The 133748-nt window shown below is 50.9% G+C and overlaps 12 protein-coding genes across 30 annotated transcripts; 4 read left to right on the forward strand and 8 right to left on the reverse strand.

Moving 5' to 3' along the window:
- Positions 1–3854: 3854 nt before the first annotated feature.
- ATF6B (activating transcription factor 6 beta) lies at positions 3855–13505 on the reverse strand. Of its 3 annotated transcripts, none has more exons than XM_055330649.1 (18): positions 13385–13505; positions 12938–13017; positions 12725–12803; positions 12388–12479; positions 11565–11700; positions 8927–9012; positions 8654–8789; positions 8431–8562; positions 8142–8275; positions 7273–7458; positions 7050–7141; positions 6440–6619; positions 6156–6263; positions 5939–6020; positions 5668–5738; positions 5294–5405; positions 5070–5154; positions 3855–4561 (listed from the first exon to the last, which is right to left on the reverse strand). In XM_055330649.1, exons 1-18 carry the CDS (start codon positions 13488–13490, stop codon positions 4332–4334), a joined length of 2127 nt encoding a protein of 708 aa, XP_055186624.1. In that variant the 5' UTR covers positions 13491–13505; the 3' UTR covers positions 3855–4331. The 3 variants fall into 3 exon arrangements, with proteins under 3 accessions (XP_055186624.1, XP_055186623.1, XP_055186625.1); XM_055330648.1 differs by having other exon boundaries at positions 13376–13504; XM_055330650.1 differs by having other exon boundaries at positions 4424–4561; positions 5070–5183; positions 13376–13504.
- A 705-nt stretch (positions 13506–14210) lies between these two features.
- Positions 14211–15798, reverse strand: FKBPL (FKBP prolyl isomerase like). The gene is made up of 2 exons (XM_055330307.1): positions 15620–15798; positions 14211–15356 (listed from the first exon to the last, which is right to left on the reverse strand). Exon 2 carries the CDS (start codon positions 15279–15281, stop codon positions 14235–14237), a length of 1047 nt encoding a protein of 348 aa, XP_055186282.1. The 5' UTR covers positions 15282–15356; positions 15620–15798; the 3' UTR covers positions 14211–14234.
- A 17368-nt stretch (positions 15799–33166) lies between these two features.
- On the reverse strand, positions 33167–36754 carry PRRT1 (proline rich transmembrane protein 1). The gene is made up of 4 exons (XM_055329837.1): positions 36619–36754; positions 35203–35738; positions 34353–34538; positions 33167–34213 (listed from the first exon to the last, which is right to left on the reverse strand). The coding sequence occupies exons 1-4, from the start codon at positions 36635–36637 to the stop codon at positions 34037–34039; spliced, it is 918 nt and encodes a 305-aa protein (XP_055185812.1). The 5' UTR covers positions 36638–36754; the 3' UTR covers positions 33167–34036.
- PPT2 (palmitoyl-protein thioesterase 2) lies at positions 35285–44932 on the forward strand. 7 transcript variants are annotated; one of them, XM_055329828.1, is made up of 10 exons: positions 35285–35421; positions 37176–37266; positions 39430–39623; positions 39878–40031; positions 40480–40575; positions 40666–40773; positions 41548–41631; positions 41759–41843; positions 43900–43954; positions 44121–44932. In XM_055329828.1, the coding sequence occupies exons 3-10, from the start codon at positions 39438–39440 to the stop codon at positions 44262–44264; spliced, it is 912 nt and encodes a 303-aa protein (XP_055185803.1). In that variant the 5' UTR covers positions 35285–35421; positions 37176–37266; positions 39430–39437; the 3' UTR covers positions 44265–44932. The 7 variants fall into 7 exon arrangements, with proteins under 7 accessions (XP_055185803.1, XP_055185805.1, XP_055185806.1 ...); XM_055329830.1 differs by lacking the exon at positions 35285–35421 and having other exon boundaries at positions 36834–37266; XM_055329831.1 differs by lacking the exons at positions 35285–35421; positions 37176–37266 and adding an exon at positions 37363–38351.
- A 116-nt stretch (positions 44933–45048) lies between these two features.
- EGFL8 (EGF like domain multiple 8) lies at positions 45049–48381 on the forward strand. Of its 3 annotated transcripts, none has more exons than XM_055329835.1 (8): positions 45049–45927; positions 46397–46526; positions 46735–46857; positions 46959–47071; positions 47171–47266; positions 47368–47538; positions 47617–47696; positions 47777–48381. In XM_055329835.1, exons 2-8 carry the CDS (start codon positions 46426–46428, stop codon positions 48125–48127), a joined length of 1035 nt encoding a protein of 344 aa, XP_055185810.1. In that variant the 5' UTR covers positions 45049–45927; positions 46397–46425; the 3' UTR covers positions 48128–48381. The 3 variants fall into 3 exon arrangements, with proteins under 3 accessions (XP_055185810.1, XP_055185809.1, XP_055185811.1); XM_055329834.1 differs by having other exon boundaries at positions 46400–46526; XM_055329836.1 differs by lacking the exon at positions 45049–45927 and having other exon boundaries at positions 45938–46526; positions 47777–47930; positions 48202–48381.
- Positions 48382–48505: 124 nt separating this feature from the next.
- On the reverse strand, positions 48506–57188 carry AGPAT1 (1-acylglycerol-3-phosphate O-acyltransferase 1). Of its 4 annotated transcripts, none has more exons than XM_055329842.1 (7): positions 57167–57188; positions 51576–51784; positions 51234–51367; positions 50745–50920; positions 50468–50563; positions 50265–50337; positions 48506–49745 (listed from the first exon to the last, which is right to left on the reverse strand). In XM_055329842.1, exons 2-7 carry the CDS (start codon positions 51773–51775, stop codon positions 49561–49563), a joined length of 864 nt encoding a protein of 287 aa, XP_055185817.1. In that variant the 5' UTR covers positions 51776–51784; positions 57167–57188; the 3' UTR covers positions 48506–49560. The 4 variants fall into 4 exon arrangements, with proteins under 4 accessions (XP_055185817.1, XP_055185814.1, XP_055185815.1 ...); XM_055329839.1 differs by lacking the exon at positions 57167–57188 and adding an exon at positions 55740–56014; XM_055329840.1 differs by lacking the exon at positions 57167–57188 and adding an exon at positions 53239–54319.
- A 1056-nt stretch (positions 57189–58244) lies between these two features.
- Positions 58245–60730, forward strand: RNF5 (ring finger protein 5). Of its 2 annotated transcripts, XM_055330487.1 has the most exons (6): positions 58245–58575; positions 59461–59479; positions 59575–59687; positions 59804–59858; positions 59936–60053; positions 60163–60730. In XM_055330487.1, exons 1-6 carry the CDS (start codon positions 58436–58438, stop codon positions 60258–60260), a joined length of 543 nt encoding a protein of 180 aa, XP_055186462.1. In that variant the 5' UTR covers positions 58245–58435; the 3' UTR covers positions 60261–60730. The 2 variants fall into 2 exon arrangements, with proteins under 2 accessions (XP_055186462.1, XP_055186463.1); XM_055330488.1 differs by lacking the exon at positions 59461–59479 and having other exon boundaries at positions 58462–58575.
- Positions 60731–60844: 114 nt separating this feature from the next.
- AGER (advanced glycosylation end-product specific receptor) lies at positions 60845–64396 on the reverse strand. Its single transcript, XM_055330490.1, has 11 exons — positions 63892–64396; positions 63615–63721; positions 63294–63486; positions 63069–63133; positions 62863–62950; positions 62582–62764; positions 62363–62487; positions 62025–62163; positions 61730–61756; positions 61495–61621; positions 60845–61372 (listed from the first exon to the last, which is right to left on the reverse strand). Exons 1-11 carry the CDS (start codon positions 63947–63949, stop codon positions 61273–61275), a joined length of 1212 nt encoding a protein of 403 aa, XP_055186465.1. The 5' UTR covers positions 63950–64396; the 3' UTR covers positions 60845–61272.
- Positions 64397–65528: 1132 nt separating this feature from the next.
- On the reverse strand, positions 65529–69518 carry PBX2 (PBX homeobox 2). The gene is made up of 9 exons (XM_055330486.1): positions 69284–69518; positions 68278–68351; positions 67795–68042; positions 67515–67705; positions 67209–67344; positions 66936–67089; positions 66472–66560; positions 66279–66365; positions 65529–66151 (listed from the first exon to the last, which is right to left on the reverse strand). The coding sequence occupies exons 1-9, from the start codon at positions 69502–69504 to the stop codon at positions 66059–66061; spliced, it is 1293 nt and encodes a 430-aa protein (XP_055186461.1). The 5' UTR covers positions 69505–69518; the 3' UTR covers positions 65529–66058.
- Positions 69519–69620: 102 nt separating this feature from the next.
- Positions 69621–73003, reverse strand: GPSM3 (G protein signaling modulator 3). The gene is made up of 4 exons (XM_055330315.1): positions 72059–73003; positions 71753–71861; positions 71337–71536; positions 69621–71111 (listed from the first exon to the last, which is right to left on the reverse strand). Exons 1-4 carry the CDS (start codon positions 72098–72100, stop codon positions 70974–70976), a joined length of 489 nt encoding a protein of 162 aa, XP_055186290.1. The 5' UTR covers positions 72101–73003; the 3' UTR covers positions 69621–70973.
- Positions 73004–73625: 622 nt separating this feature from the next.
- On the reverse strand, positions 73626–95377 carry NOTCH4 (notch receptor 4). Of its 2 annotated transcripts, none has more exons than XM_055330585.1 (30): positions 95232–95377; positions 94162–94181; positions 93889–93931; positions 92006–92353; positions 91808–91930; positions 91454–91690; positions 91184–91339; positions 90679–90873; positions 88723–88836; positions 87568–87681; positions 87358–87480; positions 86395–86545; positions 85656–85801; positions 85231–85383; positions 84896–85013; positions 84597–84684; positions 84073–84226; positions 83051–83235; positions 80870–81122; positions 80533–80645; positions 79236–79759; positions 78254–78637; positions 77972–78147; positions 77251–77470; positions 77023–77095; positions 76782–76920; positions 75963–76258; positions 75611–75758; positions 75079–75176; positions 73626–74930 (listed from the first exon to the last, which is right to left on the reverse strand). In XM_055330585.1, the coding sequence occupies exons 1-30, from the start codon at positions 95287–95289 to the stop codon at positions 74226–74228; spliced, it is 5655 nt and encodes a 1884-aa protein (XP_055186560.1). In that variant the 5' UTR covers positions 95290–95377; the 3' UTR covers positions 73626–74225. The 2 variants fall into 2 exon arrangements, with proteins under 2 accessions (XP_055186560.1, XP_055186559.1); XM_055330584.1 differs by adding an exon at positions 94348–94429 and having other exon boundaries at positions 93889–94181.
- Positions 95378–119339: 23962 nt separating this feature from the next.
- Positions 119340–131185, forward strand: LOC129512970 (butyrophilin-like protein 1). 4 transcript variants are annotated; one of them, XM_055330589.1, is made up of 7 exons: positions 119340–119645; positions 120358–120452; positions 121813–122160; positions 125897–126178; positions 126297–126497; positions 126797–126871; positions 131051–131185. In XM_055330589.1, exons 2-7 carry the CDS (start codon positions 120368–120370, stop codon positions 131101–131103), a joined length of 1044 nt encoding a protein of 347 aa, XP_055186564.1. In that variant the 5' UTR covers positions 119340–119645; positions 120358–120367; the 3' UTR covers positions 131104–131185. The 4 variants fall into 4 exon arrangements, with proteins under 4 accessions (XP_055186564.1, XP_055186565.1, XP_055186561.1 ...); XM_055330590.1 differs by lacking the exon at positions 131051–131185 and having other exon boundaries at positions 126748–127446; XM_055330586.1 differs by lacking the exon at positions 131051–131185 and having other exon boundaries at positions 126297–126880.
- The last annotated feature ends 2563 nt before the right edge of the window (positions 131186–133748 follow it).

Raw genomic sequence — 133748 nt, forward strand, 5'->3', positions numbered from 1 at the left:
GCCCAAAGCCTCCAGAGCCTGGAGTAGGTAACAATTTCCCTCTGATCTGGGGGGCTGGGGGCCAGGGGAGCACATGAAAGGGTGAGGGAGGGTCTGAAACAGGATTACTTGGGGAGAGCAGACTGCACAGAGGATGGATTTTCCCTTATATCCCCAGGTTTCAGTAATTCTGTCCCATGGTCATAGCCACTGTTTGCCCTATGCATTAATCTTGGTCTTATTATTTACTAAGTATGGTCACCATGAGTATACTTGGCCCAAGGAGAGGCCAGGAGACCCTGGAAATGTGAGAGCTCAAAGAACGGCCACAGGGTGTTTTGGAAGTCCATGGCAAGGGGCAAATGGGACACCAGAGTCTCAGAGAACAGAGGGGGATTGCACAGGGTTACAAGGCATCTGAGGAAGCCACTGGAAGCTCAACAGACAGAATTCCAGGTTTTGAAGTCATCATTGTCTACAATTTGACTTAGCCCCTGGATTTAGGCTCTTGGAGGAGCTCTCATCTCACATATGTTTGCATCTTGTTGGGGAAGTACCAGACCTTGCACAGCACAGGTGCCTAATAAATGCTTGTCACTAAGGAATTGTGAGGGCAGCCCTGGTGGCGCAGCAGTTAGGTGCCACCTGCAGCCTGGGGTATGATCCTGGAGACCCTGGATCGAGTCCCACATTGGGCTCCCTGCATGGAGCCTGCCTCTCTCTGTGTCTATGAATAAATAAATAAAATCTTTAAAAAAAAATAAAATAAAACCTTAAAAAAAAAAAAACTAAGGAATTGTGAGAGGACTGGGTGCGAAAGATGGGGAAAGGGAGTCTGGTAGGAACCCCAGGCGTGGAGGCAGGGAGGCCTAATTGTCAGAGCCAGGCGCCTTCACGAAGGAGGGGTTTCAGGCAGTGAGGAGAAAGGTCGGAGCTGTTGACAGCTGTCCATGTGCTCTGGCTGATCTCAGAATCCTCAGTCCAGGGTCTCGTCTCTGGGCTTCCCTCTTTGCACGAACCTTCTTGTTCCTGTCCTGACCTTAGGAGGATGAGGGATAAAAGGTACAGAGGGAAGGCAAGAAGGGCAATCAAGGGCAAGACCCTGCAGGTGCAGACAGCGAGTGAGGAGAGGCCAGGGGCTGCGGGCCAAGGGAGCAGTCCTAGGGAGGGGGACAAGGCAGTTGTACTGGGCTTCCATTGACAAAACACTCTGCAGCACAGCGCAGGCCTTGGATTCATCTGGCCTTGTGGCTGAGGAAATGGAGGACGGCAGAGGTCAGGTGACCTGTCCACGGAACTTTGCCAGGGGTGAAAGTGGGCCTCCACCCGGGTTTTCCAATTCCCAAGCTTGTATTCTCTCCCCTCCCCCAGGAAGAGCCGTGGAAAGATAGAAGACTCAGGGCAGAAAATCTGGATTTTTGAAACTCTTTTCTGCATCCAGTTATTACACAGATTCAGTAAGAAAAAATCACCAAGTCTAAGCCAGGAGACTCAACGATCCACTATTGAGAAGATGGTGGGGCAGGGGGCTCAGAGAGAAGAGACGGCCTGACACAGGACATGGGAAAGAACCAAGAGCCTGGGGCTGGGAAGGGGCAACAGAGCCACAGAAGGCAGGCTTTGGACCCTTAGGACCTCCTCTGCCGGGAGACACGGGTGTGGGGAGAAGGGAGGAGGGAGGACATTTCTATCTCGTGACAAAAGAAAGTCACACAATTGTTTTGTTCTCTGCTCTGGGGCGGGTGGGCGCCTATATTTACCAGAGGGACTGAGGTTGCTGTGGCAACCACACATCTGGGCCCTGGAATCCAGATGTGCTGTATCCAGAAGCCATAGCAGAACGATGAGGCAAACATTAGGCTCTCCAGGCTCTCCTGGCCCCTACAGCTGGGAATAGGACGGGGGATTGAACAGGGGAAGGGTGGGGGAGGGCCAAAGCAGCAGTTGGGGAGAAGAGAAGAAGTGGACAAAGGGGTGTGAAGAGAACTAGGGAGGGGGTGGCATGAGGAGGGGAGAAGCCAGAGCACAGAGTCAGCAGTAGGAGGATGGAAGAACTGAAGGAACAGAAAAGAGTGAAGCAGCAGGGAGGAAGGGCAAAATACAAAAAGGAGTGAGGAAACAAGGAAGGAGGAATGGAGACTAGAGACCAAAAGAAGAGGTGAGGTTGAATAGAGGAAGTGAGGACTCCTGGCTGGGTGAGGGCAAGGAGAGGCGGAGAGGAATCCAGAGCAAAGAGGCAGAGGCAATGGGTCAGGGATGATAAGAGGAACAAAAGGCTGGATCCAGAGAAAGACTGGGTGAGCCTGGGGGTACAGGAGTGGACAGCAGCCCTGTGCTGAGGTGGCCTAGTGACCTGGGCTGCACGTGGGCCTGGTGGGTGGCAGCCACAGCCAGAGACTCACCTCCCCTTCCCAGCCCTCCCCCCTCCCTCCACGCCCCTCCTGAGCCTTCTGCCACCCCATAACTCAGCCAGCAGTCAGCCGACTGTGCCAGTTCACAGCACAGTGCCAGATGTCCCCTGCCACTTAGCCAGAGGTGCAGCAGGCCCCACCCCAGGGCCCCCAGTCCAAGATGCCAGCACTTGGGAACATCCCTGTGCTGCGGTCAGGAGCGATGTCACCATGGGATGATGGGACGATAGGACGGTGATGCACCCAGTTGGGGTAGGAGTAGAACAGAGGAGAAAGGGGCAATGTAAATGCAGAGACAGGTGTGAGGGACAAGGGACAGGTGTGCCTTTAGTGACATCGTTCATCCTCACACCATCCCTGAGGAGTAGGCAGGAGTATTCCATGCTACTGATGAGGAAACTAAGGCCCAGACTGTGTAAGTTACATATCAAGGACATCCATGGATGAAAGGTAAAGCAGGGAATCAAATTCAGGCGATCTGCTTCCCAAATCCCTGTCCTTGCACTCACTGCCTGAATGAGGCTCAAGGGACGCAAGGACAGGAAGGCCCAGAAGCCAGGGCTGGGCTCCTCCAGAGGGAGGAGGCGCCTAGTTCCTGGGAGCCCTAGTTCCAGGTTGCCATAGTTACTCAGTGTTTTCGCCCCCAAACACAGTAATGGGAAGTGGGGGAGCCTGGCTGGACACGTGAGTTTCTCCCCTCCTCCTTTAGGCCTGGGCTCAAGGCCTGGGCGGCCCCTGTCATCTGGGCATTGAGCCCAGGCTCAGCCCACACCCTCTAGCTGACCCAGGACACTCCTGCAGGGCCAGGCCAGAGGTGCTGCTGGACAGAAGCCACTGACAGGATCCCCCCAGGTGGAGTGAGATTTGGCCCCTCACCCTCTGTCCTATCCCCCTTCCTCCTAATTAGAACCACAGCCTTTCCTGCCAGATCCGTTCCATCCTTTTCTTTCAACTAGGCTCTCAAGTCTCAGTGTCCTCCAGTTTGGGGCTGAGAAGATGTTCCTCAACATCCCCCTTCCCTCCAAACACCACCCCCATCTCCAGTGTGGCCCCTCCTTTCTGGCTTGCAGCCCTCTGGCCCCAGCTCCGCTGTTTGTTCAAGCTGCTCATCCTGGAAATCAAGGGGAGGGAGGGAGAACCTGCTAGAATGCAGGGGGCCCAGGGGGGCTCCTCACCCCACAGGGTGTGGGGCCCCCTGTCTTTCCTGTTTACTCAGACACATTCCAGGGATCTGTATCCTCAAGGCTGTCATGCCATGAGACATCCCACCCTCATCCCCTTGCTAGACAGACATACCCCAGTGTTGTAGGGGTGGGGACAAGGGGATGACATGAGGTCTGGGATCCCATACCCACTCCACCCCTGAGTCGGCTACATCTTCAGTGCTTGATTCTCTGATGTACTGGCCCTACAGAAGCCAATCTCCCCCAAATTCTCCATCATGAGCCAGGAAGGCAGCCACCATTCCTTCAACTCCCTCCAAGTTGTTTATTTAATAATAAAAAAGAAGATCGTACATATACATAAACCTGATCTCCCACCACCACCCATCCTTCACTCCCAGTAACTAGCTCCAAAATGTAAAAATGTCCCTTGTCCCTCCTGGGGACTAAATTCCCACCTCCACCCCCACCCCTCAAATAGAGAAACAAAAGAATAAAGAGTGTGTAGGAGTCCACCCACCCCAAAACTTCATCTCACTCAATACCCTCAAAGAAAGAAGCAGGAACTAGGGGTTCAGAGAAATTAGAGGAGTCTATATTCCAAAAGGGGGTAAGAAGAGAGTTGAACTGCTTCATCTCCAAATAAGTGCTTAACCCCACACCCTGTCTTCCCTTTACCAATTGCCCCAAGCCCGGGGATCTGAGAACTTAGGAAAGCCACACTGGGTTGCGCCACCCACCCCCCCAACCAGCTCTAAGTCAGTGTAAGTTGCAGAGGTCAGGGGTGATTGAGGTAGAAGGGCTGGTGGGAGGCCTGGTGGGCCTGGCCAGCTGCAGAAGCTGGCAAGGGGCCACCTGTAGCATTGCCTGGGGTCGAGGACGGCTGTTTTCGGAGCGAGGGGGGCACTGTGGAGGTCTTGATGTGAATCACCCTGGTGTCCATGACCTCACATTCGATCTGCATCATCTCCTCATAGTCCCCTGGGGCCCCCTGGCCTGACAGGGTCTCTGTGAGAAGGAGAGAGTTAAGGAAGAGCAGAAGGGCAGGCAAACAGAGGAGAAAGGTAGAGGCAGACAGGGATGGAGGGGCAATGGTGAGGAGGCAGATCCACATCCGGAGGTCAATGAGATGGCAGGGATGGAGTTGGTACAGGGAGAGGAGAGGGATGAGAAAAGAAGATGATGTGGATAAATCACAGAGAACACATATGAGGGAGATCGTAGGAGAGAGGACATCAAGAGAAAACAGGAGGTGAGAATCTGGCAGTTCCCAGCCCACCTCCTCTGCCCACACCTACTCAAGGCCCTCACCAACAGATGGCCTACACTCTTGCCTCCTGCACTCTGTCTTCCTCTCCACCCATTTCCCCACTTCTCATCCAGGAGTCTAGCCTCTCTTTGAAATGGCCCACTCCTCTCTCCATTTCCCCCTTAGCTCCTCATGCTGGACCTTCCTAGCAGAACCTTTCACCTCCTCAATTTCAGCCCTCCCCAGCCCCGGCAAGGAGAGAATTACCATTGGGAGCCATGGCAGGCATCACCAGGGACATCTTGGGCCGAGACGTCTTATTGTGGCTGATGGCAGGAAGCAGCAAGTGGTCCTGGGAGACAGAAGGGCCAGGCCAGGAGGCTGGAGGCAAAGATGTGGACAGGTTCCTCCATCCTACTCTAGAGCCTCAGCCTCAAGATAGACTGCTGGAGAACCCAGGGTGACAGGGATGGGGCAGGGGAGGAACTCACCCTTCGGAAAGACACAACATAAAAGGTGTCCTCTCGTCGGTCAATCGCATCCAGGAACTCTGGCTGTGAACGGTCTGGGTGGCGATACAGCTGCAGTTGGCCCACAAAGTCCCTAGCCAAGTGGAGAAACAGGATTTGGGAGGAACTAAGCCCAATGCTCAGGTCCCACTGGGGAAGGTGGGAGAGGATGAGGGAAAAAAGGGAAAAGAGACCCCAACGGATGAGGAAGGCACAATGCCACTGATGGCAATGACAATGGGCACAGGACAGATTCTGGGGGTTTAGCTTTTTTTTTTTTTTTTTTTTTTTTTTTTGGTTTAGCTCTTGAGAGTGAAACCTCCCTTAATAACAGACAAACACCCCCACAGACTCACCTCTCTGGGGGCACCAGGGGTTGGGTGGGGACTGCCTTAACTGGAAGGGACTTCTTCCGTAGCTGAGACTTCTGGAAGGAGAAGTATCTAAGGATGTGAAGAGGGTGAAGGCAAAGGGAAAGAGAGACGGGCCCTGGAAGCTGATGTCACCTCACCCCTCCACTCACCCCAAATGATCCCTCAAACCTCCACAATGAGATGCTAACTCAAAATCCCTAAGACATTTAGTCTTCCAGTGGGCCTTCCTGGAACCAGCCCTAGCCCCTCCTACCTGTCTCTCCTGGGCCCTCTGGGGGATCTTCCGCCGTCCTCTCTGGTGGCGCTGGACCCAGCCGCTCAGCTCATCAGCAAGCCTAGGGAAGCAGAGGCCAAGGCTCCCATCTTCCCTGCTCGCAAGCAGCAGGAAGAAGAGAGGGCAGGGAGAGCTGGTGCTTTAGCACAGCAGGACAGCCAGGCCAGAGAGGATGTGCCCCAGCTGGCAACCGCACCTCAGAGACTCGGTCCGGTTGAAGTGCCGACAGTCAGAGGAGAGGAAGAGCTGGTCCAGGTCTCTCAGGAGCAGCTCCTTGGCACCCCCGGGGAAGGCTGTCAGGTTCCTGGAGTGAGGCAGGAAGGGGGAAATGACCAGAGGCTGACCAGCACCCCTTGACCAGCAGAACAGGCAATGATGGCAGGAGAACTCTGGCTCCCCTCAAAAAGAAAAGGTAACTTTTGGGGAGAAGATACACTTGGCAAAGTGTACTTCCCAAAAGGGAGAGGGCCCTCTCCTCACCTGAAACCTGGTCGGCCCGGTGGGCTGGGATGGAGCTCCTCAGGGCCCAGGGAAGAACCCCTAAGGGGTTCCACTCCCTCAACTGGCTCTTGTGTTGAGAACTCTAGCAAGTGTCTCCGGGGCTGAGGTTCCTCTCTGCTCATCCGAGGAGACAGAGGAGCTGGAGGAGGCTCACTGATGCTGGGGATAAGAAGGACGGAGAGTGAGGGGTTCTGGCTTTATCAAGGGGCCCGCTTAAGATCCTGGGCTCTGCAGACAGCCCATGTGGGTTCCAGTCTACTCCACAAGAGTGAATCTCTTCACATGTAAGATGGGAATGAGAACTATCCCTACCCCCTAAAGCCAGGAAGCATGAGAACTTGGTAAGCGCTTTAAAAGTGACTATTTTCGCCAATATTATTAGCACTATCTGCTCCAGGTGAGGACCTACCACTTGAGAAAAATGATGGAATGAGAAGGGACTGGCTGGATGCATCACTGGTGCTGAGGACACCAGCACTGTCTGTGTGTAAGCAGGATGAAAGGCACTATGCCAATGCATGCCGGCAGGCAGTGGTGAGGGTGGCCTTCACCCTGAAGCTTCGGGGGGGGGGGGGGCGGGGTGTCTTACCTGACAGGTCCAAAGTTGAAGGCAATGAAGAGAAGGAAGACCATGATGCAGACCACCTTCCTGTTTCCAGATCCTAACTTGAGCTCGCTGTTCTAAGGTGCAGAGAAAGGGCAGAGAGAGAGAGAGAGAGAGAGAGAGAGAGAGAGAGAGAGAGAGAGAGAGGCATAAGTCAGCCCAAAGGAGCAGGTATTCCCATTGGCCCCCCAAGGTTGACCGGTCTTACCTCTGCCAGCAGGGCCTCCAGTCGCCGCCGGAGGGCAGCATTCTCCCGGCGGAGCTGCTGGTTGTCCGCCAACACCGCCTGCAGCCGGGCCTCCAGCCCCTGCAAATACTCTTTCTTCTTCCTCCTGGACTGGCAGGCTGACTCCCGGTTTTTGATCATTCGCTGCTGCCGCTTCAGCAGCTTTGCCTAGGGTACCCAGACGGTCGGACAGTCGAACAGTCGAAGAAAGGAACGACAGATGGGTGGGAGAGGGGAACTATATCTCCGATCAGCCACTGCTCACACTGGCCACTCTCCTGCCTTCCTGTCCTCTACCTACTTGGCTGGAGAAGGGCCATCCCTCTCTGCAAAAACATTTCAAGAAAGAGCCTTTCTCTCACCACTCCATCTTTCCTGTTCCTCAGAGCTGGGAGAAGTCAGACTGTAGGAAGAACTTCCTCCATCCTAGCTCCTGGTGGAAACTCCGTTCCTTTCCCTGGTTGGGGGGAGGGGTGTCTTCCTTCCTCTCAATTCTTTTTAAGGGCCCACAGCTTAACTTTGCTATAATTAAAGAACACTTTACCTGGTTTTCTGTTAGGAGCCTCCCTCTACTAACTACCGCCACAGTCACAACTACTGCCTTAGATTTACTGACACCATTCCATTTCTCTGCCTGCAGTGATAGCAAAACTAAGTAAGGATCCTAAAATTATACAGTTTTGATGTTGACATGCAAATATAAGCTGTTATCCACTTGACCTTCAGGATCTTTGTATGTGTTCACTTCCTCACTTTTTGTTCCTTCCTCAATCCACAATTCTCTTTCCCATGACAGACTTCCCTCCTCCCTTCCTATTACTAGCCTTAGCCCCCTCCTCCCCAATACTTACATCCACTTCAGGTGGGCAGGAGTTCCCAGGCATAGGAGCTGGAACAATGCTCTTCCTCTCAGGCCTTGGAGCTGGGGGGGCTGGCCCCTCAGGCTGGACCCGAATAGCACCTTGGATGAGGACAACTGGGGACACTGGGGCAAATGAATAGGAGGAAGTGAGACCTGTAGGTCAGGTGGAATTACAGTATCCACACCCCCACCTGAGCACCCAAAGGTTGGAGCCTCAATGGCTATGAGCTCGCCAAGAAAGTCAATCCAGCCCGGCTCCTTCTCTCCTTCTTCAGTACCTGGGGGTGGCTGGACAAGGGGCTGCAACAGGATGGTGGTGCTGGGAGGCACAGCTCTGGGTGGCATTGGGACGGTGGTTATCACCACAGGTTTGGGCTGCAAGGGTGGCTTCCGGGTGGGCAGGGCTTTGCCTGATGGAAGGGGAAAGGAAGGAAGGAAGGAAGGAATGTCAGACTCAAGGCATCTTGCCAGGGATCCCAAGGTGTCAGGAGGCCCTATTACCTAAGGAGCCATCGGAGGATGGGCCCATGCTGATCTGGACACCTCCAAGTGGGGGGCCTAGGACATCCCGCAGGAGACACCCTTGAGGTGACAGTGACTCTGTCTTCACTTCCAGTACCTCCTCTCCTATAAAAGCCTGTGTTGGGCATTCCAGAAGATATGTGAGTCAGGAGGAATGTCAAGGAGAAGGAGCTGAAAAAGAATGCTTTCATACTTCTGAGAGTCAGAAGGAACTCACCAGAATGTGAGACAGAAAAAACAGTTGATGCTCACCTGATTGGGGGACTCTGCTGAAAGCAGGGAAGCCTCAGAGTTGATGGAGGAGGATGGAGAGACAGGTTCTATCTTGGTCTGGATATCTATGGGATGACAGGAGACAAAATGCTGGATATCAGATAAACACTACAGAAGAGAATTAAGAGAGGGGATAGAAGACATGGTCCTTTCTCTTTTGTACCAGAAAAATAAAGCTGGCCGTAGGCATGCAATCCAGAAGGAGCTAGAGCCATGGGCTGCTGAGTTGCTGGCTCTCTTCTCACCTTCTGACCCAGGACTTTCCCATCTTTTTCCCTGGCTCCTAAAGCCATCATGAGTCTTTATGCTGACAACAGCTAAGTCTGCATTTCTACCTTTGACTGCTCCCCTATGTTCTGATTCCCACTCCCGAGATGCCTGCTGATCATTTCCTTTCTCATGCCCCACCTCGGGGCTCACTGCCTGTCCCTTCACACAAATTCCCTTTCTACTGTCAGCCTCCCAGGCCCCAAATCGCAAATACTCAGTCCTCTGAGCCTTCCTGGCCTCTGTTAAATCCACCTGTGAGGCACAGTGATCACCCCACATGGGCAAAATAAAACTTATCCAAGGGCCAGATTCAGCTCCAAGGTCAACAGTCTGACACTACCTTTGGTCCATACCACTCATTTAGATTCTTAATTATATAATTCCTAAGACTGCTATATTAAAATTTCAACTTCCATTTGTGAATAGTTAGCACAAGCATATGATATAAAACCCCAAAGGATCAAGGGTAATTCAGTGAAGCAGATCTTCTTCCCTTCCTTGTCCACCAGCCACCCAGATCCCTCCTCAGAGGTGACCACTATTTGATTATTAAGCATGTGTTATGACCCTCATGAGACTCTCCAAAAGCAAGGATTATGTCTGATGCTTCCTGTCTATCAAACTGATGGGTGAAGCACAGGCCCTCAAGAGACCTAATTTGTTTAGCGGAGAATCTGACTCTTTAAAGTCACCAACAATCAATTTGCTGTGAAAAGGTTTTCAATCCTCATCTTGTTTATTCTCTTTGTAACTTTTAATAATGCGTGGATATGGTATGTTTGTCTCTCCGGGCCCACTCTGTATCCTTCCCAGCATTGCTCTGAGGCCAGGGAGGAAAACATGAATGGACTGAATCACTGGGCTCCCTTGCCTTACAGCTTCTGGTTGGAGTTCAACCAAAGAGAGGCAGTGACAGGAAACCCTGAAGCCACTTTGCAATCCACACTCAACATGTCCAGCACTGAATTTATCATCGTCCCTGACTGGGGAGCTCTTGCTCTTACCATACCTATCTGCCCTAGCAAGAAACCCAGGCATCTTCTTCAAATCCTATGCAAGAAGTCACTGCAATTCATCCATTCTACTTTACTCTTTCTGTTTCTTTTCGGCATCCACATATCCTACTTGATTAAATGCATTCAGTCCTGCCTTTCCATGTTCCATTCCCCCTACTTGCCACCAGAGTCACCTTTCTAATCATACTGCTCTCCTGCTTGATTCTTCAGAGGCTCCCAACTGTCCACAGGATAAAAGCTAAGAGTCCCTTAGCAGGGTTCCCACCTGGCCCTGCAGCCTCTGCAACTTCTTGCCATTTCCCACTCCCTCCCCACGTCCACTCTCACAAGATCCAAGTTCCCTAGACACACACACACACACACACACACACACACACACACACACACACCAATCCCCATATTCATCTATTCATCTTCTGGCTAATTTCTATATGTCTTTCAAAACTCGGCTCAGGAAACTGTGCCTCCAGAAACACATCCCTGATCCAGCCCCCATCAGGTGAGCTGCCCCTTATGAGCTTTCATGGCACCCTGTGATGTCTATCCTGGAATTCCCACACCTTCAGCAACTGGCATGTGTCTTTTCCCTCCCACCACACTATAGGATTCTTGGGTCAGTGTGGTGCTCATATCTTCGTCTTTGCAACCCCAGCACCCTGTCCAGTATGTGGCATGGAGTAGGTGCTCAGTAAATGTTTACTGTAGGGACACCTGGGTGGCTCAGCAGTTAAGCATCTGCCTTTGGCTCAGGGCGTGATCCCAGGTCCTTGGATGGAGTCCCACATTGGGCTCCCTGCAGGGAGCCTACTTCTCCCTCTGCCTCTCTCTGTGTCTCTCATGAATAAATAAGTTAAAAATCTTTTTAAAAAATGTTTACTTGTAAATTGGTAAGAGGAAATGAACTTGGTAACACTTAAAAGTAGCACAAATAATGTTCATTGTAGAACCTAGGAATTGGGTATATGGTATTTCAGCTCTTTTGTAAGTTTGAAAAACGTTATAATAAAACACCAGGGGGAAAAAGAACATAAAATTCCCTAATCTATCCATACTTTTTTTTTTTTTAAATGCAAAGCAACAGGAAGTTAAATCACACAATAGGATACTAGGGATGAGAAAAAGAAAGGAAAACTATTCCCATCTCTTCAGTGCAGTTTTTGCTGTGGTTTCCTAAAACTCTCCCTCCCCTTCTTGGCCTTTGGTCATCTACCATTTCCTCTCCCCACCTTTTCCTCTGTGTCCTGCATCCTTCCCCCCCCCACACACACACATTCTCTCTCTCTCTCTCTCTGCCTTGGGAAAGCCTGGGGGTGGTGGTAGGCTGTTATTACCTGAGGGGTCATCAGAGGTGGGACCCACATTGATCTGCACAGTTTCAAATGGGGATGTTGGATCATCTCCTAGGAGGCAGAGTGGGGGTGCCAAGGATTCTGTCTTCACAACTAGCACCTCCCCTACACCAAGGGCCTAGGTGAGAGTGAGAGGGAAGGAGACAAAGAAGAAAACAAGAGTTGAGAGCAAGACCAAGAACAAAAGCTTCACAGCTTACTAATTATTTGACATTCTGCTTTGAATGGTGCTGAGCATCTCCCTGAGCTGTCTCTGGTCCCTTGTTTTCTCTATTTTATTCTGGGATGGTCGATGAAGTCTCATTATTTCAAATATCGTCTTAAAGTGAACAACTTGGGCAAGAGCAATTCTAGACTTCTCAGCAGTTAACAACTCTCTTCTTCCCAGCCCCACCACGGCTGGCACATAACTCTGTATATTAAAAAGACTCCCGGCAGCCCAGGTGGCTCAGCAGTTTAGCGCCGCCCTTCGGCTCAGGGCGTGATCCTGGAGACCCGGAATTGAGTCCCACATTGGGCTCCCTGCATGGAGCCTGCTTCTCCCTCTGCCTGTGTCTTTGTCTCTCTCTCTGAGTCTCTCATGAATAAATAAATACAATTTTTAAAAAATAAATAAAAAGACTCCATCTTCACTTCTATACAACCACTGCAGAGACATGTAAAAGAAAGACATTAAAGAAATCTGAAGGCACCACCACTACTCCATGACCTGTAGCACGCAAAATAGTCTCTCAGCACCTATGGGGCAAAGGGAATGGAACACAGTCTCTGCCACAAACAGGAGAAGGTGTCAGATGGCTCTCACCTGGCTGGAGGGCTCAGTGGAAAGATGGGATGATTCGGAGCTGAGGGAGGAAGAGGAGCAGGGGGAGGATGGCTCAGACTTCACCTGAAGATCTGGAAGAAAAGTTGGGGAATAAACAGGAAGCAGAGTATGAGGAGTCCAAAAAGTGTCCAAAGACAAGGCGGTGAGGATCCCCTCCATCAGGGCAAAGGGGAACACATATAAGGGCCCTAAGGAGAGAGGAGTGCACAGGACTTATGAAGAGGAGGTGTGAGGATACAGGGAGTCCCGCAGTTCTTGGGAACCAGTGGAAAGCGAGGGTTTTGGAAGGATGAGCGAGTCACAGAGGATATCTTACCTGGGAAGATAGGCAGGGGGTCCCAAGGTGGTTCAGGGGGACTGACATCCATCCCCAAGTCCAGGGAGCTGCTGCCAAACTGAATAAAGGGGAGCATTAAACGGCAGGAATGTGAAGGCAATGGCTCCAAGAGCTCCGGCCTGGGGCTGAGTCCTGGTTCGGGGGCAATCCCACCCGCCAAAGGTTAGAAAGACAAGGATGGGGGCGCGATACCGGGACATCCTGCTCTGGGCAACGGAAGAGCTGCGTCTGCTCCTCCGCCACATCATCCAGGCCGGTGTACAAGGTGCTGTCTGCGAGAGACAGAGCGTCAAGGGTCGCCCCGTGGCCCAGGCTGCAGCGCCGCACAGCCCCGGGCTAGTCCCTCATTGGCTCGGCTCAGCCAGACCTACCGCCCGCCCACTTGAAACCTGATGCCGCCAAGGAACTCGTCCCTCCGTCCCCCACCCCGAACACCTCGACTTTTCTGCAGGGAACAGAGGTCGTCCCCAACTCCCGCACCCCCCCGGAGCACGACGGGCCCCCCGCTCCGCCCTCCTGCGGGTGATGGAGTCTGTGTTCGCCCGGCCCTCTTCCGTAGACCTCCGCTTCCTCCCTGCGTGCCTCAGGAACACAGCATGACACAACCCCCCTCCCTCCCCGAGGCCTCACTCCGCAGACCCCAGTCCTCTGGGCTCAGCAAGTTGTCCGTGAAAAAACGTGTTGGGTCCGCGATCTCGCTGAGGAGCATCAGTTCCGCCATCTTTCCCTCCCGCCCCCCAACCATGAGACGGTTCCCAAGGCCCGCCTCTCCCCATCATCCACTAATCAGTTGACTCTTAAAAAAAAAAAAAAAAAAAAAAAAAGGCGATGTCCCGGAAGCTCTACCGACCAGTAAGAGAGGAGGGTGCTGAGTACAGGAGGTGGCTGGCCAGGCCGGGCCAATGGGAGCGCGGCGGGAGGACGTCGCTCCCTCGCCCAGGGGACCACACGGCCTGCGCATGCGCCAAGCGGGAGCCACCGCGAGAGTGCCCGGAAGATGTAGTTCCCAGGGCTTAAAGGCCTGCCACCTCCCCCGGTCCTGGAGAAGATATGGATAAACACCCCAAAATGTGGTACACGTACTCATATGACTCCCCCCACTTTTTAAATATGGCTCTTAGGGCAGCCCCGGTGGCGCAGCGGTTTAGCGCCGCCTGCAGCCCGGGGTGTGATCCTGGGGACCCTGGATCGAGTCCCACATCGGGCTTCCTGCATGGAGCCTGCTTCTCCCTCTGCCTGTGTCTCTGCCTCTCTTCGCTCTCTCTGAATGAATAAATAAATAAATCTTTAAAAAAATAAATAAATAAATAAATAAGGCTCTTAATGGTAAAAGAGGGAAAGAGGCGCCCTGAGACCACTGCTACCTCTCCAGGAAGGCAAACGTTGGGAATGGGCCACGAGCTGAAACCCTCCCTCTGGGTCTCCTCAAAATCTCACAGCATAAACCACAATTCACAGGTGCCTGTCACTTTTAAGCTTTAACTTTTAATCAGCCAAACATCTTGCGCAGACCCTGCGCCAGCCCTGCATCTTGTTTCTTCCCCTGAATGATCACTTTCCCCAGCTCCTCCTGGGCTGCGCGGTTTTTTGGGTCTACCGCCAACACCTTCCTGAGGTCAGCAGTTGCTTTGTCAAGGTTCCCAAGGGCAGCCTGGGCAACCCCTCTTCGGTACAAGGCCTTTAAGTGGTCAGGCTCCCGCTCCAGCACTCGGTCACAGCTCTGGGCAGCCAGCTGGGGCTGCCCTAGTAGCAACTGACAGGCAGCCAGGTTGGCGTGTAGAACAGTTCGTTCTGGAGGGCCAGGTGGGGGTAAAGTCAGCAGCAGCCGAAGAGCCCGTCCATAGCATCTGGCAGCCCCTTCAGGGTTCCCAGCTCTAAATAATTCTGTGCCCCTCGTGCGTTCTTTCTTGGCCAGGGCTTCCTTTTCACTGGCCTCCAGCTCCCAGGAGTCCCTGCCCTGAGTGAAGGAGGCCAGGGTGAGCCTGAATGGAGATTCAGGGTGCTCGGAGATCTGAAGCTGTGCCTCCTCACCTTGACACATGGACTCCAAGCATTTCTCTATGAGCTCCCCCCAAGTCCCTTCCCTCCACGGTCCTAACCCCATAGTTATCTCTGTCCAGCCCTCTGGCAGGCCTGACCCAAAAGGAAACCCAAAAGCCAGTACCCGGCAGCAGGAGCCTAGCTTGGGTTTGTCCAAGCCATGGCCGCGGATTATGATCTTCTTAACAAAGCTTCCGTCGGGACAGTACCAGAGATCAGAAGCTGGAAGGGGCTCTGGCATCTCACTGGTTGATCCAGGAGACTTCACTGAGTCTCCTTGAAGTCCAGCAGCCAGTTTTTCAGTCTCTTGAGGTTTCTCTAGAACTCGGCTGGCCAGAGCTGAGCTCACTCTCAGCTCGAGGATTTCAGTAGAACAGTCTTGGGGCTGCTGCCTAATCTCGGTGGTTGACTTAAGGTTTTCCTGGGGGTTCTCTTCCCGTCGTTGTTGCGGTTGAGAGGTGTCCTTGTCTATTAGACTGGCCGGTGGCGTCTCCATTTGGTTGACCGGTTCCTTCCACCAGTGAGTGAACGGTGTTGGTCGGGGTGGGATGGATCAATTTCAGGTCAGCACCTGAAAAGAAAACCCAAAAATGCTAATGGCAGGATTATTTCAATTCCCTTTTCGTCGTCTCCCGTCCTTCGGGGACCCAGGACCCCGAGTCCTCAAGGTCGTTTTTGTTTTTGTTTTTGTTTTCCTCCAAAGATCTCTGTCCGGCTGGAGCGTCCAGTCCTCCGAAGAGCTACTGTAGACCTCCTCCAGAACTATACATTCCACAGACCCCTGCGGTTCGGGTCACCGCCCAGCTACGGACACCCGGCAGAGCCAAAAACTACCTGGGCGGCCGGAACGCCTGGCCTGGTAGCAAGAGCCAGACCATCTGAATCACGTCTTCTTTCGGAGCCAAGTGCTTTGAGTACTATCATGGGAGTCTTGCTCCAGGCGGAGAGGACGGTCGAGGGCCAGGAGCACCTGGGGACAAGGACAGCTAGCGCTGGAGCCCGCCAGGCTGCGAGTCGAATCCTATTCCCGGCAGCCAATCCGGAGGACTGAGAGGCCTGGTGGGCCCGCCTTTTGGACGTGACGTCATTTCCCCCGCAACCGGAAGCTCCAGGCCTTAGCAACCGATCTTGGCCGAATCAAACCGAGCTTGGCTAGGTCCGACTGGCCCGATTATTGAGACTGGAAGCCTGAAGACTGGGCAACTGGGGTCCCTAGGGGGAGTGAGGGAACGCGCAGCTGGAGGCGAAGGAGAGCGGTAGCGGCCCTTTTGTCTGAGGCCTCAGGCCCACCTGTGCTGTTCTCCTTCCTCCCGGTGTTCGAGCTCCGAGCCAGAGCCGCGCAGCCCGCTCCTTCACCCGTTCAGCGCAAGGTGCTGCCAGAGAAATCCTCAAGCTTCTTTCCTCCAACTGCCTATCTTCCTTTGTGGGGTCACCTGAAGCTTCTCTTCCCTCGTACTCATTCATTGCCTTTCAAGTCTTTTTCCTCGGAAATATTAGTGCCTTTCAGATCTTCTTGTGCATGCATATCACCGGGGGAACCTGTTAAATCTCAGGACTTGATTTAGGAAAGGTGGGGTGATGCAGGATTCTGCATTTCATTTCTCCTTTTCTTTTCTTTCTTTTCTTTTTCAAGATTTTATTTATTCATGACACACACACACACACACACACACACACACAGAGGCAGACATACAGGCAGAAGGAGAAGCAGGCTCCTCGCAGGGAACCCGGGACCCAGATCACGCCCTGAGCAGAAACCAGACCCCAACCACTGAGCCACCCAGGCGCCCCTCTTTTTTTCTTTTTTAAAAAGATTGTATTTATTTGAGAGAGAAAGAGCACAAGCAGGAGGAGGGGCGGAAGGAGGGAGAGAAGCAGGCTCCCCTTTGAGCAGGGAGCCGGTCTTAGGGCTCCATCCCAGGACCCTGAGATGGCCCGAGCCAAAGGCAGATGCTTGCTTAATGGTCTGAGCCACCCAGGCGCCCCTTTCTTTTTTCTTTTCTTCTTTCTTTCGTAAACTAAAGTCTGCTTTATTCAGATTTCTTACTTTTTGCCCAGTGACTTTTTTCTGTCCCAGGATCTTACCGAGGATACCACATGCCCTTTAACCATATTTCCTTAGCTCCTCTTCGCTTTGAGTTTTCTCTGCCCCATTTTTCACCCTGTTTTGAACTACTTTTCAAGAGATGCTCTTTAACTCAAAACAATTTTTGAGGGGGTGGGTGGGTGGGGGACTCCTGGGTGGCTCAGTGGTTGAGCATCTGCCTTTGGCTCAGGGCCTGATCCCAGGTCCTGGGATCAAGTTCTGCATCTGGCTCCCCAAAGGGAGCCTGCTTCCCTCTCTGCCTAAGTCTCTGCCTCTCTCTGTGTGTCTCTCATAAATAAGTAAATAAAATCTAAAGAAAAAACCCAACAATTAAAAAAAATATTTAAATTCAATTTAGTTAACAGTTACATTAGTATTATTGTTCAAGGGTAGAATTGATTGATTCATCAGTTGCATATAACACCCAGTGCTCATGACATCATGTGCCCTCCTTAAGCCCATCACCAAGTTACCCCATCCCCCACCTACCTCCCCTCCAGCAATACTCAGTTAAGAATCTCTTATGGTTTGCCTCCTTTGTTTTCTTTCTTTCTTTTTTTTTTTTTTAAGATTTTATTTATTTATTCATGAGAGACAGAGAGAGAGGCAGAGACACAGGCAGAGGGAGAAGCAGGCTCCATGCTGGGAGCTTGATGTAGGCCTGATCCCGGGTCTCCAGGATCACACCCCCCGCTGAAGGCGGTGCTAAACCTCTGAGCCACCGGGGCTGCCCACCTCCTTTGTTTTCATATTATTTTTCCTTCCTTTCCTCTATGTTCTTCTGTTTTGTTTCTTAAGTTCTACATGAGTGAAATCATGTATGTCTTTCTCTGGCTGAACTATTTCATTTAGCATAATACCCTGTAGTTCCATCCACATAGTTGCAAATGGCAAGATTTCACTCTTTCTGATGCTGAATAATATTCCATCGTGTGTGTGTGTGTGTGTGTGTGTGTGTGTGTATACCACCTCTTCTTTATCTATTCATCTGTCAGTGGACACCTAGGTTTTTTCTATATTTTCTATTGTGGACATTGATGCTCTAAACATTGGGATGCATGTGTCCCTTTGATTCACTATGTTTGTGCCCTTTGAATAAATATCCGTAGTGCAATTGCTGGGTCATAGGGTAGCTGTATTTTTAACTTTTTGAGGAACTTCCACACTGTCTTCCAGAGTGGCTGCATCAGCTTGCATTCCCACCAACAGTGTGAGAAGGTTCCCCTTTCTCTGCATCTTTGCCAACATCTGTCATTTCCTGGCTTATTAATTGTAGCCATTCTGACTGGTGTGAGGTGGTATCTCACTTTGGTTTTGAGTTGTATTTCCCTGATGCTGAGTGATGCTGAGCATTTTTCCATGGGTCTGTTGGGCATCTGTATGTCTTCTTTGAAGAAATGTCTGTTCGTGTCTTCTGCCCATTTCTTTTTTTTTTTTAAGACTTTACTTATTTATTTATTCATGAGAGACACAGAGAGAGAGGCAGAGACACAGGCAGAGGGAGAAGCAGGCTCCATGCAGGGAGCCCAATGTGGACTCGATTCCGGGACCCCAGGATCAGGCCCTGGGCCAAAGGCAGATGCTCAACCACTGAGACACCCAGGCATCCCTCTTCTGCCCATTTCTTGACTGGATTATTTGTTCTATGTGTGTTGAGTTTGATATGTTTTTTATAGATCTTGGACACTAGCCCTTTATGTGATAAGACATTTGCAAATATCTTCTCCCATTCTGTTGTCTTAGTTTTGTCAACTGTTTCCTTTGCTGTGCAAGAGCTTTTTATTTTGATGAAGCCCCAATCATTCATTTTTGCTGATTCTGTATTTCTAACAAGCTCTTGGGTGGTGATGCTGCCGATCCATGAACCACGCTTTGAATAGTATGATTCTAGAATACCTGTGCCCCTTCAGTTTGTACTATATTTTGCCTCTATAACTGGTTAAACCTGTTCCATTGGGTGTGTCAGTGGAAAACTGGTCCTGCTCCTCCTAATAAAAGATGTAGGTCCCTTTTATTATTCAACCTTGCTTGACCAGCTCTGAGCATGGGCAGGGCCACCACAGCTCTTCAGGGAAGGAGAATTCAGTTCTCAGTACCTCATTTTGGCTCCTTCCTCAGTCTGCTCTCTAATAACCTGCCATTGTGCCTCTGACTATAAGGACCATCCCAGGACAGCCAGAAGGAGAGATAGTTTCATCAGTAGGCACAGAATTGTGTCAAAACACTTCTCTCTCTGTTTTGTATTGAGACTCAAGTCACTAACCTAGACTTCTCAAGTTTTATTTCTGGGTTCTGTGTCAGAATAACCTTAGTCCACTGCCACCTCTTCCCCTATGGCTAAATATTCTGATTTTTGTATTCCCTGGGCTCCTGTTGAAAATTAATCCACCTTTTCTCCCTCCCTTTTTCTCTTTCTAATTTAAAGGATTTTTGGAAAAGGCAGGACATCTAGAATGAGTCACGAAAAGTTTGATTACACCGTAATCCCTGGACAAAGTTGGCTGATTTGTATTGTGTGCCTTAACTGAGAGGGCCACTCTGGTGACCCTTCAAAGATCAACTTCTCTCATTTAAAAGAAACTGTAGTGTCCTACAAATGTATTGTTTTGTAATGTTCTCTTATTTTGTGTGTCGATTTCAGTTCTGACGGACTCTACAAGGCAGAGGCCTTGTCTCTATTTCTTTTGTGTCATCTCCTTCATTCATTCATTCAACAAGTACTTATGAGCACCTGCTATGTTCCAGGCAGCATGCTAGGAAATGGGGATACATAAATGAATGAGACTGACACAGTCTCTGCTTTCATGGAACTTCTAGTCTGGCCAAGGGAATACTAATTACAGTGGCATGAAGAAGGGTGAGATGCTATGAGAGTGGATGAAGGATTAGGAGACATTTTTGCTGCCAAAGAATGAATCAGAACTGAATCTCAATTCTATATAGACCCCATAGAAAACTATTCAATTAAGTGGTTGACTTTGTTTCTTCAGGTGATCCCTTGTCACCACTGTGACTATAAAAATACACATCAGGCTCCCGGCATGGAACCTGCTTCTCCCTCCTCCTGTGTCTCTGCCTCTCTCTCTCTCTCTCTCTATGTCTATCATGAATGAATGAATGAATGAATAAATAAATAAATAAATAAATAAATAAATAAATAAATAAATAAATAAAGGGATCCCTGGGTGGCTCAGCGGTTTAGCGCCTGCCTTTGGCCCAGGGCACGATCCTGGAGTCCCAAGATCAAGTCTCACGTCGGGCTCCCAGCATGGAGCCTGCTTCTCCCTCCTCCTGTGTCTCTGCCTCTCTCTCTCCGTCTATCATGAGTAAATAAATAATTTTTTAAAAAATTAGAAAAAAATACAAACAGAAGCACATAAACTCCTAAAAAATCCAAATTATCCAAAATGAAAATATCTCTATTTTTTAAATAAAATTTGAACTTCATCAAAATGAAAATACAGATTTTAAGTTTTATGAAGGAGGGCTCAGAATCCTCAGAGGAGAAATCCATGAATCTTTTGCTTCCCCCAGATCTTAGCATGAAGAGTAGGAAAGGACCAAGATATGAAGACAAATAAATGGGGAAGAGCACAGGTTCTTCCACAAAAATGTTGCTGCATGAATATTAACTGATTCACCTCTTGCTCTCTTCTGGTTCCTTGCCCTGGAAGCCTCGTTATGCTGGGGCTCAGCTCTCTAGGGATAGTCACCAAGGAGTCAGGAAGAAGCAGAGAAATAAACTGGGAGATTATATCCCCAGGCCTAACTAGGGAACCTGGGATCTGAGAAGGACACAAAAAGAGGATGACAAGTGAAAATTTGCTTACCTATTGGGGTAGAAGCTTGGACTGCAGAGTGAGGAAGGAGCAATGTTTCTCTCCTTTCTCTTTCCCCTAAAGATTTGACAATGAACTGGAAGAAGAGCAGCCTTGAGGGGAAGAGCTGAAAAGGAACATTCTTCTCCAAGTGACTAGATTCAATCCAAACCTACCACGAGTGTCCTCTATTCTCTCTCTTCTTTTGGTGTTTCAAGGACTAACCTTACCGACACCTAATTGTATGGATGCTGTGGGATTTCCCCTGCCTCAGGTTAGAGGGATGGGGGGTGGGTAGCAGCACACAGCAACCTCTGGAAAGAAAGTGAGATTAAGAAAGAGTCTGTGTTAAGAAAGTCAAAGTCAAAGGGACATCTGGGAGAATGGAAGGACTTCGGGGATGGACTGTCACTTCTGCAATCTGTGATTATGGACAATAAACCCTATTCTGGAACAATTCTCCATCTAAGTCATAGGGTGCATTTAATGCCTTGTTGAAGATTGTTCTCAGGGAAATACCCATATATGACAAATTTCTGAGGATTAACCTATAAATAATTGTTTTTAAATCCTATCTGGAGTCACTTCCATCTGCCCATCTTCTTTCACCTCCTTCCAAGGTGGCTCAGAGGATCTGGCCATATTCTGCTACTCTCCTTGCCTTATCCTTTAAGGGCATTGTTTATGTTGGTTTCTAATTGAAGTATTGAAGTTGACACACAATGTTACATTAGTTTCAGGCGCGTGATGTAATGATTGGACAAGTCCATACGTTATGCCATGCTCACCACAAGTGAAAAAGACATCTGTCACCCATACAATACTATTACAATACCATTGACCATATCCACTATGCTGTACCTTTTATCCCTGTGACTTATTCATTCCATAACTGGAAGCCAGTATTCCTCCCTCTCTTTCACACACTTTGCCAAACCCCCTGCCTCCCACTTCTCTGGCAACTATCAGTTTGCTCTCTATATTTATGGGTCTGTTTCTGCTCCATGGGGGCATTGTTTTGCCTTCATCAAAGATCTAAACTTATAGTAGAAGCCTAGAAGAGGTTCAGGAGCTGGTGCAAGATAATTTGTGAGCTGGTGGTTGTTCCCTGTTGTCTCCACACACACAAAGCATGTGACATCTGCCCTCCAAATGGAAAACCCAAAAGACTCCCCAAAATTTCTGGAGCTCATACAGGAATTCAGCAAAGTGGCAAGATATAAAATCAATGCACAGAAATCAGTTGCATTTCCATATGCCAACAATGAGACAGAAGACTGAGAAATTAAGGAGTAGATCCCATTTACAATTGCACCAAAACCCATAAGATACCCAGGAATAAACCTAACCAAAGAGGAAAAGTATCTGTACTCAGAAAAATAAAGAACACTCATGAAAAAATTGAGGAAGATGAGACGCCTGGGTGGCTCAGCTGTTGAGCCTCTGCCTTTGGCTCAGGGCATAATCCCAGGATCTGGGATCCAGTCCCATATTGGGCTCCCTGTGGGGAGTGTGCTTCTCCCTCTGCCTGTGTCTCTACCTCTCTTTCTCTCTGCCTCTCATGAATAAATAAATCTTTTTTAAAAATTGAGGAAGACACAAAGAAATCGAAAGATGTTCCATGCTCATGGATTGAAAGTACAAATATTGTTAACATGTCTATGCTACCTGCAGCAATCTATACATTCAATGCAATCCCCATCAAAATACCATCAGCTTTTTTTCACAGAGCTGGAATAAGTAATCCTACAATTTGTATGGAACCAGAAACCAGAACAATTTGTATTCCCTGAATAGCCAGAGGAATGTTGAAAAAGAAAACCAAAGCTTGTAGTATCACAATTCCAGACTTCAAGCTCTATTACAAAGCTGTAATCATCAAGATGGTATGATACTGGCACAAAAACACATAGGTCAATAGAACACAATAGAGAAATGGACCCTCAACTCTATGGTTAACTAATCTTTGACAAAGCAGGAAAAAATATCTAATGGGAAAGACAGTCTCGGGGCAGCTGGGATGGCTTTAGCACCGTCTTCAGCCCAGGGCTTGATCCTGGGGACCTGGGATCGAGTTCCACTTTGGGCTCCCTGCATGGAGCCTGCTTCTCCCTCTGCCATCTCTCTCTCTCTCTCTGTGTGTGTGTGTCTCTGTCTCTGTGTGTCTCTCATGAATAAATAAAATCTTTAAAAAAAGGAAAAGACAGTCTCTTCAATAAATGGTGTTGGGAAAAATTGGACAGCCACATGCAGAAGAATGAAACTGAACCATTTTCTTAGAATACACACAAACACACAAAAACAGACTCAAAATGGATGAAAGACCTAATGTGACAGGAATCCATCAAAATCCTAGAGGAGAACACAGGCAGCAACCTCTGTGACCTCAGCCATAGCAACTTCTTGCTAGACATCTCCAAAGGTAAGTGAAACAAAGGCAAAAATGAACTACTGAGACTTCATATAAAAAGCTTTTTGCACAGTAAAGGAAATAGTCAACAAAATCAAAAAACAACCTACAGAATGGAAGAAGATATTTGCAAATGTCTTATCACATAAAGGGCTAGTATTCAAGATTTATAAAAACTTATCAAACTCAACACTCAAAGAGATAAAGAATCCAGTCAAGAAATGGACAGAAGACACGAAAAGACATTTCTTCAAAGAAGACATACAGATGCCCAACAGACCCATGGAAAAATGCTCAGCATCACTCAGCATCAGGGAAATACAACTCAAAACCAAAGTGAGATACCACCTCACACCAGTCAGAATGGCTACAATTAATAAGCCAGGAAATGACAGATGTTGGCAAAGATGCAGAGAAAGGGGAACCTTCTCACACTGTCGGTGGGAATGCAAGCTGGAAGACGGTATGGAGGTTCCTCAAAAAGTTAAAAATAGACCTACGCTGTGACCCAACAATTACACTACTGGGTATTTACCCCAAAGATAAAATGTAGTAATCTGAAGGGCCACTTGTACCCCAATGTTTATAGCAGCAATAGACAAACTATGGACAGAGCTCAAATGTCCATCAACAGACAATGGATAAAGAAGAAGAGGTGGTGTGTGTGTGTGTGTGTGTGTGTATAAAATGGACTACTACTCAGCCATCAGAAAAATGAAATCTTCACATTTGCAAAGATGTGGATGGAACTAGAGGATATTATGCTAAGTGAAATAAGTCAATTAGAGAAAGACAATTATCCTATGATGTCACTCATATGTGGAATTTAAGAAATAAAACAGGATCATAGGAGAAGAGAGGAAAAAGTAAAACAAGATGAAATCAAAGATGGAGACAAACCATAGGAGATTCTTAATCATAAGAAACAAACTGAGGGTTGCTGGAGGGGAGGTGGGTGGGGGATGGGGTAACTGGATGATGAACATTAAGGAGGACACTTGATGTAATGAGCACTGGGTGTTATATAAGATTGATGAATCACTGACCCCTACCTCTGAAACCAATAATGTTATATGTTAATTAATTAAATTTAAATAGAATTAAATAGAGACCCTGGGTGGCTCAGCTGTTGGGCCTGGGCATGATCCTTTGGCTTAGGGCATGATCCTGGAGTCCCAGGATTGAGTCCCACATTGGAAACCCCGCAAGGAGCCTGCTTCTCCCTCTGCCTCTGTCTCTGCCTCTCTCTCTCTCTCTCTCTCTGTCTCTCATGAATAAATAAATAAAATCTTAAAAAAAAAGTAAAATTAAATAACACATAAATAAAAATAAAACTTAAAAAATTAGAGAAAATGTTAAAAAAAGACTGGCAAATCACTGATCTCTACCTCTGAAACTAATAATACAATATATATTAATTGAATTTAAATAAAAAATAAAAATAAATAAAAATTTATTAAGAGGGTAGATATCATATTAAATGTTCTTAGCACAATAAAGTCAATTAAAAAAAATAGGGGTGCCTATGTGGCTTAGTGGGTTAAGTGTCTGCCCTCTGCTCAGGTCATGATCCCAGGGTCCTGGAATCGAGCCCCATGTCAGGCTTCATGCTCAGCCGGGAGTCTGCTTCTCCCCTCTGCTCCTGCCCTGACTCGTGTGCTCTCTCTCTCTCTCTCAAATAAATAAATCAAATCTTAAAAAAAAAAAAAAAAAAAAAAAAAAAGGAGGGCAGCCCCGGTGGCGCAGCGGTTTAGTGCTGCCTGCAGCCCAGGGCGTGATCCTGGAGACCCTGGATCGAGTCCCACGTCGGGCCCTCTGCATGGAGCCTGCTTCTCCCTCTGCCTGTGTCTCTGCCTCTCTCTCTCTCTCTGTGTCTCTATGAATGAATAAATAAAATCTTAAAAAAAAAAAGGAAAGAAAGAAATGAGTGAAGTAAGATTCTTATTCATTCAATAATCTTTACAGGTTACTTACTTTACCGGTTACTCAGAATTTGTCAATGAAACATGGAGATAAAAAAAAAAAAGAAACATGGAGATAAATATAGGATCCCCACCAGTAGTCTGATAAGGTAAGGTGTCATAGTTAACAAAAGCTCCAGATGCAAGGGCAAAAGTGATAAGTGGCAAGGAAGTTACTTCCCACTGGTGCTAATCTGAAAAGTCCAGAGTCCAGAGGGTTGAGCCTTGGATCATGGCCATAATTTTGACCTAAAGAGATTGAAAGGATTTCTTGCAGGTGAAGGAAGCAAGGCAGAAGAGGTAAGGAAATGAAAGCCACTTTACATTCAGTATCATTCATTTCTGGCTTGTCAATCTCAGCTTTCTCAGAGTATTTCAATACCGCTTACAGGCTGCCCTGTCACCAGGATCAAGCTGGTTAGAATTTTTTTTATACCCTCATATCCCTGTGCATTCCATACTTACCACATGGAACCATATGCTGCACTTACTCTCTGCCATTTATCATCAGCATGAAAGACAAAAATTCCAGCTTTCCAAGGCTAAATAAATTTTCCCTTCTGTTTAGTTTTGGTGGTTTCTGTGGTTTTAGTTCTGCTGGGATGTATGTCAAAATTATTCCTCCCTCCTCTTTGCTCCCAAAGCATTTTTGCTTATATATCCCTTATAGGCAGGGTTTTCAGGCAGAATGAAGGTGTGAAAGGCAGACTTTTCCACAGTGAAATATTTAATACAAGAGCTGCTCTTTTCTGAATCTTGACCATGCATTATGACCATAATACCAGGCATTGTGCTGGTTTTTTTTTTTTTTAAGATTTTATTTATTTATTCATGATAGACATAGAGAGTGGCAGAGACACAAGCAGAGAGAGAAGCAGGCTCCATGCGGGGAGCCTGATGCTGGACTCCATCCTGGGACTCCAGGATCACACCCTGGGCCTAAGGCAGGCGCTGAACCGCTGAGCCACCCAGGACCACTGAGCCACCCAGGGATCCCCCATTGTGCTGTTTTTAATCAAGTGATGAGGGAAAGCCTCCTTGTGGAGTGATATTTACGCAAAGACCTAAATGATGTAAAGGAACAGGCGTGCAGATGACTGGAGGCAGAGAGTTCAGGAAGAGAAAAACAAGAGGGCAAGGGCCTTGAGGCTGGAGAAAATTGGATTTTTATGTTAAATTCATAGCAGTTAAGAGAACAGCTGGAGGCCAGAGTGGATGGAGCAGAGTAAGCAAGGCAAAAGGTGGGAGGAGATGAAGTTGAAGAGATAGGGAAGAACAAGATCAGGTAGGCTTCACAGGCCAATGTGAGTATTTTGGATTTTGGTTTAAGTAGATATATGGTAGCCATCAGAAGGGTTGAGCAAAGTGAGCAATATCATCTAGTAATTTAACAGATCACTCTAGTTTCTACTCAGAGGAGGGACTGAATCAGTCAAAAATGGAAGCAGAAAATCCAATTAAGGAGCTAGTCAAGGGGCAATGATAGAATGGGAGCTTGGATTACAGAGAAGATAAAGGGAAGAGGTCCCGAGGCTGTCTTTTTTGAAAAAAAGACATTCTCCTCTCTGTTTTGTTTTTTTACTTATTTATTTATTTATTTATTTATTTATTTATTTATTTATTTATTTATTTATGAGAGACACACAGAGAAAGAGGCAGAGACACAGGCAGAGGGAGAAGCAGGCTCCCTGCAGGGAGCCGGACAGGTACTTGATCTGGGGACTCCAGGATCACACCCTGGGTCGAAGGCAGGCACTCAACTGTTGAGCCACCTAGGCGTCCCCTCACCCCAGGCCATCTTAATATGGAGGAGTCTGGAAGAGAAGTAGGAGCTGTCAGTGAAGACAGAAGGAACAGCAAATAAGGAACTAGGGCATACAATACCTCCTTTAGAAAGAGCATTAAAGGGGCACCTGGGTGGCTCAGTGGTTTAGCATCTGCCTTCGGCTCAGGTCATGGTCCCTGGATCCTGGGATCCAGCACCATGGATCCAGCCCCATGTCTGAGCTCCCTGCCCAGCGTGGAGCCGACTTCTCCTCTTGCCCTTCTCGTGCTCTCTCTTTCTTTTCTCTCTCTCACTCTCAAATAAAATCTTTTTTTAAAAGAATTTATTTATTTATTCATGAGACACACACACACAGAGACAGAGAAAGAGAGAGAGAGAGAGAGAGGCAGAGACACAGGCAGAGGGAGAAGCAGGCTCCATGCAGGAAACCTGACATGGGACTCGATCCTGGGACTCCAAGATCACGCCCTGGGCCAAAGGCAGGTGCCAAACCGCTGAGCCACCCAGGGATCCCCCTCAAATAAAATGTTAAAAAAGAAAAGAAAGAGTATTAAAGTGAAGAAAGCATTTCAAGGAGGAAGGAATATTCAACTGTGTCAAATGTTGCTGATGGTCTAGTACAGGGTTTCTTAATCTTGGTGCATATATATTACAAAGTAATTTAATTAACATCATGCAGCTTAAGAAAATCTTCCTGGGGTGCCTAGGGTGGCTCAGTTGGTTAAATATCTGACTCTTAATTTCCATTCAGGTCGTGATTTCAGGTCTTGGGATCAAGACCCTGCATTGTGCTCCTCAGTCAGCAGGGAGTCTGCTGGAGAGTCTCTCTCTCTGCCCCTATCTCTCACATAAATCTTAAAAAAAAAAAAAGAAAGAAAGAAAATCTTCCTCCTATTGTTAGAATTCCCTGTGTATATTCTTCTCCAATTGTAATTCCCCTCCTGCCAAGGGATATCCACTATTCTGAATATTGTGCTTTCACTGTATACATGGGTGAGTAGAAAATGAGGTGGGGTTTTTTCTTCTGAAAGGTATATTAGTACAGCATCTTTGTATGATGATGGGGATGTTTCAGTGAAGAGGGGGAAACTGTGCAGGAGAAATAGCAGTTAATTTCAAGAGTCCCATTTCTGAGAGGTGAGAAGGGACAGGATCCCAATACACAAATAGGGTGGGGGCTGGAAGCATGTCAGCTTCTCTGCAGTAACAGGAAGGCAATAAATACAGCCAAGATGCAGGTGGCCTCGTAGATTTGGGGATGAAGCCAGGAGAGAGTTCTCTTCTGAAAATTTCTGTTTTTGCACTGAATAGAAAGGAAGGTCATCATCTTGTGAAACTGTGGTCTCAGACTGGGGAATGTGAACTGCCTGGGGAAGTGTGAGCTTGTAGGCCATAGTGAGGGCTGAAAGGAAGTAAGACCTGTCAATATGACTGTGTGTTTTTTTCCTCAGACACATTCAGCTGTTGAGTGCGGGTGTGGAACAGGCATAGTTGGGTTTAACTGGGGCTAACCTGTGTCTGAAGGAGAGAGGCAAGGGCTGAGAGGTGATGATGATAGTGTGGAACCTTGGGATCTACAATGGGTAATGAGGGGAGTGAAAAATTGAGGTGATCAAATATCAAAGAAGAGTGAGAGAATTGATGGATGAAAAGTGTGTGTGGGATTGAAGAATTTTTGGAATGGGGTGCTGAGTGGAGGAGGAGGTGACAATAAAAGACTGAATAGATTTGGGAAGGGTGGCAGGTATTGATGGTAACCAAGTTGAAGGTATGACACAGGAAGAAGAATGGCTAAGGAGTAGGGAAAAACCTCAGTGGAAGTGAGGAAGGCCAGGAACTGTTCAGGATGCTACAAGATATTGAAGCCACCAAAAATAATGAAATGACAAAGGTGGTGGTAGAGAGGAAGGCCTAGATACCTCGGAAGAACCTAGGTACTAAATTTTCAACTAATGATGGCCCAGAACCAAATCATGGGGGGATAAGATCTCCCAAGAAGATATTAGAAGGGGCTAGAGGCTCTCCCAGAGAATGGATTCTCTCCGTCCACAGTGGTGCAAGAGCCAAGGGCACCATGCAGGGAGGGAATTGAGGTAAAGTGGGAGGAGAATCAAATTGGAATATGCCGGGGTAGCCCCAGTGGCGCAGCGGTTTAGCACCGCCTGCAGCCCAGGGTGTGATCCTGAAGACCCGGGATCAAGTCCCACGTCAGGCTCTGTATGGGGCCTGCTTCTGCCACTGCCTGTGTCTCTGTCTCTCTCCCTCTGTGTCTCTGAATAAATAAATTTTTAAAAAATGGAATATGCCTTCACTCCAGGAGTCTGAGTGATCTGGAGGAAGTCACTGTCATTTGCTTCTTCCTCTGCCAAATTCTCTTCCATTCAATTGAGTTCAAAGATTGGTACAAGAGATTTTATCTGATGAGGATCTAAAAACCAGACATAAGACAAAGTTGTCTCCTGCCTTCAAGTAACTCATAATTATAGTAATGTACGTCAAGATCTCAGTAGGAAAATATGGGAAAATGCAGATAAAGTGAACGGTGTATCGGTTTTAGACCTGCATATCTTTTTTTTTTAAAGATTTTATTTATTTATTCATAGAGACAGAGAGAGAGAGAGGCAGAGACACAGGCAGAGAGAGAAGCAGGCATCATGCAGAGAGCCTGACGTGGGACTCAATCCAGGGTCTCCAGGATCACGCCCTGGGTTGCAGGGGGTGCTAAACCGCTGCGCCACAGGGGCTGCCCTAGACCTGCATATCTTTTTGTCAAAGAAAGTTGTTCTAGTTGAAGCCATATCCTTTGGGCTCACCTCTTCTATCTTTGTGGTCCCTAAGCCTGTAATTCTTAACCTTAGCTGCCCTTTGGAATTACCTGGGGATGTCTAAAAAAAATATTGATGCCTGAGTTGCATCCCTAGAGATTGTGATTTAATTGGTTCAGGATGTGATCTAGGCTTTGGGATTTTTAAATGCTCCCAGGTGACTCCAATGTATAGCCAGGGATAAGAATCAGTGCTCCAGGGGGGATCCCTGGGTGGCCCAGTGGTTTAGCTCCTGCCTTAGGCCCAGGGCGTGATCCTGGAGACCCAGGGTCAAGTCCCACGTCCTGTGTCGGGCTCCCTGCATGAGCCTGCTTCTCCTTCCTCCTGTGTCTCTGCTTCTGTCTCTCTCTCTCTCTCTCTCTCTCTCTCTCTCTCTCTCTATCATAAATAAATATTTAAAAAAAAAAGAAAAGAATCAGTGCTCCAAGGAATACCTGGAGCTCTGCCTAGAAACCACTGCAGGGTAGGTAAATTTTGGCCAAGTAGAGATGCAGATGTGAAGGGAAGAGAACATTGTGAGTACAAGCTGAGATGTGGTCTAAAACACATGACAAGCATCAAACAATTTGGTTTGTAAGAGTCTAGAGAAAGAGGTCTAAGATTTGAGAATAGCTGGGCAAGGACCTGGGGAAGGGGGTGGGAATGATGAGTAGTAATTCAGTTTGCTTGGAGATTAGGTTGAAGAGATAAATATGGATGGTTTTATTTTATTTTTAAGATTTTATTTATTCATGAGAGAAGAGAGAGAGAGAGAGAGATGCAGAGACACAGGCAGAGGGAGAAGCAGGCTCCATGCAGGGAGCCCGACGTGGGACTCCATCCCAGGTCTCCAGGATCACGCCCTGGACCGAAGGCGATGCTAAACAGCTGAGCCACCAGGGTTGCCCATCTGGATGGTTTTAAATGGTGGAAAGGGTTGAAGGCCAGATTACAATTTTATAAATAATTGAGTAAGCAATAGGGAATCTTGAAGGGTTTTTGAGCAGTGGAGTTATAAAAGAAATGTATTTAGGGAGGATAACCTGACAGCAGTGTTGAGGGAGACCTGGAGCTGTGAGAGATAGGAAGTGGGGAGATTATTTATTTATTTATTTATTTATTTATTTATTTATTTATTTATGAGGGTTTGGAACATGCTGAGTTTAGAGGACCAGCAGCTTGGTCCATGTGGCCATATTCCACAGGCACTGGAAGAATGCCTACATATAAATATATAGGTTGGAGAATGTCTCAGTCAACTCAGACTGCTGTAACAAAATACCATACACTGCGTGGCTTAAAAATAACAGAAATTTCTCACAGTTTTAGAGACTGGGAAGTCCAAGATCTAAGTGCTGGCAGATTTGGTACAAGGTGAGAGCCCCCTCTGGTGCATAGAAAGCTGTCTTCTCATTGTGTCCTTGCGTGGTGGAAAGGGCAAGGCAACTTTCTGGGGTCTCTTTTATAAGGGGACTAATCCCATTCATGAGGGTCTGTCCTCATGACCTGATTGCCTACCATGACACCGAGGATTAGACGTCAACATATGAATTTGGGGAGGAAACTAACATTTGGTCTATGGCAGAGAATCATTTAGTTAGAAGTGTTGTCTGAGTTTGGAGTAGATGAGATTCTCAAGGGAAAGTCTCAGAAAAGGAAAAGATCTAGAGATAGACACTTAGGGAAGGGAGGAGAGAGAAAAAGGGGAGGAAGAGGGGGGAATGATTAGAAAAGTGTGCGGAAGTAGAGAGGGGAAAGATAACATGTCCTTGAACAAACACAGTGGAGAATCTAGGGTCAAGAGACAAACACAGGAGGGTTCAGAAAGGCAGTGTGCACCTAGCTATGCAAATACCATTGATTTTGGCTCCTGGTAACTTCTGGTCATTGGGTATTATTTGAGAGAGCAGTTTCAGTAGAGTAGGGAGTGGAAGCATATTTTAAAGGGTTAAGAAATAGAAAAAAAAAAGGTTAAGCAATAGTGGGTATGAAAGAGAGACAAAGACACATCCCTGACAAGGGGGGTGGGAAGTGAGTAGCTGGTGAGGAAGTGGAAGCTGCAAATGTGAATTCTTTTTTCAAGTTGTTTGGTGAGCAAAGCACATTAAATCTGAAATGTCCAAAGGAGAACCCACAATGTCCATACTCCATCCCATCCTCCTCCCATGTCCCCTGTCTTGGTGCATGGCTTTTCTCCTAGATCATAAACCCCATGAGGTCAGTATTCACATCCATTGTTTTGGCAGATGTCTCGCCAGCATCCTGCATGGTGTCTACAAGTTGTACGGATGCATAGAACTTTGTCCTGCAGATGTACAGCTGAAGTCTACTGCTTACACACCCCGCCCCCACCAGAGGCCTCCTGGTTGACGTCAGGGTAGGAGAGGGCAACTGGCCCCAGCTAGACTTCAAAAGCCTAGTGATCTCCCTGGGGGTCTGCTGTAAATCTGAATGTTTGTGCTCCCTCCAAAATTCATATGTTGAAATTGTAATACACAATTTGATGGTATTAGGAGGTGGGTTTGGGAGGTGCTTAGGTCAAGAGGGTGGAGTTCTCATGAATGGGATTAGTGCTCTTATAAGAGACCCTATAGATCTCTCTTAACCCTTTCCAACAAGTCAGGATACAATGAGAAGTTTGTAACTCAGAAGAGGGCCCAGGCTCAACTGTGCTGGCAGCCTGCTTTTGGACTTCCATCCTCCAGAACTGTGAGAAATAAATTTCTGTTGCTTATAAGCAACCCAGTAAATAGTATTTTTGTTATACGAACCTGAATGGACTGAGATGGCCTCCCGCTCCCCTTGCCTTTGTTATACAGGTACAACATACCGCGCAGGGCAGTAATCCAAGTTGTTTTCAGCCCTCTGGCCAGAAGGCAGGAATAGCTGTAGGCAGTTGGCATCTTTTCCCTGTCATACTGTCTCTGACCAACTTTTTCAGAATAATCTGTCCCTTTCTTCTGATTTCCTGGAGTTCTGGGGTCTACTTGTAAATCCTCTCTTCTCAAAGCCCTAAACCCAGTCTGGTAGAAGGGGAAAATGTGTGCTGGGGAAATAAATCCCCACCAAGAATGGACCTCAGACCAGATTCCTGCTGGGATTCCTATGGAGCCCTCCCAACCCCCAGAGTTGTATCTGTCTTTCCAATGTCTTGGGGGATCTGTCTCCTCCCACTTTTGTCTCTGTCAGTTTTCTTTTTCTTTTTCTTTTTTTTCTGTTTTCTTTTATCTTTCTTTCCCTAGGAAGGGAAGCTAAGGGGAAAGAAAAGGGGTTAACAAAAGAGGGTCTTTGCAGGATCCCTGGGTGGCGCAGCGGTTTGGCGCCTGCCTTTGGCCCGGGGAGCGATCCTGGAGACCCGGGATCAAATCCCACGTCAGGCTCCCGGTGGATGGAGCCTGCTTCTCCCTCTGCCTGTGTCTCTGCCTCTCTCTCTCTCTATGACTATCGTAAAAAAAAAAAAAAAAAAAAAAAAAGATTTAATAAAAAAAAAAAAAGAGGGTCTTTGCAAGGCTGCAGTCCTCGGAATTGAGGATGATAAATCCACTTGGTTTCTTTAATGTTCTTTCAGAAATTCATACACACACTCACACAGAAATCAGAACAAGGTGGGGACTGCCGAGGGGAGCGGGGAGCGGGCCGGCTCCTCCCGACGTTGGGAGGTCGGTGCCCGGGGTCACTTTCTGCCAGGCTGGCTGCCCACCGGTTGGGATAGGTGGAAAGGAAATATTTACAGAGAACGAGGACTTTCATCATCCTAGGGTGAAAGGTCCTAAACTGGGAACCTCCCAAATCTCATTCTAAAAATACCAAAAGTAGAGGTTCTGGGATTAGCAAGAAAATAGGAAGGGGGTGGAGGAGACAAAACTGTACTAGGAAGAAATGAGCGCGTGGGGGGGGCGTGGCTACCCCGGGGCTCGGGCCCAGCGCCGGGCAGAAGGGCAGGGGTGTCAGCCTGGCGCCCGCGGGGACCAGAAAAGGGCGGAGCCTGCCGACCTGGAGGCGGGGTCGTGTAGGGGCCGGGGCGGAGCCTACGGAGGAGGCGGAGCTTTGGGGACCTTGCTCTCGCCGCGGAGCGGAGGCGGACGGAGCTCGGCGGGGGGCGCTGCGTGAAGTGGCTGCGGGGGACTGGAGTGGCTGGGGGCCCGGCATCTGGCGGGGATGTCGGGAAGTGGTATTTCTGGGGGTGGGTTTTTTTGGGGTTCCTGAGGACCTGGATTCGGAGCGTGCCTGCCAGGCGAGAAGTTCCGTGGAGGCAGAGTTTAGGATGTGTCGACATCGGGCGGCCCCCGGGACAGGTGTGCGGGGCGCCTGCTGGATCCGCGGCGCGGCTGCAGAGCGCGCTGGAGAGGTTGAGGGGCAAGGGGTGGGGCCGGGCCGGGGGGGTCCTCACGGATCCCAGTAGTTCTCGTGGTGCTGCGCGGCAATGATGATGACTACGGTGAGGATGGTACAGAGCACCATGGCTGCGATGCCCACCGCCAGGGAGATAAAGGAGAAGTTCCGGGCCTCGCGTGATGCGATCTCGGCAGACACCATGTCTCCGCGGGCCAAGGCCGTGCGCACCTGCGGGGGAGGGGCGGAAAAAGAGGATTGGAGTGGCTGCTCCGTCGGTGATGCTCCCCAGGAGAGCCAGCACCCCTTAGAATAAGAAAAACCGCGCGAGGCCACCCTTCCCAGACGCCGCCCTCTACTCCCCTTCCACCTGCACGGCCTTGAAGATGGCGATGATGCCCGTGGGCCAGAAGCAGCAGATGGTGGTCAGCACCGCGATGGGCATGTAGTCGTGCGGCGGGCGCCTTGGCTCCAGCAGGGCCAGCCCTGGGCCCTGGGGCGGCGGGGGGAGTGTGGAGGTCACTCCTGTGCCCCCCGGGGTCCCGCCTGCGTAGGGCTGTGGAAGGAAGGTTGCCGGGAGAGGACAGAACGTCATTCGGGTCCTCCCTGAGCCCACCAACATTCTGCGTCTGGCAGAGTAGCTTTTAAAGCAGATTTTTGCATGTTGCTTCTCAAAGAAACTTGTCATCCACTACCCTTCCAGGACACCCATAAATTCCACGTAGGTCCCTCTCCTTTCTTCATTGCTGTCCTTACCCTATATTCTTAGGGGCCGCCACACTCCCTCCCCATAAGGTATGACCGCACCAGTGCTGCCCTGGCCTCACTTCTCTCCAAATATCTGCTTGGCCTTCCCTATTGAGTCAGTTCTAGGTTTCTCCCCCCCTATCCTCCTTGGTCCCCAGGCTTCATTTCTCCTTCCCCCTCTCTCCAGGCTGTTCTTTCCGTCTATCAAGCCTCCTCTGGACTTCCCTGCTCCATTCCCCTTCCCAGACCCTGATCTCTGACCCCAACTGCTAGACACACACACACACACACACACACACTCTCTCTCTCTCTCTCTCTCTCTCTCTCTCTCTCTCAAGCCTTTCCTTAGTCCCTCCTCTCTGTAGGCCTAGTCCTAGGGACCTGCCTGGTTCCCTAGCCCAGTTTCTCTATCCCACCAGCCCCCAGTGCGTCCCCACTCCTTCCTCCCAGGCCCTCATCAGCCCAGTACTCACCGTGCCCACCGGGTAGACAGGCACGTAGGCAGTGCAAGGCTGCAGCTGTAGGGGGTAGCCGGGGGCTACGTAGCCCCCCAGTGGCAGCGTGCCTACCGCACCCGTGTGCGTGGGCACCACGAAGCCGGGAGCCTGGGCAGTATGAGAGGGCGCCGGCGGGGGCGGAGCGGCGGCTGGCGGCGGCGGGGGCAGCGGGCCCTCGAAGCGAGTCTCCTGCAGGTAAGGGTCGGGTGGCATGCGGGGCAAGGTGGCGCAGCCGGGTGGGGGCGCCCCGGCGGCCGGGCCGGGCGGGGCGTGGTGTGGTGGTCGCGGCAGAGTGGCTGAAGATGAGGGGCCGCGCTGAGCAGTGGCCGCGGCGGAAGCCAGGCCGCCTGCCCCTAGGCGCGGGAGGGTGGCCGTCCCGGACTGGTGGTAGTGGTGGTGGTGGTGATGGTGAGAGGAAGGGGCTGCCTGTGGGGGTGGGGCGGGGGGTTCGGCGGGGGGCTGGGGGGCATTATAGGGTGGCGGAGAGGTGTGAGGGACTGAGTCCGAAAGGCCTGGGGGTGGTAAGCAGAGGAGGGGGCATGGGGAGAGAGAAGAGATGAGGAAGGGGGTAGGGGGAGACACAGAGGGCCAGGGATGGAAGAAAATAATGTGAGAGACAGAGGAGATGGGTGAGAAGCCATCTCTTGGTCTCAGGGCGGGAAAGGGGTTGAATCTAGGCCATCTGTCCCCCCTCCCTTCTTTCAATCTAGTTTTGAGGTCGCAACTCTCCTCCATTCTTCTACCTCTTCAGCAACATGGCCATAGCTTTCACCTGCACACCCAAGCCATGGCTGCCTTGGGCTTGCCCATCTGAGCTGGTCCTGTATGTGCACGTGTGTAGACATGCAACACTGTGTTAACATGTGTTCAAATCAACAGTTGTATAAACACATGTAGGATGACATATTCCCTTCTGCCTCCTTGCCCTGGGAAGGGGCACCCTAGCCTCTCGGAATCCCAGTACCTCTTCTAGGGCAGAGAAAGAAGGGTGTTCTGAATTTTACTCCCTGCCAACCTCCATCTGATCATATCATTGTATTTCTCCACTGAATGTCTCCATGAGAGCCGGTGTCATCTGTCCATCTGTCACTCCCAATGATGCTATCCTTGCAGTACCTGGCTGATGCTAGGCCACTCTACTTCCCTCACCCTTTCAACCTGTCCCCTTTCCATGTTGTTGGTAAGGGGACGAGGCTGCGATTGGAAGGAGGAAAAGAAGAGAACGGAGGGATAGATTAAAAAGAGAAGGAGGATGGGGGGTGTTGAGAGCTGGACAGAAGGGGAATGAAACAATCAACCCGCCTCCAGGGAGGGGGTTGGGGCCAAGGATGAGGGGAGAGTCTGGAGATGGTGGAAAGGGCAGGTTTTTATTTTATTATTTTATTTTTTTACCTGACTTTTCCGATGACATGCCTGCAGTCTCGCTGGGACAGGGTCCCTGTAGTGGGAGTCGGGGTCCCTAGCTGGCGTCGGAGTCTCGGTGTGCAGATTGCGCAGCCGGCAGCACAGAGATGGAGAGATGAAGACAGCGGCGGGGGGCGGAGGGAGAGCTGGGAGGGGGGGTAGCTTAAAGGGACCGAGGAGGGGGGGGGAGTTTCCGAGGTACCGTCACTCCGTCTCCTCCTCTCACCCTGGCATCCAAGCCCCCAGTTTGGGCTCCCTTGGAGTTGTCATGGAAACAGGGAGGCAAGCAAGACCTGGCGAGGCGGTTGGGACTAAGGGAAGGAAGGCGGGAGGGAGAACTCTCTAGAGTCTTCCCCTATAAGACTGGCTGTAGTGATGACATTGTGGGAGGAAGGGAGCAGGTGCCCAGTGGATTCTGTACCCCAGTCCCCACAGGATCTGGTTCACCCTAGTCAGGACCCCCTCCCTGCCCAGTTTCCCTCACAGTCCCTGCAAGTTCTCAGGATCTTCTCCCCAGTCTTTAGCTTCTGTTTCTCCCGCTTTAGGAAGGATAACTGTATATGACAGAGAACTGCAGAGTTGAGAGCTGCGATGGCTTGAAGAGTCCCCAGGGTTATGGCCTGCGGTGAGCTGCAGGTAAACTGGGGGGCTTGGACCTATAGTAGTTTAGCGGGAGTCTGGCTTGTGACTGGGGGGGAGAGGGCGTGGGAGAAGATTGGAGAGAAGGCTTGGGGGATACGGAGATACGTTCTTCCTGGGAGATACAGGAGATACGTTCTTCCTCCGGGGTGCAGGAGCTGAGCACTTTGGAAGGAGGGGATGGATCAGCTCATTTCTGGCAACTTCGTTTTGGGAATACGTGATTTCCCTTTCCCCCTTTGGTAATTAGGCTTCTTAGAGTTCCCCAGTGCATCCATGTTCAGATCTATTTCTTAAAATCCCAGCACCCACCCACCACCCCTGCCAAGGCCAGTCGCCACCTCCTGAGTTGGCAGGATGTGTGTGTGTGGGGGGGGGGCGGGTGTCGGAACACAGCTGTAATTGCGGTCTTTTCGTTTGTTCATTGTATCTTGGGAGCACGTATGTGGGGAGGGAAGGTGAAGTGGGCAGTCTAACGAGACTTAGAGGATAGAGGAGTTGGACTTCATGCAAAAACACAGTCAGGGATTCTTTAACCCTCTGCTACCTCCGCCTTCAGATTAGTCCTCCCCAACCCCCGCCCGAGGCAGTGGCCATCCCGGGCAGCGTCCCAGCGGAGCCTACAGAGCTGTGCAGAGGCCCCGCCTGGACGGGTCCCAGGGCCCAGACATTTAGGTCAGGCCCCAAACTGGCCATTCTGGTTTCCGAGAGGCGTCGGCGTGGTTCCAGACCCCCTACCGCCACCCCATCCTCACATGACACACCTCAGAGCACAAATCGGGTTTATTGAGAGACTTTAGACCGGCCAAGACCTTGGGAAGAGAGGGAGGGATTCAGACAAGCTTCGAAATCCTTTCCTCTAGGGAGCCGCCTTCAAATGCTAAGTAAAAGCCCGCCGGTGTCTCGGCCAGGGGCCGCTGGCGGAGGTGCAGGGCGCCTGGAGCTCGGGGGTCTGGAGGAGGGGGGCGCCCACACGAGTTCCCGGCTCGGGGCAGGTTGCGGGGGTCCCTCAAGTTGAAAGACTGGCGGGAACCACGCGGGCGTGAGTCAGCGCTGCCCCAGGGGCCCTCCGCCCCTTGGAGGTGGGTCGTGTCCCGGGGCGGAGGAGAGTAGGCCAGGAGAAACTGGGTCAGGCTGCGCCTCTAGCTCGAGGGGCCTCGAGGACTCTTCGCGTCCCTGGAGACAAGGGCAGTACACGCACTTGATAACGAGGAGTTGTAAGACGCTGACCCGGGGCCGGCGGGCAGGCGCGGGGCGGGGCGGGGTCCTCCCGGTCTCCCGCGCGCCGGCGTGGGACCGAATGTGGGACCGAATGTGGGACCGAATGTGGGACCGAATGCGGAGACGGTCTTTCTCCGGTCTCGTCCCCAGCGCCCTGCCCCCGCACCCCGCCCCCGGTGGAGGGCGGGGGGAGAGAACTTCGTGTTCCGCGGCGGAGCCGGACGCCAGAATTGGGAAGTGGGACGAAACAGGCCAGAATTCAGCCCCTCCGAGTGCTGGTGCAGCAGGGCCCGCGCTCGCCTCCTCTCGGCTCCCGGGCCAGGCCCGCCACTTCTTCCTCTCCCCACGACTCTAAATGGATTGCTCTGCCTGTCTCCTCCCCCGCCCTCGGGATGCAGTGGAATGTTCCACGGCCCCTCCGGTCCCGGCCGGCGTTACGGGGGACGCGGGCGCGGTTGTCAGGGAAAGCCCCGGACGTGACGGCGAAGCGCGACCCCTAGCAGCCTCCCCTCTCCCCTCCGTCGCTCCCCTGCGCGCGCGCTCCGGACACCCTCCCCTCCCCCCGCGGGCTCCAGTCTAGGGGGAAGTAAACAGCAGGCGCAGCGGAGTCCGCGGACCCAGGCCAGGTGGGAGCTTGCGTCCTCCAGGAGCCTGCGCTGCCGCTCCGGGGTCTTCCTTACAAAACCCGGGGTCGTGCGCCGCGGGGATGGGCCTGGGGACAGTCCCGGCCGAGCTGGGGGCGGGGCTCCGGGTGCGCGTCGTGAGTCTGCGTGTAGGGGGTGTGTTTCCCACAACCCCCAAGTGCGATCCTAGTAGGCTGCCCGGTGAGCTGGACCTAGAGTGAGCGCGGGCGGGGAGGGGCATCTTGGGGGCCGGGCGTCTGCTCGGAGGGGAGCGTGTTGTCCTCTCTCTCACAGGCCCCCATCGCCCCCTTCTCAGGCGGGAGCATGCCGGGGCGCAGGGGCCTGCGGCTCCCCGCGGTGGGGATCCTGCTCCTGCTGCCGTTCCTGCCGCCGCCGCTGCCGCCCGCAGCCCCCGCGCCCCATCGCGCTGCCTACAAACCGGTCATCGTGGTGCACGGGCTGTTTGACAGCTCGTACAGCTTCCGCCACCTGCTGGAATACATCAACGAGGTCTGGCCGGGGACGCCCGGTGGTGGGGCACTGGAGGCGTCTGTGGTGACTGGGGAAGGAGAATGGGGAACGGAAAGCTGCCCTGCTGGGCTTGCTCCCTTCCTGGAGTAGCTGGTGCTGGCGTTGGGAGAGGCCAAGGATGAGATCCCCGGTTCTAGCAGGGCGCAGTAGGAGTGCGGACGCTGGCCAGGGGGCGGTGAGGTGGGCGGGCTTTGTAGTCCACCCCCTGTTGCAGCATTGCCCCTTTCCCACAGACACATCCCGGGACTGTGGTGACAGTGCTTGATCTCTTCGATGGGAGAGAGAGCTTGCGACCCTTGTGGGAACAGGTGCAAGGGTTTGGAGAGGCTGTGGCCCCCATCATGGCAAAGGCCCCTCAAGGGGTGCATCTCATCTGCTACTCGCAGGGTAGGTGCTCTCCCCCTCCCAAGTTCTAAGCCCTATCTGAGGCTTGATCCTTATCTGAGGGACACCTGCTAGTGTCCCCTTTTCTGAACAATATTGTCCCAGCCAGAGTCCTACTATCTGAGCCCTACTTTTCTGACTTCCCTCAGTACCTGGATCTTAGCTCTGTATCCTGAGTGGGAGGGAGACTCCCTGCACTGTTGCCCCCTTTTGCCATTACTCATGGCTCTTGCCCATATGGGATAATGGGGCTGTAAAAGGCACCCTACAAGGAGAGTCAGAAAATCCAGAATCTAATTCTGGCTCTGGCACTTTGGCGACATATAACCTTTTGGCCACAGGTTTTTGCTTTCTCTGGGCCTCAGTGTCCTCACAAGCATTGTGGTGGTGGTGGTGGTGACAAGGAGTGCCTGTCCCTAAGTCCCTGCCTAATGTGCTGGTCTGCCTCCAGGGGGCCTGGTGTGCCGGGCGCTGCTCTCCGTCATGGATGAGCACAATGTGGATTCTTTCATCTCTCTCTCTTCTCCACAAATGGGACAGTATGGAGGTGAGTGGGGATGGTGAGCCCCATAGGGGGCTCTGAGTTTTGGGGACACAGAGGTTTGGGGGCCACTTGACACTGCTGTTCTCTTGTCAGATACGGACTATCTGAAGTGGCTCTTCCCTACCTCCATGAGGTCTAACCTCTACCGGATCTGCTATAGTCCCTGGGGCCAGGAATTCTCCATCTGCAACTACTGGCATGGTGAGTAGGGGATGCCACACTGGGATGTGCATGGAGCGGACACCTGGGCGTAGGGCCTGCGGCCTCCCTCTGTACCATAACCAGCAGCAGCAGTGATAAGGATGACTTACCATCTGAATAGGCACTGTTCAAAATATTTTCTGTGTATTACCTTATTGCTTCAGAGTATAGTGTGGGGCAGGGGTCAGCAAAGTTTTTCTTTAAAGCACCAGATAGTAAATATTTGGTTTTGCAGGCCATGTAGTCTCTGTCACAAATTCAATTCTGCCACAGTAGTGTGAAAGCAGCCATACACCATAGGTAAATGCGTGTGTCTGTGTTCTAATAAAACTTTATTTATACAGACAAGCAGTGGGCTGGATTTGCCCCATGGTTCATAGTTTGCAAACACCTAGTATAGTTTTTAAGACAACGGATGCTGGGTCCAGACTACTTGTGTTTGAAGCCTGACCCTGTTGGGTTTCTCCGGACAAGTTACTTAACCTTTCTGTGACTGTTTTCTTTATCTGTAAAATAATGATATAGTACTACCCTCTAGGGGGTTATGAAGATTAAATAAATTAACAAATGTAATGTACTTTGAACAGTACCTGGCATAGAAGGTGGCTGGATAAAAGTGTTTGCTCTCGTGTTTACAATTTTTATTATTGTTACTATTATATTAGTATTCACTTTGTCTATTACCGTAGGTCCCTGATTGGTCCTCTGGCCTCTGGTCTTGCTTCTTTTCCTTGCTTCTCTGACTGTATAGTTCTAACTGCTGTTTATATCTAGACCCCCACCATGATGACTTGTACCTCAATGCCAGCAGTTTCCTGGCCCTGATCAATGGGGAGAGAGATCATCCCAATGCTACTGGTGAGACCCAGGCTCCTATCCGGTCCTGTTTTTGCTTCTCTGACCCGCTATGTTTCTCTCTCTCTCCAACCTGGCCTGACCTCTGTGACTGACTCTTCTTTTCTTTTCTCTTCTTCCCAATTTTCAGCATGGAGGAAGAACTTTCTTCGTGTGGGCCGCCTGGTGCTGATTGGGGGCCCTGATGATGGTGTCATTACCCCCTGGCAGTCCAGGTAATAAGGGACTGTGTGGCCGGAAGATTGACTAAGGACACCCCCCACCCCCAGCAGTTTTTATCTCATTCCTCAAATTGGCCTGTATCTCCCACTGTTCAGTTCATGCCCTACCCTCTATGTATCCTGTGACCAGAACGTGGGAGTCATCCCCCAACTCCTTGTATCCAGCAAGTCATTAAGTCCTACAGACTCTACTTCCTCTCCATCCGTAAACCGCTGCTTTGTAAAAACTCTTAACTTACAGATAATTACAGATTCACAGGAAGTGGCAAAGATAGTTTAGAGAGGTCCTGGGTATGTCTCCTTCTCCTGGTTCCCCCCATGATTGCATCCTATGTAACTACAGCACGACATCAAAACCAGGAAGTTGTCCTACTAAGTAGGACATGTGTGTATAGTTCCATGCCATTTTATGTTTCCTACCACCTCTTTTACGTACCTGGACTTCTATAATAGCCTCCAGCCCCGTCCCCTCCATCCTGTTCCTCAGGAAAATCCATGGCTCCATCGTGCTATGTGTTGGCCTATGTTGCAGATCTCATGAGTGGTCTGAAATGTCACCTAAGCTACTTTAGTTGCTCAGCAGATATTTATTGAGATCTGTATGTATACCCAGGCACTGTGCTAGGCCATTGGGATGCAGTGGTAAATGAAAGAGAAGTTCCTGCTATTATGTAGCTTATGATCTGGTGTGGGAGACAGATAATAAATGTAAATATATATCTCGGGTGGAGATAAGGTAGGGGAAGGGGGGTTGGAAGATGACTGAGGCCTGTGTCAGATCATGGCCAGATAAGTCCTAGACGAGATGCCATTTGAGTAGAAACTTAAGGAAGTGAAGGAAGGTGCTGTGCAACAATCTGAGGGGAAAACGACTCAGGGAAAGAGTAGCACGAACAAAGGTCCTAGGGCAGGCATGAGAAATGAAGACGCCAGTGTGTTTAGAGCTCAGGGAGCAGGGGAGAAGGTGGGAGAGGAGATGAAGGAGGTAGCAGGGAGCCCAGTGATGTGGAGCCTTTGTGGGGTAAAGTCAGGCCCTTGATTCCTTTTTTTCCTAAAATATACATGATAAAACATTTACCAATTTTTAAAAAAGATTTTATTTATTCATGAAAGACACAGAGGGAGAGGCAGAGACATAGGCAGAGAAGCAGGCTGCCTGCAAGGAGCCCCATGTGGGACTCGATCCTGGGACTCCAGGATCACGACCTAGGCCGAAGGCAGATGCTTAACGACTGAGCCACCCAAGCATCCCTCAAATAAACCTTATTTAATTCTCACTTGACATATAAGAAAATTTAGGTGCAAAGAGCTGAAATATATGAAGTTCATATTTAAAAAGTTACCAAGGTATTATAAAACAACCTTGTGTACTCTTCCCCTAGGTTTTCTAAATGTTAACATTTCACCATGTTAATGTCCTCATGCATTCTCTGTAAATATATATGTGGGGCATAGGTGTGTTTGTGAACCAGTTGAGAGGAGGTTGTAGACATGTCTCTTTATCCCTAAAACTTCAGTATGTCAGTGTCTGTTTCCTGTATATTCTTTACATATCCAGTACAATTACCAAAATCAAGAAATTGACATTATCCTACATGGATAGGGTACTGTATAGACCTTACTCAAATATTTTCCAGTTGTCCTCCTGGGGAAAAAAATCCAATGCAAAATCCATCCTGGGATCATGTGTCGCATTTACTTGTTATGTCTCTTTTTTTCCTGGAATACTTCCTCAGTGTTCCTCTCTGACATTTATGTTTTTGGAGCGTATGGTCTAGCCATTTTGTAGAATGTCCCTCAGTTTGGGTTTGTCAGTGGTTTCCTCACGAGTAGGTTCGGGTGACACATTTTCGAGGGGACTCTGCAGAAGCCATGCTGTGGCCTCAGTGTATCACTTCCATAAGCTACATGATATCCAGTTAAATATTTGAATGTCTTCCTTGCTGCCTGTTTCAACAGGCCGTGAATTCCCCAAGTCCTCTGACCTACCTTGATTTTCTCCAGCTCTCTTGATAACTTCCTCCCCTGCCCACCCTCAATCTCTTTGTAGCTTCTTTGGTTTCTATGATGCAAATGAGACGGTCTTGGAGATGGAGGAGCAACTGGTGAGCCCCCTGGGATTTCTTCCCACTTCTTCATGCCCTGTCCCACCTCCCTGCCACTGACACTGAAAGGTTCATCCTGTGGGGAGGGGACTGGGGACTGGGACAGCAGCAGGAGCTCACTTTGTTTCTCCCTCTGTCTTTCTTTGACCCTTTGCCCACTTTGAAGGTTTATCTGCGGGATTCTTTTGGGTTGAAGACGCTGTTGGCTCGGGGAGCCATAGTGAGGTGTCCGATGGCTGGGATCTCCCACACGGCCTGGCACTCCAACCGGACCCTTTATGAGACCTGCATTGAACCTTGGCTCTCCTGAGGATGTCCTCAGGGACCCCCCAGGAACTCCCCAGCCCAGAGACCAAGCAGTGGCCTTGGAAAGCAGATGTCAGGCTCTGGTGTGCCTCTGATCACCCATTGCTCCCACACTGCCTGCACCAACCAGGGCTCCCAGGACCCCTTCCTCTTCTCCTAAATGACAAATCCTGGTTTCCCCCACATCACGTCTGGGGTTTGCTCTGTGCTCTCACCCTCCCAAAGCAGAGGTTGGGAAGAGAGAAACCAGGTTTTTAACTTGTGGCTGCTCCTGCTGCTGCTGCTGCTGCTGCTCCGTCTCCGGCCGAACAAGAGGAGAACCCAGCCCCTGCTCACTTACGGAGGTCTCCTTCTAAGCCACTCAGGACATTTTTAGCTTCTGTTCTCCCCATATTCCCTTTTCCTCAGCCCTCCCAACTCCCAGGAAGGACTACCCATGAGAGTGGGGTTCTGAGGCTCCCCTATGGGGACGGTTCCGTTCTTGAAATGTCAGTGTTGGGGAATATCTATGGCCCGTGAGGCCCATCTCAGGTTTGGGGATCCCCCAGTCCCTATGTTCAGTGTTGGGGTACCCCCTGGGAGCCTAGTTTCTTTGAGGCCCCAGCCCCTCTTTTAGCTACCATTGAATGGGTGTTAACCCTGTATTAATGGAAATAAAGTTCCATTTCTTCAGTGTGGCTTGACTCATTTCCAGGTGAGGGGGACCCGGCTCCCCAAGGAGGGTGGAGATGGAGAGCCTGAGGTCTGGGTGCCCGGATGCCTGGTCTGGGGTGGGACCCCCTTGGTGTTTCCGCTCTCTAAATGCCCATTCTGTGTGGGTTCCTGATTCTCTGTGGGTTCTTTCCTGCAGAGGACAATTCTCTTCCTGTCCCAGCCTAAGCTTGGGGGACTGAGCCCAGGGCTTCAGTGGCTTGTGCCTCAGCCTCATGGGTGGAATGTGCCTGCTACCCCCAGGCTAGACAAGGGGGCTAAGGGTCAGGGTGGGCATTTGTTGCACCCCTTTTCGACCTTTGTAGGCCAGAGTTGGGTGAGGGGCTGGACAATGAGCCTCCTCTTCCTTGAAAGGAGGAATTTTGGTGGAGACAATAGGGCCCTGTCTGCTCTGGCTTGGGGGGTGGTGGCAGACTCAACTCGCCCCCACCCCAGGCCCTAACAAATGTCATCAAGGAATGGGGGGCAATTTCCCCATAAGGCATTGGGCGTCTCGCCCCCCCCCCCCGCCCGCTTCCTTTCTTTCTTCAGCTGATCTTGCCTCTTCTCCCATGACCTGACCCTGCTTTCCTCTGCCAGCTCTGTCTCTCTCTCTGCCCCCACTTCTCCCCAAGCCTGTGTTGGGTTGAGGGGTGTGGCAAGGGCCAGGGGGACCAGTGGTGTCATAGAGCCAGTGGCCTCTGCCGATTTGGGGAGTGTAGGAAGAAGGAGCCTCAGAGTTGGAAATTTACTTCTGGGGGCCCTTTGCTGGGGCGGTTGTGAGGGTTGTGGGACTTGGATCCCACTGAGCAGTTAGAGCAGGAGCTATGGAGGACGCTTGTGGGAGGGGGCGGGGAATGGGAGGATTGTCTGGCCCAGCCCCTTCTCTCCTTCCCAGCCTGCCCCACCCACCCACCAGTCTGAGCTGCTGCTGCTGAGGCTGGTCTGCTGGAGTCTCTGGAGAGAGGAAAAGACAGGTGGGGAGAACATGTCACTGGGGGGTGAGCCTTAGAATGTGCGTTGGGAAGTGTTGTGTGAGTGAGGGGTGCTGGTGAGAGAGGCAGCAGGGATCGGTGCAGTTTCCAGGTCCATGGTTTGGGGTGCAGGATGTGAGTATTCGAGGCTTTGAAGGTAGAAGAGTTAAGATAGAAGAGGCTGTGTTACAGATAGGAGGGTTGTGGAGGAAGAGTTAGCTGTGGTGTAGAGGGGAGGGGAGGGAGTGTATGGGGGCGTGCACTTGCAGGATGCTACAGGGACCGTGTGTGCTGGATGAAGGGGTCACCTTCCATATACACACAGGTGTAGACAATCCTGGTGGCTAGTGTAAATGTGTACAAATGAACATGCTGACTTCCTCAGAGCGCACTATCAGACTGCTCTTGGAGGGGCTGGGGCTGTAGCAGTCACAGGAGAGGGGAAGGACCTCCGTTAACCTCTTCTTGCCAGCAGCCTGCAGTTTGGAGTCAAGGAGAATCATGGCGTCCAGGGATGAGCTGTACAATCTCTTAGGCGGACTCTCATCCCTCCTGCTACTGATGTCAGTCCAGGGGGCCAAGGGTGGATCCCTCAAAGAGAGGTGATAACACAGGGGGCAGGGCCAGCGGTGAGGGCTTTGGAAACCCTGCTGGGGGTGGGGGGGATGGCAAAACCATGAAGTATAGAATGGGGGTGAGGCTGTCCCCTCCAGGGAGGGGGGGGCCTCAGCTGAGCTTGAGGGTAGTAGGATTCCTCACCCCCAGGGCCTGGCCCACTTAGTGTCTCTTCCCTTCTTTGCATGGGTGCAGTCAGGGGGTCTGCTCCAAGCAGATGCTGGTGGTCCCCCTCCATTACAATGAGTCCTACAGCCAACCAGTGTATAAGCCCTACCTGACCATGTGCAATGGAAGGCGCATCTGCAGCACCTACAGGTGAGAGATCGGAGCCTGGACTCTGGAGTCTTTCAAGAAGTTGTTCAAGAACCCAGACCAAAGCCCATAAACCACTGTTCAGAACCAGGCCTATGTTCTAGGACCACATATCGAGTGGCATGGAGGGAGGTGAAGAGGGAGGTGCAGCAGACCCATGTTGTGTGCTGCCAAGGCTGGAAGAAGCGGCATCCAGGGGCGCTCACCTGTGATGAAGGTGAGACTGGGTCTTCCCAGGCCTGGGGACAGGGGTGCGCTGCGGGGCTGGGGAGGCTGGTTGTTGGTCCTGTTTTGAACTGCCCTTCTGCACCCACAGCCATCTGTGCCAAGCCCTGTCTGAACCGAGGTGTCTGTGTCAGGCCAGAGCAGTGCCAGTGCGCCCCAGGCTGGGGTGGGAAGCACTGTCACGTGGGTGAGTTCCCTTCCTCCTCCAGTGGTGCCAGGACCTCACTCCCCTTGGGGCACCAGCTCCCCCCGCCCCCCCTTCAGCCCTCTCCTCTTTCTGTTAACTAGATGTGGATGAATGTAGGACTGGCGTCACCCTCTGCTCACACCATTGCCTCAACACGGCAGGCAGCTTCACCTGTGGTTGTCCCCAAGGTCTGGTGCTGGGCCCAGATGGGCGCACCTGTGCAGAGGGCAACCTGGAGTCCCCAACTGGCGCCAGCGTCCTCAGCGTGGCGGGTGAGTGGGTGGCAGTAAGGGTGGCAGTGAGGGCCCGGGCTCAGTGGCAGCGGGTGACGCCACTCCCTTTTGTCCCAGTTCGGGAAGCAGAACATGATGAGCACGCCTTGAGGCGGGAGATTCGGGAGCTGCGGGGGCGCCTGGAGCGGCTGGAGCAGGTAAGGGTAGATGCCTGGGCCAAACCCCCTGGGTGGGGTGTGCCCCACCTCCAATACTCTTGAGGTGTCTTCCTTTGTAGTGGGCCGGTCAGGCTGGGGCCTGGGTCCGAGCTGTGCTGCCCATGCCACCTGAAGAGTTACAGCCAGAACAGGTGGCGGAGCTATGGGGCTGGAGCGACAGGATTGAGTCTCTCAGCGACCAGGTGCTGCTGCTGGAGGAGAGGCTAGGTGCCTGTGAGTCCTCAGTCCCTCTCTGCTTGAACCCCCATCCCCCCATGGCTGCCCCCAGCTCTCCCAGACACCTTTCCCTTGTTCACTTTTCTTTCCCCCAAACCCTTTCTCAACACTTAGCTTCCCCATACTGTCCCCAGATAGCTACACTTCATCCCTTTCTCTGGTACCCTGTCCCTAATCTATTTATTGTTGGGTAAGAGTCTCTGCAGTACCCTGGCAGCCCCAAAAGTCCACAGCCAATGTGTCTGCCTGCCTCCTTGTCATTCACCAGGCTCCTGTGAGGACAATAGCCTGGGCCCAGGTCTCAATCGGCAGCCGATAAGGAACCTCTCCAGAACCCTGGCCCTCTAATTTATACAGAAACTGGCCCTGCTAATCCTCTGGGATCAGCCAGCTGGGGAAGTGCAGATAAGGTTATCTGGCATCAAGGAGCAATGAGCGATGGAAACTTCCAAGAGCTGAAGGCAGGGGGGAGAATGGGTGCCTTGGGCCCACCCGAGTCTTCTGGCTGGGGCAGGTTGCCTGGGCGAGAACCACTTCAACGCCTTAACAAATGCAGCCAGAAAGTGCCCAGATCTCTCTCTCTCTCAATCTTTATTCTGTTTCTTGCTGTTATCCAGATAATTAATAAAAACCAACCACACAAAACTGGGTCTCGCCCTCTCCTTTTGCTCCCAGCCCACCTCCCCAGTTGTGGGCACAGGTCTGGGGTGGGAGGCCAGAGTGGTTAATGCCACAGGGAGGGAATGAAAACTGGCTCAGAGAGGGGGAAGCCTCAAAAGAAAGAGAAATAAATTAAAAGCCCTCCCACCCCCTCCAGCCAGGGTTCAGTTCCTTTCCCCAACTCCCTAGGGAGCAGAAGTGAGTACAGCACCTGATGTCTGCCTCTTCCCTTGTGTCTAGTTAGAATGGTACAGCAGGGCTGCAGGGGACTGGATTGATGCCAGGACCACTGAAGAACTGTACCACAGGGACAGGGGGAAGCAGAAATGTGGAGACCAAATTGGCATCTAGGAGTATGCTCACCCCTGGGCACCTGGGTACGGGCAGGACGAGACCTCTGAGTAAGAAGAGTCCAGCCTCCACTGATGGGAGGCTCCATGGGAGGGAGGGTGAGGGTGCTGAAGAGTGTTCCCAGGATAAGCCAGGAATGTTCCAGGCATCGCTTCCAGCCACAGTGTGAGGAGTCCTCACAAATGGATAAGTCCACTGAATCTATGGACTTGCGGGAGGGTATTGTTCCATAGCATGGACGAGTCCACTGGCCCATGTGGGGTGGAGAGGGAGAGAAGATCACAAAGGAAGAGGGTCCACTGGGGAAAGGATGGTGTGTTCACACCCTTGGGTAGGTGAGCCACTGGAGATGAGGGGGAGGCAACCGTCCTACAGACAAGATGGCACAGGAGGTGGGTGGGGGTCAGAGTGTAGACTGCACTGAGGCAAGAGAGTCCATGGAGGGAGCTGGGAAGGGGCAAGGAGTGGTGCTGTATCCACATTCACTTCAGAAGTTGAAGATTCCAAAGAGAAGTACAGTGGGGAGAGGAGAAACAAGGAAGAGGGCTTGGCCCTGCTTTAGGGCCCACTGGGCTGGGAGGTATGGGTGGAAGAAGGGGGTCATTGGGAGGGGAGCTCAGAGCCGGGCCTCGCCCACCCCTCCAGACTTCTTCAGATAGTCACCACTGCCCCGGCCATCAGTGGAGATTTCCCGGAAAACGGTGAGCATGGAGTGTCGGACTCTGTCAGCCAGAGCTGGGACGTCATCTGGTGTCAGCCCTTCTGTGGGCACTGGGGGCAGCACCCGTACCTGACATCGTCCTGAGGGGGGTGGTGAGCACCATCATGGCCTGTCTGCCTAGGCCTCTGCCCACAGGTGGGGCACAATTTCCGAGCTCTCCTGCCACTCCCTCCCCAACCTTTCTGTCCGCTTCTCCCTACCCTGGACAACTGCCCCCGTTTGCCAGCTGCTACCTGATCTGAGGCCCTCCTGCACTAAGCCCCTCCCCCCCCATCCAGACACCTCAGCACCCTTTCTGCCCCCATTGTCTCAATTTCACTTTTACTGCCAAGTGTTATCATAGCCTTGCACACACAGGCCTTCCTCCTCCCACTGGACAGTAATGGCCCCTCTTGCAGGGACTGAGCTTTACCCATATAGCAGGGTATGTGGGTGCTTAATAAGTATTTATTAGTTGGTGTGGGGTCACACTGGTGATCCTTTGGACATCTCAGTCCTGGCACTGACCAATCCTCCCCCTCATGGGGATGTCCCCCCAGCCTTTCTCCCTCATGGCCCTTCTGGCCACCCCCAGCCCCAGGTCTACTCAGAGCCCTCACCCGAAGTGAAGCGGCGCTCCTTCTTGCAATAGAAGTCTTGATAGGAGGACATGACTATGGGGACAATGGGAACCTGGGGAAGGGGAGAAGCAAACAGCCCACAGTTCCCTTCCAAGGCCCCATGACAAGCCTCTGACAGAAAGAGATGGTGGGAGCCGGCAGCACAGGGGATGCTCAGGCGCAGAAGGGGAAGTAGTAATTACCTGGGCCTGAACTGCAAGGTGGAAGGCGCCACGTTTGAAGGGCAGCATGGAGCCATTGTGGTTTCTTGTGCCCTCAGGAAAAACCCAGACCCGCACCTGGGGAAGACAGAGAATCAAGACATACGGGTGCGTGTGTGTGTGTGTGTGTGTGTGTGTGTGTGTAATAGTTGTGCCGCTGTAATGGGACCTCTGAGGCCTGCTGGCCCTGCATCTCAGTCTATTTGCAAGTGCTCTACTCCACAATGCCCCGACCCTCCTGTTCCACAGGGTGACTCACGTCCTGGGTGAGCAGGGTCTGGGCGACTTCAGACATGACACTGATGGCATCCCCAGTGCGCTTCCGGTCGATGAAGATAACTCCTGCCAGCCAGCAGGCCAGTCCAGCGGAGCCAGCCCACAGCAGCTCACGCTTGGCGATGGGTACACAGCGGCCTGGCAGTACCTCCATCATCCCTAGGGCAAAGGTAGGATGGGTGAAGGCCATAGTGGAGGCAAAGTATTATGGGAAGCAGGTCATCACCCACACTATGAAGGACTGGAGATAAAGGAAGAGGCAGACTGAAGGAAGGGGGTGGGAAGACCTGAGTGGTGGAAGAGGTGATTAAACATATATTAGCCTGTATATGAGGGTAAGAAGTCCTGGGGGAAGGGATAGGGGAGCCAGGGGGCAACGTTTAGATGCGGGGTAGGTGAGGCCCCCCAGAGGAGATTCTGGGGAAGGAGGAAGGGCATGGCTGGGGGAGGTGTGCCCTATGAGGGATCTCACCAAGCAGGTCGAGTGAGCTCTGGTGGTTGGAGACCACGACGTAGGGCTGTGAGGGAGGGAAGTGGTGAGCCCCACGCACCTCCACTCGGATCCCGTACAGGTATTTGATGTGGAGCAGCATCAGGCGCAAGATCCTGTGGGATCATGGCAAGGGGTTCCAGCAGGACCCACTGATGTCCATCTAAATGCCTTGGTTCCCCCTACTCCACTGTCTTTGCAGTCCTCTCCCCTTCCTTGTCCTTGGGTTCTCTCCACCTTCCCTACAAACCCCACATCCTCCCCATCCACTGCTCACTTTGGACTCTTAGGTTTTCTCATCACCCAAAACCCTTTGGCCCTCACTTCATGTTCTCAACGTTGCGTCCTCGCACAGCACACACAGGGATGGCGAGCACAGCCAGGAAGAGGATCCAGCCATTGTAGAAGGCCATCTTGAAGAAGTATTTGGCACTGGGGCTACAGAACCACAGGGCAGGCAGCAGGAGCAGCAGCAGCAGGAGGAGCAGCAGCAGCACAGTCCATACCCCTGGCCACAACTCCATTCTGGCCACCTGCAGGGGACAGGGCAAGGGACAGTGGGCCAGGTTCCTGGAGGGGTAGTGGAGTGGGCAAGGCACAGCAGGCAGGGTTTGGGGAGCTATGAGGACAAGGGCCAGAGACACAGGAAGGGGTCAGGGCTCCCATCTAGACCTGCCCAGGAAGCCTCTCTGGGATAGGGGTGGGAGGAAGAGGAGTTCAGGACTGCTTGCCTACCCCTCTCCCAGAAATATTCACAAAGACAAGAGACACAAGACATGGACATCTACAACTCACAAATACATGATAAGGGAACAATAATAATAGCAACAGCTAACACTCATAGCTGGTAAGGTCTTAGGATGGTCTACACCTGACTGTCTAATACGGTAGCCACCAGCCATATATGGCTCCTGAGTACCTGAAACGTGGCCTAGTTTGAGTGGAGACGTGCTGGAAGTGTAAAAATACACATTAGATTTCAAAGACTCTGAATGAAAATGTAAAATATTCCCTTAATAATCTTCTGTATTGATTACATTTTGAAATCTTAACCTTTCAGAATACTGGGTTCAATAGAACATATCATTAAAATTAATTTCACCTTGTTACTTTTGACCTTTTTTGACATATCTACCAGAAAATTAAAATTTACATGTGGTTTGCATTATATTTCTGTTGGCTTAGGGCTGGCCTATAGACTATGTTAAACCCTTAAAGGGGCACCTAGGTGGCTCAGTGGTTGAGTGTCTGCCTTTGGCTAAGGGCGTGATCCCGGGGTCCTGGGATCGAGTCCCACACCGGGCTCCCCGCAGGGAGCCTGCTCTTTCCTCTGCATGTGTCTCTGCCTCTATCTCTCATGAATAAATAAATACAATCTTAAACAAAACAAAACAAACAAACCCTTAAATATGAACTACCCAATTTACATTTTATAGGAGAGAGGCCCAAAGAAGTTAAATAACTTACCTGAGGTGATATGGCTCCCCTAAGAGACACCTCCTAGTTTAAACCTAAGCGGCTTGTACTCCTAACCACGGTCACGCTGTTGCCTGTATGTATACTCATAGGTATACGCAACAGCAGGTACAGTGAAGGGCCAAAATACCCATTCTCAAGAAGACTGGCAAGAATAAAGGGTCTGTCACCAATGCAAAAACAAACACATACAGTCATGCAAGACTGACCTGCTCACACCAGAAGGCAAACTTAAAATCACACCTGGTAACAATTAAAGGAATGTAGTAAATGCATAACCAGAAAACCCCCTCTCCACCAAGGTAGCTACCTCCACCCCTTTCCTGTTCCCAGATAAACCCATGGACATACCAAAGCAGCTACATCTATCAATCCTGCCTCCACAGGCAGGCAAACAAATCCTTTTGCTCCCTTTCCCCCTTCTGCATTGGAGGCAACTGGGTCAGGCAGATACAATATGTAAGGCCTGACCGAGGGGGAAAAAAAAGGCAGAGTAAAAGAGACATCATACCACCTGCTCTGGGAGAGGAAAGAATTCAGGAGGAAGAGGTATGGGCACACAGAACTGCCTCTAGGTTCTTCCTCCTTCCTCCACTCTGCCCCACTATTGGGGGCAGGGTCAGAAGTCACAAATGGTGTTTAGGCAAATACCTGTCACTCCCAGCAAGGCTACTGGCACTCCCTTCCAATGACAAGAAAGTCTGTGTTCAAAGTCCCGTGCCAATCAGTGAAGGGTAATAGGCAAGAGAAACAGGAAACTCTGCCAACTCTGAAGCTGTAGGCTTTGAGCTGTTCTAGCCCACTGCCCCTGTTAAGTCTGGACCAGCATCTCTCCCCTGGACTATTTGCAATGGGCTCCTAATTCTGCTCTTCTAATTCATCATCCACGTAGCCACCACAGAGATCTTTCTGTAACACAGATCCGAGCATTTCCCTGTCTTGTCTGCAGGGCCCTTAGACAAGTTGACTTCTGCTTCCATCTTTGGCCCCGCCCCCACAAAAGCCTTTTGTGCTCCAACTCCAGTTCCTCAGGCATACCAAGATCTTTCAAGCTACTGTGCTGCAAACAGGCTGCTCCCTTGGCTGGAATGCCCTTCTGCCTTTTCACTTGCCTCACACAGCTGAGCGTCACGCTTTGGAAGCCTTCTTGAACCCCTCCTGGCCTGAGTTTTCATTACACTTTTATCTTGATCACTGGTTCTCAAAGTATAGAGATGCGTATTCTTGGACCTCGCCCCCGATCTCTTGAATCAGAAATTCTGGGCCTTGGGCCCAACAATCTGTATTTTAACAAGCCCTCCAAGTGAGTCTGGTGTGCACACAAGTTTGAGAACCACTGATCTTGACACCACAGTGTACATAACTGCTCACTGGCATTTTTGTTTCCTTCCCTAGTCTGTAAGCAGCTTGAGGGTAGTAACGCCCAATACCTGGGACAGAAGGAGGCAGAGAGGCTGCTCAATAAACATTTACTGAACAGATTATAAGGCTGGATACACACCCACACAGCCATAATTAATGACAGAGATGATCAGGAATCCGATAGCTACACTCTGTGAAAAGATAAGTCACTGAGAAAGCAATGAACATAACAAGCCTAACAGTAACCTTCTCTGAATATACACATACAATACGCAGTCACGTTGAAGGGGAAGCACCAACAATCAAGATGGCGCATCCCATCTCACACAAAAGAGAAACATACGGAATGGGGATTAACATGCCACAGGGGAGAGATGCTACTGTCATCAATAAATGCCAACACAGCAAAAGAGTGGGGGAACAGAGGAAGTGCACAGCAGAGCTGACCCTGTGGCATGCACTGCCCTCCATGAACACAGGCTGTCCACAGCCACTGGAAAGATCAGGCCAGGAAGGTCAGCAAGGTAAGGCACATGGGGATGGTTCTCTGGGGGAACAGAGGCCCCGTCACCTTTTCTTCTAATGTATGACATTAAGTGACCTCCTCTGGAGCAGAAATGTCCAAGGACTTATAAGCGCACAGAGTGCCAAATGGGTTAATGTGCAGATGACTCACAAAATATACTGCCAATAAAATTATGAAATAAATAGTATGTGTACCCAGAAGCACAGATGCTGTGGAAGGGCCACATCAGTGTAAACATGATAAATATGTAAAGGAGCATGCAGAGGTATGGTGTGAATCCTGACTGGGAAAACACATGCAGCCAACAGGCCAACCCAATCACAACAGAAGTGTGCACTAGTCCACTAAACCACAGGATCCCCCACACGAAGACTACCACACATGACAGGATCATGGACATAATAATATATGATACATGAAACAAAACAAGGTATAACCTTTACATGCAAAAGTAAACATGCAAAAGCATAAAATGTGCAAAAAACACAAAACCACACAATGGATGCAATATATAAAAACTCACATTTGAACAATGTCAAGACTGGACAAGAGACATGGACACAAAGATAGGAGAATGGGCAATTCTGACGGACAAGAACACATCGTTTGTCCACAGTCCATGGAGCGCACAGGGAGAGGCTGGCCGCACATAAGCCACTAAACATGTCAAAGGCACACGGACTCAATGTAGAAAACATGGCCCCCCACAAAGCATCTGTGTCAGTAGGATCTAGTCCAGTGTGGATGGCCACTGAAGAAGGTCCTGTGCCCAGATGAAACAGAGGTGTCTGAGGGCATTTCTAGGAAGCGAATTCTGCTGGGGAAGGAGGGCAATAAACCACCTTCTCCCGGCCACAACCCCTCAAGAGTCATGTGGGGCCAAAGGGCAGGAAAAGGAACTGGGGAAGGTGTCAGGAATTCCCTCTTCAGGACTCTGTCCACACCCCCATCCCAAATGCACAGGGTTTTCGGATCTCCTCCGTCTCTCTTCCATCCTTCCTCCCTCAGGGCCCCTCTCCTTTCCCCAGCAAACCTCTCCCCAGTCCGCCTCCCAGACCCAATCTCTCCCCCATCCCCTCTCGGCACCCTCCTCCCGCCTCCTCCCATCCCTTTCCCGCCCCCACCTCAGTGGGGTGGGGGGCCCGGGGAGCTGGCCCCCTCCCCAGCCAGGCTGCGGCAGCGGTGGTGGCGGGTGGCTGTGTCTCTGCCTCGGTCGGGGTGTCGGTGCCAAGGGGGCGACAGGATTTGGGGGTGTCCTAGCCCCGGCCGATGGAGGGGAGGTGAGAGTGGGAGGCTGGGCCCATTGCGGTAGGAGTGGTGGGGGGGTTATCCCCCTAGCTCCCTCCCTCCCTCCCTGCTGTCTCTCTGAGGGCCGGGGCTGCTGTTGCCGCTATCCCCCTACCCCTCCCCAACGCCTGCGGGTTTCCGGGGCTGGCCAGGAAGTAGGGGGCGGTGATGGGCGGCCCGTCTTGCCAATCGCCTCCCCGAGTCGACCAGTTTCCTCTTGGCGGCTCCGCCCCGCGAGAGCTCGGCTGGGCTTTGCCGGTCTCCGGCCTTCTCTGGCTCCAGCTGCATCTTTTTTTCCCTCCAACTCCCTCCAGCACACATGGCTCGTGTGTCCCTTGGTGCTGTATTCCTTCCTTGGCCCACTCCTTCTTCATCAGCTCTCCTCTTCCTGGAAATTTCACTCGGTTTCTTCCTTTCTCCTTAACTGCCTTATCTGCTGTATATTCCCTCCAACTCCCAACTCCTCCAAAAACCTCTTTCCTGTTCCCAACTCCGGATATCTGCAGGTATCTACTATATGCCAAGTACTCGTCTCCTCCCCGTGGCTCCATCCATCTCCCTGGCCCCTCCAGCTCTCGCTGGCTCTCTGACTTTTGCCCTCCCCGCAGTCCAGCTCCGTGCTTCAACCCTCTCTCTGGTCTTTAAAGAGAAGAGGTACTCTCCGGCCCTGTCCCTGCCCCTGTCCTTCCACGATCTTTATTTAACCTCAGTACTTTCGCTTTTCTGTTTCCTTCCTGTCAGTCTCAATCACTGAAGCTGAGACAGTGCCTCTCCCCAACATAGAATCTGGGCGGGCGCATCTTTTCCAGTAGAAACTGGGTATTAGGGCTGCTTTAAAATAAATGAGAAAGAAACAAAAAAAAAGAGAGAGAGAGAGAGAGAGAGAGAGAACGCTAGATTACTCTGGGACGAGCATGCCTCCTGAATTTTGTAGGCATGTATCTGTTCCCTGTCCAGCCTCTGACCTCTCGCTCGTCTTTCCACCTTTCCTGGTCCCTTACACCAGGATCATCGCATTGCTCCTCTCCTTGGTCTACACCCCTTCCCCTAGAACCTTTCTCCTAAGCCTTTCCCGGCATCCTGTACCTTCACTTCCCCCGCCCTCCTCTCACCTGGCCTCCCTGGTCACGTGAGACCTTTATCAGGGTGCTGACCTGCCCTCGGCCCGAGTCTGTCCCCGCTGCCAGACACACATTCGCCCTGCTAGAATTTACACGCCCTGAGGTCGAGGATGTAAGGAACACTGGTATGGGAGGACTGTTACCTAGTTCTGCTCCTTGGGCCACAGTGAGGTCACTGACTGTAGAGAAGGCCCAAGCTCTGGCCTGCCCAAGTCCCGGGGGTCCTACCCAGGAGGAAGACCCCACTTCTGCGGGACACACTACAGGACGGAAGGGGCGGGTCTAACCCCATTCCGCCGCGGGTCGCTCAGGAGGGGCGGGCCTTGCCCCCTCGGCACCTACTCACAAAGGGGTGGGGATAGTTCGCTTTTCAGGTTTAAGACGGGGTCGGGGTCAACTCTGTCATACTATGTCAACGTTAAAAAGGTGTGGGCCTTGCGTTCTGTTCTGCAAATCACCTAAGGAGGAGCGGGCTGCGTCCTGCAGCCGAGAGAGGTGGGTTAACAGCAGCGCCGCAGGTCGATGCTCGCACCATCCAAACGTCGAGCTGATGCCAGTTCTGCTCCCTTCTTCACTGAAAGGGAGGGGCGAGCCCCAGTTCTGCTCTCTACGTCACCGAAGGAGGCCGGAGCCATTTTGAACCCTGCGGCCATAGCATTTGCTACCTCGCCAAGCTCTCGGCCGTCTCTGCCGATCTCGGCCAATCAGGGCTGGAAGAAACTAACCAATCAGCCCAGAGAGACCGCAGTCGGAGGGCCCGGATGAGGCCGCGAGGATGCCTTTGAACCCCAAAGCCCGCCAATCGTAGAGCAGTCGCCATGGCGACAAGACAGAGGTGAAGGGGCGGGACCAGAGAAAGCCTAGCACTCACGGGATTGGCCCGCCCCTTCCCGCCGCCTGCTGCGCACGCGCACTTTGCCTAACCACCATTTCCATCGAGTTCCAGCCAATCCAGAGCTTTGGAGCTCTACGCTCCAAAGTCCAATAGGAATCCGGACGTTCTCGGAAAGGGGAAGTGAAGCAAAGAAAGGGGGCTCGGAGGAGGCGAGGCCTGTGTGGTCCCGGACCAATTGCTTCTGGCCCTTGGTCCTGACTGGCAGCTCCTCGGACGAATAAAGATCCGCCGACCAGGTCCGACGGACACCCATTCTGTCGCATTGCATCCTGGCGGAGGCGTACCCGCCAGTCGTCACTGTGCAAGGGCAGGCCTGCGCAAACCTCTCCCTACCCTTTGGGCCAATCCTGGCGTTTAAGCTGTGTGATGGTCAGCCACTCAGACCAGTAGTGTTTAGACAACCTTGAAGCCCGCCCAACGGTCGTGGGCTGGAGGCGGTTTCTCGTTGTTGGGGCGTGTGTGCGTCTGTGTGTGTGTTTGGGGAGACTGAGGGGTACGTGAAGGCGAAACACCGGCCATGGCAGCCGCGGAGGAGGAGGACGGGGGCCCCGAAGGGCCAAACCGCGAGCGGGGCGGGGCGGGCGCGACCTTCGAATGTAACATATGTTTGGAGACTGCCCGGGAGGCCGTGGTCAGCGTGTGTGGCCACCTGTACTGGTGAGGGTCCGGCAGGGGGTGAAGAGGAATGGGGCTCGCCCCTTACTGGGGAGGCTGGGGGCGGCATGGCACGCGTACGGATAGTCGGCGGGCACATCCCCATGGGCGAGGCCCGAGGTCTCTGGGAATGTGTGGGTGCGAGGGTCACATCTCCACGGAGGAGACCCGTGTGGCGGGGAGCCCTAGGAACTGGGCACTGAGGGATGTGCTGTGGTTAAGAGGAAGCAGGGCGGGGTGGTGGTGGGGGAGCTACATCTGCCCAGGTGAGACCCCAGCCACCTTACCCCAGAAAGTGACAGTCTTGGTTGTACAGGTGGAGATAGATTAGACTCGAAGGTTGGAGGAGGCACGCCTTAGGCGGGTACGGGAGACCTAGGGAATGTAGGATCGCCTGCAGATGAGATACTGGTAGGGAGTGGTATGACAGACCTGAGGACCAGGGCACTGAGAAATTAAAGGATGGTGGAAATATTGGTGGACTTGATTGAGCCTAGAAGAGAGGAAAAGGAGTAGTGGGGGCAGGTGCTAGTAAAGGGGGTTTGGTTGGGGAGTGATGCGGGCAGGGATGGGGTTGGGGCTGAAACAGGAGATCTAGAAAGCTCTGGTTGAAGAGACCTGGACACTAAGTTCAGAGGCAGAAAAGGGAGGGGACATGTGTGTTCAAGGAGAGAAGAGCGTTGAACCTTGGAGGATGAATATTACTTTAGACGTTGTAAGATCAGAGAGGTGGGAAGGCCAAATTGGCTGGCATGGAATAGGTTGTCAAAAACATGAAAAGAAACAGCAGGTAATACCTGGGAAGAGGGGTGCGATCGGACTCTGAGGTCAGGTTCGTGTCTGTCTTTACTGTAGCTAGTTTGACCTTCTTTTTTTCCCCCCATCTAGTTGGCCCTGTCTTCATCAGGTGCGTACTCAGAGGAGATGAAGAGGGAAATGGGGAGGTCTGAGGAGTTGAAAAACCCTACTGTGAACTGGAAACCACTTCATTTTCTCCCTCAGTGGTTGGAGACCCGGCCAGAGCGGCAAGAGTGCCCAGTGTGTAAAGCTGGGATCAGCAGAGAAAAGGTTGTCCCTCTTTATGGGCGAGGGAGCCAGAAGCCCCAGGATCCCAGGTGAGAGAGAGGGGGTGGTGCTGAGGGAAGATGGACTGCTTCTGGCCTGGGAGTGGGGCGTGGAGGGGGAGAGGACATTCCTTGCTGCTAGCCCTAGCCAGTCTCTCATTCCTCAGATTGAAAACTCCACCCCGCCCCCAGGGCCAGCGACCAGCTTCAGAGAGCAGAGGGGTGAGTCTTGTCTGATTGTGTTCCCATCCTTGCCAAAGACCTGCCCAGTTCTCCTCTGACTTTCTCCACCTTCCTAGGGATTCCAGTCATTTGGTGATACCGGGGGCTTTCACTTCTCATTTGGTGTTGGTGCTTTTCCCTTTGGCTTTTTCACCACCGTCTTCAACACCCATGAGCCATTCCGTCGGGGTACAGGTAAGAAGAGCCTTCCCTCAGCTCCAAGCAGGGAGCCCTCTGAGTCCCCTCAGGCCTTTTCCCAACCTAGGAGTGGATGCTTCTCCCACAGCTTTCCTTTCTCCTACAGGTGTGGATCTGGGACAGGGTCACCCGGCCTCCAGCTGGCAGGACTCCCTCTTCCTGTTTCTCGCCATCTTCTTCTTTTTCTGGCTGCTCAGTATTTGAGCTTTGTCTCCTTCCTGCCCACCTCCAGCCAGAGGAGAATCAGTATTGGGGGTCCTTGCTGACCCTTCCTTACTCCTGGCCCCTCCCTCCCAATCCCTCCGTTTCTACTGGCTAAGGCCAACCCTGGCCACTTTGTAGGAGGGTGTGGGGAGGAGGTGTGACATCTGTGCAGAGGATGGGAGAAACTTCTGCCCTGAACTCACTGCGTAGCATCCTAACTCCCAGCTCTGGGACAGGAGGACAGACGGAAGAGGATGTCTATTTTTTCCCTCTCCTGATCTTTTGCTTTACACCCACATTTGTTGATTTGATGTTGAAAGATGGGCAAGGCTCCCACTGACTCTCCCCTACTTTACCCCTGTTGACTTAATTTTTCTCTCCCCAGTGTCTAATATGGGTTCTGACTCTTAAGTCCTTCCTTCCCTTCACTACCTCCTTTATTATAAATTCAATAAACAAGGTGAGATGTACTGATGGGAGCTCTGCCCACCTTTGTCCTTACCCCCTTCCTTCCAGGACAGGAGCATCTCCCCAACTTGAGTAAACATTTGCACGGTGTGGGGAAGTGTGAAGGCTTTCTTCAAGGCTCTGAGGGATTCAGAGGGTGAGGGCGTCTCTCTCCCTCTCTCTCTCACAAACACACACACACAAACACACACAGAGGCATCTTTCTCACACACACAGGTGTCTCTCACACACAGGTCTCACACACAGTCATCTCTTACACACAGGTGTCTCTCACAGTCATCTCTCACAGGTGTGTCACACAGGCATCTCACACATGCAGGTGTCTCACACACGTGTCTCTGTCACACACACACACACACACACCCATATGTGTGCACGAGAGCAAATGGGTGAGGTGTTTACTTATCACTGTAGGAGGCTCTGGTTGTGGAGGCAAGTTTGGTGAGGTGGGGTACAGGTGATACAGGAGAGAATTGCTCTGGGGACAGAAGAGAGCAAGGGGGAAGAAAAGGGAGCTGACAGATGGGGTCTGGCTGGGCGCTCCTCATGGCCCTGCTGCACCGCTCTCAGCTGCCTCGGGCTCCTCTGACTGATTCAGCTCTGTGCGCTCCTCCTCCTCCTCCTCCTGGTTTTCTGGGGCCTTCCTGGGGAGGGGGATTGGGGAGAATTGTGCACATGGTTTCTAGCACTTCATCATTCCTCCCCCCACACCCCTCCTTGCTGCCTGGAGGTCCCAAGGCTGAGATGTTTGGCTTCCTCCACTCACCTCTCCTGTCTTTGGCGTTGCCGTCTTTGCCACATGATGGCCCCAATGAGCAGGACAGCTATCCCCAGGCCTCCTAGGATCCCCAGGGCCAGGGCGACAGTTCCCAGCCCCTGCCCTTCTACATAGCCTGTCGAGAGATGGGGAGAAGTGAGGGCCCAGCCCCTACCGCTCACCATTCCTTTGTTGTCTACCATCCCCCGGTCATGTTGGGGCCATTCTGTTTCCAAGCCCTCACCTGTGGTTGGCCCCTCTTTGTCTGTTTCTGAAAGACAAAGTCAGAGTAGGTTAGAAGGGAGGGTCTCGATTTGAGAGAAGGCTATTTAGTGGGAGCCCTGATGGAGTCTTTTCTTTCAGTTTCAGAAGAGAGAGGAAACAGACTTGCTCTCTTGGGAGGTTTTGCTTGGGGCAGAGGAGGTATGTGCACTGAGGAAGGGTGGTAAGGTTCTCCAGGGTGGGCCAGGGAACTGGAGTCTGCGCTGTCCTTTAGCCCAGCCTCAGGGGCCCTGGGACTTGGAGAGAGGTCTCCTCACCAATGACGACACTGACACCACGGCTTTCCTGGGACCCGTGGCTGGGATGCATGGCCACACAGCTGTAGGTTCCCTGGTCCTCAGGCTTCACCTCAGAGAGGACCAGCATGGGGCCAGGGGGAAGGGACAGGGGCATGCCCTGGGAGGAGAAAGGGGACAGGAGACTATTTATTACATCATCTCTCCCCACATCTGTACTTTTGTCTTAGTCTTCACATGCTCACATACTCTGCCATCTTTCCCAGCTCCTGCCTCCCCATGAGCCTCCAGTCCTCCTAATTGCCAGTAATGTGTCTGTCTACTTCCCAGCCTCCCAGCCCCCTCTCCAAGTCACTCACGTCCTTGATCCAGTGGATTTGAACAGAGGATTGGGCAGGAGTTTCACAGGTCAGGGTCACAGTACCACCAGGAGCTAGCATTCCACCTGGTTCTACCATCACTTGGACTTCCAGAGGCACAGACTCTGGAGTTGAGGGCATGAAGTTGAGAGTTATGCCTGTGTTGGTCCCGGTGGTCATGGGCTTACTCTTCCCTCCTCCCTGAGGGCCTCCACTCACCCCAGACGTTGAGCTGGATGGGGGCCGCATGTAGGGCTCGATGCCGGGGAAGGCCAGGGCTGAAGCTACAGGAGAAGGTGGGGTGGGGAGCTCCTCCCTGGGCTGGGGTCACCATCAGCTCCGACTGGAGTGTGAAAAGCCCTGTCTCAGGGTGTCTCCTGGTCTCCTCCTGCACAGAGACTCCTATTGCGGGGAGGGGAGGACAAGGCAAGATATTCCAGGGTGGGTGTGGGAGAGGGGTCAGAGAGAAAGCAGCCAGGAGGGGGAACTTTGGGACTTACCTTTGCCATCAGGTATGAGGGGTTTCCCGTTCCAGTGCCAGCTAAGAGTCCCTGCAGGATAGCCCCCCTCAGACACACATGTCCCCACCTAGGGAAAGAGTGACCTTCATCGTCTTTGAAAATAAGAGACTCCGCACACATACATGCACACCCCCTCCAGCCTTATACCCCCTTCCACTTCTAAGGATGGCTTCCCTTTTCTTTACCTTACTGGGGACACCAGCCATGAGTTCAGAGGCAGGATTGATGATTTCTGGCTTTCCAGGAATCTCTGAAGTAGAGAAAATTTCAGTCAGAGGCTGTAGCTTTACAGACTCTTCCACCCCCGGGTGTACAGGTTCTCACACACCAGGGCCAAGAGTCCAGGGCTAGGGTTGAAGGCTTTTCCTGAGAAGAGAGGTAGGCCATGGAGATGGCCCTGGAACTCTTACGGTAGACTCGGACTTGGTAGGTGGACCTCGTCTCCTTTCCGTTCCTGCTCGTTGCCCGGCACCGGAAAGTCCCCTCATCCTGGATCCCTACTGCTGGCAGGAGGAGGGAGCCATTGGGGAGCACACGAGCTACACTATCCCAGGGACCTCCCTGGGGAGATAGGACCTTCCAAGCTTCTGTCCGACCTGTGTTCTGGGGACAGAGGAGAAGAGCCTGAACAGTGCAAGTCCTCTGGGAAAGGACTTGTGAGACAGAGAGGTGGGGCCGCCAACCATCACTGGGCCCTGGCTGTGGGGAGCTGTGGCAGGAGCCCTGCTTACCAGCTTCCATTCCAGCTGCTGCGGTGGCTTCTTGGGGGCCCCCCTACAGTTGAGCACCAGCGGCTTCCCGATCCGGGCTGTGATGTTTCGGTCACCTACTACTGCTCCTGGGAGATGGGACAATGGTGGAGGAGTAGGAGGGGATTGGGGGGCCAACAAAAGATGGGTGAGGGAGCTTGGAAAGTAGCGCTTGGGTTCCAGGAGAGTTCTGGGCAGACTGGGGGAGGAGGATGAAGTGCTTTCTGCAGGGAGGATTGGTGTGAGGGGAGTGGCTCACCCCACAGACTGAGGACCAGCACCCAGGCTCCTGCTGCCGCTGCCGCCCCTGCTGCCATCGTTCCTTCCCAGGCTTCTGGCTCTGTCTGCCCCTTGCTGCTGTGGCCACCGTCCTAGGTGGGGCTTGCACCCTCTCCCCTACCCCCATCTTTCCATCCTGTCCTATCCCGCCACGGGGAATGCTAGGAATTCATGCTTCTTAGACAAGAGTCCTTCAGGTACTAGGAGAAACAATGATCACCCCACCCTTAGGCAGTGCCAGTCTGGGCACAGCCATGTCCGTGGGGGTTGGGAGTGGACCTCCTAAGGTTTCTTAGTATTCAGGACCCCTAACCCATTCCATCAGTCCACTGAGGGCTTGCCTGGTGGGCGATGGGAGCCCCATGTTGTTTAGGTAAGGTTGCTGGGCAACAGGGTTCAGGCCTGGCTGTTTCCCTTGGGGGAGGGTTGAGGGTGAACCATGGGTGCCCCTGGGTGGTGAGGGCAAGGTTGGGAGTGGGTAGCTGGAAGGGAAAACACCCTTTGGGGTTTTACGAAAGAATTTTATTCTGGGGTTTATCATGTTTTTGAAAATAATGCTCAACTAAACCCAGGGAAAAAAGAAATTTCTTTATTTAAAACTGCATTTTTTTTTTCTTTTCTGTGAAACTACAAGTTTACAAGTGAGGAGAGAACTGCCCCCGGCCCGTGCCTCCCACCCACCACCCATCACCCATCTAACCTGCTCCCCTCCAGTCCTGCCTGGGTCTTTGACAGGAGAGGTTCCCCACTATGACAGTCTTATAAAATCCTGAGGATGTTTGAGGGACTCAGATGGTAGGGTTCTGGCCAAGGATGGGACACTGGTTATTTTTACTTTCCCCCACACCTGGCTTTTTGTGACATGCCTCCTCTCTCCCCCCACCCTCTTGATTTTAGACTGAGAAAAAAAGAATGCCTCGTTTCTGGGGAAATTGAGGGAGATACATACACAAGCACCCCAACCCACATTTAACATATTTGGCAATAACCCCCTCCCTGTTCTTCCCTCTCCAATCTGCAAATAGGTTAAAAAGAAGACTTAAAGATGTGTCACTCACAGGGGAAGGTGGCGCTTCCTCAAAATTACTGAATCCAGCCCTGCCCAAGGGTTGTGTGTTTGTGTGTGTGTGTGTGTGTGGGGGGGGGACAGGTCAACAAATCACTGGCTACCTCCATACCAAGAGCAGCAAAGAGCTGCCTGCATAAGCAAAGAACACCTAAGTGATTTTGGGGGCGGGGGGGGGGCAGGCTTGGTGCCCTGCTAAACATACTTTCTGATGGACAGGATTGGAACCAGGTGGGCCTTTTCACAAGTTCTGTTTGTTCCCCTTTCTCTTACGACCCCTTTGGCTATCACCCCTAACATGGAAAAGCAAAAAATTTAAAAAAAAATCAGTATATTTATAAAAACATCTACTTCCCCAAACTAAAAATTAAGAGCCAATTACAGCAATAAAAAAAAAAAATTAAAAAAGCACAGATGGATTCCAGGGTTTCGTTTCTTTCCTTAACAAAAAAAAAAAAAAAAAAAAAAAAATCAAGCCCTAAGCCCAGTCAACAACTCCCTAAAGTAGCAGAAACTCCCTCCGAGGTAGATATCTGAGTCAGACACTCTCGTCCACGGAACGATTCTATTGGTTTAAGATGAGCTGCGTATGAGGTAATAAAGCCATCTGGAGGGGCAGGGGGTAGGGAGGAACAGGGCTCATGGCCTGTGTCCTCTGTCCAGAAGTCATGTCCCCAGTTTTGGCATCTGGTCAGGCAGGGCTGGCTTCTCCACAGATCCCAGAGCAGGTAAGTGGGGTGGCGGAGGAGGGGAGCCCAGAGAAAGAAATGGAATACAATATGGTGGGTAGAGCAAGGGGAAGGTGATCTGAACAATAGGACTCTGGGCTGTGTGGTTTATGTGAGAGAAAAAGACTGAAAAAAGGGAAGACAGACCCCACTCTCCCCTTAGGGGACCCCATTCTCCCTGCCACGTAGTTAGCACCCCCAGCACTGAGACAGTCTGGTCGGGGACAGGATGACCCCATTCGCCCTTCTCTGTCTTGTGCTTCTCCTGTGTCTGGGGTTTGTCCTCTGGATGCCTGCGTCCTCTTCAAGAGTCGCCTTGTGAGCCCCCACCCCTCTGGCCCTGAGGGGCAAGATCAGTTGGAAGTGTCAGAGTGAACGCTCCCTGGTCCCTCTGTCGGAGATGTCACTGAGGACGGGGTTACAGCCTCCTGCCAGCCACCGTTGGCCTAAAAAAAGAGAGAGTTGGTTGGGGCAGGGCTTTGGGAGATCCAGTGTGGGAGACAAGGCCACCAGGGGAAAGGCCCTCCTGTCTGGGTGAGAGGTAGACGGAGGGAGCATCAGGTATCCACTCACCCTCATTTCCCGAGGGCTGTACATCTGGCCTCCCGCAAGGTTATCCCCGTAGCCCCCTGGCCCCATTGAGTGTCGCAGTGATTCCACCTGCAGGCAGCAAAGAAGGGTATGACACAGTGAGGCGTCTTATATTCTGAAGAGCAGGCAAGAGAGTTTGGGAAAGCCCCAATGGAGGGGACATGGGCCACCTGACCTGGGAAGCAGAGTAGGAATCTCCGTTGAGCCCCGGCATCCCCAGAAACATGTCTCCGGATCCTGAGAGATTGAAAGAGCCGCCAGAGCCTTGGGAGAACAGAGAGGGAATTAGGGAAGAGTGTAACAACCTGTGACAGCAGACAGAAGACTCACTACAGTGCTGTTTCCAAGAAGCCCTCAGAACTAGTTCTAAGGGGGTGCCACTATATGCAATTTATCCCTAAGGCACTGCAACAAGGAGGAGCAGGCTGTTTCTGAGCCTCTCCTGTGGCTCCCCGGCCACTTGCTGGAAGACAGAAGTAGCTTCGCTGGGATGGCCTTTACCTCCTGACATTTCCACCCCACCTCAGCTAGGTCCCTCTCACCCCAAAAGGCCCCTACTCTGCTGAGATCCTGCCTAGATAGGAAGTGGGAACAAAGGCAGGAAGCGTGCAAGATAGCCAGGATGACAGTGGGGTCCACCTGCAGAGGAAGGGGGTGTTGGGGAGCTGGTGCGGCTGTGACCCCCCTGGGTGACTGACACGGCGGTCTTGACGGCATAGATGTTTGCCTCCTCTTGGAACTTTCCAATATTTTTCTTATAGCGAATCCGTTTGTTGCCAAACCAGTTGGAGACCTGTGGGGTGTTGAGCAGAAAGGAGGGTCAGGTGCAGACCTTTCCCCCCATCAGCCTCTCAGTTAGAATCAGAGAGCTTTTGACCTGAACCCCACTGCTCCTGCAAGCCTCCCCAGTACCTGAGAGACAGTGATTCCGCACTTCTTGGCAAGCTCCTCCTTAGCCTCCTCACTAGGATATGGGTTACTCAGGTGGGAGTAGAAATACTCATTGAGGACCTCAGTGGCCTGTTTGCTGAAGTTGCGGCGTTTTCGTCTACAGAGGAGGGAGCATGGTGGTGAGAAGGCCAGCTGTCCTGGCAGGGCCTCCATCTCGCATCATTCTAGAGGGGGCCATTGCCATGGAGCGCCATGTTGTGTCACATGGTGGCCCAGGGGCTTGGGGGAACCCTGGGTCAGGGGCTCGCCTGGGCACCCGAGCCCCACCTGGCATCCAAGAAGCGGGAACGCAGGATCATGACAGCCTCACAGGTGCTCTGCTTGAGCTGCATCTGGATGGCACTGAACTTGCGATGGATGATGCTCACCATGCGCTCCATCTCCTTGGGTGCCACAGGCCGTGTGCGACTCTGCTCCCTCAGCAGGTTCATGACGTGGGTCGTGAACTCGTTACAGGCCTGCAGCAGGGGGCCCGTGGGCTGTGAGGAGCCTTGGGATTCCCCATTAGGAGCCTCTCCTCTCACCCACTCCAGCCTCATCTCCTAACCTGCTCATACTTCTCCAGCTCTGAGTGGTAGATGTGGCGGATCTGGGCAAGTTTGCTGCGGTAGTCGGAGTGCTCAATGGAGTTGTCAGGGGACACGCCGCCCCCGGAGGCTGCAGCAGCTGCAGCAGCTGCCGCTGAGCCCCCCCCTTTCTCCGGTCCAGCCACACCCTCTGCCAGAAGCATGTTGTCCAGGCGCATGAGCTGTGGGTCCACCGGCTCCTCCTCTTGGGAGCTTCGGATGCTGAGGCCTAGCAGGCAGGTGAGTGAACCCAGGGACCAGGGAGCCCATGGCCGGCTCTCAGCCCACCTGGTGGCTCCTGGAGACCCATGTTCCCAGGCTCTAGTTCCCTTCCCAGTTCCTCCTAGCATCTTACCTAACCCCTACTGTCCTCAGGGCCCCAAGATGTCAAACTCTTGGCCTGACTCCTATAAAGAACAGGGTTCAGTCCCCAGAGGTGAGGAGTCAGAGGGGGACCCACGTACCGGTTTTCTCCTTGATTTCACACAGAACACTAAAGAGAGCAGGCTTCATGCGGTGGCAGTTGAGGGCGTGTTTCCTTGGGAGGAAGGGGAGAGAACAGTTGAGGGTCAATAGAAACAGAGGTGGGGTGGGGTGGGGGAGACCATGAAGGTGAGAAAGAGGGCAGCCCAGAACGAGAAGGGAGGTAGAAAGTGGGGGTGGGGGCAGGATGGAGTTGGGGGCTTCTTGGAAAGAGGTCAGCTCCTGGAATGTGGAGATGTGGGGGCTGTTTGGCTTTAGGAAGGTGCGGGCAGCAAGATAAAGGCCCCATGGGCATGAACGGGGCCCTGGGAAATGGGTCTAGAAGAGTCTAGAAGGGGAGTCTGGGGGTGACTGCCGACACGAGGGTGACTAGGTAGATTTCAGAGGAAAAGAGACAGAGACTGGGAGAAGAGTGGGAGTTTGAGGTGCCAGAGAGGGGCTGGAGAAGTTCAACATAGGTGTGCGCGGAGGGTCCTGGGACTGAGGAAGCCAGGAGGCTCTGATGATCCCAGTCTGGCTGAGCAGGGGCCACGGGCTGGGTGGGGACACATGGATGCTGGGTCATGGTAGAGAGGAGTGGTAGGAGCTTTGGGGAGGGCTGAGGTCTGGAGAGGATGGGGTGGGGGGTGGGCTGGATGGAGAGTTAGGAAGACAGCATAGCAATTTCTTAATCAGAGAGCCAGAACAGGGCTCTGGAGATGGAAAAGATGTTCCAGGGGAGTATGGGGGTCAGTGAGGGGTTGGGGAGGGGGTTGCCGTGAGACCACCCTGGGTTCCCTTCTTTGAAGGCTTCAGGGCCTGGTGGTGAAGGGGGGTTTGAGAGGGATGGCTCATCTTGGGGCTCCCAGGAGTAAGGAGAGAAGAAGCTGTAGGATCCTGGAGGGGGTCCTGGAGTGGGGGGTGGGGGTGGGGACTCCCAGAAGATTCAGAGCTTGTGAATGGGGCTTCTGTTGGGTCTGTGTAGGGTCCCGGGGTGGGGGCACTCACTTGGCCTGGGCCTCGTCCAGGCTCTGGTCGGTGATGGTCATTATCTGCTGCAGAATGTCCCCGATGTCTTGCTTCCCTCGGCCTCCCGGGACCCCCCCGCTACCCCCACCGGGGTCTCCGCCGCCGGGAGGCTCGCCAGGGCCCCCGGGCTCCCCACCCACCAATCCCAGGCCCCCGCGGCCCCCGCCTGGAGGGGGCGGCCCCAGCAGCCGCTCGTCCATAGTTGGGGGGGGGCCCTGAGGCCCCCTCCCTGCTCCGCCCCTCCCCCCGCCTAGTTACTTCCCCACCCCCAAACTCGGTGGGGCCGCTGCTCCCTCCGCCCTAACCCCCACCCGTTCCCCCCTCCCGGCTCCCCCGGGGGTTCACCCCCACCCCGAAGGGAGACCTGGGGTACCGGCTGGGCCCCCCACAGGAGACCCCGGCCCCCGGCGGCGGAGAAAATGGAGCCGGAGAGAGAGAGAGGAGGCCCAAGCGGGGGTGTGTGTGAGCGAGAGAGGGAGGAGGGAGGAGGGAGAAGGGGGGGAGCGAGGGAGGGAGGCTGGGGGAGGGGAGCCGGGGAGGAAGAGGAGGGGAGAAGAGAGGAGGAACAGGGAGGAGCTGGGGGCGGAGAGAGACACTCGCAGACCGAGGAGCTGGGGCCGAGTGGAGGAGGGGAGAGGGAAGAGGGGACGAGGGGAGGAGACTAGAGCCGGGGGAGAGGAGCGGAGGCCCGGGTGGAGGTCGGCGGCGCGAGGGCGGCGCGGGTCGGGGCTGGGGGGCCGCCGCCGGGGCTCCGAGGCGGGGCTCCAGGCGCCGTGGTCGCCGGCCGCTAGAATGCCTGGGTTCGCAGACAGTTCCGTTCATATTTCTTGTTCTAATGACTCCCCTCCCTGTTATACTTAATTAAAACCAGGAAAGGGGGGCTGGGGGGTATAATTAGGGAAGTCTCCAGCCGCTGCTTAATGAGCCGGTAATTAACCAGCCAGGGAGGGGAGCTGGCCTCTCGCCAGGCTAGGGAGAGAGGCGGCCTCTGGCCTCACCTTCCTGCCCCCCCCGGACCCCTCCCCCACAGCCCTCAACACCAGTCTTCTTTAGTCCAGAGGATAATTACGTTTATTCTTACAACCAGAACATCAGACTCGAGCAGCAGTGGGGAGGCGGGGTGGGCAGTGCTAAGTGTCGGTTCACAGCCTGTAGGCCCCTCAGTCCTGGGGGCTGGGGGTGCTGGTGGTAGGGTGGGAGGATGGTCTGTCTCTTTTGCAATGCCCTGTCTCCCTTCTTAATGTGTCTCAAGGCCCTAACCTTGGGAGATTTGCCTTTTCTAGGGAGATGGAGGCCTGAGCCCTCAGATTCTGCCTTATGGGTGTCTGACTGGGGTGTCTCCACAGCTCAGGACCAAGACTTCCGGCCACTCCTTGGGATCAGAGGAGGGGGTGTCCCTCAGTGGCTAGGATCCTCTCACCTCTTCAAACTGCCCTGCACTGGTGAAGGGAGTCAAATGACCATCCTACCTTGACTATTCCCAGGGTTTGTGGACTTTTACCCCCGCTATTCCCCAGAAAGGTGGATGAGGGTGATGAATATTGAGATTTCTCCCAGGTCCTTCAGTCTCTGGCGCCCCTGCCAAGCAGGAGAAGAGGGCATGCAATGGGCTGCCCAGCTTTGAGCCCCAGGAGTGCGGAGTGCCTGGTGGGGAGGAGGGGCTCAAGTCTCAGCAGGTATGTGTGGGGGGCCGAGACCTTTGCTCCTCCATTCGCCCCCCACCCTGAACTCTCAGCAGCAACTCCAGGAGCTCCTGTCCCCCTGGGGGTAGGGGAGGCTCTGACCGCTGGGCTTCCATCCGCTGGCTCTGGAGTAGAGGGAAGGGAGGTTGTCGGTAAGATTTTAAGAGGAATAGGCCCTGAAAGGAGCCAAGGCTGGTGAAAGGGGTCTATAGGACACCTGTGATGGGGATGGGGGGGATCAGGCCTGGCAAAGGGGTGGATGCTGGGGAAATGAGGAGTAGGGCCCAAAAGACAATAAAGGGCCAACGAACTGGCAAGCCTGGGTCTTGCCTTCTGGGGAGGCGTCTCACCTGGTGACTGAGGATAGTGCTGTAGAGCTGTTCTCTCTCCTCAAGAGGCCGAAGTGGGGCTGGGGCTATGCTTGGGGGGTTCTGGGGGATGTGGAAGGTGGCTCTTTGCTCCTCTAGGCGGCGGGACTGGGCCTCAGCCACCAAATCCAGAAGGAGCTCAGTCTGTAGGGAGAGCAGGGAGGCGGAGCAGGGCCCCAGGGCTGGGGAAAGGAAGGGTAGGGCTCAGAGACCCAGAGAAATTGGCAGACAGGAGGGGTGGTGGTGCAAGGTGATTAGGAATTTGTGGTCAGAGCTGAGGGGGAGTAGTGGGGAGTTAGGAGATGGAGAGAGGGCCCACGATGGGAATGGCCTTGGTAATGGGATCAGGAAGGATGCGGGCACCAAGGTCAGGGAGCTCCCTGGCCGGGTGAGGGTACCTGTGTGGCGGGTCCCTGGAGGAGGAGGGGACGGAGGAGCAGATCGCCAAGGCCTAGTGGTGGTATTCACAGGGGGCCAGTCCTGCTCATCCTGATGGGGGCCTTGATGCTGGGAGACATCCGGTCCAGTCAGGCGGGGGAGTGGTGGGCCAACAGCCCATTTCCTCTCTCTGTGTCTCTGTTCCTGCCTCAGTTTGCCCAAGCCCTTCCAAGTCCCCTGAATCCCCTGTCAGTACGTCTCTACCCTATGTCGCATCACCTCCCTTTCTCCCAGTGTTAGCCTCCCCGACCCAGTGCGCAGCTCACCTGTTCACCATCCTCTTCCTCCTGGGGTCTCTCGGCCTCCATCCCCTGGGGGGAGAGAAACTGATGGGGGAGGGATAGCTGGGATTTGGGAGGAGGGCTGGAACCCTAGGTTCCTGAGGGGAGTGGGGGCTGGAAGGGGTGGGGGTGAGCCAGGGGCTGGATGCCTGGGTACTGAGCAGGAAGCTGGGTTCCTGGTCAGCCCCCCCACTGGCCCCGCCCATCCCTTTCAACTTCCTCCAGTTCTCTTTTCCCACCCAAACTGCTTGCTTGACCGCTCTTGCCCCAGGGGAGCACAGAGACTGGGAAAAGCTCCTTCAGCTGCAGTAGTGGAGGAGGTTCATGGTGGGGAAGGACTCTTGGCCTCCTCATCTCCAGAGGCTCAGTAGACCCCCCCAAGGCCAGGCTCTGTTCTCTCCACTCCCCTCCTCCCCTTCAGCTCTTTCTGTCAACACAGGAACTAGCTACACAGGAAGTGGTTTTGCTCTTCAGAGCCCCTCTCCCTTCCTCAGGTCCCTTTCCTAAGAGGACCCCAATGTAGGCTTTGACCCTTCCCTGTATCCCAGTTTCCCGCAGACTTATGGGGACTGGGAGGGGCATGGTTGCATTGGGAAGCAGAGGACTCAGATCCAGGGATATTGGGCCATGAAACATGTACACATACCCCTAGCAGTGGTGCCAACCAACACACACTATTCCATAAATATGGAGTTATCAAATAGTTATCCCTGCCCTCTAGGTGCTTACAGTCTATTCAGGGGACAAGATATGTACCAAATGTGAGCCAAGGGGCAGGGGAAACTTTCCTCTGGCCATGAATAAAAGATGTAGGAATGGAATAGGGAGACAACCACCTTCCTGGCTTGGTCTCAGTGCTGGTCAGGCTGGCTGGCACAGGGTGGGAGCAGGATAGAGATATTTTGGGACCTCTAAATGGCAACCAGCCATATTATGTTTGCAGCTGAGTGGCTTGGAGCATGAAATGTAATAAAGAGATCTGGTTGTACCACTTAATGCTTGCAATTTTGGGCAAATAAAATGTCTGTGCCTCAGTTTCTCAGAGCAAGATGGAGCTTTTTAAGCATCTACCTTACTATAGAATTGATGTGAGGATTAAATGTGTAAAAGTATTTGGCATATAGTGAATGCTCAATAAATGATAAGTTACTATTAGCTTTCAAAATGCCTCATGCCTCCATGTCTCAGGCCTATCACCATTAAAGAGGTGTAACCATGTATCTGAAAGGTGGATAATGTTTGAGATGCTCTCTGCATCTTCATCTTGAGGCCTGAGGAATAATTAAATGCCCTTGGAAGAGGAGGAAGGGGTGTGTGTGTGTGTGTGTGTGTGTGTGTGTGTGTGGTTTCTCCCTGGGCTACCAGACTCTTGCTTTCAGATGATACCCCAAATTAACACAGTACCCTCAACTCTACTTATTCTTGCTCTTGAAACTGTACTTAAAACCTCCATCCAAAGGGATGACATTGATCTTAAGGCGCAAAATTCTGAAAACACTATGTAGTCATTCCCATATTTTTTCCCATTCCACTCTTAAAAAAAAAAAAAAAGTTAACATTTCAGATAAGCTTTATTATGGGGTGACAGATCTGAGGTTTTTAAATAGTGATAGAGGTGATGATAAGAGTGGTGCTTCATCCCTGTGATGGTTTGTTGAAGAGGGAGGTGGAGAGAGTGCAAGGAGTCATCAGCTGGAGTGGCCTTTGGCCCCCCACTTCAGCACCTACACAGTGCCTGGCATACAGTGGGCATCAATAAATATTTGTTAGCCATTTGTGGGTGCTGGGGGTAATGGGTAATAGAGACTTCCTTTGGGTACCATATACAGGAAAGACTGTCTTACATCTTATATGTCTGGAGTTATTGGTTCCAGTTCAGAGGTAATTCCCCAATCCCACTCCACCCTTCGGTAGCCCCTCACCCTTATTTTCTGGGAGAAGGCTGGGCCCTCTTCATTCAGCACCCTAAGCCCTTTTTCCAGGGCTATACCTTTTCCGTGTGGAAGAGAATGAGTGGGCATACACTCATTTGGGGAGGGAGATCATAGGGCCCTTCACTTTTGGGGTTCCAGGGTCTTAGAAATCTGGAGTCCTTCCAGACTGTGTGTCCTATCATGGATGTTCACTTTTAGAATCCCTGTCTTGTAGTGTCCTATTTTTGACCCTCGCCTCCCGTGTTTAAAGGTATTACTTCGTGGGTTGGGGGTCCCCAAGCAACTCGAGGGGATCCCCGCTCTGGGGACGGAGTGAGGCAAGGAGGCGGGAGCGGCGAGGCGGCGTTGGAGGTGGGGCCGCAGGCTCCCAGGGTCACCCAATGGCAGGGCCAGTCGTCAGCCGAGGCCACACCCCCGCCCCCGGCCGTGACCCCGGATCTTCCTCGCGCGACCCCGGTGAGGGGCCGAGGCCCGCGCATGCCTGCAGGAAGCCTACGGGCCCCGGGAGACGCGCCGCCCGCCGCCCCTCCCCTCGACGGGCGCCGGCCGTGAGAGGAGGCCCCGCCCCCAGGGGCGGCCCAGGCGGCGGACGGGGTGTGGCCCCCTCGCGGGCCCGCCCCCGCGGACAGCGTCCGGCCGCGCGGCACAGCCCCGCCCGCGCGCGGGGGCGAGCTTCCCGACGCGGCCCGGGGGCGGGGGCGGGGGCGGGGGCGGGGGGCGGGGCCGACCCCGCGGGCCCGCGCCTCCAGCGGCCCCGCCCCCTCCAGCAGCGCCAGCAGGTCCCCGTGGTTGCGCTGACGGGCGACGTCCGCGGGCGTGAGCCCCGCCTGGTCCCTCAGTCCTCGGGCCGCTCCCCGCGCCAGCAGCAGCTGGGCGGCCTCCACGGCGCCTTCCCGGGCGGCCAGGAACAGCGGCGTCTGCCCCTGCGGCGCAGGAACGGCGGGGGGCGGGGCGGTCAGGGGCGAGGCCAGGGGCGGGCCGAGGGCACACCCACCGCGCCGGCGCGCCCGGGCTCCCCGCGCCCCCTCGCCCTGTTTTGTCGTCTTAGTGGGGACCCCGTCCCGGTCTGACCCTGCCGTCCTGGGCGTCCTTGTCGGCTCCGGCCTGCAGGAGGCAGCGGGCGGCCCGGGCGTTGTTGACGGCGGCGGCCCAGTGCAGCGCGGTTTTTCCTGGGGGACGACGTGGGGACTGTCAGCCCGAGCCCGGGGACCAGACGCCTGCGTGTCTGTTTCCCACGGACTCCGGTTTTGGGCCGCGGGGCGGCCTCAAAGGCGGAAGCGTTGCCCGGGTGACCGCCGGCCGCAGGAAGCCTAGTGACGTCCCCAGCGCGCGGGAGGGACAATGGGACATTGTTCTGGGCTGGGCAGGGCCGGAGACCTCCCCGCCAGACCCCTCCCCCCACGGACGCTCCTTCCTCGGCCTAAGGCGAGGAGGTAGGCGAAGGGGCCCCTCCCGACACGGCACCGCCGGTTTACACCCAGAAGCTAGGTGACCGGGAAGCCCCCAGTCTCCAGTCGGTCCCTCGGGGGCTTCCGTTTGTGCATCTTACACCCCACCTGTGCCACTTTTCCATAGCACAACACCACCGTCTGCAGATCCGTACCCCATTTATCTCTGGCCCCCACATCTGCTTGCGCTGCAATCAGTTCTTCAACCAGGTCCTCCACCGCCAGCCTGGCGGCCAGCATCAGGGCTGTGGTCCCGTCCTCTGTCCGCGCATCCACCGCAGTCTGTCTGCTGCGGAGTAGGAGCTGGGGGTCCAGAGAGGGCCAGTGATTCTGGCATGTCCTGGACTGCTAGCTCAGGCCCGCCACTCCAAACCCATATTCAGCCATCTGTTGTTTCTCTCTCAGATGCCCAATCTCACATCCTCTTCCTCTCTGACAAACCCTAGGGGATGCTTTTGCTCAGCTTTCCGTACCAGTTTCCCTGTAGCGGCCCCAGGGTGCACTGACCTGGCAAACCTCCTGAGCATCAGCAGCCACGGCGGTGTGAAGAGGGGTGCGCCCTGCTCTGTCTGGCTGGTTGGGGTTGGCTCCAGCCTCAAGGAGGCGGCGGGCAGCGGTTGGCCGGCAGAATCGGGCAGCCAGGTGCAGGGGGGTCTCCCCAGTGCCCACAGTGTGAGCCTGGGGACAGGCCCCTCCACCCAACAGAGGTTCCCAGGGCTCAGGGCTTCCCAACCATGCCCCCTGGAAGGTCCTGGACTCCACTCCTCCACAGCAAACTGCTGACATCAGGGGTGTCACCCCATCTGTGGGTGGGAGACATGAGATTTGGGAGACAAGTCAATCAAAAAGGACATAACTGGGGAAGGAGGAGAACATGGAGGCTCAGGGAGTATCAGCCCCAGGTGTCAGGAAGCCCAGCTCTGGCTCTTGCTTTTGTGTCGCTTAAGTCAAATGACTTTTTTTACTTTGTGCTTCGGTTTCCTTGTCTGTAAAAGGACCAGTAGGCCTTAATTCTTTAACATTCCAAGGCAGTGGTTCCCATCCTTGAGTCTGTATCAGACTTACCTGGGGAGCTGGTGAAAACATGAATTCCCCAGTATCTCAGATTTCTGAGCCGGTAGCTCTGGAGTGGAGCCTGAGAATTTATATTTCTAACAATTTCCCTGGTGATGCTCATTCGTCTGTCCTGGGACCACACTTTGAGTGTCACTATTCTAAGGCAGTAACCCTAATTTTGGTTTTCTCAGTTCTAATATCAAAAGGCTTTCTGATTCTAAAAGAGTCAAAGGGAGCTTTCCTTTGCTTGGTCTGGGTTGGCTCACATACCAGGTCCACGGGTGTCCACCTCAGGGACATCCATCTCTGATTCCTGGGGAGGAGTCAGCATGGCTGCCTGGGGGAGCTCCTGACAGTCACTGCTCAGAGGCCAGAGCTGGCACTTGGAGGGTGAGGCCATTTCTTCAGCCTTAGGGATCAGAACAAGGATCAGTGAAGGAAGGTGACTTGTCCCTTCAACTCTGCCGTCACCTCAGGATCATTTCTGCCCCAGTGTTTTCAGCAGGCTCACCTCCTCTCCTTCCTCAGGGCCTGAGCACATCACCACTCCATCCTCATCAACTTCTGCCTCTGGCTTCAGGGCTCTGGAAGAGGGTGTTTGGGTAGAGGACCTTCAGGGTCCCCAGGATTTCCAGCAGCCTGCCTTCCTCTGTCTCCTTCCTCTGCCATCAACTTCTGATGATAAATATCTCCACAGGAAAGAGTCCCCTCCCTGAGCCCCTTTCCTCCTCACTCTTACTTGAGGCGGATGCTGTCTTCACCCAGGGGAGGCCGGCGTCTGCGGGGACCTGGCTGCGTTCGAGGCCTTCGAATGAACCCCGGGGGCAGCCAGAGGGCCCCATGCTCTCTGCGCCGCCTCCGGATGAGTTGAAGGACCAGAAGAGCCCCAAGGGCCAGGAGAATCACCCCGGCCACTGGTGAGCACAGCAAAGGCCAGGGAAGCTGGTTGGTGGGTGGTACTGGTGGGAGAGACATAGTCACAAAAGAGAGACCATTTCTGGGGAGGCTGGGTACTACTGTGAGACCTTTGGGCAAGTGCAGTGACTTCTTTCATCAGTGTCCTCATCTGTAAGGTGGTAATAATAATGGTACCTACCTCATGGCATTGTCAGGAGGATTAAATGAGTTGATAATTAGAGCAAAGCCTGGCATGTAGTATGTGCTAAATGGGTTAGGATTCTTCTATGTACTGTGAGCGGTTTGATGGAGGGATGATTGGATTTAGTAGAGGATAGACCAGATGATAAAGGTTAAGTATTTAGGGAAATAAGGAAGGATATTGAAGAGCAGCTGGGCCACGAGGAGATACAATTGGAAGAATGAGAGGTTCCGGGGGTCAGTCTCCACACAGAATTTTTGGGGTCCCTACAGTCCTGTGTCATTTGGCCTCCATTGCTGGTTCTGCCATGAAAGTCGGCCTGGGAGCAAAGTAAGGGGAAGTGTGTGTGGGGGTCACCTACCCGTGCCAGCACGAGGATGGGCAGCCAGCAGGGGTCCTGGCAGCAGGTGCTCCAGGGTTCCCACCGCAGCCATTGCGGCAAGGAAGCGGAGCAGGAGCCCAGGATCCCAGGGACAGCGGGATGCAGGGTGGTCAGGGCCACAGCGGGACAAATCCACACCCATCACCACCACAAACCTGTGGGGGAGGTGCCTCAGAGACCCCTGTGTTGGTCCCTGGCTCCCTTCCTTCCACCCGTTAAAAAAACTAATGTCCGCCCCATCCCTCTGCCCGGCCTCCTTACCCAGTGCTGAGAGAGTCTGTCTCTTTGCCTACAGGCTGTGTTTGAGGAGTTACTCTCTCCTGATGTGAAGGGTCCGGGGTTCCTCCCAGCTCCTCTTCGGCCTGGGCCCCAGGATAGGGATACACCATGTCTTTGCCATCACTATCCTTCCTTACCCAGAGCCCCACTCTCAGAGTCAGGGATAGCACCCGGGCCAGGGCAAGCAGCTGCTGGTCCAGGGCTGGGGGGCTCAGGACCACCAGCAGGGCCAGGGAGGGCCCCCATTCCGAACCCCCATCTTTAGGCCTGCAGTCACCCCCATCCCAGCCACATTCCGCGGTGTTGCAGCCTTTCTCGCAGTGTCCATTGTGGAAGTGATCGTGGCAGTACTGGTCATAGGCTGGACTGTGGGGTGAGGAGAGGGGGATTCAGAATCCCCAAAGGAACCTGACTCCCTTCCTCATTGCAGAGAGCTGCCTGATATTACACTGCCTCTAGGGCACTGGTTGCTAAACGGGGAAAGCTCTCGAGCAATGGGCCTAGGCAGGCCCTGGGTGGCAGATAGTCTAGTCACTCTAATGTCTGTGACACCTTTGTCTCCGAAGACTGTAGCCTCTCCCTGCCCTCCCAAGCTTTCTTATCTCCCTGAAGGAGAGACCAAGACCCTTCTCCCTCAGGGGTGCTGTTTGCTAGGGGAGATGCTCCATGGCACCTGGGCTTAGAGAGAGAGGCTTGAGCTCAGAGCTCCCACAACCTTTAGGGAGGAGCTCGGACAGAGGCAATGCCCTTCTTCCTGGTCCCCATGTTAAATATTGATGCTGCCCTATTCCCCAGGGCTGGACCCTAGTGTCTTATAACCCTATTGAGCAACGGTTATTTGCGTGGAAACTCCCCAGGGCTTGAGGCTGTGTTCACACTGAGACCCAGAGGCATCTGTGTTCTTCCCCCTGCCTCCCCCTGCCCTCCACCCACCCCCAACCCCAAGTCAGGGTTTCAGGCTCACGTGCAGGCTGGAGGAGTCTCACAGTCATAGCCATCAAACAAACACTCTGCAGAGTCACACTGTGGGTGGCACTGCCCATCCCGGAAGAGGAGCCAGCATCGGGAGTGGGAGGGGCAGCCTTTCCAGGGGTCCGGGACCCCCAGGGAGCAGTCTCCCCCATCCCAGTTTCCTCCAGGGCCGCTGCAGCCAGCGTCACAGGCCCCATCTCCACCTCTGCCCTCACATCCCCTTGCTCCGGGCTTCTGGCACTGGGGCCCTGGAGAGCTGGGAGGGCAGGAACATCGGAAGCCTGGGGGCCCCAGCCCAGGGATCTCTGAGCAACTGCCATTGTGTAGGCATGGAGAAGGAGGGCCACAGCCATGAGGAGCCGGTGGGTTCAGGCAGTCAGGACCCCCGTAGCCATCGAGGCAGGCGCAGCGGGGTGGGAAGCCAGGTTTAGGGGAGGGCAGACACAGGCCACCATGGTGGCAGTGATGGAAGCCACAGGAGGGGGCTCTGTGGCTGCAGGTGGGGCCCTCAAAACCCTGTGGAGAGGAGAGAGATGTTGGGGAAGCTCCTTGTATTCTTCATCCCCCGTCTCGCCCATGCAAAGGGTTAAGATAATTCAGAGGGTCCTAGAGTCTCATATCTGGAAGGGGCCTCAGAGAGCATCAGATTCATCACTTTATAGATGTTGAAACCATGGTCTGTAGTATTTTCACACAAGGACATACTACACAGTGGTGAAAATGGATGAGCCATAGCTGTGTGCAACAACTTGGGAGACTGAGCCCTTACAGAGCAGTAGTAATTAAACTGAGATTCTCTTCATCCTTGGACACAGTGTTATATACGTTTTCTCCCTCTGGAAGTAGAACAGGATGGAGGAACACAGAAGTACACATGAGTTACTGTTCCTGTTGTAATTAGGTTAGGTTTATAGGTGTTATGTTGTAAGGATAATATGAAGAAGGACATGAACAAACCAATGATGTTAGTGTCACGCATCTGAGGTCCATAAACACACACATACACACAGAGGTGAAAGACCTTATTCATGGTCACCCAGCCTGACTTTGGGGCCTTTCCTTAGGCAGTGCTTATGATTTCTGAAAATTCCATTCATGCTACCACTTGATCCTGCCTTTCCCCCTGAACTGCATCTGAAGAGTCGCTTACCACCATGAACAGGGGCTAGCTTTCACGGGTAATTCCCACTCCAGTGCTCCCTGGGCTCACCTCTAGGATCCCAGCTCAGGCATTCTCACCTGGCATCAGTGTTAGGGGCAAAAGAGAAGACAGCTTTGTAGACACTCACCTGGGGGCAGTGGCAGGTGAAACCCAGGGGTGGTCCTGCTGTGGTCTCACAAGACCCTCCATGGGAGCAGGGCTGGCTCTGGCAGGGGTCTGTCTCCACTTCACACCACTGGCCTGTGGTGGGGTGGGATTAGACCTCACACACTGCTTTGGTCAATGCTTCTTTCCTAGCTCATTCCTGGGAGTTGACCCAGCATTAACCTGCACAGGTAGAGGGATCCTGGGGCATGTTCTCTGGGGTGGGGTTTAGAGGCAGGGGGATGGACACAATGACTAGGTGGGGATTGTGAGCTCAGGTGTGCCACAGAGGTGCCTGTGCACACCCTCCCAGGCCTCACCTGTGTATCCAGGCAGACACTGGCAGTAGAAGGCATTGGCCAGAGAATGGCAGGCTGCAGTGCCTGTGGGATGGCAGGGCCGGTCCAGACACTCATCTACGTCTCCCTCACAGCGCAGCCCCACAAAGCCTGGAGGGCAGGTGCAATAGTAGCCTCCAGGTATGGGGGTACAGGTCCCATGGTTGTGACAGGGCTGGGACTGACAAGCATTGGATTCCTTTGAGCAGTTCTGTCCATTGTAGCCTGGGGCACACTGCCGGCAAAGAGGGTCAGACAGGGAACTAGTCATTTGGGCCGTCCCAACACTACGGGGGACCTAGCTCAAGATCCTTTGCCCTGTCCCCTCCCCACCTTCCAGTTCAAAACATCATTCAACTCACCATCTGTCACAGCCCTGTGTAGCTAACCCTTCCATCTCAACTCCATGATACACATTCAGTAGCATGCAACTTAACCCCTCCAGCAGCCCCAAAGCATCCTATGACACATTGCCACTGAGGTAATTTTTGGTAAGACCTCCCTCCCCTAGCCACACCTCCGCCAGGTTCTTTCAGGCTTTACTGATTAATTTGTAAGCATTTATTGAATGCCTGCTTTGTGCCAGGCTCTGTTGTAGGCACTAAGGATATGAAGAAATTTAGAACTCCTCCCTGCTTCCATGAAGTTCTCAGTCAACTAGAGGCAAGAGACCATGTATTATATGATTCTCATACACAACCTCATGAAACTCTCCCCCAAACCCTGCATGTGTCTTATCTCATTTGATTCTCACTTTATAGAAAAGTTGACTGATTCCTGGAGAGACTGAGTGACTTGCACAAGTCTGGTCGGTGGCAGAGCTGGGATGCAGCGCGAGTCTGTGACTTCCTAACCAGTACCCTGAAGCCTTCTGGGTTTGTTTTATACCACTCTGCCAGGGGGGAGGGTCATTGATGAGGTCTGTACCATGTGCTGAGTTCTTGCAAGAGCAAAGAGAGTGTGTAAGACACACTACTAGGAAAGCTTCAGAAAAGTGAAGAGAAAGGGAATTATGGAGAATCCAAGGAGTGGCCAAAGGGTTGGGAAAAGCAGGCGAGCGGGGTGTTTTGGGGATGTCTGAGGGAAGGAGTCTCAGGAAAGGGGAGGTAAAGCTGAGTATTGGGTACAGGGGTGTTTACTACTAATTAGTACCCTTCTTTTGTGTATGTTTGAAAATGCTCATGATAAAAAGTTAAAAAATAAAATTGAAAAGTTAGAGAGAATGCTTAGGGGATCTGCATCAGGCTTTTTTAATCCAGAGTCAGGGTTCTTTTTCTTTTTCTTTTCTTTTTTTCTTTTTTTTTTTTGAGATAGAGGTTATGGGGGAGACACAGTGGGAGAGGGAGAGAGAGGATCCCAAGCAGGCTTCAAGCCCAGCCCGGAGCCTGGCTCAGGGCTCCATCTCATGACCCTTGGATCATGACTGGAGCTGAAATCAAGAGTCAGATGCTTAACCCCAAAGTTGGGGTCCTAAGTATAGGCATCAGGCTACTCAGACTTGAATCCTAGCTTTGCCTCTGCTGCTCAGTGACCAGAACCACCAAAGAGAAGCCCAAACCCAGTCTGGAGAGAAGCTAGGGACATTCTCCTGAGGAAGGCACCTCTTGGGCACCATCCATTGGAAGAGGTATGGGGAAGGGCTGGAAGAGCCAGTAGATGGGGTGTGTAGGGAAGCCAGTAGCAGCTGGAGCAGAGAGAAGGAGGGTGGGGGCGGGACGAGATGAGACCTGAGAGGCGGGCAAGGCTGGGTCATGTGGGTTTTGAACTTCAGGGTCAGAGAGGTGGGCAGCCACCGAAGGGAGTGACAGGTCAACTTAAAATTTTCAACAGAGCACCCTGGTAATAGAGTAAAGGCTGAGCCTACAGGCCGACAAATATGGAGCTGGGGACAGTAATCCTTAGGGTGAAGGATTACTGAGGTAATCCTCAGGGTGCCCAGGTGGTATGCAACAAAGCCGGATGGAGCAGTGGGACAAAGGGTGAAGGAGGAAAGACAGAGTGGTGAAAGATTTAGGAGGCAAAGGGCATGAGCTGGTGGTGGGTTGGATGTGTGGGGTAAAGAAAGGAAAGGAGATGACTATATCACTGCCCTGCCCAGGTACTTTTCCCACAGCTGGTCCCCCCGGTCACCCCTCCCTGTTGTTCTTCTCAAGACCTGCTTACCTGGCAGAGATACCCATTGGGCTGGGCTATGCAGGTGGCCCCGTGTTGGCAGGGTCTGGACTCACATGGGTTTACCCTGTCCTGGCAGGTACTGCCTTGGAATCCAGGAGGGCAGTGGCAGAAATAGGAGGAGCCACTGTCAATGCAGAGGCCTCCGTTCTGGCACAGGGAAGAAGCTGCTGTGCCTGAGGAGAAAGGCAAAGAGGGATGGAAAAGGCTAAGTCGAGTGGAAAGGTTCTCAGGGGCCCCAGACCCTGAGCAGAGAGGCTCTTGGAGATCACGAACATTCTTGGGGTGGGTGGAGGCTACTTGAAGCCTGAGGACTCAGTAACTCCTGGTGCTAAAGAAGTTATAATATCAAGATCCCCCTCCTGCTTGTTCTGCCAGAATGGAGAGAGATGATCTCTTGTTAAGCTTATTAGATCATCATAAGCACCCATATCCTTGGTTTAAAACAAGTCTCAAGCAAGAAGGAACTCAAAGGAAACTTTAGGTGGAGGTTTAACTAATGACTTGGGTCTGTCCCCTGAATTTGCATCCTCTGATGTTCTCTTGCTATGAATCCCATTCCCTCACCCCACAGGAGGCTCCTTCCTGAGTTCTGCTCATGGTCAGCCTCATTTGGTTGAGGGAGGTATTCTTTCACAAGGGGAGTTGACATAACATCAGCGTGAGTGGGGAGCAGCTGTTGAGTTGAGTGCCATTGGGTTAAGTATGATCCACTCTGGTTGAGTTATGATGATAGTGACAGTTCAGTTGCTTCTCATTGAGTTGTGTCCCTGTGGTTGTTTCAACTGGAGTCTTATTGGCTAGACTGGTTGGTGTTGCTTGAGTTGTGTTGAGTTGTGTTAGGCTGCCCTGAGGGTTGAGCTGTAGAATCACTAATAGTGTTTGTTCTGTGTTACTTTGAGTCTTAGTTGGTTGTTTTGGCCAAGTGTTGTGTGTGGATGCCTTTAGGGCTCAGGTAGAGGGGGACACCCTTCTCTCTTTGTTTGCTCCCCACTTGGTCCTTGGGTTAGTACCTTGGCTCAGAGCAGCCTTCTGACAGGAGGACAGTGGAAGGTTGCAGAGAGGCCCAGTCCATCCTTGGAGGCACAGGCACTGGAAGGAGGGCCCAGTCTGGAGGCAGTAGGAATTGTGTGGACAGGGCTTCTGGGCACATAAATCCATCAGAGTCTGAGGTTTGGGAAGGAGCATGAGACAGAGCTGAATATTATGTTTTTAGGCCCAGAGATGGTCTTCTACCAGCTTCTCAAAATCCTAAGCTCTCAAACTCTCTCCTGAATGGTCTGGGGCCAGGTGATAGCACCCCTACCCCGCCCTGGTTTTCTTTGATGCCCACATCCCAGAACAGTCTCTGGGATCAGAGATTCTTTTGTTCCTCCTATTCCTTGCAAACCTCAAGCTGGACCTCCACTCCCAAACCCCCTTTCACGTGGGTACATCTTCCAAGCTCCCAGTTCTGTCTTCTAGTCCTAGAGACCCTCCACTAGAGCCCTCCAGCCACCACCCTCCTCAGCACACTTGGCTCAGCGCCCCTCCTCACCTGGCAGCTGCCTCCCGTGTAGCCAGGGGAGCAGAGACAGTGGGGACCCTGAGGACCATCTTGGCAGGTTGCCCTGTTCCTACAGGGGCTGGAACAGGACAGACACAGGGCACAGTGGGAGGAAGTCCAGGCCATCAAAGGGGAGGGAATGTGACGTGATGGTGAGATGGGGAGCCAGGAAGGGAGGCAGCGTGAAAGGATGTGGGGTATGGAATGTGAGGTAGCCTCTCCAGAGGAGATGGAGAGGCAGAGTGGGGAGGCCAAGGGTGCCCTCTCTTCCTCTAGGGGTCTTTGCTCACTTATCTGCGCAGCTGGGACGGGTCCTTTCCTCACAGTGGGGGCCCTGGAAGCCCGCAGCACAGAGGCAGGAGGAGGTGCCAGGCCTGTTCACACAGGTACCCCCATTGAGGCACGGGGCTGGAGAGAGGAGGCTGTGAGGGGTTGGGTTCCTTGCCCATAACCTGGCCTGTGACCTCAGTCACACCACACACAGGACGTACATGCCCTCCCTGCTGGCCACATCAAAAGAGCATCCCATAATGGTGCTCAATTAAGTTTTTCTTATAGCATAGACACACCCTGACCAATTTCTCTGTCCCCTGTGGCCCAGCTGAAGGACTCGGCAGGCACTCACCAGAGGCACAGTGGTCAGTGCTGGTCTGACAGCGGGGCCCAGTGTGGCTTGGAGGGCAGGTGCAGGAATAGCCCCTAGGGCTGGGGCTACAGGAGCCACCGTTGAGACAGGGCCCTGAGTGACAAGCTGTCACCTCCTCGCTGCAGGTAGGGCCTGTAGGAAATGAGGAGGTTCTGAGAAAGGGAACCCTCTTCTCTCTTGTCTTTTTCTACCTCCCTCTCCTTCCTTTTCCTCATCCCCATCCCTGTTCTCTCCCATCCAACCTCTTTTCTCACCACCTCCTGCACATCACCTGCATTCCCTGCAGTCTCTGTTCCATTCTCCTTGGTGGTGACCAAGACCCAGAGTCCTTGGACACATGTCTTTACTGCTCTTGGTTAGAGAGTAGCCAGCCCAGAATGCCTGTGGTTTAGGGAGGGCCTCACCTGTGTGGCCTGGGGGGCAGGTGCAGTTGTAGCCAGAGGGCTGGGGATGGCAGGTCCCCCCATGGGCACAGGGCACGGAGATGCAGCCTCCCAGCTCTGCTTCACATGCTGGTCCTGTCCAGCCCACATCACACACACATGAGGATCTGGTCATAAAGAGAAAGGGGAGAGTTTTTCTCCTAGTGTTTTTCTCTATCCCCTCCCCATTGGTCAGCTCCCTAAGACCTCTTGTTTTTAGCCCTGAGACTCTGGCTCCTTTCTTCATTGGCTCTGCACTCAGCATTGTCCCCCTTCCATACTATACATGTGAACATGTACATATGTCTCTCTTATAACTTGTTTATTGTCTGTCTTTCCTCATTAGAATGAAAGCTCCATGAGAACAGACATGTTGTCTCTTGTTATGTGTGGTTCCCCCAGTGCCTTGAAAAGTATCCACACATAGCAGGTGCCCAGTGTTTGTCCAATGGATGTTGAGTTGACCCTGGGATTTAGTGCTTTTCTTTCTGCTCTCACCGCCTACCCCTCTGTTTCTCCCGTGATTTATGAACTCCCTCCTCCATGGGATAGCACTCACTAGTTGCGCCTTCATGTTGGCTGTGACCTCAGCACTTTGCCTTCTCCTTCCTCTTCCCTCTTGGTCATTTCCCACCAGCTTGCCCCTCACTGTCTGTCTTCTCCTGCCCTAACTGAGGAGGACCCACAGGATAGTAAAAATGAGGAGGGGCTGGAAGGTTACCTCTGGCAATGTCCATGGTGGCAGGTGCAGTTGTCCTCAATGGGGGCACACCCAGGGCTTCCATCAGGGCAGAGGCAGTGGGCCTTGTCCTGGCATTTTGGCTTGGGTTGGCACAGGCTGGGAGCACACAGGGGAACCTCACAGAGATGACCTGGGGTGGGGAGATGGGTCAAAGAGAAAACAGAGTCCCTCCATATCCTCAATGGGACCAAAGCCACTTCTTACATATGACTTGCTTACTCCCCATGAACCTGTGCTTCAGTGGTTCCCTGCTCCCTCAGGCTAACTTCCTCAGAATGACACACAGGGCCCTGCATGACATGATTTTCCTACAACTGCTGTGCTCCTCAGTTTCACTCTGTTGCACCCTAAACTGAGGACGTTCTGTGGTTCTTAAATGGGGATGTGCTTTTCTTCCGTCCACACCTTTGTGCATCAGTTACTTGCAGCTAAAACATGCAATCATTCTATTTTGACAAACTCCTACCCATTCTTGAAGACTCAGCTTAGCCATCACCTCCTCCGTGAAGCTTTCTCATCTCTAGTCTGGTTGGCTGGTCCTTTGTGCTCCTTTTGTATCCTAAATCCTCTCTCAGAGCACGTCTGGGCCATTGCCCACAAGAGACTTCTTGGTCTCTCTGCACTGTATTTAAAGCCAGTTGAGAGCAGCTTTCTTACTCTGCTTATATCTGTGTGGGGCATAGGAGACTTAATACGTTCTTGCTAAGTAAGTGCACAGATGGCTTCCTGTTTCTGAACCCTGATCACACCATTCCCCTGTTTGGCCCAGTTTGGGTTCTACCAATGACACCTGCTGTCAGCACTCAGGTTGCATAACTCGGAGGAGTTCCAGTCTCATTTTCTTCTCACATCCCAACTCTCAAATGCCCAGCAATAGCCTCTGCTCCACCCCAAATGGGCTCAACTATCCTGCCAGTCCTTTCTAACGCCTCCCCTGCTGACCTGTGAAGCCAGAGGGGCAGAGGCAAGAGAAGGCTCCGGGGAGATCCAGGCAGCTGGCTCCAGTGGGGCAGGGGCCACTCAGGCACTCGTCCACCTCTGCCTGACAGTGTGGGCCTTCAAAGCCTATGGCGCAGCAGGATGGTCAGAGGGCTGCATGCAGGTCTGCCCTTTGCCCCCACTCTCCCCTCCAGTGTGTGAGCTCTGGTTTACCTGGGAGACACTCGCAATGGAAAGATCCAGGCTGGTCCTGGCACTGACCCCCATTGGCACAGGGAGAGCTTGCACACTCATTGATGTCTTCCTCACACTGGGAGCCTGTGAATCCTGGTGGGGCAGGGAGCAAGTCGGGAGAGATTGCAAAGTTCTCTCTCTCTCTCTTTCCTTTCCTTCCTTCCTTCCTTCCTTCCTTCCTTCCTTCCTTCCTTCCTTCCTTCCTTCCTTCCTTCCCTCCCTCCCTCCCTCCCTCCCTCCCTCCCTCCCTCCTTCCTTCTTTCCTTCCTTCCTTGCTTCCTTCCTTCCTTCCTTCCTTCCTTCCTTCCTTCCTTCCTTCCGACTTTCTCTAGAGTTAATAGGGAGTTACAAATAGTTGTGACTGAGCTATATAGGTATGATTTCATGGATTCAAACAAGAAATTTAGAGTCAATACTGATCTTTAGCCTTCCATTTACATATACAGAAATAACATTGCTACAAATTGCAATGGAGAGAATCTTGTTTCCAATGGCTTGGTTTGGGGGTTCGTCTACATGTTTCATTATATAGTGAAGGCACCAATTGGGGGCTTCTCAAGTAGTGATTTGGGTTTTAGTACATTAACAGAGCATAACTTGGTGGCTTTGTTCTTCACATAAATAAAGAATAACTGGATATTTGTGTCAATGCTGAAAATACATTGTATCAAAAGCATAAATGCAAGTCCTGGCCCTTCCCCTCAACAGAGTGAACCTGGAAGGCTTCCCAGAGCAGACACTTGGAGATGCCAGCAGGATGATGCTCAGCCACCTGCCAGCTGTGTGACTTTGAGCAAGCTACTCAAGCTCTCTAGGCTCCAGTTCCCTCCTCTGTAAAAGGGGAATAATGCAACCTATCTTATGGTGTCATTGAAAGGTTTAAACGAGGGAATGCCTGAAAAGTACACAACCAAGTGTAAATAGTAATGGAGTAAATAATCAAGGAACATCCATTATCATCATAGCAGGGAACAGAGGGATCCGATGAAGCTGAGAAGGAAGGCCTGGGGCAGTGTTTGCTGCATCCAGGGTGACCAGTGCCAAGACCAGCCCAGGATCCCTAGGAACAGGGAGAGCCTACTGAGGACTCTGGAGGAGGGCCAGAAAGGGTGGTTTAGGTAAATATGCACTCACCGGGCAGGCAGACACAGAGGAAGCTGTTGAGCCCATCGTGGCAGTCAGCCTGGTTCAGGCACGGAGCAGAGGCACACTCGTCAGTCTCCACCTCACAGAACTGCCCTTCTAGGCCTGAGGACATGGAGGTGTGGTGTGGGCTGAGGCTCAGCTGGGTTGGCCTGACTGGGCCGCTCACCCATTCTGCCTAGGAGGCCTGGGTTCTAGAACCAGCATGTGCCCCCGTCAGGCAGCCCCTCCCAGGGTGCTCTCTGACTGCGGGCTGGGGAGATGAGCCTGCAGTCCTGCTACCCTGCTGTGTGAGGCTCTGCCTTCTTCAGATATAAAGGCTCAGGGAGCACAGCACCTGCTGGGGCCTGTGGGAGCTGCAAGGAGGTAACTTTTGGGGCCGTTCGCTGCACAGAAGGTGGGCTCATCCGGTGGGGCTAATGAGCCTGGAAGTCCTCATGGCACAAATGAGACAAATGGGTATCTGCTCGAAGGGGAGCCAAGCCCCTTGTTCTTCCTGAGCAGGCATTTGGGAAGCTGGTTGGTCCCAGATCTGTCCTGCATCTTTGGGCTTGTCCTGGTATCATTCTCACCCTGACCCGAAACTGGCTCGGCCTCTAGACCTCAGCTGCCTCCCGCTTCTTGCCTGGGACATCTTGGTAACTATCCCTGGCCCTTGGATTGCTCGGCAGTTTTCTCCACTTTTTATTCTGGATGCTGCTCAATTGAGGAAGGCTGTTTTGTGTAGTGGCTAAATCTATGGAAGCCCTGGGCTTGAATCCTTGCCACGTTGCTTACTAGCTGGACAGCTCACTTAATCTCCCTGTGCCTCAGTTTCTTCATTTGTAAAATGGGCACAGCTAAAATGCTGACCTCATAGGATTGTTGCAGAGATGACAAAATGCATGGAAGATGCTTAGGTGGTACCTGGCACTAAGTAAGCTAGTATTTTTCTGGTTTCATTCAGCTTCCTGATATTGGCTCTGTCTCTGTGTCCCTGGGGAGAACTTTTCCCCTCTTAGAACCAGCTTGGAGGGACACCTGAGAGGCTCAGCGGTTGAGCGTCTGCCTTTGACCCAGGGCGTGATCCTGGAGCCCCGAGATTGAGTCCCCACATCGGGCTCCCTGCATGGAGCCTGCTTCTGCTTCTGCCTATGTCTCTGCTTCTCTCTCTGTGTGTCTCTCATGAATGAGTAAAATTAAAAAGAATAAATTGTATATAGTTCCTAATTCCAGGATTCTATAATGCTCTGGGCTGAAGGCGGTGCTAAACCACCCAGGCTCATTTATTTATTCTTGAGAGACACACAGAGAGCCATAGAGAGAGGAAGAGACACAGGCAGAGGAAGAAGCAGGCTCCATGCAGGGAACCCGATGCGGGACTTGATCCTGGGTCTCCAGGATCATGCTCTGGGCTGAAGGCGGCGCTAAACTGCTGAGCCACCCAGGCTGCCCATAAATAAATTCTTTAAAAAACAAAACAAAACAAAACAAAAACTAGCTTGGAGGTAGGTGCAGCCTTGTGGCATTTATTTTTCCTCTTGCACCAAATTGAAGCATATAGTCTTTGGGATTTTAAGGGTCTACTCAATTACTACAGGGGAGAGTTCCTCTGATTAGGAGGGACATTCTGAGTTGGCATGAGCAGAAGCTGCTGCCATGCTGCCCTTTCTCGACCAGCTTCTGTCTACAGCGGACCAGGCTGTGCACTTTACATGACCATGAAATGAATGCTTCCCCCTCACCCCCAGACTTGAGCAGTGCACAAGCTCATTATCATCTGTGGCAGCCCTTCTCCTAGGAACCATAGGTTTCCCGGAGATTTTATCTGGGGCAGGGAGATGAGAAGCATTCTTTGGTAACTGACCCCAACTAGTCTGGGGCTGTTTGTGTTCTGCAGGGGTCATGTCTCGTGGGTTCAGGATTAGTGCCCTGTGTCCTCTACCCAAGGCCCACTGCATCTGGTACCTGGTGGGCAGAGACAGTGGAAGGTGGCGAGTAGGTCCAGGCAGGTGCTTCCGGGGTGGCAGGGCTGGGACAGGCACTCATTGTGATCAGCCTCACAGCGGGAGCCCGTGTAGCCAGGGGGACAGAGGCAGTTGAAGGAGCCAGGGGTGTTGAGGCAAGAGCCGCCGTGTTCACAGGGACTGGGGCCTTGCTGGGCTGGGAGGAGAGAAGAGTCAGGAATCCACAGGAGCCCCTAGTGGAAGGGCAAAGAGGTCAGACTGCCAGGGAAGGCATGAGGGCCAGAGTGTGGCAGGGGAGAGCAAATCAGAGAAAGAGCCAGTGTCTTTAAGACAGAGATGAACTAACTGGGACCTGGAGGGCTGAGCATTGCTGTGAAGACCGTGCAGGGAAGAGATGCCAGATCCGGACAAAATCAGAAGAGAGATGGTTATATTTTTTGTTTGAAAGACAATTTGCAGAGGCTGCTTGGGGGGCTCAGAGAGGATCTGATGCGGGGGTGCCTCACCCATCTGACACTCATCCAGGTCCTGGTGGCAGGTGGGCCCTGAGTAGCCAGGTTGACAAAGGCAGAGTGTGGAGCCTGTCAGGGGGTTGGTGCTGCACTGGGCTTCCCCGTGGCATGGCTGGCTCAGGCACATGTCCTCCATGTGGCACAGGAGTCCTGGAGGGCAGGGTGGGCATGAGGCTCTCGGGGCTGCTTGGAGCTCCCAGCTGCCCTGCTGGTGCCTCTCGCGCTCGCCGTCTCTACCGCCAACTCCCATGCCCTCTGGCACACCTGTGCGGCCAGGTGGGCAGAGGCAGGAGAAGGAGCCCACGCGGTCAATGCAGGTGGATCCTGGGGCACAGGTGGCAGCAGCACAGTCATCCAGGTTCTCTTCACAGTCTGTGCCTCCCCAGCCACTCACACACACGCAATGGAAGCTGCCAGCCGAGTTCTGGCAGGTACCCCCGTTTCTGCAGTGAAGGGGACCCTGGGTCTCACATTCGTCCACATCTTCAGAGCAGTCCCAACCTGCGGGGGGCAGGGTAGGAAGGGGACAAAGGCTGGAGCTGGGAGTCCTGTGAGGAGGGGAGGCCGGGGCTGACCATCTGGGCCGCAGGTGCCATGGGCCTGGCTTGCACGACTCACCTGTCCAGGCCTCTGGGCAGCGGCAGGTGTAGGTGCTCAGCCCATCCTGGCAAGTGCCCCCATTCTGACACTCATGCCCAGCACAGTCATCTGGGTTCACCTCACAGCCTAGGCCTGTGAGACCTGATGGGGTCATGAGATTAGCTGAGGAAAGGGGACCTCCCTACCCAGAGAGAGAGGCTGCAGGTGAGGACACACCTTGGGGGCAGAGGCAGAGATGGAAAGTGGAATCTCTCCCTGGAACCAGCTGACAGGTGCCCCCATTGGGACAGCCACTAGGGGGGCAGGGTCCTGGCTGAAGCTCACAGTGCGGACCCTCCCGCCCAGTAGGGCAGTGACACCAGAAAGATCCCAGGGTGTTATGGCAGGAAGTGCCCTTGGGGCAGGGTCCCGGGTCCAGGAAACACTCGTTGATATCGTGTTCGCAGGCATGGCCCTCGAAGCCAGGTGGGCAGAGGCACTGGATCTGGGGGTGTGTGGCCAGACACACTCCTCCATTGATGCAGGGGTTGGCTGAGCAGAAGTCCTGAAGCTGGCACTGCTCACCTGAGGCAGAGGACAGAGGGGGCTGCCTGTAGTTCTGCACAAATCCCAGCTCATCTGAGATAACTCAGCTCTCACTCTGGATTATCTCTGTGTCTGATTTTCATGTTTCCTTCCATTTCCTCCCATACCTGCCTTGCCCTGCTTCACCACCCCTCGCCTCGGATTTGCCATTCTGGAAAATAGAACATGTCGTTGATGGTGGGGATATGGCAGATTGGCCCTACCTGAGCAAATCTGGGTCCTTCTAGTGGGGACCTTTCCTTGGTGGGGAAGTGAAAAGCACCCGGCCACTGTAGGCAGGAGACTTAGCACTGCTGTGCCACAGGCTGTGCACCCTCAGACGGTTGTCTGGCCTCTCTTGCCTGGGTTCCCTAATCTTCAGGTGGCTACAGGGTTCCAGATAGTGATAAGGAGCCACACCTCTCAGCCATTTGCACCAGTGGCAATGGCAGTGGTGGCCCCTGGCACTGAGCTATGTCAGTGCCTCCTGAGCATCGCTCCCTTTCCTCCTCTCAATGACCTTATGAAGTGTGGACATCAGCTGACAACCAAGGACGTAGAGAGTTAGTGCAAGGGCACAGGTCTCATCCATGGTGAGCAGGCACCCAGACCTGGGGAAGGGCTGCCCAGAACCCCTGCTCCAAGCATAGGGCTGGGCAAGTTGCCACTGTGATCCTTCTTGTCACACAGCCTGGTCTCTCATGCCCAAGTCCTCAGAATTACCTGACAGTTAAAAAGTCTCCATGCCTGGGCGCAGCCCAGACCCACTAAATCAGCCTCTCTGGGATGTGGGCATCAGTATGTTTAGGGCTTTCCAGGTAATTGCTGTGCCTCAGCAAGTTTGAGGAGCTCCCTTCTAGTCCACTGCTCACAGAGCACTTCCCTACCCATGTGGCCTTCACTGCCCTGTCCAGTCCCCTCTGTCCTGGTAGGTCAGAGGAGCCTTCCTCTCCTGAGGCCCTTTGCTGTTCTGCACCCCTGCCTACTTCCTCAGGCTAGCATACCTTGCTCCTGCCCCCCCTCCCACTTTCCCCACATCCTTGCCCCAGGGCTGCACCCTTCTTCCCAGGATTGACACCCATTCCTCTCTCTGGGTCAGAGCCCTTCCACCCTCATTACACTTCCCACCAGCACATCTATCCAGGTGCTGCTCTGGGCTCCCACTCCTCAGAATAGAGGCCATCCAGATGACCAAAATGCAGAATCCTGGAGGTTCCCCTCCCCCACCTTGTGCTGGGTGTTAACCCTCTGGCTGCTGGACAGAGGGGCCAGGGAAACAGGCCAGGGTGGTGCGCTAAAAGGGGCTATGGCAGGAGACATTTACGGACAAGTTTGGAAAGACTTCAACATTTTAACCATCGGTGCAGCCATGCTGGTGAATGTCAGTCTCAGGTAAATCGTCAGCAAGAGTCAGCTTCTTGATTCGCACAGCCTCTGTCCTCAGAAGGGCTCCCTGTATCTCAGACTCCAGCTCTATCTTTCCCAGCCAGCTGCTCCTGTCCCCCCCACCACCCCGCTTCCCCCTCAGTGCTCACCTGTCCATCCAGGCAGGCAGGAGCACTGTGGGCGGCCTGAGGCCTGGATGTGGCAGCGGCCCATTTTGGAACAGAAGGAAGAACAGGGGTCCTTGAGAAGAGCCTGGCACCTCTGGCCGGTGAAGCCAGAGGGGCAGGTGCAGGAGAAGCTGGGGGCCAAGGGAGAGGGAAGGCCAGGGGAGCCTGGGAGGGCAGGAAGCAGGGCTTGGCAGCTGCCCCCATTCTGGCAAAGCTGGGCATCCTGGCAGGGGTCGGGAAACTGGCAAGTCTCACCCAGGAAGCCAGGTGCACACCTGAGCAGGGGAGGAGAGAGGACAGCTTACTCACTGGGCCCTCTTTGCCTTCTCTCCCACCTTCCTCAGAGCCTTTACTTCCTCTCTTTCTCCTTCCTTCCCAGTTCCCCCTCCACCCTGCTCTCCTTCCCCATTCCAGTCTCCCAGTCCCAGGAGGCACACTCACTGGCAGGTCCCTTGTCCCTGAGATAGGCTCAGGCAGGTGCCTCCATTGGCACAGGGTTCTGGGGAGTCCCCACACGGCAGCACTAGGGATGGAGATGAGGATGGGATGGGCCTGGGGAGTACTGTGCTCCCCATTTCCCCCTCTGGGTGCTCTGGAGGGACCTGCCTGTAGCAGCCCGACCCGTGCTCTCTCTGGGACCACCACCTCTGTTCCTGGTCCCCACGTGGTGCTCTTGCCCCAGTGCCCCCCCCCATCCCAGGCCCAGGCCTCTAGATCCTCTTCGCTATTAATCCCCACCCCCTTTCCTGTTTATCCTCTGGCCTCCCAAGCCCAGGCCTCCCAAGCCCAGCCTCAGGACTCCATCCCGGAAGCCCTGACAACAGGGCTCAGGAGGGGGCCCTGGGGACTCCAGGAAGGTGAATGGCTGAGACGTTGAAGGGATTTCCTCCCGGAAGAGCCCAGCATTGAGCCATCCGGGGGTGGGGACAGCTGGACTGGGGAAAGGGACTTGGTCCTAGAGCCCTTGACCTTCCCATGTCTCCATCTCTTGCTTTCTTGTCATCGCCTCCCCTAGCAGGTGGTCAGTTTTTTCCCTCTTCACCTCCTAAAAGCCATCTCAAGAGCCCCCTGTCCCAGCTGGGTTCTCTCTGGGAGTGGGCACCCTCCTAGCCATTCCTCTGACAGTTACCGCCCCTGGCTCAGGCCCCAAAGCCTGTTTGTGCAGCTCCGGTGGCAGAGTCTGCTCTCCCTGCATTGGGCAAGGGGGTGAAACTCTCCTCCATCCAGTGTCCCCTCAAAGCACCAGGTTTGGCCCTCTGCCCCCAACCCACTGACACCCTCTTAAGGAAGGTGGGTCCCCTCACTCTCCCACCCCATTGCCTCACCTCTGGTCTTGACGACAGAGTGACACAGCAACAGCAGCAGCAGAGAAGGGGGCTGCATTCCAGAGCCCCTGCCCCAAACCCAGATCCCCTCCCACCTCCTCAGGCAAGGACTCTCAGAGCCCTCACTGGGGAGCTACCTCCCCTGCTCCCACAGCCCCTTCCTCCTCCTCTGCCTGAAGCAAGCCTCACGTCTGAGCTGTTTCCTGAGTCACACAATGTCCTGGACACCCTAGTGATGGGAGGGGGAGGAGTGGAGGAACATTGAGGGGGATGAGGGAGGGGCCTTCTGTCCCCAACAACCCCTGGGGACCGGAGGAATGGGACTGTGTGGTGGTAGGGCAGGTGAGAGGAGGGGAGCACAGGGCTTGGAGTGAGGGGGCTCTGGGTTCAGCCCCAGCCCTTCTGTTGTGTGGGCTTCCCTTTCTAGAGATGAGAATAGCAGGGTGGTTGCCTCTTGCCCTGGGATGGTCAGGACCTGGAAACAGAGGTGAGGGGTGCTGAGACATCTTCTGCTCCAGGTCCGTATCCAGGCTGCTTGGACAATCTGCGACTTTCTGTACATTGAAATCACTAACCTTGGCAGAGGGAGCCCAGGGTACTTCTGGCCCTTACCTTAGCCCTTGCTGGGAACTTAGTTTTCTTCCTTTGGGGAATGGGGAAGATACTAGGCTGATTCTGGGGGAAATCTTGGCCTGCCTTTGTTGGGGAATATGTAACCACATCATCAATGATAAATGAACATTGTCTGTACTAAAATCTGCAGTCTGGATTACCCACAGAAAACACTACATTTGGATATGTTCCCCTTCCCTCCCTCCACCACAGAGAGCCCTAGGATGCAAGAAATGCCAGTATTTTCTTTTTCTTTTCTTTTTTTTTTTTAAAGATTTTATTTGTTCTGTGAGAGAGCACGAGCAGTAGGAGGGGCAGAGGGCAAGGGAGAGAGAATCTCAAGCAGACTCAGCTGAGTGCAGAGCCTGATGAGGGGCTTGGTTCCACAACTGTGAGATCATGACCTGAGCTTAAATCAAGAGTCAGATGCTCAACCAACTGGGCCACTCAGGTGCCCCAGGAACGCCAAATTTTGATTTCAAAATTGGAGTAAATAGAGACACCTGGGTGGCTCAATCAGTTGACTGCCTTCGGCTCAGGTTGCTATCCTGGGGTCCTGAGCTCTCCTTCTGCCTCCCTTTCTTTCTGTGTGTCATGAATAAATAAATAAAACCTTTTAAAAAATTGGAGTAAATAAAATGACAAAAGAAAATTCATTGCCTTGACTCATCCTACCTTTGTGAGTCAACCCAGGATAGTTTTGGGGTCCGTCACACACTGAGTTCCTCTAGTAGCACCTAAAGCTGAGAGTCTGGGTGACAGGAGGTGTCATCAATAGCCATGCATAGCCCCCAGCACTGCGGTGCCCAAGGCTGCAGCCTGGTGTGCCTGGGATACCTTCCTTTTTTAAAAACCTTTTTATTTGGAAATAACAAGCTCATAGAAAAGGGGCAAGAATATAATTCCAGGGTAGTCTTCATTCAGAATCACCAATAGGCATCATGATCACATTTGCTTTATCATTTATTTCTCTACATACAGTGTTTTTTTTTTCTGAATCATTTGAGAGTAAGCAGTACACAGGATATTCTTTTACTTATAAACACATGGATGTGAATATCTAAAGAACAAGAACATGTTTAACATTACCACAGTACAACTACCAAAATCAGGAAACTTGATGCAATACTATAATCTACCAAATTTGCCAATTGCCTCACAATGTCCTTTATAATATCTTTTTTTCTTGGTTCAGGATCATGCCTTGCATTTAGTTTTCATATCTTTTCATCATCCTTTACTATGGGCACAGTTCCTTAGACTGGCTTTGCCTTTCATTATATTAACATTTTTTGAGGAATACAGATCAGCTCTTTTGTAGATTATTCCTAAATTTAGGTATGTCTAATGTTTCTTCAGTTTATGTACTTTGGGCCAGGAATTACCACCAAAGTAAGGCTGTGTCCTTCTCTCTTTTTTTTTAAGGTATAGTAATTTTTATTTTTAAATACAGTAAATTAATTAAACATGAAATATAAGGGAAAGAACAAAACAACATATTTCCTCTGATGGGTAATAATGTAAATAAAGGAAATTACTAACTAGAAAAATAGTTGTACTCATGGTTTTACAAAATCCTTATTAATTTTATGCATAAATAACACTAGAATTTTTCTAACTGCATGCTTCATCAATATTGTAGATTCATTTTTATTTTTATTTATTTATGTTATTTTTTAAAAAAGATTTTATTTATTTATTTATTTATTCATGAGAGACACACACACCCAGAGAGGCAGAGACACAGGCAGGGGGAGAAGCAGGCTCCATGCAGGGAGCCCGACGTGGGACTCCATCCCAGGTCTCCAGGATCAGGCCCTGGGCTGAAGGTGGCGCTAAACTGCTGAGCCACCTGGGCTGCCCAACTCATTTTTATACCTAATATTGTTTTACCATTTGAAGTTTTTCAGTCATTTTGGACATGATGCAATTCATAATCAAGAAGTTTAGTTTTTTTTTTTTAAGATTTTATTGATTTATTCATGAGACACAGAGAGAGAGGCAGAGACATAGGCAGAGGGAGGAGCAGGCTCCTCACAGGCAGCTTGATGTGAGACTTGATCCTGGATTCTGGGATCATGACCTGAGCCAAAGGCAGTCAGTCAACTGCTGAGCCACCCAGGCGTCTCAAGAAGTTTAGTATTAAGGAATTTTACTACGTTGGATGCTAATGTCATAGCCTTTAATTTTGGCATTAAATTTAGAATAGAATCCTTGGGTCTGCATTTTAAAAATGCAGATAGGGTACACAATTCATTGTACAGATATAGTCAATCTTTTTTTTTTTTTTGAAGTTCAATTTGCCAACGTATATTATGACTCCCAGTGCTCATCCCATCAAGTGCCCCACTCAGTGCCCATCACCCAGTTACCCCATCCCTTGTTCACCTCCCCTTCCACTACCCCTTGTTCGTTTCCTAGAGTTAGGAGCCTCTCATGTTTTGTCACCCTCTCTAATTTTTCCCTCTCATTTTCCCTCCTTTCCCTTATAGTGTCCTTCTCAATGCAGCACACCAGAAGACACACGGACTAGCATCATTCTTAGTGGTTGACCAGTACCCCACTGTTTGGTGAACCCTAGTTCATTGAAACCAGTTTCCCATTGTGGGGGCATTAAGGTGGATCTCAAACCTTAAAAATACTATAAGCTATGCTGCAATGAAGATTCTCGAACATGCATATTTGCGTGGTTGTCTAGGTTATTTCCTTAGGCTGAATTCCTAGAAGTGAAATCACTGACTCAAAGGGTTAAAGGATAGAGTTATTTTAAAAGCTTTTGGGGGATCTCTGGGTGGCGCAGCGGTTTAGCGCCTGCCTTTGGCCCAGGGCGCGATCTTGGAGACCCTGGATCGAATCCCACGTCGGGCTCCCAGTGCATGGAGCCTGCTTCTCCCTCTGCCTATGTCTCTGCCTCTCTCTCTCTCTCTCTCTATGTGTGACTATCATAAATAAATAAAAATTAAAAAAAAATAATAGCTTTTGGTATCTAAGTGTTGCTGAGCCACTCTCCAAAAAGCAAACAAGACTGCACTGGGGTGGTAGTATCTGTGCATGTCCTTACTCTAGCCAACCCTGGGGATCTGAATACTTAACTGCTTTGATGGGTGAAATAGTGCCTTGTTTTATTATTTTTTTTAATTTTATTTTTTCCAGATTTTATTTAAGAGAGAGAGAGAGAGAGAGAATGAATGGGAAGGAGAGGGAGAAGCAGACTCCCTCGTGAGTAGGGAACCCAACATGGAACTCGATCCCGGGACCCTGGGATCTTGACCTGAGCCAAAGGCAGACCCTTAACAAACTGAGCCACCTAGGCTCCCCTTGTTGTTTTAAATTGTGTTTTGTTGTAGGGCTAACATTATTTTCAGCTGTTTAGTGGCTATTCTTGTTTATTCTTCTTCAGTTGCCTGTCTGTGTTTCTGTCCTGTGTATGTCATTGTCAGTTTCCTATCACCTTTCTTAATTGGTGGCAGCTGTGGGGTTGGAGTCCTGGGCAGAAGGAAATGTCCTTCTTTTTTTAGTGTGAAATGTCCCTGCTTTTGCCACCTTCTGGTTTGCTGATGAGTGGGTGGGGGTGAGGTTTGGTGAGAAGGGGAAGGAAAATAGGAAGGGAGACTAGGCTTCTTATGATACTATGAAGACCTGAGTGGAAAAAAACAAAATTCTCTATTTCTTTTTTTAAAATTTTTTATTTATTTATGATAGTCACAGAGAAGGAGAGAGAGAGAGACATAGGCAGAGGAAGAAGCAGGCTCCATGCACCGGGAGCCCGATGTGGGATTCGATCCCGGGTCTCCAGGATCGCGCCCCGGGCCAAAGGCAGGCGCCAAACCGCTGCGCCACCCAGGGATCCCTAGAAGTTTGTTTTACTCAACTGACTTTTTTTTAACATTGTATGTAGGAGGATAAGCTTGCCAATCATTCGCACTTAAGTCCTGTGGACTTTTGACCTTAAGAAGACCCATCTCTGAGCTGGGCCTTGATAATGTGACCAAACACAGAGAAGATAGAAATACACAGGAGTCCCACCCTGAGAGATTACTTGCGAATATATAGTTTAGGAGACTTGGAGGCCCTTTTGATCTCTCAGACCTCCCTCTGCTTCCTAGCAGATGACTTCTTACCTCCCTAATTTCTTACCACTGTAGTGTCCATGGTGCAATCTCTGGACCTCTTCTATTTGTTACCTGTCCCTAGGTAGTCTCATCCAGTCTCACGCTCCGGCCAGATTTAAGCATCACCTATGAATACCCTTTTTGTTGATAACTCCCAAATTTGTGTTTCTAGATTAGACCACCCCCTTGAACTCTAAATGTGTACTTCCAGTGACTCATGAGTACCTCACACTGATCATGTCCAGAACTGAGGTGATCTGCCTCTCCAAACCTTTTCCCTCCCAATGGACTTGGGCTTTGCATCCTATTCTTTCAGTTGTTCAGGCCCAAATCCTTGGAGACATTACTGACTCCTCTCTCTTATACTCTACATCCAATCTGTCTTAAAACCTATTTGGTTACCTTCTGACCACTTCTCATTTCTTTTCATCCCCACTGTTAACATTCTAGCCCAAGCTACCATCATCTCTTGCATCTCCTAACTTCTTTCCTTGCTGCTGTCATTGCTCCCTTGGCAATTTGTCTATGCAGTGGCCACAGTGAGTTGTTAAAATATGAGTCAGACCATGTCACTGCTCTGCTCAAAACTCCCCAATTGCTTCTGCACTTACTCAGAGTAAAGCTAAATTTCTTACCGGGTAGGCAAGGTCTTATGTATTGGCCTCCTCCCTGTCCTGCCTTGTTTACTTCTCTGACCTCATCTCCTATTATTACTTCTTCTGCCCACTGTGCCACATTGGCCTCCTAAATGTTCTTTCAACAGGCACATTCACACCTTACAGCCTTTGTACTTGTTCTTCCCCACTGCCTGGACTGCTTTCTTTCCCAGGTATCTGTATGGCTTGCTCCCTAAACTTAAAAGGCCTCTTAACATTTGTGGGGAAATATGAGGACTTAGAACAGACACAATGATTTTTGAAGAAGAACAAGGTGGAAGATTTACATTTCCCAATCTCAAAAGTTACTGCAAAGCTAGGGTAATCAAGGCAATGTGGTATTGGCCTAAGTTTAGACATAAAGCCAATGCAAAAGAATTAATTTATGGTCAGTTGATTTTCAACAAAGGTGCTGAGACAATTCAGAGGGAGAAAGAAAAGACTTTTCAACAAATAGTACTAGAACAATTGGTTCTTCATGTGCAAAAGAATGAATTTGGACACTTATCTCACATAATACACAAAACTTCACTTAAAATTAATCTTAGACTTAAACATAAGAGCCTAAACTATAAATCTATTAGAAGAACCCCCCCCCCTCAAAAAAAAACTTTTAGGAGAAACTTCAAGAGTAAATATTATGATCTTGGATTGGACAATGGTTTAACATATGACACCAAATATGCAAGCAACAAAATAAAATTTTGGTAATATGGACTTTATCAAAATTAAAAATTTTTGTGCTCTGAAGAACACCTCAAGAAAAATGAAAAGACAAGTGACAGAATGGGAGCAAATATTTGCAAATCATATCAGATAAGGGACTTGTATCCAGAATATGTAAAGAACTCATAACTCAATCATGAGAATTAGAAAATGAACAAAATATTTCCATAGGCATTTCACTAAACATGTACCAGTGGCCAATAAACATGGAAATACGTTCTTTGGGATTCACTCCGCTTCTTGAATCCATAGGTCTGTATCTTTTGCCAAATTTGGGAATTTCTCAGCCATTATTTCTTTGGATATCTTTTCATGCCATGGCTTTTTCTCCTCTCCTTCTGGGGCTTTGATAACATGAAAGATTTTTTGTTATAGTTCTGTACATCTCTCAACCTCTGCTCATTTTTTATGGTCTATTTTTAAAAAAAGATTTTATTTATTTTTTCATGAGAGACACACAGAGAGAGAGAGAGAGACAGAGAGGCAGAGACACAGGAGGAGGGAGAAGCAGGCTTCATGCGGGGAGCCCGATGCAGGACTCGATCCCAGGACCCCAGGATCGCGCCCCGGGGCCAAAGGCAGGCGCCAAACCGCTGAGCCACCCAGGGATCCATAAGGTCTATTTTCTATTTGTTGTGAAGATTGAGTAATTTCTATTTTTCCTATCTTAAAGGTTACGGAATCTTCCCTCTGCTGTTTCTTCTGGTAAGCACATCCACAGAGTTTTAAATTTTGATGATGGTATTTTTAAGTTGAAAATTTCTATTTGGTTTTTCTTTTTCTCTTCCTCCCTTCTTTTGCTTCTCTTCTTCTTTTGCTGAGACTGTTTATTTCTTCATTTGTTTCAGTAGAGTTCATAATTCTTTTTTGAGGCATTTAAAATTTTTACTTTAAAATACTTGCCTTGGGATCCCTGGGTGGCGCAGCGGTTTAGCGCCTGCCTTTGGCCCAGGGCGTGATCCTGGAGACCCTGGATCAAATCCCGCGTCGGGCTCCCTGCATGGAGCCTGCTTCTCCCTCTGCCTGTGTCTCTGCTTCTCTCTCTCTCTCTCTCTGTGACTATCATGAATAAATAGATAAAATCTTAAAAAAAAATACTTGCCTGCTTTACATATGTATCAGATAATTCTGTCATCTTGGCCATCTTGAGTGTTGATTGTCTTTTCTTATTTAATTTGAGATTTTCCTGATCTTGCTATGACAAGAGATTTTTAAATTGCATCCTGGGTATCATGTTATAATTTTATTTAAATCTATTTTAACCATATCCTCTGAACTGTGCTCATAGGGGAAAGATGGTGACGCCTCACTGCTGTCAGATGGGGGGAGAAGTCCAGGGTCCTCACTTGGCTTCTGTTGACACTTGTGGGGGGCATGTTAATACTGCTATGTGGGGTTGGGCATTCAGGCTCCCCACTAAACTTCTGCTGACACACACTGACTGGGAGTGTGAAGCACCTTTTTTATTGTTCCCACTTGGTTTCTAGTAATACTGTGATGGAAGGGGATTTGTTAGCACCAGGCAGGGCTGGAAGTTCCAGCTTACCACTTGGCCTTCTCTGACACCATGCCAGCAGTGGGGGAGGGGCACCTTGTGGGTAAAAGTGAGTGTTTAGACTCCTCACTTAGCCTTTGCTGGCAGGTTTTTTCCCCCCTGTGATATTTGGGCTGGAGTATAGCAGTTACTGTCTAAAAGTTTTATGTCTAGCTAGGCTGTCCCTTTCTTGGTTCTTTGGGTAGAGACTTTTTGGCCTGAGTGTATGTGCATGTATCTTTTAGAGTTTCCTGGTTCTGGCTTTTCTAGTGCCCAGTCACATGTATATGAGGGGCAAAAGGAAAACGTAGGGAACTTATCATGTTGTTATTTAGATCTTGAGATTCCTAGGCAGTCTGACTTCTCTCCATCTTTCAGTCTTCTTATGTTTGTTTTATAAATAATCTCCAGGGTTTTAGCTGTACTTACTAGGAGGAACCAGAAGTGTATCTCCTCCATCTTGTCCTACAACTGGAAGCCAGCCTGACAAGTCCTTAAAATGCTCACTATATTGACCAGTGATTCCACTTCTAGGTATCTACCCAAGAAAAATGAAAGCATATATCCACACAAACACTTGCACCATGAATGCTCATAGAAGTATTATTCACAATACTATAAAGGGGAAACAATCCAAATATTCATGAATTAGTGAATAGATAAACAAAATGTTTATATCCATACCACAGGATACTATTCAGCAAAAAATTAATGAAACACTGATGCATGCTCTAATATGAATGAACCTGAAAACTTTGTTAAGTAAAAAACAACAACAACAACAACAAAACAAAACAAAAACCAACAAAAAACAAAATAAAATAAAACAAAAACTTTATGTTAAGTAAAATAAACCAGACTCAAGAGGCCATAAATTGTATGCATCCATTTATATGAAATGTTCAGAAGGCAAAACTAGGTCAGAAAACTGTTGCCTAAGGCTATGGGTTGCATGGGTCAAAAATACAAATGAGCATGACATTTCTTTGTGGAGTGATGGAAATATTCTAAAATTAGGTTAGATGGGCATCCTGGATGGCTCAGTGGTTTAGCACCGCCTTCAGCCCAGGGCGTGATCCTGGAGACCCGGGATCAAGTCCCACATCAGGCTCCCTGCATGGAGCCTGCTTCTCCCTCTGCCTGTGTCTCTGCCTCAGTCTCTCTCTCTCTCTCTCTCTCTCTCTCATGTGTGTCTCTCATGAATAAATAAATAAAATCTTAAAAAAATAAAATTAGGTTAGGTATATGATATATATAATATAAACTATATTAATAACTATAAATATACTAAAGTCATTGATCTATACACTTAAAATGGGTGAATTTTATAGTATGTAAATTATGCCTTCATAGATCTGTTTCAAAAAAGAGAGAGTGAGAGGAGAGGAAGTAGAGATATTTTCTATTGTATCCTTTATTAAAGAACTTTGCTGTTAAAAATGTAGGGATCTGAAAAGGCACTTGTACCCCAATGTTTATACCAGCAATGTTTACAATAGCCAAAATACAGAAAGAGCTCAGATGTCCATCGACAGATGAATGGATAAAGAAGATGTGGTGTATAATACAATGGAATATTACTCAGCCATCAAAAAAGAAATCTTGCCATTTGCAATGACATAGTTGGAACTAGAGGATATTATGCTAAGTGAAATAAGTCAGTCAGAGAAAGAGAATTATCATATGATCTCACTCATATGTGGCATTTAAGAAACAAAACAGAGTATCATAGGGGAAAGGAGGGAAAAAGAAAATGAGACGAAATCAGGAAAACAAACTGTAAGAGATTCTTAACTCTAGGAAACAAACTGAGAGTTGCTGGAGGGAAAGTGAGTGGTGGGATAGGGTAACTGGATAAAGGGCATTAAAGAGGACACTTGATGGAATGGGCACTGGGTGTTATATACAACTGATGATTCACTAAACTCTACCTCTGAAACTAATAATACATTATATGTTAATTAATTGAATTCAAATAAAATGAAATAAAAAGAAATTTGCTGTTAAGAGTCGCAGGGAAAGGATAGATAGCAAGAAGGGTCAAGGGAATTATTTTTTAAAATTATCATTACAGAAAATTTCAAATATGTGCATAAGTGGAAAATCCCCATGTCCCCATCATCCAGATAGTATAATACATTTGATCTTAGCCAAATGGCCGAGAAGCAATATCATCGAGATAGTATAATAAACTGAGGACCACTCTCTTTAGTCCCACCCTCACCCTAGATTATTTTATTTTTTATTTTTTTTCCTAGATTATTTTAGAACAAATACTAGGCATCATATTATTTCTATTATAAATATTTCATTATCTCTAAAAGAGAAGGACCCTTCAAAATATAACCACAGTATCATTATTATTCTGTCTAAATGTTCACAATACCTTTAATATCCTCAAATATGCAGCCAATGTTCAGATCTCCCAAATTGTCAATACATAACATGTGTAATTAATTTGTTTGAACCAGGATCAAATCCAGATTCACTATTGTACTTGGTTGATATGTTTTATTTCTCTCTCTCTTTTTTTAAATTTATTTATGATAGTCACAGAGAGAGAGAGAGAGGCAGAGACACAGGCAGAGGGAGAAGCAGGCTCCATGCACCGGGAGCCCGATGTGGGACTCGATCCTGGGTCTCCAGGATCGCGCCCTGGGCCAAAGGCAGGCGCCAAACCGCTGCACCACCCAGGGATCCCTATTTCTCTCTCTTTTTAAAATAAACTTTATTTTTTATTTATTTTTATTTTATTTTATTTTACTTGTTGAACTTTATTTTTTAGAACAGTTTTAGTTTCACAGAAAAATTGAGAAGATAGTGTAGAATGTTCCCATGTCCACTGCACTGGTATTTCCTATTACTAGCATTTCTTTCTTTCTTTCTTTTTTTTTTTTTTTAGAGAGAGAGAAAGAATGTGCGAGCAAGTGGTGGTGGTGGGACTGGGGGAGAGGAGAGGCAGAGAGAGAAAGAGAGAGAGAGAGAGAGAGAGAGAGAGAGAGAGAGAATCCCAAGCAGGCTCCAGCCTCAGTGTAGAGCCTGATATGGGGCTCGATTTCATAACTCTGGATCATGATCTGAGCTGAAATCAAGACATGGATGCTTACTGGACTGAGCCACCCAGATGCCTCCCTATTACTAACATTTTATGAGAATATAATACCTTATTCTAATTAATGAATTGATATTGATAAACTACCATTAAAGTCCACAATGTCTTTGGAATCACTAAGCCAATTTTTACCTAATGTTCTTTAACTGTGCCAGGATCCTATCCAAGATGCCACATTACACGTATTTGTCATGTATCCTTGAGCCCTTCTTGGCTGTGACAATTTCTTAAACTTTTCTTGTTTTTGGTGGTCTCAAGAATTTTTGGTCAGGTATTTTGTTGAATTCCCTTCTTTTGAAATTGTTTGGTGTTTTTTTCATGGCTAGACTGAGAGCTTAAGTGTCTTTTAACCTCTCAGGATTTTTCTGGTCATTTATTTGTTAAAGAAATGGCTTGTTTCCTATAGGATTTACTATATTATTTTTAAAAAAGATTTTATTTATTTATTCATGACAGACAAAGAGAGAGAGAGGCAGAGACATAGGCAGAGAGAGAAGGAGGCTCCATGCAGGGAGCCCGACGTGGGACTTGATCCGGGGCTTCAGGATCATGCCCTGGGCAGAAGGCAAGCGCACAACCGCTGAGCCACCCAGGCGTCCCAGAATTTACTATATTCATAAATTTGCTAATTGTATGCCTGTGTCATTTGCCATGCCCACCCCCTCCACTTTTTACCCCCATGTAAACTGATAGTTACCCTTAAAGATCTGACATCTTTCAGAATTTATTTTTTTGGCAAGGCTATCTCATATGTAGTGTTGTGCTGTAATTATATGCATCAAGAGGCATATGATTCTAGTTGGCAGCCATTGATGAGCATTGTCTAGACCCATTATTTTACTAGGGGTTGTGGAATGGTGATATTCTTTTTCTATCATTCTGTCTTTTTTATTTCATTTATACAAAGAAGCTATGCCTCATTTACTATTTTGGTACAATTTGTTTAGGAAAGGCAGATTAATACCGTTCTTTACTGTTTATTTTCTAGTTTTCAGAATAATGAGTTCATTCTCTAGCATCCTCCAAAAGTGACCCGTGAATTTTTTAGTGTAACTATGAATAAATACATTTTAATATATTTTAATCTCTTGCATTGAATCCTTTTACTGATGCTCAGTTTGTACATATTTGGCCAATGTGAGCCTCAAGCTGACATGATCTTAGTGTCTCTGATGGCCTCCTTGCCATCAGGGTCATCTTTTACATATGGTTCTTTTTAGTGGAAATGCTGCTAAGTAATCTCAGTTTGGGTGCTAGAGAAGAGTATTACTCATTTATTTTTAAAAATAAGTATCTTGGGATCCCTGGGTGGCGCAGTGGTTTGGCGCCTGCCTTTGGCCCAGGGCGTGATCCTGGAGACCCGGGATCGAATCCCACGTCAGGCTCCCGGTGCATGGAGCCTGCTTCTTCCTCTGCCTGTGTCTCTGCCTCTCTCTCTCTCTCTGTATGACTATCGTAAATAAATAAAAAAAAAATTTAAAAAAAAAAATAAGTATCTTATACCATGTTAGCTTGCATGGGTGTGATCTGCAGAGGGAATGGCAGCATTACAGAAGAGGGAGGGTTGCTGGAGGGACGTCCCTGAATAGGTGGGAGGGGCTGGGGTTGAGTGCTCAAGTGGAGGAGTGGGTTATCAGTTAAAAATGAAGAGGAGGGAGGGTGCATAATTAAGAAGAAAATGTGAAATAATTGCCTTGAAATTTTGTGAGTGAGTAACCAGGAAAATGCTGGGTCCTTCTATCGGCTAACTTGAAGTTTGTGATTATAAATATTCTATAAACATGTTTGCATATTTTTATCCAATCACTTCTGCTTGGATGCAGGCATGGATTAGGTGGGAAGTTGGATTTAGGCAGAGCTTGGCTTTTTCCATGCAGCGATGGTGGAGAGAATGAGGAAAATGGGAGTTGAGTGTGCAAGGTAATTATAACAGTGGATCATGAAATTTGAGTGGGATATTGTTGAAATGGGGCACAATCTCTTACTACCAGGGTCAAAGGGGTTGGAAGTCTGGGAAAAGGAAAAATTGTGACAGAGGAAGGCAGGAGAGAGAGTGATTCGCAAAGACAGGATGTGTTGAGCACAGGGTGGGATACTTAAAATTCATTCGGTATTTCCTAAATGACCTCCTTCCTGCTTTAGAGAAGTTTTCCCATTTCCTGGGTCCTGGGGTTTTGTGAATCATCAGGCTTATTGCCTTCCTTGTAGGGACTGCTGTCCCCACATCCATCTCCCAGCTGCCCTGGTCCTCTCCTTCATGACCATTATGGGGTTCTTGGTTCTTGGATATTCTGGGGAATTCATCACATGGAGTGATTACTCTGTGCTCATGTAGATAAAGGCCCTTATGGATTTTGGACAGTGGCTCTGAAGCTGACTCTGATGATCCTGACATCCTTTCAGGATGTGAGAGCCCACAGTAGTTCCTTCTGGAAAGCCTGATCTGGGAGGAGGAGATGGGCTGGGAAATGACTGCTCTCCAGGGCTGGGATCCTGGAGGCGCTGAGAGCAGCTCCTGCCACAACATAAAATGTGTTATTCCTAGGTCAGTGAGCTGTGCCTGCCTCCCTTCACCTGCACACAACTGGCCCTGGGCTCTCAACCTTGGCTGGGGATTTTGGGGGCTGGTGTGAGGCAGTGAGTGGGTGTGGGATGAGGAATAAGGGAGATGGACAGGGAGACACACAAGTACTTGGCTAGTGTTAGACACTGTTCTAGAAAACCCTATCCTGGAGCTGTGGGAGGTGCAGCATCATAGGTTATCCCTTTCCCAGAAAGATTGACAATTAAGCCCTGAAAATAGACTATAATTTTTACTGACACATATGATCATGGACTGATTCAGAAAGTCCTCATTTTTTTTTTTTTTAAGTAGGCTCCACACCCAGAATGGAGCCCAGTGGAGGGCTTGAACTCATGACACATCACGATCTGAGATGAGTGAATGAGCCACCCAGGTCCCCCCAAAATCCTTCATTTTAAGTTTGTAAACTATTGCATAAACAGGCCAAAGTTAAAGACAGCACAATGAGTTATTTATCTTTTCCTGATGAGACAAGCTCATACTGGGCCCTAATATGAGGAGCAAAATAATTAAAATATTAAGGAAATTTAAGTCTAAAAATTTTTATGTGCAAGAACGATGGACAAGATAATAGAAGCAAGACAACTGCTCCACCTTTAGTAAATGTCTACAAGTCCTAAGCCCCAAGGACCCAAAGGGTTTGTGATTCTGTATGTTTTCTCCTTTTTTCCTTCTTCTTGCCAAAGTTTACTGAACCCTTGCTAAGGAGAGAGGACTATTGGATATGTTTTCAGGGGAAGGGTAGGGCTTTTTCAGTGGTCGGATGAAGCCCTTAGGCAGTGGCCTGGAGTGTGGTGGGGGATTTGGAGTGGGAAGGGGAAGTGTCTGGGTGGGCAGGGGTGGAGGGGTGGGGGTGAGTAGGGGGGTGGGAAGGCTGAAGGTAGGATGGGGAGGGGCAGAGTTAGGGAGGTAGTAGAGATGGAGAGTGATGCTGGGGTGGGAGCAGCAACTACTTGGATGGGGCTTTAGGGCCTGGTCAGAAGGCTATTTAGGGATGGATTTGGAGGGGAGGCAGACTCAGTGATGATGCAGAAGGTCCCAAGATACATGGTTTAGGGTTAGGGAGGTCAGAGTGCAGTGAAGACAGCCAGTGGTGGTGAGGCCAGCAGCTGGCCACCTGCCTGAGCAGCTGGCCACCTGCCTGAGCTGCTCTGGTTTACTCACAACCCACCCTCCCTGAGTGTTTTGGACAGGAAGTAAATTCCCTGGTCCATGGCCTGTGTTGATGGCAAGGCTGGGAATGACTCTCTTGGGTCCTGGGCCCCAGCCTGCCACAGTCATGGGGCAAGGGCTGCCCAGCCATGGTCTACCTTCCTCATGGGTTCTCTGGACCTGATCCAGCTTTAGGTGTTGTGCAGTTATGTCTGCACTGAAGAATCTTTGGCCTCCCATGCTGTGCCCTAGAGTTTCCCAATGTAGGTGGGAGATCCAGACAGTTATTAACAAGTAGAACTGTGGATGTAAAGGGAAGTGGTGTGAACACCCCAAGTGGAATCTCTGGGAGAAGCCAGCTGTTCTCCATCCCCATAGCTCTGACCACCATCAATGGTCCTGTTGCCACACAATGGATGTTTCCAGCCCAGAACTTTCCTTGGGCTCAAGACCCACATGTTCAACTGTGTCTTCCATTTCCCACCAAGATATCTAATAGGAAAGTCAACAGAAACTCTTTTTTTTTTTTTTTAAAACAGTCTAACTCCAAACTCTTTTTTAAAAAAAAAACATTTTGATTGGGCAGTCTGGGTGGCTCAGTGGTTTAGTGCTGCCTTTGGCCCGGGGTGTGATCCTAGAGACCCGGGATCAAGTCCCATGTCAGGCTTCTGCATGGAGCCTGCTTCTCCCTCTGCCTGTGTATCTGCCTCTCTCTCTCTATCTCTGTGTTTCTCCCATGAGTAAATAAATAAAATCTTAAAAATTTTTTTAAAAAAATTTATTTCACACACACACACACACACACACACACACACACACACACACACACAGAGTATAAGCAGGAAGAGCAGCAGAGGAGAGGGAGAAGCAGGCTCCCCACTGACCAGGGAGCCCAATGTGGGGCTTGATCCCACGACTCTGGGATCATGATCTGAATTGAGGGCAGACACTTAACCAACTGAGCCACACAGGCCACCATAATTCCAAACTCTTGATTCCCTCCCTGCAATGGAGTGCTCTGGGGTGGATGTGGGCAGAGGCCTCTGGATTCTGCTCCTCTGGGCCCAGGAGCTCCTTGGGTGCAGTTGAGGCCTCAAGGCTCTCCCTTCTGTACATGGGGGACTGAAGAAATGGGGAGGCCCTTAGGAAGGTTCTGGAAGGCTTCTCACTCCCCTCCCCTCCTCTAGCATATCCTTTGGTGAATGTGACCTGTCACCTGCTCCCTGGGGGAAAGGCCTCCCTTATGTGTGGGCACTGGCTCCTCTCCACTAAAGGTGTCCCAACTATTGGCTTTGGGGGGGAGGAGCAGGCTGACCCCTGTCTCCTGGGAGGTGCAGGTATGGCTTGTGCCCAGCAGACCTCTTCAGAAGCCAGTGGCCATGCCTGGCACTCTGAAAGAGGAGCTGTGTACACGTGCTGGGTGCAGTTCCAGGGCAGGACAGGACCCTTACCCTGCAATGAGGGAAGCAAATGGGAAAGCCCAGGGCCAGGGAGAGCCAGGTTGCCTTGAGAAGGGACAGCCAATCACAATTACTGGGACCCACTCCTTCTGTCCACCTGTGCTTTTAGCCAAAGAGAAGGTATCAATTTAGAGGTAGAGGGGATAGAGTGGGAAAAGATGAGCAGGGTCGGTGGGCAACTTGAACCCTGTGGTGTGAACTCAGTTTCCCATCTGCTTTTGGTCTGACACCTGATGGCAGTGAGTAGTTTGAGGAAGGACTGAGCAGAACTGACTGGCAGGAAAAGGCTTGGAGTCTTGGTCAATGGAAATGGAGGATGGGTCTTGCCCATAGGAGCTAGTCTGTGTGGGTGGCAGTGAGGGCAAGTGTGGTGCAGGAGAACAGTGTAGGTGGGAGCAGAAGGGCAAGGTGGCTGAGGGGGAGCTGGGATCAGGGGCTGAGGCTCTGGGCTTCCCAGAGCAGGCAGGTGGGACAGAAAGTCCTGAGGAGATGGAGAGACACCTGCAGGGTGAAACAGGGACATGGGCAACAGCCCAGAGCTCACTGGGGGGAGAGATCTGGGGAGAGGAGGTGGTTCTGGCTAGCCTGAGGGTGATCATAGGTATGGTGCTTGGCTCCTGGGCTGTCACTGGTTTTCTGAGAGCCTCACATTCTGAAAACCCTGCTTTTCTGCTTCCTTATTGCATTTGTTCCCTTTTGTATTTCCTATGCAAAGTTCCCTAACAATATCTACCTCTTGAGTGTGAACTAAAGGGAGTGGTCTTGGTCTCAGTGGTGGCAGAAAAGATGGGGGCTGTCCCTGGGGAAGGCTCCTGGGTGTAAACCTATATAGAACACAGACCTCAGGGCTGTTTTAATGCCTGCTGGGAGGCCCCAACCTTCCCAGCTGAGGAGGTCGCCTGTTCCCGGGAGGCTCAGCTCAGGGAGTGGAGGAGAAGTGGTGGCAGGGCCTCCCTGGCCCCACAGGATGGTCTGGGCTATGGCTTTGGGCCTGGAGGCATCGAAAGCTGTGTTTTGTCCACTCCAGAACCTCTTGGTGGGCCTCCTACCTCTTCCACCTATACGTGCACTGGGATTCCCCATTCAATGGGCTTGTCACTAGGTGTCACTGGTGTCCTCATCTTTGTTGAGGGGAGGGTTGTCATCTGGTAGAAGCAATAGTTGGGTGAGCTGGGAAGGTGTGGTAGAGATGGATCAGGGTTGGGGGTCCTCATATTATCTTCTCCCCCTGGGTCCCTTTGTCCTTTGTTGTGTTACTCCCTGTCTGCCCCCCCCTCTTCCCTGCCCTGCTCTCTACCTGGGGAGACTGACCTTTATGGATTGATCGAAGGTAGGGAAGGGAGGGCACAGGGGACCAGCTTGTAGCTTCTTGCTGAGTTTGGCCAGTAGGAGGCACTAGAGGGCGGCTTTGGTAGAAGGAGTGTAGGTGGGGTATTCCCCCTCCCTGCACACCCTACCCACTCTGGGCCCCTCCTTTCCATCCCTTCATGGCTGGGAGGGGGACAAAGGCTCCCCCTGCCTCAGAAGCCCCTGCTGTTGCCCTCCCCCCTCCAATGAATCACCCCTTCTTTCTAACTCTGTGACTGAATTCCAGGGAATTCTGCTCCCTCCGAGGGTCCCTCAACTTCTCTTCTTGTCACTCTGGCCCTCAGGTGGGTTGGAGAAGGACTGAGTGTCCATGTGGTGAGGGACACTCTCTCCTCCCTTGAAGTGTTCTCTTTCTCACCACGGTCTGTGGGGCCGAATCCTCTGCTTCATTTCCATCGCCCACCTTCTCAGGTTCAGCCTTTACCTCCTCCCTCTACCTGAACCTCTTTTGGCTCTGAATCAGCATCTCCTCAGCAAGGAAGACACCCTCTCAGAAATGTCAGGCTTGGACCAACCATTTCCAGCTTTGTTCCAGGGAATGTGCAGTTTCCCCAGGGGAGCTGATGCTGGAAACCGGGGGCACTTCTCCAGCAGCTCTGCCCAGGCCTCGCTTCAGTGTATCTCATCTTCAGTGTATCTGAGGGTCTGTGCTTTTTGCTCACATCACTTTGGGTTTTCTCCTTTTCACCATGTGTCCCGTCAGGTCCCAGGCTGTGAGACTGTTTGGGGTGAGAGACTTTCTTTGTCTTGCCCAGATGCATGCAGCAGGCTGTCAGTAAATGCCCTGAACAAGTGAGTGTAGAGGTTGCCTCCTATAACCTTTCACTAGGGGCACAGTGAGTGGTGAAAGGGGAGGGGGCAGGGAAAGAAGACAGCTTTTGGTTTGGGGGAAATGGCAGAGCCAAGGTCTGGCAGTGTGGGCCTTTTGCAAAGACAGGGTACAGTGGTGTGTGTGTGTGTATGTCTGTGTGTCTGTGTGTGGGTGGGTGTCTGTGAAGGGGCCATCCTCACCCTAACAGACTTCAAGGGAAAGGTGAGAATGGGGAGCACGGGGAGCACGTGGGATACACCAGTGCCTAGGGACTTGGTTGGATGCAGAAGCACTTTCCTGTGGAAATTGCTTTGTTCTTAAAAATGAATAATATTTAATTAAAGTAAATAAAACGAATAAGTGAACTTCAGTGAGTGGACAAGTATGTGAATAAAGGTCCCCCCCCCCCGCCCCTTTGATGTCCCTTCCTGTCCTAACTTCGCCCTCAGTGCCAGAATCCCTCATCTGACTTCTGCCAGCAGAGGTTGTTTTGCGTGTCCTCTAGTCAGGAATCCTGTAGAGGGCGGTCTTTTGGGTCTGGTTTCCTGTGCTCCACCCACATTTCTAGAATCCTTGTCTGCAGAACGCATTCCCTCCCTCTGACCTCCCCCAGGGAAGCCCTCCTTCAGAGCTGTGTGCGCCAGCCAGGTGGGGGCGGCAGAGGCCAATAGAACCGGGGAGACCCTGCAGGGCCTCAGGGTGACTGTCCCCTCACAGCACTCCCTAGTGGTAGCCTCCCAGGCTGCTGCTGCAGGGTGGTCAGACCCGCTGCTCTAGAGAGGATTTCTGGGCCCATGCCCCCAGTCTGGTGCCATCTCATTAGAGCCTGGCTGAGCTTTGGGGTGGACCTGGCTCCTGTAGGGTTTGGCCACACCACCATATGACCCTGGGCAGCTGCCCTCCTCTTGTTCAGCTTCTGTCTGTCAACTTTAAGATGAGGAAAGGCTTTCCTCTGAGGATTTTGTAAATCATTTACCGAAATAATGTACCCCATGTTTAGAGTGAAGTGGCCCTTGGTAAATGGTGGGCCTGAATATTTGGTGAAGGTCAGCAGAGAGCAGGGGCCTGGCCTCAGGATTGCAGCATACAGCTCAGGAGGCAAGTCTGAGGAGACAAGTCTCCCTGACATGGAGGAACAGGGTGTGGGGCACCCTGGAGACTGTTAGAATCAGCCTTTCAGGGTTGATCAGGGCCTCTCCTGCCTTTTCTGCCCCAGGCCTCTCTCCTCTTATTCTTTCATGGTCAGAGGCCAAAATGCCAGGCCTCCAGCCCCTTCCTCATAACTTGGCATTCACATCCCTCCCACCAGGACTTGTCTGCTTCACCCTTGACCACAGATGGGCCTGACCTGCATGGAATTGGGAGAGTAAGTTTTTCCCGGGTCACTTAGCCAGTCGCCCAGGTGGCAGTACATGCACTTGCTCCCTGCAAATCATTCACTGACATCACAGGGACTGGGGAACTGGCTTGAGACACTCTGGGCAGACCAATGTCCATTCAGGTGTCTTGTCCCCAGATATATCAGGGGTGAAAGCAAGGAGGAGCTACTTCTTCCTTTTCTTCATTCCTTCCCTCCCTTAGTCCTTCCTATTCTTTCCATTCTTTTTTTCCTGCACTTTCCATTCTTACACCATCTTCCATTCAGCTTCCTTACCTTTTAATTTCTTTATCTTTTACTAATTGATGAGTGTAATCAAATTTATTAAAATTTCTATATAAGAATATCTTTCTTCCTGATCTCACTCTTTTGCTTTCATAGAACTCAGAGCTTTGGTGGCAGTGACGCCTCCTCATGTCCCCTGGAATCTCAGACTTTGGAAGTAGCATGGCTTGTACAATCACAGGGTGCTGGGACAGGTGCCTCTGGTCAGGTGGGCTTTGCAGCTGACCTTTGGGTGGGCCTGGCCAGGCTCCATTCCTGAGAGTGTGTAAGGCCGAGGAATTTTCTTAGGCACATTTGACTGGATATTTCAGTTATGAGATGACAGCCTCTGCTGGGAGGGGCTGTGCTCTCCAGAAGGATAGATGTGCAGATTCAGAGGACAGTGATCATCCCCACGGAGCACGTGGTTTGTCCTCGGCAGCTCTCAGGGCAGAGCTCAGCCCACCAGCCAGGGTCAGCTGGTTAGAGGAGGAAGGAAAAAATTTTGAAGTCCACACAGAAACTATCACCTTGAGTGTGTGTATGTGCATGTGCGTATATGTGTGTGTGTTTCCTGTTATTTTCATTTTTTTTCCAGATAGCAAACAAGCAGAAAATGCTTCTTAAAACTTTTCCCTGTCGTAGAAGATGGCCCATGAACCTTTATCATAACGGTGTCGAAATAAATTCAGATTGACTAGATTGCAGGGTTCTAAAAATGGGGTTTAATCCTTTCCACCAAATGTCACATTTTAAAATGACAATTTAAAAAAATATATTTATTTATTTTAGAGAGTGAGCGACAACTGCGTATGAGTGTGTGTGTGTGTGTGTGTGTGTGTGTGTGGGAGGGCAGAAGGAGAGGTAGAGAGAGAATCTCAAGCATATTTCGCCCTGATCCAGGGAGACAATGTGGGCCTCAATCCCAGGACCCTGATATATTTCGACCTGCGCCGAAATTAAGAGTCGGACTCTTAACTGACTGAGCCACCCAGGTGCCCCTAAAATTATAATTATTTTTATATTAGCTGTTGTTTATGGCTTAAGTATTCATGTGAAACTCTTTCAGAAGCACTCTAGCAACTAAAGATAAGAGGTAATACATGGCTGTTAGAGTAGAAAGTATAATATTAACCTGATTAGCATCAGGGAAATTTATATTTTGAGCAAGAAAAATCATTTGTGGCCAGGGAACAGTGTCTGTCGATAAATAGCCCGACAGAGAGCCTGATGAGCTGGGGGAGGGCAGTGATGTTTGCTGTTTGGTGACCTTCCTGTAGCGTCTCCAGGTGTACATCCAGTGTCCTTCAGGAAAACCTTCCCTGTGCTTTGTCATTCCTTCCCCTCCCCCCCCCCATTATGGGATCCAAGGGTTGCATTCAGGGGTGATAAGCTTTCTGGCCATATCATCCTGGGCCTTTGCTGAGTCTAAGGTCCCCTTCCTGCTCCTCTTTCACCCTGAGTTGTGTGGAGCTGAGGGCTGGGCTGGGCTTGAGGACTGGAGTGTGGGGGTCAGTGTCCCTGTAGCTTCAGCCCTGCCTCCTCTAGGAAGTTCCTGGATGAAAGATTAGTGGATGGCAGGGCTCATGTCTGCCTTCTCTGTCTGCATGTGTGAGAATGAAGTGTCATAAGTATGGCTTGTGTAGCCCAGTCCCTGGCAGTTAGTAGGTACTCAATAAAATTTGGTTTTCTTCCCTCTGACTTTTCACAAAATTCCCCTAATGTCTCTCAGGCCTTGAGGAGTCTCCCCATTGGGCAGGGAAAAGCGGGGACAGCAGGGGTGGGCCTGGAGCCTAATATTGGTCCTTGTTCATTTGCTAATTTTCTTTTTTTTTATTTATTTATGATAGTCACACACAGAGAGAGAGAGAGAGAGAGGCAGAGACACAGGCAGAGGGAGAAGCAGGCTCCACGCACCGGGAGCCCGACATGGGATTCGATCCCGGGTCTCCAGGATCGCGCCCTGGGCTAAAGGCAGGCGCCAAACCACTGCGCCACCCAGGGATCCCCCTAATTTTCAATTAAAGTGAATTTTTCCAATATTCCCATGTCTAAGTGAATATTAGCAGAAATGGACCTACGGGGATGACAGCATGGGATGTGTTCAGGTATATCCAGATGTCCAGGGTTTGCCCAGAGTTTTATTTTTTATTTAATTTTTAAATTTGAAAACATTTTATTTGTTTACTTATTTGAGAGAGACAGAGAGAGAGAGAGAGCTTGGAAAGAGGGGCGTACAGGGACGGGTAGATGGAGAGGAGGAATAAGAGACTTAGTGCCCAGTGAGGAGTCCCACAGGGAGCTTGATCCCAGGACCCTGAGATCATGACCTAAGTCAGAAGCTTAATGGACTGAGTCACCCAGGCACCCCTGCCAAGAGTTTTAATATCTCGGACCAGACATCCAGGCAGAACTCAATCACTCCTATGCATCAATGGGTCCATCAGTCCTTGCTTCATGAAAATGATAGCAGATCATTCAGAACTATCAAGAGTGACCATAGGCTGGGAGAGACTTCGCTGGGTATGTGGTTGTGGATCTGAGAAATCTGATTTCCTCACCTGTAGAAGGAAGATAATAATGACAGCAGGCTGGCAGCAGTGGGGCCAGGGAGGTTTTAGCCCAAACTAGTGTCTTAACACCAGTCACTTCACACATGAACACTCAAGTACTGGGCAGGCTTGAGGGAGCAGAGCAAATGAAGGTGGTTGAGTCTGAGTTACTGTCCTGGTGATGTTCAGTGATGAGGTAGGAAGAAAAAAAGAGAGAAGATGCGGAGTTGTATCCACACAGGGGGTGACAGATTTAGGTCACAGTTAATAGTCTTTGTGTTTCTCAGAGGACTGAAATGTTTTTCCAATTTGGACAGGGCTGAATAGCCAATGTGCTGCTGAAGTGACTCCTCTGCAAATGAGCTCCAGCAAAGTTTCTTGAGTGTTTGCTACATGTTGGATACGTGAATAGGGCACATAGTGCCTCCCTTTGTGGATGCCATAGACATTCCACAGAAGAACTCATGTCAGGGCTGTGGAGAACAGGGTGCCACTAAAACCCAGCAAGCATGTGTATGGGGCACACATGAGGCTGAGCATGTTGGCGAAGGCCCCTCTGAGGAAGGTCATTTCAAGTGAGACTAGAAGGGTGAGGAGTTTGGGGGATGAGAGAGAGAGAGAGAGAGAGAGAGAGAGGAGGGAGAGAGAGAGAGAGAGAGAGAGGAGGGAGAGAGAGAGAGAGAGAAAAGGAACATTCAGTGACTTGTGAGAAGACCCAAGGCTGGGAAAGCTCCATGAACTGGAGCAACTCACCCAGGCCAGTGAGGGAGAACTAGGAACAATGGAATGAGGTTGGAAGGAAGTCAGGGCCTGGGAGCCACACACTAGAGGTTTAGCTGGGGGATCCCTGGAAGGGATGAGGGGAGCTGATGTAAGTTGATGTTAGAGGATCATGATCTTGGAAGGAAATGAAGTTGAGGGGGTAAGGCTGGAGGTGGTCAGGGGACACCCATGGAGCAGCAGGGATACCATCCTTGGGTGTGGAGCTAGGAGCTTGCCATGGATATAGATTTGAGGAGTCTTGAACTTTCTGGTACATTGGAAGTAGACTGGGTTGGAAAGTGGAGTGTGCAGTGGAATGACGCTCCAGTTTCTGTCAGATAACTGCATGAACCCAGCGATTTGTTACGAGATGGGGAACCACAAGAAAGAAGGGACTGGAGAGAAGGCCATAGTGCTCCATGATTTTCCTTCAGAGACCGTAGAATCCACCTTTCCTAGAGCAAAGTGTGGCCTGGCAGGGAGGGGGATGAATGGTGTACCCAGACCACATGTGACGGTAAAGTACTAACAAGCCACAGGGCACTGTCTACTCAGCAGGGGCAGGCCCCATGTCTGGAGCTGGTCCTGGAAGATCCTGATGCCCAGTGTTAACCCCTCTGTTGCCAGGCTGTGGGGAGTACCTGATTCATTTCCCGGTGAAGAAAAGCAAAGCAGCTACACTGGTGGCTTTTCAAACACTCTTGCCAGATAGGATTCACTAACTGACATAGAATATTTTTGCTGGTGAACAACCAGTACAGAGAGCTCCAAGCAAAGGGCTAGATATGAGTCTTGTCTGTGTCACACACTCCTGCTTCTGGTCTAGAAACTAGCCAACCTGGAGAGGAGCAGTTGTTCAACAAATGGTTGCTGAGTCTGTGCCTGTGTGTCCCCCTGCAGGATAATTGATATACCTGTTCCTGCCCTGTTTCTGTGGCTTTGATCATGTTATTTCCTTCCTGATTACCAAGGTCACCATCCAGAGTGCAGGGCAGAGTCCGCTGAGATGACTTTTTGTGCACGCTTTCACTTTCAAATGGTGAAAGGAGGCAGAGCTCGGTGGATTCTTCTGTCTGGGGGTGCCCAGTGCCCCAGGTCTCTGTTTTGAGACAGACCCCTGCAACCTGTGCCAGGTTCGGCTTCTCTACTCTCCTGGGAACCACCTGCCTCTCAGACAAGAGGAACATGTGGCACCAGTGTTGGATCTGGAAGCAGGGTTTAGGGCTCAAGCAGTGAACTGCAGGTGCAAACTCTGAGAGTAGATTTGGGGTCTGCTCTGATCTCACAGTACTGAATTAGAGATGCTCCGGAAGTTCCAGGTTTTCAAGCAGGTGAGTGGGTTCTGAAGACATCTGTGGCCAAGAAAAGGAAAACTGGGAGAAGCTGGCTGTGAGGAGGAGACTGAGAATATGGTGGCACTGAGGGCGGTGGTGCTGGATAACAACGAGAAGATGAGAATTAACTTTTGGTGGGGAATTGACTGAGCACTGGCTGTATAGAAGGCCAGGTCCTTGGTCCATAGCAGCAAAGGGCTGGGGGAGGCAGGAGGTGAAATTCAGGTGAACCCAGCAAACACAGGACCCCAGGACAGGGTATGTGTGCTGGGAGCCACAGTGTCCTGGAGGAGGATGCAATCTGATGCCATGCTTCTCAGTGAATCCCTGGTCATAATTAGAGGGCAGCAGAACAGCACACAGGAGTTGGTGTGTCCTTCCTGGGGAGCCCTCAGTCTGGGCCCTGTGTCCCTGGGCCTCTGTGGTGGCCTGTGACTAATGGAGGAGGCCCCTGTGCTGAGGAGGGAAGGCTTTGGTCCTGTGGGCAGAGCAGGCTATGAAAGCTTTCCACGAGGATGGGAAGGCTTTATGTTATCAGGGTTGTGGGGGTCCCCACCCCATGAGCATAATGAGCGGTAGGAAAGGCTATGCTCCTGCTGGGAACTGTTGCCAGCCCTGAGCCCTGTGTCTGCTCTGAGGCCCAGAGCTGTGGGCTGGCCCTGCCTCATCTCTTTAGGTGTTCACCTGCCTCCTTCCTGTGTCTCCCCAGCTCTGAGGAAATGGAGGATCGCTGTAGGGGCTCTTTGCTCTCCCATCTCCCCTCCCTGCTTCTCCTCTTCCAGTTGTCCTTTGCGGGGTCTCCAGGTGAGTGTGTGCCCTCCCCATGCCTGTGTCTCCCCTCCCTCAGGTGGGTGAGAGTCTCCGGGAGCCTTGCTGATGTCTCCATCAGGACAGATGGCTATTGGTGGAGGCCCTGACTAGAGAGATTCTGGTGACCCTTCAACTACTAGTGTTTCCTAAGGTGGCTAGTGTAGGCAGTGAGATAGGAAAAAAGACAGGGAGGAGGTGGGGTACTGGCCTGTCTGGATCCCATGGAAAGAGTGTGTCCACAGTGGGGAGCAGCCAGAGCAAAGCTGGTAATATCCTGTGTTCAAGTAGCTAAGGAAGCAAGTGTTGGCTGGAGCCAAATGAGCAAGAGGGAGAGAAGCAGGAATTGGGGGTCAGAGATCACTGGGGGTCATCATTATTGGGCTTGTGGGTCACTTGGGGAACCTGAGAGGCATTGCAGGGCTTTGAGCAGAGGAGGGATTTGGTTTTGCTTACAAGTTAAAAGAGTCACACACATGTGGTCTGGGAGGGATAGTCACTGTCATCTCCCCGGAAAGACATATGGTGACTCAGCCAAGGTTGAGTAGCACAGAGGTAAGAAGTCACTCTTCAGAAGTCCAACAGGACTCTTTCTGTAGAAGTATAGTGTCATGACATAGCCGTAGGTATCAAAAGACCAAGGCCTGTGAGGAGTGGTGGCAGTGAAGTGAACCTACCTTTGTAACAAGTAGTGATTTGTATCCTGTGAGTGAGGGCAGGTCTTAATGGAAGTAGCCATGGGCTCTAGTTTTTAGTGCACATGGAATTAAACAGAAGACAAAGAAATTGGGGACAAATTATAGACTAAGGAGCAGGTATGGGGAAGTTCCTGACTGTGGCCAAATGAACATAGGGGTCCCTCCTATGCCACAGGTGTGCTCTTTGGTCAGTTTTCAGTCTTGAGCCAGGTTAGAACTATGGTTCTTAGAGTGTGGTCCCTGGCACATCAATACCAGCATCCCCACCATCTCCTCAGAAGTGCACATTCTGGGTCCTACCCCAGACCTCCTGAACCAGAAGCTCTGAGGGTAAAGCCCAGCAATCTGTGTTTCACAAGCCTTCCTGGTGATTGTGATGCTTGTGGAAGGTTAGAACCATTGAGTTAGAGTCCTTCATGGAAGGGCCTGGACCCAGGAGCATAGGCTGCTAAGGGAGTCTCTTTGACGTCATTTCTGGGTCTCAGAGTTGTGGTAAGAGGCTCTTGCCCTGATTCAGAGTGGTCACAGCTGAGTCCCTCAGGTCAGGGCCTCTCACCTGACACTTACCCTTGCCTGCCTGGGCTCCCACCTGATAGTGTGTGATCCCTGCCCCCACCCTGTGTCTCTCCCACTCTCTCACTCCTATTCTGTGTCCACAGAGGAGTTCGTGGTGATTGGCCCCTCAGACCCCATTGTGGCCATGCTGGGTGGGGACGTCATGCTGCCGTGTCATTTGTCCCCAGCCATGGATATGGAGAACATGGAGCTACGGTGGTTCCGCTCTAAGTTCTCAGAAGCAGCGTTCATCTATCAAAACCAGCAGGAGCAGAGAGAGGAGCAATTGGCCCAGTACGCAGGGCGGACCTCACTGGTAAAAGACTTCCTCACTCAGGGGGAGGCTGCCATGCGTATCCACAAGGTCCAGGCTTTTGACAATGGACTATATACCTGCTTATTCAGGAAAGGAACCTTCTATGAAGAGGCCAATTTGGAGCTGATGGTGGCAGGTGTGTGGTTGATCTATATTTAGAGTCTTACAGTATTTGAGTTGTGAGCAACCTCATGGTCCAGCAAACAGGCCCTCATTTTACAGATGAGGGAAAGGAGGGTCTTTCACTCATTCATTTTTTTGGGACAAATATGTAGAACCCCTAGTATGTGGGGGTTACTGTTCTGGGTACTTGGATACAAAAGTATAACAAATAAAGATCTCTGCCCTGTAGAATTTATATTCTAAGGTGAATAAATAGGTAGACATCTGGGATATAGAGGATGTTAGGTGGTGGGAAGTGGGGATTCAGCCAAGTGGATATCTGTAGGCAAGAATTCCAAGCAGAGGAACAACCATGTGAGACACCTGAGGTAGGAGTGTGGCTGTTGCATCTGTGCACACAGGGAGTCCCCCTGGCTGGTGAGAGAGTTGAGTGGGAGGGTGGTGAGAGGTGACAATCCTGGAATATAGAGGTGTTCCTGGTCCATGGGCGCAGAGAAAGGATTGATCAGGAAAAATTCATGAGGAATACACTCTTGAGCAGATACTTGAGTGAAGCAGACAGTGTTCTAAAGAGCCCTTTTGGTTGATGGACTCCATGAGGGGCACAAAGAGCAGGGTGATATTGTTTATGAGGAATTCTTCAAATAGTCCTGGGGTTGGAGCGTGTCTGCCCTGATGGATGTAGGTGATATGATTAGAGAAGAAGTGGAGAGGGATTTTATGTGTGTGAGGGCAATGCCAGACTATTGGAGGCTTTGTTTGCTGTGCCATGGAGTTTGGATACAGAACTGAGGAAATTCTAAGCAGAGTGATTTAGGGAGGTGTGTATGTGGGGAGGTTTATTTGACAGCTGTAAGCGTAGGTATATAGAAGGTGAACAAGACTGGAGCAGGATATGTCCTTACAGGGTAGCTAGGTTGGCTGTCTGAATTCATGTAAACGAAGTGGGGTGGGAAAGGTGGGATCTGGCAACAGAGAGATTTGGAAAGTAAAGCTTTTTTTTTTTAAAAAGATTTTTATTTTATTTTTTCATGAGAGACACAGAGACAGAGAGAGGTAGAGACACAGGCAGAGGGAGAAGCAGGGTCCATGCAGGGAGCCCGATATGGGATTCAATCCCAGGACTCCAGGATCATGCCCTGGGCCGAAGGCAGATGCTCAACCACTGAGCCACCCAGGGATCCCTTGGAAAGTAGAAACAACTGAACGAGTAGATTTGGGAGACGCAGAGGGTTTGTGGGGTGGGAGGAAAGGATGGCAGAGAAACCCAGGGTTTTTTTGAGGGGGCAATTTGGGGCACCCAGGTGCCCCATCTTAAAATTTCTGGCACAGAAATATTGGTAATTATGTGTTAGTTGCTGATTTCTGTAACAATGCTGTGTAATACACGCATGGAAAGCTCAGTGGTATATAGCAACAACCATTTATTTAATCTGGGTGTTAAAGGAGTTCAGCACATCTTAGCTGCATTTGGCTAATCTTAACTGGACTTACTGGTACATCTTTGGTAATATATGGGAAATTTAATTAAAAACAAATCTCTCAACCCAGAAATATTTTTCACAAAGATATAAGGGAAAGAAAACAGCTTTATTATTGAATTAGCATTAACCAGTATGTGAGGTTCATCATGAGTACCTACCAAGATATTGAAATGACAGTAGAAATCTCATTCTTTTCCATAGCCACGCAGACACAATCATTACATTACATACATGTTCTCAGGACAAACAATTCCTATCTCTCAAATAAGTAGACTTGACAGCACCTTTTGTCACAGATGATACACCCTATAATTACTTGGAAATTGGGGTAATCATCTATGTTAACTAATCAGCTTTATCCTGAGGAAAAAGAAATTAGCCTATCTTAAAATATTTTAAAAATATTTTATTTATTTAATCATGACACACACACACACACACACACACAGAGAGAGAGAGAGAGAGAGAGAGAGAGAGAGAGAGAGAGGCAGGCAGAGACACAGGCAGAGGGAGAAGTGGAGACTCAATCTCAGGATCCCAGGATCACGACCTGAGCCGAAAGCTCAATCACTGAGCCACCCAGGTGCCCCATCTTAAAATTTGTTTAAAGAAATTTAATTCCAGTGTAGTTAAAATATAGTGTTATATTCATCAGGTGTGCAATATAGTGATTCAACATTTCCGCATGTTACTCAGTGGAATTTTCAACAGAAACTTTACTGGCCAGAAAGGATTGGCATGATGTATTCTAAGTGTGAAAAGAAAAAATCTGCAGCCAAGAATATTCTATCCAGCAAGTGTATCATTCAGTCTATTCAGCAAGCCAATATAAGGAGAGATGAAGAGCTTTCCAGACAAACAAAAGTTAAATTAGTTTGTTTTTTACACATTCTTCCATCTTTATGAGAGGACATGTTTTTACACTTGGATCTTGGTGCCCACTGAAGTTAGGCTCCTACCCTGGCACAGGAAGCGGGGAGAGGGTTGCTGTCTTCTTTGGTGTTAACAGTTCAAAGAGAGGGCTCCCAGGTCCTTGAGAAAGACATCCCTGGATCACAGAGCTGGCCTAAGGCCTATCTAGTTGTCACAAAGGACTTACATACATTTCAAAGAGGGGAGAAAGCACCACAATTACAAGTTTCCATATATATATATATATATAACAAGTTTCCTATAGTAAATGCTGTAAGAAAAAGGATGGAAAGGGGCTCTCTTTCCTTATTTTATTTTTTTAAAAGATTTTATTTATTTATTCACGAGAGACACAGAGAAAGAGAGAGAGGCAGAGACACAGGCAGAGGGAGAAGCAGGCTCCATGCAGGGAGCCCGATGTGGGACTCGATCCTGGGTCTTCAGGATCACGCCCTGGGCTGAAGGTGGCGCTAAACCGCTGAGCCACTCAGGCTGCCCTCTTTCCTTATTTTAAACGGGGACAGTAAGCCTCTTAATTTTAATATATTTTGTCCTGACAGTGGAACTTGGCTGGGTTTGCTCACATAGGTGTTGTTCAGCTGGCTGTTGGCTGATCTAGGACAGCTTCAGCTTGAAAGGCTGTGCTAGCCTGAGCACCTACCTCCCATAGCAGAGGGCAAGGCGATGTCACAAGCAGTTTCCAACCTCTGCTGGAGCCACATTCTCTGAACTCTCAGTGGCTGAGTCAAGTCACATGAAGGAGCCCAGCAGCAGAGTGTGAAGGCACTAACAAAATGTGGCAGAGGATGAGCTGGATGTAAAGAAGTCTGAAGGATTGGGGATATTTTCATCATCAGCCTATCACAGATGGGGACAAATACGAATCAGTTCAGGATTTGAATTTGAAGCATCTGTGAGGAATCATGGCAGAGCTAACCCCAGGGATGTGGATATTAGGGTGGGAGATCAGGAAGTAGATAGGGTTGTCAGTGGTGGAAGTGATTTTACCAAGGGGCAGTGGGTGTGCAGGCAGATGCCCTGGAGAGTGTGTGAGGGGAGAAGAGCAGAGAAGGATGGAATATAGGACCAAATTCCTTATTGTGTTACTCTCGGTGATGGACTTCCCACTCTCATGGCTGGGGAGAAGAGCTTTACCCTCTGTGGCTGCTGCAAGTCCCCATGGTCTTTCCTTCTGTTTCCTGAAGCAGAGCTACTGCTTTGCTCCTGGCAGGGACCACTCCTCATAGAGCCCCCAGAATGCAATGCTACCTCTGGAGTTGGGCACAGAAATGCTCTGCTGGCATCCCCAGGCTCTGGTTGGCCTCTCTGTGCTCTCCAGCTTCTCTCTCACAGGTGTGGGTTCTGCTCCTCAAGTGCACATCCAAGGGCCAGAGGAGGATGGAATCCGAGTGATGTGCATGGCCTCAGGGTGGTTCCCAAAACCCCAGGTGCAGTGGCGAGCCCTCAGTGGGGAGAAGTTCCTGACGTTCTCTGAGACTTATGCCCAAGATGCTGAAGGACTGTACAGTGTGGAGGCTGCTCTGGTGGTGAGGGACAGCTCCTCAGGGAACGTGACCTGCTCGGTCCTCAACCCCATCCTGGGCCAGGAGAAGGTGATGGCCATTTTCATTCCAGGTCAGTGCTACTTCCTGCTCCCAGGAGGGCAGGAGGGGATTGGCAAGGGAGGTCTCTGGGTGTGCTGGGCTGAGCTGTCCTGGGCCATACCCATGATGGGGTGTCTGGCTGGGCCCAGAGCCCTTCTTCCCCCAGACTTCTCCCTGGAAGCCAGCTTTCATGGTGACCCTGACCGTGCTGACACTCCTAATCTTTGGGGCTGCCTACTACACTAAGAGAGAACATACTGCAAAGCAGCAGGAGAGGCAGGAATGGGAGAAACTGCACAGGGACAAGGAGGAGGACCAGCAGACAAAGGAGAAGGTGCTGAAGGACAGAGGTAAGGTAGGACAGGGGTCAAGGCCTGTAAGTGTGGCAGCTGGTGCAGAGGATGAGCTGACAGCAGGGCCCTTGGCCTGGAGCAAGTGGCTGAGGAGGTCCAGAGATGACAGCTGGAGCTGTGGAGTCTCGATGGATCTGGAGTTAGGCCTTCTTCTAGGATACGGAGAGGTTCTTTTGTGGGTTCTCCAGGTGCAGTCTTTGCTGTTCTTAGGGATGAGAGTTCATGCTTATTTTCCACTTTCTTTCAGATGAATTCCAAGCAGATATTGGTGAGAACTTTCTATGTCCCTTTTGTAGGAGACGTTCTGTGTTCTCAGCTGACTTGCTTCCTGTGTTGCCTTTCAGACTGGAGGAAATCTGTTTACCTGTCTGGTAAGTAACTGTCCAGATGTCCTTGGGTCACCTGTCACCTAAGCCAAGGTGTCCCCTCTCCTTGTTTCAGGCACAGACATGTGGACCCTTCCCTGGGGCAGAAGTGGAAGCTGGTGGGAGGCAGAACCTGCTCCATGGGCTTTCCTCATCTGGGCCTCTGCTTCCCACCCAGTGCTAGGGAACCTGGGGGTGAAGGTGCTTCTTGGAGTCTGTTGTGTATCTTGTGTTTATCCCAATGCTGATCTTCCTGTCACATTGCTAGCTGATTAGCCTTCAATGCAAGGAGTTCTCAGCACCTGGGAGCCACAAGACAATTGTACTTATGTTGAAATCTTGGTATTTTATTTCACCATTTTACTCTTTGTTTCTTTATTATCCTTTTCTGCATTTTGTTTTGATTAAATATTTTTAATTATTCCGTTTTCTCCTCTGTTAGCTTTAGTGATATCTGGATCATGTTTCTCTATTATTAATAGTACTTTTATTATTTGTTTACTGACTACTCTTGAGATTCAGCTTTCTTTCTTTCTTTTTGGTTATTTTTAATGATTGTACCTTTCTCCTCTGCTGACTTTTTGTTATGTATATATCTATACATTTATATCTATTTCTCTTTCAGTGTACCTAGATACACAATTATTTCAATTCAATTGGCAGTCAAACTAGAGATTCAATATTTACTGTATACTTACAGTCATGTGGGTTTATGATAATTTTCCTAATTCTATATAATAAATCTTGACTCATTAAACTGGTTTATCACCCTCCTGCCTTTTTATTTTTACTGTCATATATTTTAATTCTACATGTCTGCAGTCTCACTAGTTCTTATTCTTTCTTTATATTTTTACTAGTTCTTATTTTTAATAGTTAATGTTCATTCATTTTAATATATTCATATTTATTTATAAACATTCATATTCATTTATATATTCTTTTTAAAAAGATTTTATTTATTAATTCATGAGAGACAGGGAGAGAGAGAGAGAGAGAGAGAGAGAGGCAGAGACACAGGCAGAGGGAGAAGCAGGCTCCATGCAGGGAGCCTGATGTGGGACTCGATCCCTGGTCTCCAAGACCACAGCTTGGGCTGAAGGCGGTGCTAAACCGCTGAGCCACTGGGCTGCCCTCACTTATATATTCAGAATCAAATATTTTTTTTTAATAAATTAATTTTTATTGGTGTTCAATTTACCAACATACAGAATAACACCCAGTGCTCATCCCGTCAAGTGTCCCCCTCAGTGCCCGTCACCCATTCACCCCCACCCCCTGCCCTCCTCCCCCTCTACCACCCCCAGTTCATTTCCCAGAGTTAGGAGTCTTTATGCTCTGTCTCCCTTTCTGATATTTCCCACACATTTCTTCTCCCTTCCCTTATATTCCCTTTCACTATTATTCATATTCCCCAAATGAATGAGAACATACCCTGTTTGTCCTTCTCTGATTGACTTACTTCACTCAGCATAATACCCTCCAGTTCCATCCACGTCGAAGCAAATGGTGGGTATTTGTCGTTTCTAATGGCTGAGGAATATTCCATTGTATCCATAGACCACATCTTCTTTATCCATTCATCTTTCGATGGACACCGAGGCTCCTTCCACAGTTTGGCTATTGTGGACATGGCTGCTAGAAACATTGGGGTGCAGGTGTCCCGGTGTTTCATTGCATCTGAATCTTTGGGGTAAATCCCTAACAGTGCAATTGCTGGGTCATAGGGCAGGTCTATTTTTAACTCTTTGAGGAACCTCCACACAGTTTTCCAGAGTGGCTGCACCAGTTCACATTCCCACCAACAGTGTAAGAGGGTTCCCTTTTCAGAATCAAATATATACCTATTATTTATATGTATCTATACACACATTTTTTTCTCTTCTTATTTCCTTTACACAGTCTGTACTTCAAGTAGAAGATTTTCCTTCAGGCTGAAGAATTACCTTTTGTATACTTTGTGTACAGATCTAGGGATGCATTTTCTATGTTCTGTGGGACATAGTTTCTCATAGAGCATTACTTAAAAATCTTTGCCTTTAGAACAATGAATGAGTGTGAATGTGAACATTTGAGGCAATCTAGACCTGGCTGATAACATCTGCCTATGCACATTTCTTCTTTGTTCCATTTCCCCTTTACTGATGGCTGCAGATGTGCATGATGTGCATGATGTGCTAGGAGGGGGGAGGCAGAGAAAGGAGGAGAAAGTCTGGGTTCCTGAATGACCATATGGAGGAGTTCAGTCTCCAATCTGAACACCCATCCAGCACTGTCAGGTGGGGAAATCTGTGGTGACAGATTTGGGGACTTATTTGCTAATTCAGCATAACCTAATATACCTACAAAATGTTTAAATCACCAAATTAACTTAAATAGTTATCATTCTAATACCTTCAAAAATGGCTGGCTCAGTCAGTAGGGCATGCAGCTCTTGATCTCAGAGTCATGAGTTTGATCCCCATGTTGGCTGTAGTTTACTTTAAAATATTAGATAAATAAATAAAATAAGTATTTAAAATGACTAAAGTCAAGTAGGGCCTAACAACTGAGCTGGTCAGTGGCTGATGGCTCCTCTTACCTCTTCATTCAGCCACTGTGCCCTAAGTACTCAGTTCGTGCCAGTGCTGATAAGCCAACTAGGTCTTCCCTCTAGGAGCTCTACAGGGGAAGATGGACAAAACATGAAACAGAATTTCATTCATGAAATGAATGAAAAGAGTAGTTACTCCATAGGAAAAGAGTAAGGTGCTACAACTGGGTTCTGAACTCCTCCAGGGAAGGGGCTGATAAGGCTGTGCTGAGGTGACATTAGTATTTCCTGCAGCAGGGCAGGAAAGAGCCAGCCTTGCACAAACCTGAGTATATGTAATCTGGTAGAAGGCTCAGTGGTGGAGACACTGGCAGGCAGAAGTTGGTGTTGTCATAGCTGAAGTTAGAAAGGAGGCCAGGAAGGCTGTAGGGAGTTGAGGAGGAGAGCGGAGAGGCAGGGGGGAAGAGCCAGGGCCTGGGGCAGGAGGACATTATCAGTGCTCTGCTACTGGTGTTGTGTGACGACATTTCGCCACAAACACTTAGTGTCTCACAGTCTCAGGGGATCAGGAATCCAGGAGTGCTCAGCTGGGGGCTCCTGCCGGAGCCTCTCAGGAGGTTAGGGCTTCTGTCCACACTGACACAGGACCTGTTTCATTCACAACCTGAGCTCACTTAGAGGTGTTGGCAGCATTCGGTCTGTAATGAGGGCCTAAGTTCTCCATCTGTAATTGTTTCTGAGTGCTAGGGCATGTGCATGTGTCTGTGTCATGGCTCAACATAGGGGTTTCTTCCCCAGTGTGAGGATCTGAGAGAGAACACAGGTCAGAGTGAGCGTGTAGCTGGACACTGAATTTTTATAACCAAATCTTGGAAGGGGCTCTGGGGCATGTTGCCATCTTTTAGAAGCAAAATGGAAGTGAGTCACTAAGTCCAGGCCACACTCCAAGGGAAGGGGTCATACAAGGATGTATACACAGGAGGTGGGGATCTCAGGGAGCCACTGAGGGGAAAAGGGGAACACCCTGACAGGATTACTGAGTTGCCCAGAATCACAGACTGGTAAAAAGGCAGAACCAGGCATGAATCCAGCTGCGTGTCCTCAAAGTTGGGGCCCTGGCTGCACCCAGGCTTTCTGAGGCTTTCTGGGGCTCCTTCTGTGTTAATGTAACTGTGTGCAGACATGGAGGTGGTATGGGGGTGAGGGTGAGTATTGGCATCCTTGACAGGAGGAATTCCTGCATGTTCTTGTCTGAGGAGGAGCCCAGTCAGGCAGCCCACTGAGTGCACCCCTGTCTATAATGCACCCAGTGGAAAGGGAGGGAATGGCTTGTGGTACATGACAGGTAGAGTCAAGAGGTAAGGGTGGGTTTTGACCTTCTAGGCCAAGACTCCAATCCCATCTTGTAGGGTTTGCTTTGAAAATTAGAAAGCCTTAGATCTTGGGAAGCTTTTGCCCATCCTTCCCTAGGTGAGACTGTCATCTTCTGGGCTTCCATAATGTAAGTACTGGTATACGCGCGCACACACACACACAACAGTAAGGACTGTGGGGTGGGATCTGAGGAAGAGCAGGCTTAGAGGAGGTGAGAAGAGGAAGAAAATGTGTTGGAGGCATTTCCTAAATGTGACACCACTCCTCAAATTTCATAGGTATCATCTCACATATATCTGAAGACATCCCAAGGAAGGACATACTAGAATAATCCCCACTGAGCAGGCAGGACACAGAGCATCGCAAGAGGTACAGTGGCTTATCTAGGGTCAAAACAAGTTTGAATAGGGCAGCCCGGGTGGCTCAGTGGTTTAGCGCCAATTTCAGCCCAGGGCATGATTCTGGGGACCCGGGATCGAGTCCCAGGTCGGGCTCCCTGCATGGAATCTGCTTCTCCCTTTGCCTGTGTCTCTGCCTCTCTCTCTTTCTCTCTCTCTGTGTCTTTCATGAATAAATAAATAAAATCTTAAAAAAAAAACAGGTAAGAATAAAGAGTTGTGTCTGAACCCGGGTGTATCTCAAGGGTGGGATCCTGACTATACCCAGACATTCCCCAGGAGCTGTGGAGAGAGAGGGTGCATTGGTGCAACTATGTACAGATGGGGAATTTCATGGAGAAGAAGGGTGAGGAGTCAGAAGCCTAGAGCACTGTTTCATAGATGATAGCCCAGAAGAGGTCTCAGGTAGGGGATCCAAGGTGGTGAAGTCACTTCCTTGACAATAGTCCCCAACAGAACTTGAAACCCTCAAAACCAGGCACCCACATTCTAGAGCAGACCCAGACCAGATCACTTGGCTAGAGACACTGGAGAGTGAAAGATGTTCTGCAGTTTGCTGACTTACCAGGGCTCTGGCTTCCAGAAACCCAGTGTGAGAGTTTTCTCAGATGCTGCAGATGTTGGCTCAACCCTTACCTCCAATGTCTCGATGTCTCAGACTATTTGCCAGGAAGTGCCACAAAGTAATACAGAACAGCCGAGGGCAGGCCAGTTCACGTCAGGTCACTTCACTGAGTCATCTCTGTGCAGCCGCATCCCTTCTTCTTCAGTTTCAGGGAAAGAGGGACGTGTGGGGAAGTCCTGCCCTGGGCTGGAGGAGCTTGGAGGGCAGTGGATACCCATCATGTTCACACCAACGTCATGGTGATAGGGCGGAAAGGGAATTCCTGAGGTGCCTCTTAACCTGTGCTAGGGTTAATCCAAGGCCCTCATGGTGTATTATTGCTTTCTCCTTTTTGGTGGCGGTCTATGCACACTGAGGCGTGGTGTGTCTGGAATGGAGCACATGGGTCTAAGGACCAGCAAAGGCAGCCAGACAGGGCTCTGAGGCCTCCCCTGGCTTTACTGAGGTCACTGTCTTTACTGAGCTCCACACTGGAGATGGGGCAGGGGCTGAATGATGGGATCCGTCCATCTCCCTGAAGGACAGGAAGATGCCCCACACCACCAACAGGGTGCAGCTCTGGCTCAGGGTGAGTGCAGGTACCAGGAAGATCCAACACCCAGGGCATCAGGGAAGCAAAAAGGGCCCCAGGTCCCAGAAGCCACCCTGCTACTCTCCTAGGACTAGCTCCCTCCTAGCAAGACTCCTGCTTCCAGATGAATCTGGATTTTTTTCTAGTCCCTAGAATTTCCCTGCCTGAAGATGCTCCTGGCATATATGGGGCTCAGCATGCCAGGCTAGAATGTGGAGCACCATGCCCAGCTTCTTCTCTTACAGCTGAGGCACCTTGAGCCACTGAACCAGAGGCTGAGGCTGAGGAGACCTAGAGGTGGGTGATGTGGGCATGTGGAGGGAGCAGGTTGCGCCACACAGAGCAAGCCGTCATAGACTGCAGTTTGGCCAGAAGCAATGAGTAGTCTCAGATCCCTATCCCTATGGCCTGCCACCTGAGGAGACTTCCTGGAGGCAGGTTCTAGACTCAGATGACAATGACTTGTGGGAGAGGTTTCCTCTATCTGGGAGGGACACAGAAAGGTAATCATGGTGATGACATTTTCTCTTCTTGGAGCTATAGCAACAGCTCGAGAGCAAGATCCAGAACCGTCTCAAGAGCTACCCCCATCTCTCACTCCTGCTGGAGCCAAGCAATTAGAAAAAGCAGCGACCTCACCTGCGGTGTTGGAGTCAATATAGGTGGTAGTCACAGCTCTACTTCACTGTCCTGAGCTGGAAGGGTCACCAGCATGTCTGGCAGCCCAGGAGCAGGAGCAGACTCCAGCCCCAGCTATCGGGGCCACCGAAGGGCTCCAGCGACCACCTGCTACAGCTGAGCACCAGCCTTAGCTCCTGAGCGGAGGCTTTGTGTCAGCTGCAGCCTCACAGGATGGCTTCCTCTCCCTGGTCATTGCAGTTTTTGGTGTTTTTTATACAGATAGATAATGGCTTATCATATTTTGTTTTATAAATAAACTACAAATTAACTTCAAGTAAAATTTTACTCTGATCTTTTTAAACTGTACATTTAAGTGCCATTAGAAACATTCAGAGCGCGGTACAACTGTGACCATGCTGTACTTCTAGACCTTTCCGTCGCAGAGACACCTGTGCTAGATCAGTCGCTGCCCATTCCTTCACCTCAGTCCCTGCAGCCACTGATCTTCTCTCTGTCTCTGTTACTTTACCTCTTCTGGCATTTCATTTGCGTGGAATCCTACAACATGGCCTTTCACGTCTGGGTACATAGCATGAGGAGAGTGATTAACAAGGTTTTAAATCTTTAATAAAATAACATTTTTATTACAAAGGACTATTCCTAATAGAACAAAGATTATGTGAAGCCCCAACATGAAATATCTTCGTTATCTGGGATAGGAATCCCTTTTATAAATTTGATTTGAGAGCCTGAAACCACCA

This window comes from Nyctereutes procyonoides, unplaced genomic scaffold (genome assembly GCF_905146905.1).
Source record: "Nyctereutes procyonoides isolate TBG_1078 unplaced genomic scaffold, NYPRO_anot_genome, whole genome shotgun sequence".
Lineage (NCBI taxonomy): Eukaryota > Metazoa > Chordata > Mammalia > Carnivora > Canidae > Nyctereutes > Nyctereutes procyonoides.

Bases quoted from the DNA above. Each gene is read 5' to 3' on its own strand.
- ATF6B (XM_055330648.1), bottom strand. From the start codon at position 13,490: ATGGTTGGGGGGCGGGAGGGAAAGATGGCGGAACTGATGCTCCTCAGC. The intron at 11,701-12,387 runs GTGAGAGCCATC...ACTCTCACCTAG, and splicing joins CCACTGAGCCCTCCAGCCAG to GCCCTTGGTGTAGGGGAGGT. The intron at 6,021-6,155 runs GTGCGGTTGCCA...CTGCTTCCCTAG, and splicing joins AACCGGACCGAGTCTCTGAG to GCTTGCTGATGAGCTGAGCG.
- AGPAT1 (XM_055329842.1), bottom strand. From the start codon at position 51,775: ATGGAGTTGTGGCCAGGGGTATGGACTGTGCTGCTGCTGCTCCTCCTG. The intron at 50,338-50,467 runs GTAATTACTACT...CCCCTTCCCCAG, and splicing joins ACCTTGCAGTTCAGGCCCAG to GTTCCCATTGTCCCCATAGT. The intron at 49,746-50,264 runs GTGAGGGCTCTG...CACCCCCCTCAG, and splicing joins GGAGCGCCGCTTCACTTCGG to GACGATGTCAGGTACGGGTG.
- RNF5 (XM_055330487.1), top strand. From the start codon at position 58,436: ATGGCAGCCGCGGAGGAGGAGGACGGGGGCCCCGAAGGGCCAAACCGC. The intron at 59,688-59,803 runs GTGAGAGAGAGG...CTCATTCCTCAG, and splicing joins CAGAAGCCCCAGGATCCCAG to ATTGAAAACTCCACCCCGCC. The intron at 60,054-60,162 runs GTAAGAAGAGCC...TTTCTCCTACAG, and splicing joins GCCATTCCGTCGGGGTACAG to GTGTGGATCTGGGACAGGGT.
- FKBPL (XM_055330307.1), bottom strand. From the start codon at position 15,281: ATGGAGACGCCACCGGCCAGTCTAATAGACAAGGACACCTCTCAACCG.
- GPSM3 (XM_055330315.1), bottom strand. From the start codon at position 72,100: ATGGAGGCCGAGAGACCCCAGGAGGAAGAGGATGGTGAACAG. The intron at 71,537-71,752 runs GTACCCTCACCC...TCCTTTCCCCAG, and splicing joins TCCAGGGACCCGCCACACAG to CCCTGGGGCCCTGCTCCGCC. The intron at 71,112-71,336 runs GTGAGACGCCTC...CCTCTACTCCAG, and splicing joins GCACTATCCTCAGTCACCAG to AGCCAGCGGATGGAAGCCCA.
- PRRT1 (XM_055329837.1), bottom strand. The intron at 34,539-35,202 runs GTGAGTACTGGG...TTCCTTCCACAG, and splicing joins CTGTCTACCCGGTGGGCACG to CCCTACGCAGGCGGGACCCC. The intron at 34,214-34,352 runs GTGGAAGGGGAG...CCTCCCCCGCAG, and splicing joins CCATCTTCAAGGCCGTGCAG to GTGCGCACGGCCTTGGCCCG.
- EGFL8 (XM_055329835.1), top strand. From the start codon at position 46,426: ATGGCGTCCAGGGATGAGCTGTACAATCTCTTAGGCGGACTCTCATCC. The intron at 46,527-46,734 runs GTGATAACACAG...GCATGGGTGCAG, and splicing joins GGTGGATCCCTCAAAGAGAG to TCAGGGGGTCTGCTCCAAGC. The intron at 46,858-46,958 runs GTGAGAGATCGG...CCTATGTTCTAG, and splicing joins CGCATCTGCAGCACCTACAG to GACCACATATCGAGTGGCAT.
- PBX2 (XM_055330486.1), bottom strand. From the start codon at position 69,504: ATGGACGAGCGGCTGCTGGGGCCGCCCCCTCCAGGCGGGGGCCGCGGG. The intron at 68,043-68,277 runs GTACGTGGGTCC...CCTGCCTGCTAG, and splicing joins TGAAATCAAGGAGAAAACCG to GCCTCAGCATCCGAAGCTCC. The intron at 67,706-67,794 runs GTTAGGAGATGA...CCCCTGCTGCAG, and splicing joins AGCTGGAGAAGTATGAGCAG to GCCTGTAACGAGTTCACGAC.
- PPT2 (XM_055329827.1), top strand. From the start codon at position 39,197: ATGGGCCTGGGGACAGTCCCGGCCGAGCTGGGGGCGGGGCTCCGGGTG. The intron at 40,032-40,479 runs GTAGGTGCTCTC...GTCTGCCTCCAG, and splicing joins TCTCATCTGCTACTCGCAGG to GGGGCCTGGTGTGCCGGGCG. The intron at 43,955-44,120 runs GTGAGCCCCCTG...CCCACTTTGAAG, and splicing joins TGGAGATGGAGGAGCAACTG to GTTTATCTGCGGGATTCTTT.
- LOC129512970 (XM_055330586.1), top strand. From the start codon at position 120,368: ATGGAGGATCGCTGTAGGGGCTCTTTGCTCTCCCATCTCCCCTCCCTG. The intron at 120,453-121,812 runs GTGAGTGTGTGC...CTGTGTCCACAG, and splicing joins GTCCTTTGCGGGGTCTCCAG to AGGAGTTCGTGGTGATTGGC. The intron at 126,179-126,296 runs GTCAGTGCTACT...GGCTGGGCCCAG, and splicing joins GATGGCCATTTTCATTCCAG to AGCCCTTCTTCCCCCAGACT.
- AGER (XM_055330490.1), bottom strand. From the start codon at position 63,949: ATGGCAGCAGGGGCGGCAGCGGCAGCAGGAGCCTGGGTGCTGGTCCTC. The intron at 63,134-63,293 runs GTAAGAGTTCCA...TCTCTACTTCAG, and splicing joins CTACCAAGTCCGAGTCTACC to AGATTCCTGGAAAGCCAGAA. The intron at 61,622-61,729 runs GTGAGGGCTTGG...ATCTCTCGACAG, and splicing joins CAAAGAGGGGCCAACCACAG to GCTATGTAGAAGGGCAGGGG.
- NOTCH4 (XM_055330584.1), bottom strand. From the start codon at position 95,289: ATGCAGCCCCCTTCTCTGCTGCTGCTGTTGCTGTGTCACTCTGTCGTC. The intron at 86,546-87,357 runs GTCAGCAGGGGA...TCCCCACCCCAG, and splicing joins CTGCCCCTCTGGCTTCACAG to GTCATCTCTGTGAGGTTCCC. The intron at 78,148-78,253 runs GTAAGGAGGCCG...CCTCCCCCACAG, and splicing joins ACAGACTCTCTCAGCACTGG to GTTTGTGGTGGTGATGGGTG.